The sequence below is a fragment of the Cupressus sempervirens genome, chromosome 10, assembly GCF_028749045.1.
Source record: "Cupressus sempervirens isolate cs-2001-9-10 chromosome 10, ASM2874904v1, whole genome shotgun sequence".
Taxonomy (NCBI): domain Eukaryota; kingdom Viridiplantae; phylum Streptophyta; class Pinopsida; order Cupressales; family Cupressaceae; genus Cupressus; species Cupressus sempervirens.
This window is the reverse complement of record NC_143127.1, coordinates 495,335,253-495,479,431: the sequence shown is the minus strand read 5'-3', so window position 1 is coordinate 495,479,431 and position 144,179 is coordinate 495,335,253. Positions and strand designations below refer to the sequence as shown.

General features: G+C 34.6%; 1 protein-coding gene across 6 annotated transcripts; it reads left to right on the top strand.

Annotated features, from left to right (window-relative positions):
- Positions 1–41,354: 41,354 nt before the first annotated feature.
- Positions 41,355–127,536, top strand: GLYR2 (glyoxylate reductase 2). 6 transcript variants are annotated; one of them, XM_089803378.1, is made up of 13 exons: positions 41,481–41,713; positions 71,646–71,730; positions 72,312–72,455; positions 99,012–99,077; positions 99,231–99,306; positions 99,423–99,478; positions 122,464–122,548; positions 122,708–122,768; positions 126,356–126,408; positions 126,482–126,576; positions 126,697–126,769; positions 126,889–126,993; positions 127,066–127,536. In XM_089803378.1, exons 3-13 carry the CDS (start codon positions 72,415–72,417, stop codon positions 127,219–127,221), a joined length of 867 nt encoding a protein of 288 aa, XP_089659504.1. In that variant the 5' UTR covers positions 41,481–41,713; positions 71,646–71,730; positions 72,312–72,414; the 3' UTR covers positions 127,222–127,536. The 6 variants fall into 6 exon arrangements, with proteins under 6 accessions (XP_089659501.1, XP_089659500.1, XP_089659503.1 ...); XM_089803379.1 differs by lacking the exon at positions 41,481–41,713 and adding an exon at positions 43,737–43,963; XM_089803375.1 differs by lacking the exon at positions 72,312–72,455 and having other exon boundaries at positions 41,355–41,713; positions 126,506–126,576.
- Positions 127,537–144,179: the final 16,643 nt, after the last annotated feature.

The following is a 144,179-nucleotide window of genomic DNA, read 5'->3' as shown; positions in this document are numbered from 1 at the left end:
ATTTAACCCCATCCAAAGGAGACCAATTAGATAGATACTATAACCCACTATGAAAATATCTAATAATCAGGGGTATTCATGAAGTTTGATCTATCTAACAGTAGTTATGGATCCAAGAGAACAATATAGTATGTGTAATACCCCAAAATTGGAAACTTACCATTCTGAACCAATTTTGTTGCATTATTCTTAATGTATCAATCTCTTAATCATAAAGTCCTATTACACTAAGCGTTTTTGACAACTTGTCTTTAATTGACCTAATTGTCAAATAAAAAAAACCCTTAATCTGTATTAATCACAAATCTTATTTAATTCCTAAACATCAACTTAAATTGGCTAAATTAACCTTTTAATTGAATTAATTTAATTATAATTCCTATCACTTTAATTAAATTAAATTTACTTATTTTAACTAATACACAATAGGAATGAATCATACTATACAAGCTATGGGCGCTCTTTCAAAATTTGAATTAGCTGGTTTGCATGCAGGCAGGAAACTAGTTGGGGAGAATCTAGCTAGAGGTACAAACCCTGGAGGAATGGTAGGGGGTGCTGAGAAGTTTGCAAGGTCAAAATCTTTGGTCGATGTGGACAATGGAAAGTCTTTGGGTGATTCTAAACCTTTGTGTGGGGTCTGTATCCCACCATTGGATTCCCTATCTACTTTTCATGTATCGGGATAGGATCTCAAGAAGGAGAAAGATAACATTGATTCTTTCAAGGAAAAGTCCTCTGAAGGGCTGAAGCAAGGGGTCTCAGAACGAAAAACTTGGTCATCCCTGTTTGGCAAGAAACCCACTGGAGAGTTTCTTTCCCCGCCGGTGACTGCTAAGTCCTGCTAGGAGAAAGGTGAGTTTCAAGTTTTTATTCCAGACCCTTTAGTTGATTTTTCTGTGTCTTCCATGTATTTTCACCCTAGTGGGAAAATTTTTAGGTGCAAGACCAGATCTTGAATCTCTTAGAAAAATGGTTAAAAGGAAATGGGTTATTAGAGGAGAGGTAGATATTGCTCCCGTGTTGAATGGCTTTGTTTCGTTTATCTTCAACTGTAAAGAAGACATGGATAGGGTTCTTTGTGGAGGATCGTGGTCTTTTGGTAAAAGATCTCTCACCATTAAAAAATGAGAACCTAACATGGATCTTTCTGACTCTTTTTTCTTAACCACTCCCATTTGGGCCAGACTTCCTGGGCTCCCTTTAGAATTCTGGCATGAAGACATTTTGAAAGGTATTGCCAATTCTTTTGGTGAACTTGTGGCATTGGATAATGCTACAGCTTCTAGAACCAAACTTCATTGTGCCAAACTTTTTGTTAAAGTGGCAGACCTAAATCATCTCCCAGCAAAGGTGGATCTAATTTCCAAGCTGGGTAAAAAAAACTCAATTTTTTTTTTTTGAAGATCTGCCTAATTCCTGCTATGCTTGTAATAAGCAGTGGCATTTGGTTAAAAATTGTCCTTCCAAAAGTAAAAATCACTCTAGCAGTGGTTTGGATGGGAAAAAGAACAAGGTTCAACAAAAGAAAGTATGGAAACCCAAAGAAGGCAATCACTAAGAACAAAAGATTAATAAAGAACTTCAAGCTCCACAGGCTGAGGCGGATAAAGAGCCTGCTTCTGAAAAAGCTAACTCTGAGAAAGAAGGTCTTGGTTTACATTTTGAAACCAGTTTACCTGAACAAAGATTAGAAGATCAGGCAGATTCATCAAAACAAATCGTTATTTACCAGAGGATAGAAGAACGATGGAGAGATTTTGATGACAAAATTATGCTTGAGGAAGGTGAAATCTTGGCTGATAATGGAAATTTACCTAAGGAGGGAGATCCTTAGGTGCTATCCTTAGTTGATAATGAACTTTCTATGGATGAGCCTCCTCCCCTAGATGATGTGAACGAAAATGACTCAATTCATAAACCAAACCAAAGAAAAAGAGCTTAAAAAAGAAAATTACTAAGGGGGTAGAGACTAGAAGCAACAAAATAGATTAGCATATCAAGGCAAAACCTCTTGCTTCTAATCCGGATAAAACTGGGAAAATAGCAGAAACACACTCTAAGGTGAAACTGGATGTTGGTTCCCCAGACAAACCTGGAAGAAGATCTACTAAGAAAACTAGAGAGTTAGAAAGTATGCAGAATATTGCTGACGGTAGGCAGGCAACTATTCTGGATTTTACCCCTAAAAAATAGATATGAAGATCATAACTTGGAATATTAGGGGGTTGAACAGTACTCATAAACTAGACATTGTTAGGAATTTTGTTAGAGAACAAAAGCCTAATTTTCTCCTACTTCAAGAAACTAAGATGAATAAAGAGAAATTAGAACAAATTAAAGCTCTTAAAAATTATTCAATAAATGCCACCAGTTCAGAAGGGGCATTAGGGGGAACTCTGATGTTATGGAAGAAGAACTATTTCTCTAGAACAATTTTGATTGCTAGTAAACATCTTATGATAGCAAAAATTACTAGTATGGACCAGAAGGAGGGTTGGTATATTGTGAATATTTATGCTCCAAACATAAAGCACCTAAGGAAAAAGGTCTGGGATTTTGTTTCTAATTTTAAAAGTAAAGACTATTTTGGATGATGGATTATATTGGGAGTTTTTAATGTCCCTCTTTATGATCATGAGAAAATGGGAGGCAATGCTACTCAGTTGGAAGGAAGATTGGATTTAATGGAATTTATAAATAAAGAGGGCTTAATGGATATGGACCTCCATGGAATTCAGTTCACTTGGAGTAACAAGAGAGTTGGTAATGAATGTATTCAGGCTAGGCTTGACCGTGCTCTTATTTCTCCTGATTGGACTAAAGACTTCACTTGTAAGCTGGAAGCCTATCATAAAATTGGATTGGATCATTTCCCCCTTATCTTCACTACTGCGAAGATTAATTTTAAGAAGAATTTTCCTTTTAGATTTGAGAAGATGTTGATGCAGCACCCACAATTTGAAAGTAAATTGAAAGAATGGTGGAATATTGATTTTGACAGCACTGCCCTCTTTAAAGTTGCTTCCAAGCTTAAACTATTAAAAGGGAAGTCAAAAGATGGAACAAGAACAACTTTGGGAACATTTTTTAAAACAAAACAACTATTAAGGAGGATATTCTAAAAATTCAGAAAAAAATCCAGAAGGAAGGATATACTTCTGACCTCCTCCTTGAAGAAAATGAAAAGCTTTCTCAATACCATGACATCATCACTAAAGAAGAAATCTATTGGAGACAAAGATCAAGGTTGATATGGTTGAGGGAAGGAGATAAAAATACAAAGTTTTTCCATCCCTCCACTCTGAAGCATAGGGCCAAAACTCACATATCATACCTAAAAAAGGGAGATGTGAAGATTTTTTAGGACGAGGCCATCATGGATGAGATGGTGACTTTTTTCTCTTCTCTAATGATGCCTAATCCCAACATCAATGTGGATAGTCAGGCTGAATTACTCAGAGTGATTCCTTCACTAGTTTCAAAGGAACAAAATAAAATGTTATGTTCCATTCCTAAGGATGATGAGATCTTCAAAGTTGTTTGCTCTCTGGGAGGAGATACAGCTCCTGGTCCTGATGGTTTCCCCATGTTTTTCTTCCAAAAGCTTTAGAAAGTTGTGGGTAAAGATGTTTGTGATGTTGTTGAGGAATTCTCTGGGGCAAAACAGATGCTTAAGGAAGTCAATTCCACCTTTCTGTGCCTTATTCCTAAGAAAATTGGTGTTGACTCTCCAGAGCAGTTTAGACCAATCAGCCTATGTAATTCTTTCTACAAAATTATTTCCAAAGTTCTCACCTCTAGACTTATTCAGGTGATCACGTTGATTGCTGTTGATCAACAGAATGGATTCATCCTAGGTAGAAAAATCCTTAATTCTATCATCTCTGCTCATGAGAATTTTCATTCCTTGTCTTGTTCTAACAATCAGGGTTTCATTATGAAAGTGGACATTGCAAAGGCCTATGATAGAGTTGATTGGTCTTTCCTCTGTAATAGTTTGCTTGCTTTTGGCTTTGACCTTAAGATTGTTGGTCTAATCTGTCAATTGATTTCTACCTCTTCTATCACTTTCTTGGTTAATGATAGCTCCTCTCATTTCTTTTTTCCGTCTCTAGAGCTAAGACAAGGTGATCCTTTATCCCCAATCCTTTTTGTTATTATGGCTGATTGCTTGGGGAGATTCATTGGGGACTTGGTCCAAAGAGGTTTGATTAAGGGCTTACAACCATCTTCCCATCCTTTAATTTGTTCTCATGGACAATTTTTTGATGATACCATCTTCATGGGTAAGGCTGAAGTGAAGGAAGCTAGAATTTGAAAGCAAGCTATTAACTTATATTCTTCTGCATTAGGAAAATTGGTTAACTAGAGTAAAAGTGCTATGTTCTTTATTAACACCCCTATCCACATACAAATTAAAATTGCTAAAATATTGGGATGTTCTATAGGATCTCTCTTATCCTCTTACTTGGGGCTTCCCCTAGGCTTGAAGGTCCCTGATGCTTTCTAGGAAGATCTTATAAACAAATTCAACAAGAAACTGGCGGGATGGAAAGGAAATCTTTTGAGCCAAGCTAGTAAGTTAACTCTTCTCAAAGCCTGTCTCCAAAGCATACCTACTTATGCTCTAAGTCTTTTCAAAATTCCTTTTAAATTTGCTGAGTCAATTGAAAAAATTCAAAGAAATTTCCTATGGACTGGCTCTGAGGAAAAAAGGAGAATGCCTTTAATTGCTTGGGATCAAGTTTGTAAACCCCATAGTGAAGGGGGATTGGGAATCCAAAAAATCACAAGTATGAATAAAGCCCTGTTAGCCAAATAGGGGTGGAGAGTTTACCATGACAACAAAGAGTTGAGTACCATATGGAAACATAAGTACCTCTTCAATGCTAAATCCCTTCCTGATTTCTTCACCTCTCCTGATGTTATTCATTCTTCCTCCATATGGGGAGCTTTTCAGGAGACCAAGAGAACTTTAGAAAAAGGATGCTCCTGGAAAATTGGTAATGGGCTAAAGGTGAAATTTTGGGAGGATATCTGGCTTAAGGACCATCTCTTGATTGGAGACTTTCATGACAAGGCTTTAGTTGACTGATGCAAGCAGAGATTTGGCTTTCTAGTAAGTCATTATTGGCAGAATGATTCATCGGTAAATTTAACTGATGTTGATCAAGGTTTCAGTAATATCCAACTATCCCTAAATGTTGTCTCTCTTTACCCTTATCTTGAGGATGAGATTATCTAGCACGCTGATCCTAGTGGTCAATTTAAAGTCCCTTCTATCTTTGCTTCAAAGGATAAGGGTAATCAACCTTTTTGATCACATGCTTGAATTAAGGGTCTCATACCCAAAATTAACATATTCTTTTGGATTCTTCTCCAAAACAAAATTTTGACCCTTGACAACTTGCAAAAAAGAGGTATAAATGTCGTTAATAGGTGTACTTTATGCAAAAATGGACTTGAAGATAAAGATCATATGTTTTTGAGTTGCTCTTCTACCTAGGAAGTCTAGACTAAGATTTTCAATTTTTGGGGCATGACATGGGTCCATCAAAACAATGTAGATGTTTCTTTCAAAAGTTGGAGCTGCCCCTCAAAGGATCCTGATGCTCAATTTATTTGGAAATTAACCCTCCCTCACCTTTGGTGGGGCATCCAGAAAGAAAGAAATAATAGAATATTCAAAAATAAAGACCTCCCAGGATGTGAGCTTGGTCAGAATATCATCAGAGCCTTTAAGGAGAATTTTAAATCCCAAAGGATGTCTAGTCAAACCTTCCAACTTGATAACCCTTTACGATCTCAAGGATCTAAGTTGAAAATTGATAATCCTAGATCGATCATAAAATGGTTTGTTCCTCCTAATGGATGGATCAAAGGGAACTTCGATGGAGCTGCTAAGGAAAACATGGGAAGAGTAGGATGTGGAGATGTTCTTGTAGATCATGTGGGAAATGTTATTGATGCTATATCAATCCCTATTGGTCAGTCAAATAGCCATATTGCTGAAGCTACTGCAACCCTCTGTACCATTAAATTAGTTGTTGATTTGGGGTATTCCAAATTATGGTTGGAAGGTGATTCTCTGAATATTATTAATACCCTAAATAATAAAAATTCTATCTCATGTTCTATAGAGGCTATGGTTATGGAAATCAAAACCTTATTTCAAAAATTTGAAAAAGTGGTCATTTCCCATATATATAGAGAAGCCAATGGGGCTGCTGACTGGATAGCCAATCATGCAGTTCAAATAGGGCATAAGGTGAGGTGGCTTGATGAATTAAACAAGCACGTGGATCTTAAAGCGATTATTAATTATGATGCTATTAATTCCAAAGCGGGAAATATTTGCTTGGATTAGAAATTTAATGATTTGGGGGAGTGGCCTTACCACTGTCAGATTACCTTCCTCGAGGAGGTACATTCATGTGAAGGTTATGTGCTCTTTTCATGTATCATCAAAAAGGCGACCCCGATCTTGAGTTACAAAAAACTAGTCTCATTTCAACCTCTCTACTATTAGTATCTAGGTGTCTTTGGTTTTTTGTTCACTCTGTAAAATGGGGGGTGAACCAAGGAAGCAGGAGCCTAAAAAATATGATGACTGGAAGGCTAGGTAGGACATTTGGAAGATTCTCCAGAAAGGGAAGGTGGTTAGTTTTCTGGAGCATTTGCAGGGATTCAAACCCCCATGTCACCACCGCCTTCTTCAAAAATTGGGTTGATCACAAAGTTACTCTCCACAGAGTCATTGTGAAGCTTACTGAGGAATTCGTAGCCAAGGTTACTGGGCTCCCCATGGAAGGTATTAAATTCTCAAAATAGACCAGCATTTCCAATGCGGCCTACAAAAAAATCTCGAAGACAGATGCTGGGGAGAAGCAATTGGAGAAGAATGGAGACTTCTTTGATGTCCAACAGATTAAAGGTACTTGGTGTGATATGCTTGGTTGTATCCTTGAGTACTTTATCCTTGATGGTAGGAATAAAAGAGTGCACAAATTCCAATTTGTCTTTCTTAACCATTTTAGGTATAAAGACAAAATTTCCTTCCCTTTCTATTTGCATTTCTCTTTGCTTCAAAGCTTGTATGCCCATAGAAAGAAAGAGTCATGACCCATTTTACATGAAGGTCTGATATTGTTCATAGAGGTTTTTTGTAAAAATAAATCCATTGCTTCATCTCCCTCCACTGGCAAACATAAGGATTCTCAGTCCATAAAATGTAAAATTGATGAGAATGTTAAAGAGAAAGATAAGGCAAAACTGAAACCCTCTAGCTCTCGAAGACAAATTGTTGAAGAGGATTCTAAGGTGGAGAGTACTGAAGGCTCAGATAAGGATGTCCCAGAGGAAGAGGAAGGGATGGATGTTGGGGAGTTTAGCTCTAACCTGAAAGGTTATTCGAAAATGAAAGGCAAAAATGAGAAAGGGAAAGAGGAAGAAACAATTGAGGATAACTCAGAACAAAGAAAGTCTGATAATGAGGGTACTCAGACTATGTCAGGGGGAGGTGATAAAGATAAAGATAATTTAATTGATGATCGAGCCATTATGAGTGAGGAGGAAAACATGGGGAAGGCTTCCACTCCTGCAAAGGAGACTGAGGGACAAGATAAGGAGGTCCCTAGTCAACATGACCCTATGGAGACTAGAGAGGAGGAGCCATTGGATGGGGAGGAACAAATTGATAAAGTTGTGTCCCCGCCACATGCCATTGCTAAAGATGCGGGTGACTCCTCGGAGAGGGAAACCAAGCTTTCCTTCCTGCATTCTACCAAACTTAAAGCTGATTCTTTCCTCCAAGTTGATTCTTGGATTTATAATGAAATCATGGGTTGAAGAAGAAAGTGGAAACTTTGCAACATAACCAAGAGGCTGACCGGGCTATTATCAAACACTTGGAGGTTCAAATGGGAGACATCCCACAAAAACTGAAGGATTATGAGCAAAATCTTAGAATGCTTATCAAGGAAAGTGGAACAAAAATGAAGCAGGTTACTTCAAGCATCTGTGCTGCTGCGATGAGCCTGGGCAAAAGAGCAAATGAAGGAACCATATCTTCGGAGGGTCCTAGCAAGAGGACAAGAAAGAGTTCAAGGAAGAAAGCCTTGATTGCTGCTGCTTCTTCGGTCACTAACTCCATCCAGGATATGGCTATGATTGGCAAGGAGGCAGTTAAGATGATCACAAAACTGCAATAATTTCTTTGGGTCCTCTTTTCTGGTTGGGTTCCTATTCAAGTCCTTTTTGCTGGTTGTTACATCTGGTTCCTATGTTTGGTCCTATTTTCAGGTTTTTAGTTTAACATTGTATTGGAGGTTCTAGGTCCTTGTAAAACCTAGGTACTTTAATTGGACTCTGTAAGTGGTTTCAGGTCCCTGTAAAACCTGATTTTGGTGTTGCTTCTAGTAAGTTTAAGGACTCTTTTCCTAATGGTTGTCTTGCTTTTTCCTTTTTGAGGATGTGAAAGGGTTTTGGGGTCCCTTCAAAACCTATTTTTATCGTAATCTAAAAAAAACACAATAGGAATTAAATATATTTAATTAAATAATATCTCCTCATTTCAATTATTGAATAAAAATCACTCATTAATTGAGAAAATCATCAAATATCAGGTAATATTTAATGAAATCTTCAAATATCTTCCAAAGATCTCATCTTAAGTTCAAAAAATAAAAAATTTGAGTTAACTTAAAAAGAAAGGGAAATAAATTAGTCAAATAACTCTCAACTGAATCTTATTTCCTAAAATCTCTCAAAAGCTCCTTCTTTGATAGAAACTTTCTATTTGAGCTCAACTTTGAATCAATCTCAACCTTTCATTCAGATTAATCTTGACCATTGAAGTATTTGGATTTCTATAAAAGGAGGCTTTCTACCTCTCATTCAAAAAGGGGGGCAATTTGAGTAATTATATTATGCCAAATTCATGTTAGATTATTGTGCATTAGATTTCTTATATTGTTAATAGCTTTTCATTCTAGCTTTTAGTTGCATTCGTGCTAAACTAGAATTATATTTATATATCCAGATTAATAGTTGCTTTATCATTTTAGATTAATTCATACTTACTTTGCATTGGAAATACAAAATATAGATGCACTCATTCTCTTAAATCCTTCATTCTAGTAATGATCTATGGTTTAGTGAACTCTTGATTCAAAGAGCAATTAAAGAACCCCATCTAGATAGGAGGCAAAAGGTCACATTGTGCAGACATTCAAGATGAACAATCTAATGTTCATTCTTGGATGAACCTCACAAGTAATGACTATGTTGAAGTTTGTGTCTAAACAATTTTAGCACTCACATTTCTAGCACCCACCATGGGGCTGAACCTGATATTTAGCCTCAAATTCTCACTTTTTAGATGTTGATTAATTTTTGCCTACAAGTTTTTAAATTTTTTTTCATATCTCCTAAAAGACATGGAAATTATTAATCAAATTTGTTTTGTAGGTTTATCTTGATGTTTTCGGGCTTAAAAAATTAGATTCTTTTGGATTGATTTTTATTTTTATTTTTATTTTTTAAAATTTTTTTCTAATCATAGATTTGGGAAATGAATTTTTATTTGTAGATTTATATATACATGCGCAGCTCAAAACAAAACAAAACTATATATATTTGGGTTGATTTTCAATTTTTTTAAATTTTAATTCTATTTTTCATTAAAAAAAATCATTTTGGGCACAAATCATCAAACTAAACAATAAAATATTTTTTGCAAGTTGATATGGATATGCATGGCTCACAAAAAAAATTATTTATTTATTTGAACAAAATTATATTTTATATATATTTTTAATGATTTTCATTAAAAAAATCATTTATCACCCAAGTCATTGAATTTTGATCTCAAAATTTTATTGAAGATTTGGAATTTTTTTAGGATCTTCCAATAAAAGTTTCAAATTTTTCTGATCAAACATCTATTTTTAATAATATTTTTATGATTTTTCATTAAAAAAATTTTTTTTTGACACAAATCACAGAATTTTAACTTGAAAATTTTACTGTAGGTTTGGGATGATATCAAGAGTTCACAGTAAAAACATTCATATTTGTTTGTGGAAAGTGGAAAGGAAGCAGACATGGGAGGACTTTAAATTAGGAAGGAATGAACTTGAATGATTATCATTTGTCTTTGAATGAATGTTGCAATTAAATTCAAAATCCAAACACACTCTTGAATGTCTTCAAACTTAAAACAATCAAATTCAATCTTGAGTGTCTTAATAAATTGACAAATCTTTCATTGAATTAATGTTGCTAAAACCAATCTTGAGTGCCATGAACTAAAATCTAAAGTTTTCATTGGAATGCATGGTAAAACACAATCTTGAATGCTTAAAGGAAATTTACATGCTTTCATTGGAATGAATCTTTAACACTTAAGTTTGGTGCTTAAAAAGAATACTCATTCAATCTTAGGAATTAGCTCTTTTCCTTATCGATTTCTTATGTTGACGATGCTTGATTTACTTTTGTTGACGAACTCTCAATTTCTTATGTTGACTACACTGTAAGTTGGAAAGAACCTTTCATGCTAAACACGAGTATCTTCAAGAATAGATTACGAAATCTAAAGATTCCTTAGGAAAGAACAAGTGTCTTTTAAACCCCAAGGCCACTTATGTATTCACTCCTCTTGCATCTTTGGGTGATCTTGAGTGCACAAGAAATAAGTGGACTTGTTTTATTCTTAGGAAGCCTACTTGGGGATTTCATCACCCTTAGGATGACCTCAACTCCCATGTTCTGGTGGAGTATAAATTGACAGGTGAATTGAAAGACACCTCTCTTGAAAGTATAATCTTGTCACTCTTGGCTAAGCCCCAAAGTGTTGGAAATGATTGAAAGGATCATGAATGAAGAATAATAAAACTGGTAAAGAATGTTTTCAATCATTATTTTTTCATTGATGTCAAACTTGCTACTTGAGGGAATGACAATTGCTTAAGTGATTCAAATACTATCAATTGGTTGATTGACAAGGAGGAGGCAATCAATAAGATGTAACTAGAGCACCTAGAGAAAGGTTGAAGTTATGATGTTGTAAAGAAGTATAAGGATCAACTAAGCCATTGATGAAATAGTGTATTGATGACATACTCTAAGAGAATGGACACACTAAGAGACATCAAAGATGTAAGGTTTAACTAAGTCATTTGTAAAGCCTAACTAAGTTCATTGGAGAGAGCCGAGCAAGCTAGTTAGAGCCAAGCAAATTCGCAGTTGAAGCCGAGCAAGTTCAACTTCAGTGTGAGCTGAGTGATTGTTCAAGTATCGAGCATCAGGAAAAGGTAATGGATGCTAAGTAAGTCTTCAAGTGTCGAGCAAAGAAGAAATGCTATAGGTGTCGAGCGCTAGTAAAACAACAATAGGAGCTGAGTACCACAGAAGGTGTTGAGCATCAGTAAACCAATAATGTCAAGTTGCTGCATTATTTTTTAAGTAAAAAGATTTGCCACATCAGAGAAGATAAGTTTGTTACATCGAGTTTTGTGAATTAGTTGGATGATAAGGATGATGAGTAGATGTTACAGCATTTTATGCGAACCATGCAAACCAATTCAAGGTGAAGGCTAATGGATTTATCATGAAGTTTCTAGAAGAAGCAATTTGGAGGGAAAACAATATTATTTTCTCAATATCAAATCAAGATTTGAGCGGGAAATGAAGAATAGAACTTCTTTATAAGGAGTTACAGGTCAGAGATCAAAAAGTGTGAGAGGAAGTTGGTCAGAAGAGTGGTCATGCGAAGAAGCCAAGAGAAGGCTAGTGTGAAGTGTCAAGAAGAGGACATAGTGAGGAGTAAGGACAGAGCATCAAGACTCTGAGTTGATCAAGTGACAATAGAGTGCATTGGCATTACGAGTGGAAGAACTCAAGGAGACAGATCTTGAAGGGTGAACAAGCTGTCAGCACTGCAAGGAAGAAAATCCAAGCAAAGAAAAGAATTAAAGAGTGATCTGAAATCTGAAAGGATAGGGTTGCAATCTTTATCAGGTCAAAACCCTGCTAATACTTTCTTACCATTGTATTAGATATTGAAATCCTACATTGCTAGGTTAGCTTAATAGCTAGGTGGATAAACCTCAGGAAAAGGATAGAAGATCCCTAGGAGAAGGATAGGAGATCCTCAAGAGAAGGATAAAGAGATCCTTAGGAGAAGGATAGGAGATCCTTAGGAGGAGGATAGGAGATCCTTAGAGAGGGATAAAAGATTCTTTTGATAAGGTGACTGTAAATCCCATAGACTTGGGTGAGCCTAACAACTCTATGTAAATCCTTTAACAAGGTGACATTCTAAGTTGAATGTTCTTAAGTCCTCTAATAGGGCACACTCCTAACAAGGTGTAGAAATCCTTTAACAAGGTCACATTTAACAGTGTGTTGTAGCCTTTAACAGGGCAGACCATCAGAAGTGGTTGAAATTAATTGCGCAGTTGTTTTGTGGGTGTCATCCCCACCCCAATTTTACCTTCTTATTTCTGGAGGGTTTCTGGGTCATCAAAATCCTTTGTATTATGGTGTGATGCATGTTTACTTTTCATGATTGTTTAATGTTTAATTGCATGCATGACAAGAAAGTAAAAAGGATAGCACTTCTGATTCACTCTCATTTTATAAGAAAGTTTTATTGGACATTATTGAACCTTGAATAACTGATTCACCCCCCCTCTCAGTTATTCTAAAGAATTCTAACACAAAGAACTTTATACATTTGGGAAGTGAAGGACGAGATTTGGGTTATCGTCTCCTCTTGGTTGTGTGGCATTATTTTCTTTCATCTTTAGATTTAGGCCTCATGTACCTTGTGTATATTGAGGACACCCTATAGTTGAATTTTGTATATCCTAGTAGAGAGTGTTGATAGGATTATTGATGTGTTTGGCATGTTTGAGTATTCAAAGTCCAAAAATTTGCATAAACATCAAACAAGTCAAAACTAGTGAAATGGTGAGTTAAACATCCAAATTAAAAACCACTTGAAAATGATAACTATACCATCTTCTTGAATCTTCACTGATCTCCATTAAGAAAACTCCATACACAACTCTCTTTTCAACTATCTGAAACTAAACTATCTTAGTTGAACACTCGTGACCCACATCTGAACTAGTCTCTTTGCTCCACTATTCTACTTATTGTACTATGTTGCTATCCTTTGTTGTCATGATAGTCAAATATCTCGGTTCTTCTAGCCATCAATTTTTTGACTATTCGTACCTTGGAAAACATCACCCTTGCTATCACTTACACCTACTTTGAGACAATGTTTTAAGTCTGGTCTTAGTCTTAAACTATCAAACTTTTTCTACCAAGTGACTATTGCAACTAAGGGTGGAAGAGAGTTTTTTGCTTCACATAAACCTAGGACATCACAATGGTTAACAACAAATGCACTAAATCCAACATTCCTAGTGAGGAAGAAGAGAAACTTATTCCAAACATGAAGAAACAAATCTGATCAATAAGCGCTCAACTTCAAAGACTAAAGGAAGAACATGTTACATCATTGAACAAATTCTTGAGAGAAATTATCCCTTCCTCCTATGACAAAAAAAAAAATCAAATTCTTGTGATCTTGAATTGAAGATATCTGAGAACACTTCACAAACACCCAAGAAACCTAGAAATATCTTTGAAGAAAAACATTGGGAACCTAAACCAAAGCATGATTTCACCCTATTGGGAAGATCTTATGAATCAACTTTGGAAGAACATCTTCAAAAGAAACTCATTGTTTTTCCTAAAGTCCCTTTGGCTGGAGTCTTCTTTACAAATAATTATTGTGCCTATCATAGATATAGTCTACATGAAACTTCACATTACATGGAGTTGAAAAATAAAATCCAATATCTATTTGATGTTGACATAATTAAAAAAATTAAGAACTTATCTATCAAAGATGCTACTCTCAAGCTTGATCAACATCATGAAACCATGTCTAGTAATGGTTCAAATGCAACTTCTACTTCTTCCAACATGCCATCACCTTCTAAAGCGTTAAAGCATCTAAGCTTTCCAACATACCTCCACCAAAAAAAGTACCTAATGCTTTTGCTATTGACTATGTGTACCCTCAAGGGTTGCCTCTAAAAGAAACCCAAGCTAATCTTGACTTAGCTGCAAACCTCTCCCATACTACTCAAACTAACAATCCAAAACCTTCATGCATTGCTACTCCTATCATTCCCACTCCAACTAGCCCTTCATTATCTCTTCAAGAGCCTACCATAAAAATTCTACATTCTACGTTGTCCTTAGAAGTGGATCCATGTCAAGAGGATTTTAAAATTTCTAAAGATCAAGATCAAGAACCCTCTCATATCCCTCAAGATATCATCCCTCCATCTCTAGAGCCACATAGTCCTCCATCTCCCATATCACACCTCTCTATTAATGAAGATCATGATATTCCTCCCACCATCCCTAATGAGATTACTGAAGATCATGAGAAAAATACTTTTCCTATGCTATCTGAAAATCCTTGTCAAGATCAAAGTATTCTCTCTTGTTCTACTTCTCCACATCCACTTCAAAATTATACTCAAGCTTTAAGTTATCCTATCAAAGGTGTTGTTCATGTTGCTCCTATTAAAGTTATTCATGAGTATATTAATGGCCGAAGTCATGTTGCTCACTCTAAGGATGTTGATATCCCTATCCACAATCCCTTTGTATCTCCTAAATATATCATTGGTCCTTATCCATCTAAGCTAAAACCTTCAATCCTTCCTTCCATATTAGGACCTTATGTTCCTACATCTCCTAATTGCACTATTAACTCATTACCTAATTCTCCTACCCTACTTCAAGATCAACAAAGAAACTCATTCTTGAACCTTTCATGTCCACCTTTCCATCTAAACTAGTCAAATAAGCCTTATTCATCCACAAGTCCCAAGTCTTTTGGAAGTAATTTCGATGATCAACTTAAGAATAAAATGAAGATTCCATTTACAAATGAAGATCACTATGTCTTCTCTAATTGACATGTGAACACAAAGGGAAAATAAATATTCAAGAGACCACAAAGGTCCACTAGAAAAATAACAAAATCAAAGAAAATATGGGTTCCTAAATCCATAATTGAAGAACTATGCTCTAAAGCATCCAAAGGAAAAGAGAAATCTAAATCTATATGGATTCCCAAGTCTCTCTTGAAATACTTGAATCTTGAAAATACTTCAAGGTTGACATTCAAGCTTCCAAAGGCTTCCGTTCCATCTTCCACAAAAGCTTTCGAAACCTTCCACTCATATTCCTCTAAAACTACCTCAAACTATTTCATCTATATTTCCTCCATCATTCCACTACCCTTCAAGGTGTGTATCAATGTTGATTTTGCCAACTTTTTCTTCTACCCTTGCGCATCATTTTTAATACTCTATTACCTATCCTTCCACCTTCTATCCTACCACCTTTTATCCTTCCATCCCATTTATCTCATCCATAGCCTAAAACCTTATCCTCCATATATATTTTCTACCATCTCCCTTTCATTACTCTATCAACATCTTTGAGCATACTTTTCTATGGTCTTGGCTGATTATAACTTCTCCTTCCAATAGGAGTACTACTCAAATTCATAAAAGGCTTGAATTCTTTCCAAAAATTCTAAAAATGCAAAAAAAAAAAAAAAAAGTGCCTTAGTGAAAACCTGGAAATAGGTGCCTTGGTAGAAAAAGTAAAGATAAATAAATTTTTCCTATGGTGAAAACCACTTCTTATGGCACCTTGGACAAGTACCATGATGAAAACCTGGTAAAAAGGCATCATGCGTAATTCTTCCATAGTCCATCCATTCCATCTTTCCTCTTTGATCTTGACACTGTTGACTTATTTGTGAGTATTGATTATCTTATCTACCATGATTCCTATCATGATCCTCCTTATCTCAAGTCACTCACTCATAGCCTCCATTATCCTTAAGTCTAATCATGTTATCCCATCACTATCCTATCCACTTGACCCCTTGGTCTCGATCAAGAGAAAAAAGAAGAAAAGTATGGTTCTTAGAGGCCTCTTGACATATCCACTCTTTTGGATTACTTACTTTCATAAAATTATCCTATCTCACTCATTGACTTTCATTGATTATCCAAAACCCACTTCATATGGCTATATTACATTTTCCCTAGCTTGGGTACTCTTGGAGAGCCAGTTCATAAGGATCACTTTCACTTGTTTCATACTTCTTGCATATTCATCTCTTCTTATCCACAAACTTGCTACTACATATTGTCCTACACCTTGCTAGACACTAGAATGAAATGATATGATCTTGTTTGAGAGCTACTAATCTCTAAAAAAGTTCTAAAATTTTGAGAATGTACTTTAAAAAGTCTAAAAATCATATAAAATCCTTTTTAAAAAATATTATCTCGGTGAAAACCTAGTAATAGGTGCCTTGGTAATACCAAAAAAATTCAAATTTTCAAAAATACAAAAAAAAATGTAAAAAGAAAAAAAATAAAATTTCACCTAGCAAAGAGGCACCGTGGTAGCAAAAATAGAATCTCTGCCAAGAAGGTGAAAACTTGGTAAATAGGAAACTCTTGTTTCTAATGTTACATCTTTCAACGCATCTTCTGGGTCTTATATAGTTGTTTTCCTTCTTTTGTTTATTTCTTTTGTTTATGCATCCATGGATTGAATCTAGTCATAGTCTTGGGGCAAAAGATCTCTTTCACATCAGTCACTAGTTGTCCTAACTATGTCTGTCTATTATCTCTTACTTTACTTTTAAGATTCCTCTAAAAAAAGATCTATTTTGTGTTAGTCACTAGTTGCTCTAACTACGTTTGTCTACAATTGAGAATCCTCTGAAAGAAGATCTCTTTTGTGTCATTCATCAATTGTTCTAACTATGTATGTCTACTATCGCTTAGTCTCTTATTGAGATTCTTCGTAACAGAGATTTCTCCCTGATGTCAACCACCAGTTTTCCTAACTACATCTATCTACTATCGTCCATCCACTGAAGATATTTTTCACAACACATTTTGAACTTCAAACGTTTGACATCAATCCTTTGACACTAAAACTAAAACTAGAAATTGAAATAGTTTGAGCTATGCTAAGAATCTCTTTGTGTTTTTTTCTTTTCCTTTTTCATTCCCCTTTGAGCAACTTGAGGATGTCTCTATTTTGACTAGAGAAGTAAGGACTGGGGGCATGATCTTTTCTTTGTTTTTTTGCTTGATGGTTTAGTTCTGATAATCTGAAGCATACATATAAAAGGGGTGTCCACTATAAGAGCCTCTATCTCATGTTGGATGGTTATGTGTACCTTAACTCATTTATACATATACTTTAGTGAGGTTGTTTCTTCTCCCTGACTATTTAAGTGAATTTTCTATGCTACAATAAATATTGATATGCATCCTACTAAGTGAACGTATGGGTCACTGCGAGTATACTTAACACAGTTATGTCTCAAGTTACAAATGCAAGGGTCGTTGCAAATAGAATACTTAACAATTACTTAGCATAAGAAGGATCTCTTTTGTATCTGGTGTGTCTGCATGCAAGAAACATTCTGGTCCTCCTTTATGCTCTCATGCTTATGTTCACTTGCTACATTAAAAGGGAAAAATGTGTTGGTCATTCTAGCTTCTTGTGCCTTAACACTTACATTTAATCCCAATAAAACTAAGACATGTTTCATATTCATATTGTCATGATTGCAATGTTAATGTGAATTGTGTCACATTCATGGGTCCAACTAAAATCTCCGTGATGAAAACTATATCTTATGGGTTCAGTAACCAAGTCCTAGGAATTACATCTAGCATAGGACTATATGTCATATTGAACTTGCATTATGGCATAATTCCGGTAACTCATTTGATTGCATTTCTTGAATTGAGAGGCAGAAGACTTCTCATACACATCACATTTTCATCTTAACTGCACAAATGATAAAGTAATCATCCTCTTGGCTACTTTGACTGCTCTGAACTCATTTTTGGGATCAAAATCAAAATCTAACACACTTACACAGCTCAAAATTATATTTTCAAATTATGGGACCAATGTGACCAAGCGCTTGTGAAATCCATATTTCTAATGCAATATGCATCTCAACATCTTATCGTATCAATATTTTCTCAAAATTTTCAACTTTTTTTAATCAAAAGTCAACTTTGGTCAACCAAGATCAAACTTGGTCAAATGGACCTCAAAATCACTTTGAATCAACTCAAATTTTTTTGCATGCTCTTTTATCTATTCTACATTCTTTTAAATCTCTTATCACTTCAATATCTTCCAATCTACTACTCTGCATCAATATTCTGGCGTGTCATCTTTCAATTTAGCTCCCAAGGGGGTAGGACGATTACATCATTGAATCTTTCAAAACTTGCTTCAACTTAATCTGAACATGATGTCCTAATCGCTAGGGGCATCTTTGTTCCCTTTATCTGGCATCATATGTCATCTATCTCATATTTTGATCAGCTAATCACGCTTATAATAGTCCATATCATAGTTCGATGGATAGGTATCTAGGTGTTCTATCTAGACTCCTGAGGATTAAGCCTCATTCTAGGGATAATCCTATGACTCATGATTAAGTCTTGTTATCTTTTTTTATGGACTAGTATTCAGGTGTTCTATTTGGACTTTAGAGGATTAAGCTCCATTCCAGAGATAATTCTAAGCTTTCTTTCAATCACTATTTTATGGATAGGTATCGAGGCATTCTAACCCTGACTCTTGAGGATTAAGCCTTGTTCTATGGACAATCCTATAAATTATGATTGATATTGTCATCTTTTTATGGACCAATATTCAGGTGGACTAAGCTTAGTCCTGAAGATAATTATAAGCTTTTTGTCAATCACTATTTAATGGACAGGTATCGGGGCATTCTAACCTTGACTCCTGAGGATTAAGCCTTATTCTAGGGACAATCCTATAAATTGTGATTGATATTTTCATACTTTGATGGATATGTATCAGAGTGTTCTACTTAGATTCCTAGGGACTAAGCCTCATTCTAGTGATATTCCTACAATTTATGACAAGTATTTATTGTCATCTTTTAATGGATAGGTATCAGGGAATTCTAACCCTGACTCTTGAGGATTTATTCTTGTTTTGGGAATGATCCTATCAATCATGAAAATCTTTGTTCTTTTAGATAGATATCTAGGTCTTCTATCTAGACTCCAGAAGGTTAAGCTTTGTTATGGAGATAACCTTAAACATCTCATCAATTGATCTATGTATCATTAGCCTTGAAGACAATCTCAGTTCTCATTCCATGGTTCATAGTTTTGATTATTCTTTGAATCAATGTGCTACTCACACATCAATTCAAAGAGGGGAAAATGTAATACCCCAAAATTGGCACCTTGCCATTTTGAACCAAATTTGTTGCATTATTCTCAACTTCAATCTCTTAATCATAAAATTTTATTGCATTAGGCATTTCTAACAACTTGTCTTTATTTGACCTAAGTGTCAAATATAGAAAACCCATAATCTGTATTAATCACAAATCTTATTTAATTCCTAAACATTGACTTAAATTGGCTAAATTAACCTTTTAATTGAATTAATTTAATTATAATTCCTAGTACTTTAATTAAATTAAATTCACCAATTTTAGCTAATACACAATAGGAATTAAATACACTTAATTAAATAATATCTCCTCATTTCAGTTATTAAATTTAAATAATTCACTAATTGAAAAAATCATCAAATATGAGGTAATATTTAATTAAATCTTCAAATATCTTCCAAAGATCTCATCTTGAGTTAAAAAGTTGGAAACTTTGAGTTAACTTGAAAAGAAAGGGAAATAAATCAGTCAACTAACTCTCAACTGAATCTTATTTCCTAAAATCTCCCTCTTTGATAGAAACTTTCTATTTGAACTCAACTTTGAATCAATCTCAACCTTTCATTCATATCAATCTTGACCATTGATTTATTTGTATTTCTATAAAATGAGGCTTTCTACCTCTCATTCAAAAAGGAGGACAATTTGAGTAATTAAATTATGCGAATTTCATGCTAGATTACTGTGCATTAGATTTCTTAGATTGTTAATGGTCTATGGTTTACTAAATAATTAATTTTGGGAGCAATTAAAGAACCCCATCTAGATAGGAGGCAATAGGTCACATTGTGCAGATGTTCAAGATGAATAATCTAATGTTGATTCTTGGATGAACCTCACAAATAATAACTATGTTGAAGTGTGTGTCTAACCAATTTTAGCACTCACAGTATGCAAGTATTGAAAACCCCACTAACCAAATTAAGACAGAAAAAGAATCTTATAGTGATTCAAAAAGGATGGACAATTGAGTCGTGTTCAAGTTGTGTTACCTAATCATATTGCTGTAAACATCCATCTAGTATCTATAATTTTAAATGTCTCTCACTATGTAACTATATCTAATGCAAATGATCCTGGTATAATTTGTAAAAATTCAAAGGATCCATACAAGCTTCAGATCATCGTGACATTTTGTAACCTAAAACTAAATGCAATTGAACACTTATTTTATAATTAAAGCCTATCAAAGAAGAGTTAATCTAGAATTTTGTTACTATCTTTGAATGATCATGTCCTTTGGCTTGAAATAGATCTTTGATAATATCACTTTAATCTCACTTGGCTTTGTTCTCAAATGTTTCCATTGACTACTATGATTCCCATTGGTTGTTTGATAAATAATTCTCCTCACCATGTGCACTTGTAGGTTAATGATGTATCCTGCACATGAAATAACACAATTAGTCCTTTAAAAAAATTCTCACCTATAACTATTTATAGTTTTGTGAAGTCTGCCAATCGCCCTACACAAAATCATGCATATTAGGGTTTGCTTGAAAAGGAAATATGTAAATTAATATTTTTAGTGAAACATTTATCAAATCCAAATATAATATTATATTTCTGTAAAATATCATTCTTTTAAAACAAAGCTTTGCCCTTCCATAATATCCCTAATAATGTGTAATAATTCTTTAAAACATTAGAATGTTGACATAATTAATCACAAATATTTATAATGTTAGGAAAAAAAAATATTTCATAAAAAATAATAAACTTTTCCAAATAAATTTCAAATTTGTAAAGAAATGTTTTAGATTACAGTAAAAACAAGTTTTGAAGGGACCTCGAAACCCTTTCACATCCTCAAAAAGGAAAAAGCAATACAGCCAATAGGAAAAGAGTCCTTAAACCTACTAGACGCAACACCAAAATCAAGTTTTACAGGGACCTAAAACCATATACATAGTCCAAAAAAAGTACCTAGGTTTTACAAGGACCTGGAACCTCCAATACAGTTTAAAACTAAAAACTAGAAAACAGGACCAAACACAGGAACTAGATGTAACAAACAGCAAAAAGGACCTGAACAGGAACCCAACTAGAAAAGCTAACCCAAAGAAACTACTACAGTTCCGTGATCATCTTAACTGCCTCCTTACCAATCTTAGCCTTATCATGGATGGAGTTAGCAGTCAAAGAAGTAGCAACAATCAAAGCTTTCTTCCTCGAACTCTATCTTGTCCTCTTGCTAGGGCCCTCCAAAGATATGGTTCCTTCATTTGCTCTTTTGCCCAGGCTCGCTGCCGCAGCACAGACGCTTGAAGTTACCTGCTCCATTTTTGTTCCACTTTCCTTGATAAGCATTTTAAGATTCTACTCATAATCCTTAAGTTTTTTTGGGATGTCTCCCATTTTCTCCTCCAAGTGTTTGATAATAGCTCGGTCAGCCTCCTAGTTATGTTGCGAGGTTTCTACTTTCTTCTTCAACCCCATTATTTCATTATAAATCCAAGAATCAACTTGGAGGAAAGAATCAACTTTAAGTTTGGCAGAATGCAAGAAGGAGAGCTTGGTTTCCCTCTCCAAGGAGTCACTCACATCATCAGTAGTGGTATGTGGTGGGGACCCAACTTTATCAATTTGTTCGTCCCCATACAACGGCTCCTCCTCTCCAGTCTCCATAGGGTCATGTTGACTATGGACCTCCTTATCTTGTCCCTTGGTCTCCTTTGCAGGAGTGGAAGTCTTCCCCATGTTTTCCTCCTCACTCATAATGGTAGGACCATCAATTAAATTATCTTTATATTTATCACCTCCCCCGGACATAATTTTAGTTCCCTCATTATCAGACTTGCTCTGTTCCGAGTTATCCTCAGTTGTTTCTTCCTCTCTCCCTTTCTCATTTTTGCCTTTTGTTTTCAGATAGCCTTCCAGGTTAGAGCTAAAATCCCCAACATTCGTCCCTTCCTCTTCCTCTAGGACTTCCTTTTCTAAGCCTTCAATACTCTCCACCTCAGTATCCTCTTCAACAATTTGTCTTCGACAACTAGAGGGTTTTAGTTTTTCCTTATCTTTCCCTTTAACATTCTCATCAATTTTACATTTTGTGGACTGAGAATCCTTATGTTTTCTGGTGGAGGGAGATGAAGCAATGGATTCATTTTTACAAAAACCCTCTATGAGCAATAGCAGACCTTCATGTAAAATGGGTCATGACTCTTTCTTTCTATGGGCATGCAAGCTTTGAAGCAAAGAGAAATGCAAATAGAAATGGAAGGAAATTTTGTCCTTATACCTAAAATGGTTAAGAAAGACAAAGTGGAATTTGTGCACCCTTTTATTCTTACCATCAAGGATAAAGTACTCACAAATATAGTCAAGCACATCATGCCAAATACCTTTAATCTGTTGCACATCAAAGAAGTCTCCATTCTTCTCCAATTGCATATCCTCTTCATCCATCTTCGAGAATTTTTTGTAGGCCGCATTGGAGATATTGGTCTATTTTGAGAATTTAATACCTTTCATGGGGAGCCCAGTAACCTCGGCTTTGAATTCCTCAGTAAGCTTCACAGTGACTCCGTGGAGAGTAACTTTATCATCAACCCAATTTTTGAAGAAGGCAATGGTGACATGGGGTTTGAATCCATGCAACTGCTCTAGAAAATTGACCACCTTCCCTTTTTGGAGAATCTTCCAAACGTCCTGCCTAGCCTTCCAGTCATCACATTTTTTGGGCTCCTGCTTCCTTGGTTCACCCCCCATTTTACAGACCAAGAAAAAAACCAGAGACACCCAGATACTGATAGTAGAAAGGTTGAAATAAGGCCAATTTTTTGTGACTCAAGATTGAGGTAGCCTTTTTTATGATACGTGTAGAGAGCACATAACCTTCACATGAATGTACCTCCTCAGGGAAGGTAATCTGACAGTCGTAAGGCCACTCCCACAAATCATTAAATTTCTAATCCAAGCAAATCTTTCCCACTTTGGAATGAATAACATCATAATTAATAATCACTTTAAGATCCACATGCTTATTTAATTCATCAAGCTACCTCACCTTATGCCTCGTTTGAACTGCATGATTGGCTATCCAGTCAGCGGCCCCGTTGGCTTCTCTATATGTATGGGAAATGACCACTTTTTCAAATTTTTGAAATAAGGTTTTGATTTCCATAACCGTAGCCTCTATAGACCATGAGATAGAATTTTTATTATTTAGGGTATTAATAATATTCAGAGAATCACCTTCCAACCATAATTTGGAATACCCCAAATCAACAGCTAATTTAATGGAATAGAGAGCTGCATTAGCTTCAACAATATGGCTATTCGAGTGACCAATAGGGACTTCTATAGTATCAATAACATTTCCCACATGATCTCTAAGAACACCTCCACATCTTGCTCTTCTCGAGTTTCCCTTAGCAGCTCCATGAAAGTTCCCTTTGATCCATCCATTAAGAGGAACAAACCATTTTATGATCGATCTAGGATTATCAATTTTCAACTTAGATCCTTGAGATCGTAAAGGGTTATCAAGTTGGAAGGTTTGACTAGACTTTCTCTTGGATTTAAAATTCTCCTTGAAGGCTCTGATGATATTCTAACCTAGCACCCATCCTGGAAGATCTTTATTTCTGAATATCCTATTATTTCTTTCTTTCCTGAGGCCCCACCAAAGGTGAGGGAGGGTTAATTTCCAAAGAAATTGAGCATCAAGAACCTTTGAGGGGCAGCTTCAACTTTTGAAAGAAAGATCCACATTGTTTTGATGGACCCATGTCATACCCCAAAAATTCAAAATCTTAGTCCAGACTTCCTGGGTATAGGAACAACTCAAAAGCATATGATTTGTATCTTCAAGTCCATTTCTGCATAAAGTACATCTATTAACCACATTTATACCTCTTTTTTGCAAGTTGTTAAGGGTCATAATTTTGTTTTGGAGAAGAATCCAAAAGAATATGTTAATTTTGGGTATGAGACCCTTAATCCAAGCATGTGACCAGAAAAGTTGATTACCCTTATCCTTTGAAGCAAAGATAGAAGAGACTTTAAATTGACCACTAGGATCAGCATGCCAGATAATCTCATTCTCAAGATAAGGGTAAAGAGAGACAACATTTAGGGATAATTGGATATTATTGAAACCTTGATCAACATCAATTAAATTCACCCAAGAATCATTCTACCAATAATGACTTACTAGAAACCCAAATCTCTGCTTGCATCAGTCAACTAAAGCCTTGTCATGAAAGTCTCCAATCAAAGGATGGTCCTTAAGCTAGATATCCTCCAAAAATTTCACCTTTAGCCCATTACCAATTTTCTAGGAGCATCCTTTTTCTAAAGTTTTCTTGGTCCCCTGAATAGCTCCCCATGTGGAGGAAGAATGGATAACATCAAGAGAGGCGAAGAAATCAGGAAGGGATTCAGCATTGAAGAGATACTTATGTTTCCATATGGTACTCCACTCTTTTTTGTCATGGTAAACTCTCCACCCCTATTTGGCTAAAAGGGCTTTATTCATACTTTTGATTTTCTGTATTCCCAATCCCCCTTCACTTCGGGGTTTACAAACTTGATCCCAAGCAATTAAAGGCATTCTCATTTTTTCCTCAGAGCCAGTCCATAAGAAATTTCTTTGATTTTTATCAATTGACTCAACAAATTTAAAAGGAATTCTGAAAAGACTTAGAGCATAAGTAGGTATGCTTTAGAGAGAAGCTTCAAGAAGAGTTAACTTACCAGCCTGGCTTAAAAGATTTCCTTTCCATCTCACCAATTTCTTGTTGAATTTGTTTATAAGATCTTCCCAGAAAGTATCAAAGACCTTCAAGCCTAGGGGAAGCCCCAAGTAAGAGGATGGGAGAGATCCTATAGAACATCCCAAGATTTTAGCAATTTTAAATTGTCTGTGGATAGGGGTTTTAATAAAGAACACAACACTTTTACTCCAGTTAACCAATTGTCTTGATGTAGAAGAATATAAGTTAATAGCTTGCTTTAAAATTCTGGCTTCCTTCACTTCAGCCTTACCCATGAAGATGGTATCATCAACAAATTGTCCATGAGAACATATTAAAGGATGGGAAGATGGTTGTAACCCCTTAATCAAACCTCTTTGGACCAAGTCCCCAATAAATCTCCCCAAGCAGTCAACCATAATAACAAAAAGGATGGGGGATAAAGGACCACCTTGTCTCAGCCCACGAGAGGGAAAAAAGAAATGAGAGGAGCTATAGGAGAGGTAGAAATCAATTGACAGATCAGACCAACAACCTTATGGTCAAAGCCAAAAGCAAGCAAAATATTATAGAGGAAAGACCAATCCACTCTATCATAGGTCTTTGCAATGTCCACTTTCATAATGAAATCCTAATTTTTAGAACAAGACAAGGAATGAATATTCTCATGAGCAGAGATGATAGAATTAAGGATTTGTCTACTTGGGATGAATCCATTCTATTGATCAGCAATAATTAACGGGATCACCTGAATAAGTCTGAAAGTGAGAACTTTGGAAATAAATTTGTAGAAAGAGTTACAGAGGCTGATCGGTCTAAACTAATCCAGAGAGTGAACACCAATTTTCTTAGGAATAAGGCACAGAAAGGTGGAATTGACTTCCTTAAGCATCTTTTTTCCCCCATAGAATTCTTTAACAACATCACAAACATCCTTACCCACAACTCTCCAAAAATTCTGGAAGAAAGACACAGGGAAACCATTAGGACCAGGAGCTTTATCTCCTCCCAGAGAGAAAATAGCTCTGAAGATCTCATCATCCTTAGGAATTGAACATAACATTTTATTCTGTTCCTTTGAAATCAGTGAAGGAATCACTCTGAGGAATTCAACCTAACTATCCACATTGATGTTGGGATCAACTGTCATTAGAGAAGAGAAAAAAGTCACCATCTCATCCATGATGGCCTTGTCCTCAACAATCTTCACATCTCCCTTTTTTAGGTATGATATGTGAGTTTTGGCCCTGTGCTTCAAAGTGGAGAGGTGGAAAAACTTTGTATTTTTATCTCCTTCCCTCAACCATATCAACCTAGATCTTTGTCTCTAGTAGATTTCTTCTTTAGTGATGATGTCATGGTATTGAGCAAGCTTTTCATTTTCTTCAAGGAGGAGGTCAGAAGTATATCCTTCCTTCTGGATTTTTTCCTGAATTTTTAGAATATCCTCCTTAGCAGTTGTTTTGTTCTCAAAAATGTTCCCAAAGCTATTCTTGTTCCATCTTTTGACTTCCCTTTTAACATTTTTAAGCTTGGAAGCGGCTCTAAAGAGGGTTGTGCCTTCAAAATCGATATTCCACCATTCTTTCAATTTAATTTCAAATTGTGGGTGCTACATCCACATCTTCTCAAATCTAAAAGGAAAATTCTTCTTAAGGCTAATCTTTGCAGTAGTGAAGATAAGGGGGAAATGATCCGATCCAATTTTCTGACAGGCTTCCAGCTTACAAATGAAGTCTTTAGTCCAATCAGGAGAAATAATAGCACTATCAAGCCTAGCCTGAATACATTCATTACCAACTCTCTTGTTACTCCAAGTGAACTGAATTCCATAGAGGTCCATATCCATTAAGCCCTCTTTATTTATAAGTTCCACTAAATCCATTCTTCCTTCCAACTGAGTAGCATTGCCTCCCATTTTCTCATGATCATAAAGAGGGACATTAAAATCTCCCATTATAATCCATCATCCAGAATAGTCTTTACTTTTAAAATTAGAAACAGAATCCCAAACCTTTTTCCTTAGATGCTTTATGTTTGGAGCATAAATATTCACAATATACCAACCCTCCTTCTGGTTTGTACTAGTAATTTTTGCTATCATAAGATGTTTACTAGCAATCAAAATTGTACAAGAGTAATAGTTCTTCTTCCATAACATCAGAGTTCCCCTTGATGCCCCTTCTGAACTACTAGCATTTATTGAATAATTTTTAAAAGCTTTAATCTGTTTTGCTTTCTCTTTATTCATCTTAGTTTCTTGAAGCAAGAGAAAATTAGGCTTTTGTTCTCTAAAAAAATTCCTAACAATGTCCAGTTTATGAGTATTGTTCAACCCCCTAATATTCCAAGTTATGATCTTCATATCTACTTTTTAGGAGTAAATTCTAGAATAGTTGTTTGCCTATCGTCAGCAATATTCTGCATACTTTCTAACTCTCTAGTTTTCTTAGTGGATCTTCTTCCAAGTTTGTCTTGTTAACCAACATCCAATTTCACCTTAGAGTGTTGTTTTGCTCTTTTCCCAATTTTATCTTGATTAGAAGCAAGATGTTTCACCTTGATATGCTTATCTATTTTGTTGCTTCTAGTCTCTACCCCCTTAGTATTGTTCTTTTTTTCGGCCCTTTTTCTTTGGTTTGGTTTATGAGTTGAGCCATTTTCTTTCACATCATCTAGGGGAGGAGGCTCATCCATAGAAAGGTCATTATCAATCTGGGATAGCACTTGGATCTCCCTGGACTAAGAAAAAAGAGGATCTACCTCCTCAGGTAAATTTTTAGCATCAACCAAGATTTCTCCTTCCTCAAGCACAATTTTGTCATCAAAATCTCTCCATTGTTCTTCTATCCTCTGATAAATAATGATTTTTTTTATGAATCTGTCTGATCTTCTAATCTTTGTTCAAGTAAACTGGTTTCAGAATGTAAACCAAGACCTTCTTTCTCAGAGTTAGCATCCTCAGAAGCAAGCTCTTTATCTGCCTCAGCCTATGGAGCTTGAAGTTCTTCATTAATCTTTTGTTCTTGACGATGGCCTTCTTTGGGTTTCCATACTTTCTTTTGCTGAACCTTGTTCTTTTTCCCATGCAAACCGCTGCTAGACTGATTTTTACTTTTGGAAGGATAGTTTTTAACCAAATGCCCCTGCTTCTTACAAGCATAGCAGGAATTAGGCAGATCTTCAAAAAAGATTTCTTGAGTTTTTTTACCCAATTTGGAAATCAGATCCACCTTAGCTGGGAGATGATTTAGGTTTGCTACTTTAACAAAAAGTTTAGCACAATAAAGTTTGGTTCTAAAAACCATAGCATTATCCAATGCCACAAGTTCACCAAAGGAACTAGCAATACCTTTAAAATGTCTTCATGCCAGAATTCTAAAGGGAGCCTAGGAAGTCTGGCCCAAATGGGAGTGGTTAAGAAAAAAATGTCTAAAAGATCCATGTTAGGTTCCCATTTTTTAATGGTAAGAGAGCTTTTACCAAAAGACCATGGTCCTCCACAAAGAACCCTATCCATGTCTTCTTTACAATTGAAGATAAACAAAAAAAGTCATTCAACATGGGAGCAATATCTACCTCTCCTCTAATAACCCATTTCCTTTTAACCATTTTTCTAAGAGATTCAAGATCTGGTCTTGCACCTAAAAATTTACCCACTAGGCTTAAATCCATGGAAAGCGCAGAAAAATCAACTAAAGGGTCTGGAATAAAAACTTGAAACTCACCTTTCTCCCAGTAGGTCTTAACAATCATCGGTGGGAAAAGAGATTTTCCAGTGGGTTTCTTGCCAAACTGGGATGACCAATTTTTTTGTTCTGAGACCCCTTGCTTCAGCCCTTCAGAGGACTTTTCCTCGAAGAATCAACGTTATCTTTCTCCTTCTTGAGATCTTGTACTGACACATGAAAAGCAGATAGGGAAACCAATGGTAGGATATAGACCCCACACAAAGGTTCAAAATCATCCAAAGACTTTTCATTGTCCACATTGACCAAAGATTCTAATCCCGCAAACTTCTCAGCATCCCCTGCCATTCCTCCAAGGTCTGTACCTCCAGCCAGATTCTCCCCGACTAGTTTCCCACCTGCAAACAAACCAACTAATTCAAATTCCAAAAGAGTGCCCATTGTTACAACACACATAATTTATAAAGAAATGTTATATGCATAGCCTTTTAAAAATATTTTTCTCTTTTAATAAATTGAACATTATCGCACAGAATAAAAAATCAATCTAAGGGTACTTTTAAAGTTAAGTGACTAAAAGTAAAATACCTCATTAAATCAAATGTATCACTTTTGTATTTTTAAATGAATTCATATAAAAAGACAAGACATAAATATTAAAATGAAACTTTAATTACCTCTATCTCACTTTTTTGCTATTTTGGAAGGGTCTGAAGACTTACGTTGTGAAATGGTGAATTTCACATTCTCAAAAGATTTACATATAAATGATTAAGAACATTCATTTTCTTTTGACAATGATACTTTCAAGTAAATATAATATACGAATATTAAAAGCATTACTTACCATCAACTTACCTAATCATTGTTTCAAGGGGCATATAAATCTTAGTGATTTCACAAATTCAAAGGCAAAATATACTTACTTTTTGGATTTGTGATTTCCCATTTATTAAACATGAGCCCTCTTGATGATGCAATAATAGGGTTAGGATTTCTACAGCTTCATTATGTGTCTTACCACCTTTAAAATCTTTGTGAGATGCTATTTCCATGCTCTAGTATAAGATTAGATCCTTAATTGCTAATCAACATTGAGCATTATCATAGCTGAACCTCATTTGACATTATTCACATGTTCTTGTATCAATCGTGTCACTGTGATCTAAATCTTGGAAGTGTTAGATACAAGTGCATATAATTTCCAAGTAAAGCCAATGTACAAGAACCAACATATGAGAAGGAGAAATGATGTGCTTCAATCACTATGATTTCATCACCACTCTGTCTAATATCATTACTTCTAACATTTAGTCCCAACTGAAGTGATTTGGCTCTTCCAAGGTTGTCAATGGCTGATATATGATCATGAAATATCATAATATAGTAGCCTTAGAGTGCACTCATTATACTATCTAACTTTGTGGTGGGTGATTTCCATATGTGACTATGAAGGTGACATCTTCTCATTATAAACTAAACTATGTCCAATTTATATTATGCACCTAAGAATTCATTAAGTAACTCTCGAATTGCATACTCATCTAAACATTCACATTATCAATAAGTTCATTCAAAATGAAATGTCATTTCATAATAAGTAGGCGACATCAGATATCTAGCACTTGCTACTCAAATATTATTATTTAATAAGTGCATCCAAGTTATGATTTTTCATACAACCAAGGAAAATGCATCGAATCCCATTGGCACTGGTACAAACCATCATTTTCTTGGTCTCGCCAACTTTGCACATATCATGAACCTATATCCTTTTGCAATCAGTGCCTCTCCTTTCCCCAATTCGCCTTTTTGTAAGCCCAATCCTAATATCTATACAAATGAGTGAAACTATTTGGTATGTGAAATCCTATGCTCCAAAGCCTGTAGGATGGCCTACATACATCACAAATAACTTTCGTCATATAAATAAGGTGCAATTCTTTAATTTCTTTGTATGATATCAAATGTTGATCTTTAAGCCTATGTTGTCTATTAGTGTCCAAACACTTGGTCATTTACTAGGAAAGGATGAATGATCATCATTGTTATTAAGTCATTTAGTAAAGGTTGAGCATAACAAAGGACTTATTTATTTTTCATTACATGTCGAACAAGTTAGTGATTGCCAAGCACCCCAATTGAGATTGAGTATATATGTAAGTCGAGTTATTTAGTACAGACTAAGCAAACTGAGAAGATAGTTTTTGTCGAGTGAACAAAGAAATCTATGCATATAGAAGTTGAGTGCTAGTATGAATGTTAATGATGATCAAGTGTTAGCACATTCAGATGTCGAGTAGTTTAGTTTTGTCATATGAGTTTGAAATTGCACAAACAACTATGTGAAACATTTTGGACTACTTCCATATGATATTTAATGTTTGTAGAGATAATAAAGATGGAGATTATGCATCATTATAGAAGGTAATGATCTTGAGGAATGAAGATCAACTAATTAGATATAAATTTCAAAAGATGATGAATTGTAAGCCATTGATTGAGCTCTAGAACTTTTCTAGAACATCTATTTAAGGAGAATTATAACCCTAGAATCAATATGTAAGAGTGAGAGTATGAAGGAGACAATGTGAGCATGTATGTGATGAGAAGAAGCAAACAAGGATAGAACAAAGAAAGAGAGGTTAAGTCTAGAATCAATTCAGACAAGAGCAATCAAAGAAATGAAGGACTAAAAAGAGGTATCATATTGAAAAGTTAAATTAGACATTGTATAGAGGAGATCCAAAATTAGCTTGCAGAGAAAATCGAGGGTCGCATATTGAATCAATTTTGAATCAGAGAAAATCTCTTAAACAAGTGATCCTAACATGTCTATGTAAATATCTTTGAAGAATCCTTACTTATTTGTAAGTGTGAAATCCTTTAACAAGGTAGGACTTAACAGTCTTGAAGCTTTTAACAAGGCAGACCCCTCACAAGGTGTGTATATATATATATATATAAAATGATCAAACATTGTAGCCTTAACAGGTTAACTTTATTGTTGTTGTTAGAATTATAATAGGAAAGGTAAACTTCTGGGGGTGGGGGGGCGAGTGGTGAATCAATAGTTTAAACTTGGACCCATAAAACTTTCACCATACATCCATCTCATGCATTTAATGAGTAAACTAAAACAACATGTAAAGCACATACATCTAAATCATGTAAAGATATAACCATTCACACACATAAAACTAGATATGATTACCTAGAAACCCTCCAAGTGAGAAGGTAAAACTAGGGTGGGAATGACACCCACAAATCTTCATAAAGTGTATCCAATGAAGGTTACAATGTTTTGATCATGAGACATTATCTACTCTATGAAAGATCTACCCTGTTAAAGGCTTACAAAGATTGTTAGGTCTCACCTTGTTAGAGGATTTCAACACCTTGTTAGAAATGTGCCTTGCTAAAGGACTTTAACTCACAACTAAGTAAGCACCCTATTAAAGGATTTCATATAGCCTGTTAGGACTACTCTATTAAGAGATTTTGACTGAAATCACCTGTTAGAATGTCTCAGCATTGATCCTGCGATTAACACTTGATTGTTTGATACCAGATCACCTCTAAACAATGTCTTCTTGATCCTTCTTGATCATATGTCTCTTTGTTGTATACTCTTCTCTTTTCTCTATTCTACTCTAACTGATTCTGTAATGTAGTCTCACGTCATAACTTCTAAGCCACCATGAATGCTTTGAATGCACATGCAAAGTTTTCCATTTTCTTCTTCAATACTCATTCATTCGTATAGAGTTTAGGGTTTGTCCTCCTTAAGAATATTTTGGTGACTTAGGGTTAGGTATGAATCTCTGGTTGAGATTCATTTATTTTACCACTTAATCCTTCCCATTTTCTAATAGGTTGCATGTAATTGCGTTGGGAATCCAATTTAAGATTCATCCTTATCTCCAAAATATCATAATTCATCCTTAAGTTGGCTCAAAAATGGTTTACATAGTTGTTTGTTCCATTACAAACAAATATGTCAGAACTATCTCACTCGGCACCTGAAGTTTCTGATGCTTGGCATATTCTAATCTTTCTATTGTGACTTAGCACCTATATCACTTGGCACCACTTAATCCTTCCCATTTTCTAATTGGTTGCATGTAATTGCATTGGGAATCCAATTTAAGATTCATCCTTATCTCCAAAATATCATAATTCATCCTTAAATTGGCTCAAAAATGGTTTACATAGTTGTTTGTTCCATTACAAACAAATATGTCAAAACTATCTCACTCAGCACCTGAAGTCTCTGTTGCTTGGCATATTCTAATCTTTCTATTATGACTCAACACCTATATCACTCGGCATCCACTATTCACTTAGCTCCTGTGTCACTCAGCATATACTATCTACTCAACACATGAGTGGCTTGGCACTCACTATGACTCAACATGGTCTATTATTTATATGTTGTGCTCGGCATGTACTACTTGTTTGGCATGAACTAAGTAAATAACTTAAGTGTGTTGACACTCACTTGTCAAAACCAATCTAAGATAATAATAAAATCTCCCCCTTTGACATGAGTGTCAAAAACACTTGAGTATATATTAACATCCTTAATCTCATGAGCATAACACATCTTAACTCGGCTTATATATAAAACTTCAAAATTTCAAAGTTTTATAACAACTTGTATACCTCAAAATTTGATAACTCCCCCTAAGTTAATAGGTTTGATCTATAAACAAAATTTTGTACTCCTACTAAGTAAATGTGTCTCTACTAATACACTTTGACTTCATGCTATTTTGGGCTTCCTCTTTGTGCTTGCTCCCCCTTAGCTTGATCTGACTTTTTTGTCCTTGTGTCCTTGTATCTTCCAAAAATTCTTATTCTCTCCCAAAAAGATTTCTCCCCCTTTGTCTTATTCTCCCCCTTTTGACACTTATGTTAATGGACTATACACGTATTGTGTGTTTGTCCAAAAAATATTCAAGGACATCCAATATCATCTTGAGAGTTGCATCCTGGTTCTCACATGCTACATCCAATTACTTTATTTAGATAGCGAGCTCGACATCAAGATGGACTAGACCATCTAAAGTAGAAAGATTGGTTTTCACCAGTGAAGACCAACAAAGGTGAAAATTGAATTAGTTTTCACCAATCATCAAAAAATATTTTTTCACAATTGAAATATTTATAAAGGTTTTTAATTTACTTATTAATTTATACATTTAAAAAAATATTTTTCAGAGTGGTTGAATTCATTTTTTGTTACAGGACCTTTTTTGGAGCTAGGTCCATAATTTATTTTCTTGGACTCTATTTTAAGAAATGGATTAAGAAACTATATTATGTTTATAGCAAATATATACAAAAACTACAAATTTACTTTCAACTTCATTAATGTATTTTGCATAACATAGATGAATTTTTAAAATAAATATCTACTTATTATTAGTAGTTATTTACAATATGATTTTTTTTTATAGAACTAAAAATAACTATTATTAATTTTTAAAATAGCAAAACAAAACACTTAGATTTTAAGAATATTAAAAAATCAATTTTAAAAAGTGCCCATTAAAAAATATACATTCAAATTCAAAATCAAATACAATAATTAAAAAATAAAATTTATTGAGTTAAATTATTGAAAAAACAATATAAACATGGTTAAACCATTTGTTCCTCTAAAATACTATTAGGCTCTAAGCTGTATGTTTTATCTTTAAATATTAATGGACACGAGGGGATGCAACAATACAAACAAGTGTCATATAGTGGCATGTACTTGCCATCATAATTGTTATACTAATAAGAAATTACTTAGTATAAAGTCAAATCAATCAATTAAATTGGAGAGAAAAAAATATAGAATATATAAACTTTATAAATTAATATCAAAATTTTAATTGTTCCAAAAATAGTTAAATTTAATTGATGAAATTAATTCACAAATCATAAATAGTCTATTGCAAACTATAATATATGACAAACAATTTGACATATTATAACAAATATCTTTATTTATAGAAATTACAAAGCAATTTTTTATTATGAAAGGATAATAATTTTCAATTATAACAATGAACATGTCAAAAACTATATTAATCATCATGTTGAAAAATTAATAAAACTTAATACCTATCGAATATCTAATCGAAAAAAATCAATATGGAGGAAGCCTCCGATAAAAGGGTCCTATAATGCCAAATGAAATGAACCAATTATCATTTAGATAAATAGTTTAGATATAATATTAGAATAATAAATTAATATATTAACTCTAGAAATATTTGGTTAATTAAAAAATAATTTTGATTAAGTAAATGCAGGTTTTAAAGGACCCAAAACCTTTTTACAAAAAGTCTAGAAAGAAACAAAGAATAAAGCAACATAGAGAGCAACACAGAGCATACATAAAATAGATCTCCAAAAAGAGCACTGAAGAGGTCATTGAGAGAACTACTGAAAAAAAAGCAAAAAGACAGCAAAAAGCCAGATAAGGAGACTTGATTAGGTCTAGCACTTGGTTCGGAAGGATGTGCATGTTTTCAACCATTGCCTTCACCTCATACTTTTTGCTCGTATCCTTGATCTTCTTTGAGTGAGCCTGAGTATGCTTGTTGGGACCCTAACTCTCCACAACCTGAGGGGAGTCCTAACCTTTCTCAATCTCCACTTTTTTCAATAGAGTGCTCACATTCTCAACAAGTTGTTTAACCAACTTTTCCAGATTGCTCATTTTGGTTTCCAGTTTTGTTATCTTCCCCTGGTTGGCATTCAACTCTTTGTCCATTGCCCTAATTTTTGCCTCCAATTGCAAGATCTTCTGCATTAGGTTTTTAACATCTTCTGCACTCTTGACCACCTCCATTAATCTATCAATGTGTTGTCCAAGTGTGCGTTCACACGAGCAATTTTGTTGGCATGCCCAACTTCTTTCCTCACCGCTTGCATATCCCTTCCTAGCATTTGTATTTGATTTTTCATTACCCCATTTTCTTTAAGAATTGTTCCCGAGTTACCATGCATCCCTTTAGTAGACCTTGGCATACCTTCTGACTTTTCACCAAAATCAGGGTGTATCCCTTGTTCCTTAAATTCCTCATAATCCAACTCCCCTTTATACCTTAAATGCTTCTCCTAACGTCTTGAGGGATATCTTTTCCTTTCCAACCTACGGGCTAAGGTCTCATCATCCGACGGGGAAGAAGCCCTCACAACAGGGATGCCCTTGTTCCTCTTTCCCTTACCCTCGCTCTTCTTTTTGTAATCCCTCACAAAATTCTCCATAAAATCATTATCTTTGTCTGAATCAGAGTGAACCAACACTTTCTTCTTCTTCTTTGAACTACCCTTAATGCCCTTGTTCAAATTCTCATCACCCCCCTCTGCTTCATCCTGGGTTTCAAAATCATAACCCTTCTCTAGAATGCTCTCTTCCGTATCATTATTAGCATCCTTCAGACGACCTCTAGTCCTCACAATCTTCTTAGATTTTAATACATTCATGATGAGACTCATGAAACCCTCATGGTAGACATGTTCACCATTCGGGTCTTTCTGTATAGCTTGAATAGAAATGCTAAGAGACTACTTCAAATAGTAAGGAAAATTGATCTTTAATATTTTGCCTTAAATGGTTGGCCAGCATGAAATGATACCCATAACATTTCGTGAATCTCCCATCAAGAGTTAAATACTCCATTATTACAAACAAAACAAAATGCCATGGGCAAGAAACAAAGACCAGATTGATTTAGGAATTACCTATTTTGATCAGACAACTCTTCTCATGCTCAAACTCCACAAATTCCTCAATAGCTCTGTCTAAGAGTTTCTACTCCCTATAGAAGTTAATGCCATCCAACTCCAAGCCTGTGGCTTCAACAATCACATCCTCCTTCTTCTCATTGGTTGATTGGTATTAAACTAATTCACTAATTCAACGAAGTGAATGCAATAGTACTAGCCTATAACAAGTACAATAAACAATGGGGATTTAGATAATCTAAAAATTTCTGAATTAACTCTAATAAATTTAAAGAAAAGTCATAATATATTTTTAATTCTCTTTTTAATTTCATTTTCAAATATAATACGATTTTACAAAAAAGTCATAATATATTTATAACATGCATTTTTTTAAAGCAATTTTTAGTTAAACATCAGAGTAGGAGAATTTAATATAGGGCTCCCTAAAATCTTTTGGGCTTGTTGGAGCTCTGAATTCATTTCCATGTGAAGCTGTAGCATCCTTGGAAAGACTAACTTGTAGTAAAATTTAAAGATTGCAAACACATTGAATATTTGTTACTATGCATATTTTTAGTTTTTTAAAAAAATTTATAAGATTTCAAACTGAAGCATTGCACATTGTGGATTTGGATCATTGTAAGAAGAGGAAATGAGGAAAGATGATTTTTGCATTGCATTCCTTGTCCTTTTGAGATCAACATGGCCACGCGATTATTATTGCTTTAGGAACTAAAATCCTTCTCAACATTATATAAGAGTCACTTCATAATTCTCTTCATCCTTTGTGATCACTATTGATAGAGGGCCACACCACTCTAACAACTCACAACCAAGAATGCAACAATATAGAGACCAAGAAAAAAAAAATGCTTCACAAATAATTTTATTATACTTGAAAAATCCTTACAACACCCACAAGATGATATGATTCTAGCTTCTACTTCTCAAGTTTCTACTTGAGTTTCCACTCCTCAAGCTACTCCTTGAGCTTGATTAGAAATGCTCATATGCCTTGCTTAAATAGGCACTTACCACCCTATGCATGACTTATCCACAACCTTCTAGAATTCCTCCTACACAATATCCACAACCTTCTAAAACTTCCATAACCTTCTAGATTTACAACTAAGCACCACCATGTGGCCCAATTAGAAAATTACATTTCCTTTATGGATCACAACAAATATTAAATGCAAGATTTAAGAAACTTTTCACAAGCTTCTAAGATGCCGCCTACACACCTCGATTAATGTAATGACAACTATTTTTTTTATTTTTCTATTTATGCCACCTATGCACCTCGAAAATAAAAATCCTCTTTTCCTTTCTTTTCTCCTTTTTCCCTTTTTTTATTTTTAAATTATTTTTCTTCCTATTTTCGTCACTTTCTCTCTCCTCCACAATATTTTTTTTTTTTTATAAAAATTTTACATTCAACATGTCTCCCCTTTATTTAAGATGCTCCTGCATCAGACTCCCCAGGTCCGAAAAGATGTTCTAATAGTTGGAAGAACATCTTTCGAGATTCAACACATAAATCCCAAACTGGTTCTTCACATATATGTCCTCCAAATCTTCAACTTGCACACTCTTTCCCTTGTTTTTCTTCTTCTCGTTTACATCCACCACAGGTGTTCCATAGGTCTGCTTCCCATGCTGATTTTCAATCTTCTCAAAATTTTCCAACTCAACTCGACTGCCAACAATCAGGTTTCTCCTACCAAGCACTTCATTCTGCAAAGGAATCAAAGAAAACTTCCTACCACCTTTCTCAATAGTAAACACATTCCTAACACAATCATGCATAGCCCTGCAATCATACTGCCAAGGTCTACCAAGTAACACATGACAACTGTTCATATCCACAATATCACACAATACTTGATCCTTATACTGCCCAATCTGAAAATCAACAAGACATTGTTCTCTCACTTCCAAAGCATGATCACCTTGCAACCAGCCAATCCTATAAGGACAAGGATGTCTCAATCTCTTCAAACCAAGTTTTTGAACCATCTCCTCAGCAACAAGGTTATCAGTACTACCACTATCTATAATCACCTTGCAAACTTTCCCACCAGACTTACAACAAGTTTTGAACAAACTAGTCCTCTGACAAGAATTCAATGTCTTCTTACCCATTAGTACTCGTCGAGCCAACAAACTTTCTCCTTCCTCGGGCTGATTTTCCTGGACCAACCTCATTCACAATAGTAGCTGTCCTACCAATAGAACATTCAAAAGATCTATGCCCTTCTTTGCAAATCCTGGTGTAAACTGCCTCACGTTCGGCGATCTGTCCACACACTCAGGAACTCCCGCTCTGATACCACTTGATAGAGGGCCACACCACTCTAACAACTCACAACCAAGAATGCAACAATATAGAGACCAAGAAAAATAAAATGCTTCACAAATAATTTTATTATACTTGAAAAATCCTTACAACACCCACAAGATGATATGACTTCTTCCACATAAGAGAAATCCTAAATAAGAGTCTTCACACCTTCTAGCTTCTACTTCTCAAGTTTCTACTTGAGCTTCCACTCCTCAAGCTACTCCTTGAGCTTGATTAGAAATGCTCATAATAGGCACTTACCACCCTATGCATGACTTATCCACAACCTTCTAGAATTCCTCCTACACAATATCCACAACCTTCTAAAACTTCCATAACCTTCTAGATTTACAACTAAGCACCACCATGTGCCCCAATTAGAAAATTACATTTCCTTTATGGATCACAACAAATATTAAATGCAAGATTTAAGAAACTTTCCACAAGCTTCTAAGATGCCACCTACACACCTCGATTAATGTAATGACAACTATTTTTTTTATTTTTCTATTTATGCTACCTATGCACCTCGAAAATAAAAATCCTCTTTTCCTTTCTTTTCTCATTTTTCCCTTTTTTTATTTTTAAATTATTTTTCTTCCTATTTTCGTCACTTTCTCTCTCCTCCACAATTTTTTTTAAAAAAAATTTTAAATTCAACATGTCTCCCCTTTATTTAAGATGCTCCTGCATCAACTATCGATATATAGATATTAATTGCGAAATGGATTGTCTCTTATTTTTCTTTACGAAAAAGTATTTAATACCTACCTTCTCTCACCTATTCTCTAATTACAAAGTTCAATGTTGATGTTTCTTTTTTTTTTTTTTGTTCAAAGATTTATTTTACTGTATGGATGATTAATACAATGTTTTTTCCTTTCTCATCGATGATATGGTGAAATCTGGCCTCAATTCCCATCCTTCTAACTTGACAATTAGTTTTTGAAATATTAAGCAACCAAAACAAGGGGGCTGACCTTTACAAAATAAGCTAGCAGATTATCAACAAATTACCAACCATAGAAAGGATCACCCCCAACATACCTTAACACACCAAAAATAACATACAAAAGAGTATAGAAACTATTAGGCATCCTACTAAGATAACCTGTAACCACACTACTAAAAAGTAAAGAGTTTTTAAATAAAGGCAACATTGCCTTAAAACTGACCAAGTCTGAAATCCACCAAAAAAACCAGCAATACATAACCAAAAAGGAGCAAGGCACTAATTAGGCTTTCCATTAGCTTTCCCTTTGAGGAGGATATTCGCCCAATCTTCCACTAGGATCCTGAACAACAACTTGGAGTCCTCCTAGTTTAGATCCTCGTCCTGGCTATTCTTCAACAAATGTAGGGTAGTAGCCGCTGCATGGGTCACATTGATAGTGAACTTTGACAATAGGCCAAACCTATCCTCTAGGACCTACATTTTCTCCCTCAGCTCCTTTACCCCCAAATTTAGAGACTCCACAGTTTCCTCCAGATTACCTCTTGACTTGCCCTTCTCCATGCACACATTGTCAACCTACAAAACCAAAGAGTTAGAAATAATTTTTCCTATAGGAATCACCCGAGCTGGGGAGGACACCGTCATAAGAGAGGGGCCCTTGTCCACCATCTCCAAGAACTAATCCTGCGTGAGGTCCATCATATTCATTGTAAGAGACATAGAGACGTAAGTCACCTCCCTACTCTCCTTTTCCTCCCCTCTTCAACCCGACGCAGAGGAATCTGAAACTTCCACCTCCATATCCATACCGTCCTCCTTTCCCCCTCTATAATTCAACATCTTCTGTTTCATCTGTTGCTTGGGGGGGGGAGTGGGGAGAGGCGTTTCATCAGAATCTGACTCATCCTCCTCTTGTGAGGTAGTGGTTCTCATTTTCTATCTAGTATTCATTTTTGCCAGTCTCCCAAACCTTCTTCTACCCTCTCTGATCTCATTTTCAGAATCCACCAGATCCTTCTCCTTCCCTTTCTCCAAATTCACTCTTTTCCTGAGTGGGGTCTTCTTTCTCTCCTTAGGAGACCTCCTTACTTGACAATTAGTTATTCCCAATTAGTTTGTATTTATAACTTCTGTTTGCATTAATTTAATTTTTGAGTAGAAATGCTTTGAGTCCCTTCTTAGCATTTAAATCATCATTTATTATTATTTTAATGTAATAATTGTTCATGCATGCACACTCATTATTGATTTTTTTTCGTGAATACTATAGCACTTATGTGTAGCAAAGACTTAAGACTTATTTGTAGAAATACAAAATGTTTCATCAGACTTATTATTAACACATTTTCAATCTCTTGGAACGCACATGAACATATAGATGTTAGGTGTTCAATTCTGCAATATTCTTTCTAAATCTAAAAATCTACTATAGACACTATAATTGTTGTATTCAATAACCAGATAAAAATAAAATCTCATTAAATTTTTTTCAAATTCATACTCTTATGTCTTTTATTAGTTGGTTAAAAGTAATATTACACTGGAGTAAATTTCCAACATTGTTGGAGTGCATCAACTAACCCGGCTGCTAAACCCAAACCTTGAAGACTAAATTTAACATAAAACAAAAAGGATAAGGGTTTTAGTTTTTAAATTTATTGAGTGAGCAAAGTAAAAATTGAGAGGAACGACCGTCTCTCCTGACATTATCAAGATAATTGTGGAGGGAAGAGCAAGGATTAATGGCGCGGATACTCGCAGTCTCAAATCCAGTCACTCCCTCCAACTATGGCTGGTCGTTTCGTCCTTTTTTTTTGGATGTAAAGAAGCCACCCAAATGGAGTGGCATTTTTCGTAAACGGTTTTCCGTCTATCCATGCTGCACTGTGAGCTTGTCTGCAGATGGAGTTGTAGGTATTTATTAAATACTACTTAAATTTGATTGAATGGAAGAACTTACCCGTGAAAACTAGTAATTTAAATTTGAGAAGAACTCTAATTACTGTCATGGCTCTTTGTTTTTTGTGATTTAATGAAAATTGAAGGTCAATAAAAGGAAGAGCTGCAGGTTTTGGTTGCAGTCTGGATATCGACCTAATCAAACCATTGTCAAAAAATCATTTTTAATCCGGTATTCTCAACAAGCTAGCAAATATGCCTCCAAACTGTTTGTCTTAATACCAAACATTTAAAGCTGAATTATGTTTTTCTTTGGACAGTTTATTACCTGGGTAGAGATGCTGATCACTTGTCACAGTGCCTTTGTTTTCTCTTCTTTAATCCAACCACTTTCTCTTGGTCCGGTTGGATAGAATCTCCGCGATGGTTTCATAAGGGGGATTTTCAGCCCCTTTTTTTCTGAGGATAAAAACTGGGGTAATGCGGTAAACCACAGTGCAATGTACATTCACTAGCATGACATTACTTATTTCTGCGCATTATATATTTTTCCTTCCGTATTAGTCAAAGGAAATCTGCACTGCAAGCATCAAAATTCTCAAATAGACTATTGCTTGTTATAAATCAAATAGAGTTTATATTATGTGAATTTATTGTGCAATTAAGCTGATACTGGGTATGAAAAAATTGTTAATTTATTTGTTGCTAAATATCGAAGTCAAGTTGCTTTACAAGTCCACTCCACTTTCCGAGCTAAACAAATATATCAACAATCCCTCTTAGCAAGGAAGGAGTTTTGCACAACATTCAACTTTTCTCGGAAGAATACAAGCTTATTCTTTATCAAAGCCTTTGTTGGGATGTTTGCTATTTGTTTGTCCATAGGAATGTACTGTAGTTTCACTATCCCCCTCTCTACTCAATGTGTGATGAAGAAGACCTGCAACCACACCTCCTATCTAGCTTCAAGAGCAATAACAAACTACAAGATTACTTCAAGAGAAATAACTTCAGCCTCACAGTCCTCTTTCTGCTAAGGAAATAGCTTTCAGTGAATATGCACACAAAAACTTGTGCCAAGGAACTCTCTTCCTCTCAATGTGCCAAAGAACTGTTTTCCTCTCAATACTCAAGGAACTCTCTTCCTCTCTATACATCTAGAAAATCTCTTACTCTTGATATATTCGGGAAATCTCTTCCTTTCAATATGTCTAGGAAATCTCTTCCTCTCAATATATCAAGGAACTCTCTTACTCTAAGAAATCTCTTTCATAATGTTTCCAGGAAATCTCTTCCTCGCTCCTTGGAACTGCATCATGCCAACCTTGTGCCACATTGAGGATGACCACCATAGCCACCCTGGAACCTATCCTTACTCAAACATTGGTCAGCATAGCCACAAAAAGATTTGAGACAAATACGAAATATTTTTTCTTATGAAATTTGTGTCATAAGTCTTGGCTTTGTATGTAAGTCTTATATCTCTAAGGCCATGTTAATTTCTCATAACCCTACTACAGATTAATTGCACAATAAACTCACAGAATATAAATTCTATCAGATTTGTAACAATCAATACTTTGGGCTAAACAATAACAAATAATAGCGGAAGCAAAAAGAATAACAAAAACCCATCATGAAGGACAATAACACAGATATACCCAGGAAACCACAGTGTGGGGAAAAACCTGCAAATGTTGGATCTTCTATTAGCCTAACAACCAACTCTCTTTTCAAGATTCCAATACAAGTTTGCTACAATAATCTTAAATATTCAGAGCCCAGTTACTGTACTTAGCTTGCAAGAAAATAATCTTTCCTTGCTTTCTTTGGCTTTAAATCATATATAAAATCACTTTAATTTTATGCAACCTCACAAACATAGAAATAATCTTTTAAAGAATAAAAAAAAGTTGTTGCTAAATATCCAACTCAATTTGCTTTAAAGAAACTTCACTCTATATTCCAAGCTAAACAAATAAATCAATAGAAATATGTGATAGTGGTATGATTGATGTGTAAATTAAATGATATGAAGGAAGATTTGAAGCAATGGCCCCCGTGGAAGCAGGGGATATGGGAACTCCAAAATGAGAAATCCATAAGCTTGCTAATTGCAGCCATTAACATGATGTGATTATACGCACATGCTCATATCAACAACCTTTCAAGGAAGGCAGGGGAACCTACAACTGGTGGGAAGAGCCTTAGCTCTCACTTTTGCAAACATAATGACTTGCTTAGTCCTAACAAGCCTTTCTGCAGGTATGGAACCACTCTGCACCCAATCCTTTAGAGCTGGCAATTCTAAGCTTTTCGAAGCCACTTGTTATTGAAATTAAAGGATGGAAATACTTTATTTTCTTTGTTGAGTTTGTGGACAAAAACCTTAACTTAGGTAGGTTAAGAAATTATTAACCATAGGCATTAAACTGTTGTAGACTTGAAGAAAATTGGCATTACTATAGAAAACAATATCTGATATAAGTCATACTCAGATTTTTCAGTATCTAAAGCAATTTAGTATATTTAATTTTGATGGAATTAGTAAATTCATAGATGCAAAACTTGTCAAAGGCAAAAACTCAGCATGGCTAGAAAAAAAAAAATACTTGGCAACTTAGTTTTTCTTAAATTTGATTAAAAGTGATTCTTTTTAGCTAAATTTTGAGGAGATGCATCCCATGAGTCAATAAATGAGTACATAAAAAAACCAAGCTGAGTTTAGATATATTTTATTGGTTTAAATGCAAATTGAGTGCAAAATGACATCCTCATGTGGAATCTTGATGGTTGGTAGTCTGAACTTGAAGCAAAATTAAAATAGTAAATAGTTTTTGTAAAACTAGAATTAAATACATCTCCCTGTTCCTAGATCTAGTAGAAACTAGGGGAGAGGTAGAACTAGAGTGTCTAGTCCTAGGAGTTTGTTGTTGTTGCACCTCCTTGCTCAATGAGACAAGTTGTGGCTGGACCTCCATCTTGCATGCAGATGTTGCTGGCATTGACAATGAATCCTCATCATCCTCAACCTCTTTAATGTCATCCAATGTGAATCCAAATTCACTTGCCTCCTCCTCAATAGTTTGCCTCTCCAAATCATAGATGTAATGCCCCCTTTTGGGACGACATCGTTTATGATTAGATTAACCTATTATTGGTCCGCATAGGCTAACACTGATGGTTAGAAAATCTTAGTTGGCAATGTCAGAGGCATATTTCCATTCCAGAGGTTAGAAGGGTTCAAGATTGCTTTTTGTTTGGTTCAATTTGGTACACTTACTATTTATAGTAAATGACTATTTTAAGAAAGTCAAGGTTACTATTTATAACAGGGCACTTGAGTGGGCTATGATTGCAAAACCAGTGAGGGATTTACTATTTATAGTAAGTTAGTGGGTTGATAGATAGGGACCTTTACTATTTTTAGTAAGGCAGTTGGGTGCACAATGGACATAATGGTTAACTCCCAGGTTCAAAGGAGACTGAGAAATAATGATTATTTACTGAGTTTTGTAATTTTTAATTAAGCGATTACTTTATCAATAGAGTGCAATCATAAAATAAGGTATTAAAAAACACCTTATGTGCAATAGGGCCATGACTCTCAATTACATACCACTTAAAGTACTGTTACTCAATTTTGACACATGTTCAAATGGAGTACAGCATACATGTTTATCACTTTCAATTTATACTCAAAATTGCAAAAAAGAAGTATTTTTTCATTCATATTGAAATAATAGGTAATGTTTTTGTATTATTCACCATGATGGTACAATTGATATTTACAAGCATGAAATAAAGATGCTGAAAGTGAATCTTTCTCGCATATTTGACCGTGAGAGTAGTTTCTATCTACTGATATATATTCCTACTCTACTAAAATGAATAACATGAAAGGAGTATAAAGAGAGGAAAGGTCATGGGTGTTGAAGTATAGCATCAGTCAAAGTGATATACTCATTACATTGAGTATTTGTATTCATAATTTATATGAACATTGTTTTATGTCTTATATTATTGATAAGAATTATATATATATTCAAGGATGGTATATTATCTTTAAGATAAAATTTATATATATATATAATATATATTATATATGTAATACATTATATATTATTATAATAATATAATAATATATTACATATATGGTTAATATATTAATATTACATATATGCTTAAAGATGAGTTATACATATGGTTATTTATTAACTAATGATGATTAACTGTAGAGACATGTCTCCTCATCTCATATTTATGAGTCTTCAAATCTGCATTTCAAAAATCATCAATCACAATGGCCATGATTATACATTTGCAGAAATGATCCTAGAATTTAACAATGAGCACTAGTCATTGCCTGTAATGACTGGTCAAGTTGTATCCATCTGCTTTCAATTGTTCGCTACCCCGAACCACATCTTCTCCAAGCTTTTCAGCCTTGCATTCAAAATGAAGATATGTTAGATCCAATGGATCCAAGCAATGCCAGTACCTTGCTTCACCTCACATTCACAGTCCTAACATGCTACTCATCTCAGCAAAATAAAGACATACATCAGCAGAGAAAGAGGACAATCACGGAAAACAAAAGATTTAAAGGGACGAGTCATATTTGATTTGAAACTTTTTGTTTTTAATATCAAAAAAAGTCAAACATTAAAGAAACAAGTTGAATAAGCTTGAAACCTTTTGTTTCAGATGGAGCAATAGGGCTGAAAACATCAAGTTGCAGCAAAGAGCAATACAAGCATGCTTAAAAGTGAAAAAGTTACAGGATGAATCAGAAATGAAAAGTAAGATGAACAAATACTAAAGATAAAAATGCAATATCCCCATATTCAGACAGCAAGGACCGATGCAGCTAGTATAAGGTGTTTTTTTCTGGATATTTCAGCAACAAGCAATAATATTTAATTGCAAGATTACATGATCAAAGTATTGCAATACAAATATAAGAAATTGTACGAATGGAAAATGCAACCATCAGAGAAATAACAAGAAAGTCTGAATTTGTTTAAGCATAATACATCTTTTTATGATTTAGCAGCAGTAAGAGAAATATTGCAGGAACACCAACAAGAAAGCTTTGAGCAAACTTAGGAGGTTTACTTAGAGTAACAACGAGGTTCTGTCATAGATTATGTGGTGTTTCAAGATTATGGAGCAAAGGAACAGATGGTTGAGGAAATGAATGGTTTTAAACCTTCTTTGATGGTTGATTTGTCTGTACAAGATGGAGTTCAATATCCTTTTAGAAAGGGGAAATGTACAGTTCCAAAGTCGTCACTTTCAACAAATCCTTAAACTCTAGAGTTCAATGCTTTCATTCATCCTGTCCAGAATTTTTTGAGCACTTTTAAGATTAAACTTCTTCAATGCTTACCAAAAGTGATGCAAGTTTTAGAGCAACAAAAAAGCATCGAGACAAAAGGAAAGTAATAGACATCTATTACATATCAGATTTTAAGATATCTAGAAGTTTTAAAGAAAGGAAGCATTTATGTTTTATCATGTGTAGATATGGAAATACAAACATGGAGCAATCTTATTGTAATAAGGAGCACAAAGATTAAAAAAAAACCATCAGAATGCTATTGAATGCAGATCATGACAAAGAAACAAAACATTTCAAAGATGGAGAAACCCATATCTTTTAGCAACGACAGACTTCATGTATAGTAAATATAACAACAAAAAAATGATAAAAGAACAACTCACGGCATAGAGGAGAAACATGAAATTTGTAACAAAGTCGCAAATGATAGATGTGGAGCCATGTTATCCAAATAGCAGGCATGGATAGTAGAGCTACAGAAAAATCTAAGCATGGAGTAACCGACAGTCACACCTAGCAAGTCTTAGCCGGCCATAACTAGATACATCAATACCCTGATTTACAGAATGCAACCATAGAGCTGTGAAAACTCCAAACAATGGCGGCCAAGAAAGAAGAGTCACGGCTGCTGGTAATACACCTAAACAGAACTGCAATAACAAAACTCGCATGGAGTAACCAAAGCACTCACGAAATGGAAACAAACAACCCAACCATGATGTTATAAGCAGATACCAGTGTCTCACGACAAGAAATATAGAATGCAAGATTATAGAGCAAAGAAGACAAACAGCCAGAGCACTCACGACATGAAAGAGAAGACCCAGTCGAGCAACACTCATGGCTATAAGGAGCCATGAAATAGTAGGAGAAGCTCACGGCATGGAGTTCACATAAATACCCAGCAAATATAATGGCGTCGAAGCGATATCACAAAAGAGAATGAACCAACAGAAAGTCCACGGATAGCAGAGCAAAAATCCAGTTGTTCTCCATTTTCGGCTAGGGTTTTAACCCTATGTTTTTCTCCATTCTTCCAAATGAACATTCAAATGCCAAAACATGACTTTGGTTTTACCTTTTAACAGTCCTTTATTATACTTTATAAATTTTTGGGTTCGCAACATTATAAGGAGGTGTTAAATTATTAATTCAAACGAATGATATAGGATTTAACTTTGGAAATCTATATTATAAGTTTGGTTAATAATTTAATTATTATTATTGCATTTTGTAAGCAAATTGTAAAAATAATAATTATTAGTTGATAAATTATTAATCAACTAGTTAATAATAATAAGTTAAAATGCAATAAATAATAAATAATGGTAAAGGCAAAGCTATTTTTAGACTAAGTGTTGAAGAGAGGGATTTGCATGCTTAAATTTCAGTTACCATTTTTAGACTTGTAGGTCAGACTCATGACTTTGGAGTCAATTATGGAGCGGTTTTTTGCATTTATAGAGTCTTCTTGGACTTGTCTACATGCATGTTTGGTCAAGGCACAATTTGGAGTGCATGAGGCATGTTTTTGGAGCTGTTAGACTATTTTTATAAAAGTTTTCTCTAGATTTTGACCTCACTTCCTGATTTTGTGGGAAGGTGGTGTTGTTTCGTTATTGTTAAATACCCCTCTTGTTTATAGAGAAGGGGTTCAGATTTTGAGAGGAGAAAGGTGTGCATGTGATATTCGTCTTTGGCATCTTTTTCTCTATTTTTCTTAGCTTTATGTAGAGATATTGTTATTTGGGCCTTTGATTGTAATACAGTTTTCATTGGATTCAGCTTTTGGAGTAAAGGATTTGGTTGTATGATTTGTGGTGATTGATGTTATTCGGTTGTGTTTTATTGATAAACCTTTTGGGTAATGTCTCGTTTTGCATCTTCCATATCTGTTATTTGTTATTCATAGGTTTTGAGTTGTGTTTCCTTGGTGATATATTCGATTGTGATTGATTTCCTTTTGTATGTTCATATTTTAACCTTCTGTTAAAATATTTATGTGGATTAACAATGCTTTCAAGTTGTGTTTTTGTGATTATTTGTTGAAATCTTTCATTGTGTTATGAGTATAACAGTAATTCGCATTATCAATTTTGGTGTATCACCTTAGTTTTTATCATTTAGGTTTTCCATTTTCAAAGTTTACCACTTTACCCTTTTCCATACAAATTTCATGTCTTCATTAGCATAGGTGAGATATTAGATATATTAGATAGGAATTGGCCTAGAATCTAGAGGTTCAATCAGGTCATAGGTTACCCACAACCTTTGGTTGATCCAATGTTTCTCCAAAGTCACTGAGGGTTTCAGGACTTAAAGCAATTAGGGTGCAGATTTTGGAGATGACAGTTTTTGCCAAAAATGTTACTTATTTTTCACACATGTTCAAATGAAGTACAACATACATGTTTATCACTTTTAATTTGTACTCAAAATTGCAAAAAAGAAGTATTTTTTCATTCACACTGAAATAATAGATAATGTTTTTGTATTATTCACCATGATGGTACAATCAATATTTACAAGCGTGAAATAAAGATGCTGAAAGTGAATTTCTCTCACATATTTGACCGTGAGAGTAGTCTCTATCTACTGTTATATATTCCTACTCTACTAAAATGAATAACATGAAAGGAGTATAAAGAGAGGAAAGGTCATGGGCACCAATCATTGCTTGTAATGACTGGTCGAGTTGTATCCATTTCCATCTGTTCGCTTCTCCGAACCACATCTTCTCCAAGCTTTCCAACCCTGCATTCAATAGGAAGATATGTTAGATCCAATGGATCTAAGCAATGCTAGTACATCACTTCACCTCATATTCATAGTCCTAACATGCTACTCATCTCAACAAAGTAAAGACATACATCAGCAGAGAAAGAGGACAATCACAGAAAACAAAAGCATTAAAGGGACGAGTCATATTTGATTTGAAACCTTTTGTTTTTAATATCAGAAAAAGTCAAACATTAAAGAGACAAGTCAAATAGGCTTGAAACCTTTTGTTTCAGATGGAGCAATAGGGTTGAAAACATCAAGTTGCAGCAAAGAGCAATACAAGCATGCTTAAAAGTGAAAAAGCTACAGGATGAATCAGAAATGAAAAGTAAGATGAGCAAATACCAAAGATAAAAATGCAATATCTCCATATTCAGACAGCAAGGAATGATGCAGCTAGTATAAGGTGTTTTATTCTGGATATTTCAGCAACAAGCAATAATATTTAATTGCAAGATTACATGATCAAAGTATTGCAATACAAATATAAGAAATGGTATGAATGGAAAATGCAGCCATCAAAGAAATAACAAGAAAGTCTGAAATTGTTTAAGCATAATACATCTTTTTATGATTTAGCAGCAGTAAGAGAAATATTGCAGGAATAACAGCAAGAAAGCGTTGAGCAAACTTAGGAGGTTTACTTAAAGTAACAATGAGGTACTATCATAGATAATGTGGTGTTTAAAGATTATGGAACAAAGGAATAGATGGTTGAGGAAATGAATGGTTTTAAACTTTGTTTGATGGTTGATTTGTCTCTACAAGATGGAGTTCAGTATCCTTTTAGAAAGGGGAAACGCACAGTTCCAAAGTTGTCACTTTCAGCAAATCCTTAAACCTTAGGGTTGAATGCTTTCATTCATCCTGTCCAGAATTTTTTAAGCATTTTAAAGAAAAAACTTCTTCAATGCTCCCCAGAAGTGATGCAAGTTTCAGAGCAACAAAAAAGCATTGAGACAAAAGGAAAATAATAAACATCTATTACATATCAGATTTTAAGATATATCTGGAAGTTTTAAAGAAAGGAAGCATATATGTTTTATCATGTGTAGATATAGAAATACAAATATGGAGCAATCTTACTGTAATAAGGAACACAAAGATTAAAAAAAAAAACATTAGAATGCTACTGAATGCAGATCATCACAAAGAAACAAAACATTTCAAAGATGGAGAAACCCATTTCTTTTAGCAACAAATTACTTCATGTGTAGTAAATATAACAGCAGAAAAATGATAAAAGAACAACTCACGACATAGAGGAGAAACATGAAATCTGTAACAAAGTCGCAAACAGCAGATGTGGAGCCATGGTATCCAAATAGCAAGCACAGATAGTAGAGCTACAACAGAATCTTAGCATGGAGTAACCAGCAGTCACACCCAGCAAATCTTAGCCGGCCATGGCTAGATACATCAATACCCAGATTTACAGAATGCAACATACAGCTGTGAAAACTCCAAACAATGGCGGCCAAGAAAGAAGAGTCACGGCTGCTGATAATACACTTAACCAGAATTGCAATAACAAAACTCACATGGAGTAACCAAAGCACTCATGAAATTGAAACAAACAACCCAACGATGACGTTATAAGCAGATACTGGTGTCTCACGGCAAGAAATACTGAATGCAAGATTATAGAGCAAAGAACACAAATAGCCAGAGCACTCACGGCATGAAAGAGAAGACCCAGTCGAGTAGCACTCATGGCTACAAGGAGCCACAAAATAGCAGGAGAAGCTCATGGCATGGAGCTCACATAACTGCCCAGCAGATATAATGGCGTCCAAGCGATATCACAAAAAAGAATGAACCAATAGAAAGTCCATGGATAGTAGAGCAAAAATCCAGTTCTCCATTTTTGGCTAGGGTTTTAACTCTATGTTTTTCTCCAGTCTTCCAAATGAGCATTCAAATGCCAAAACATGACTTTTGTTTTACCTTTTAACACTCATTTATTATGCTTTATAAAATTTCAGGGCCGCAACATTATAAGGAGGTGTTAAATTATTAATTGAAACTAATGATATAGGATTTAACTTTGGAAATCTATGTTTTAAGTTTGGTTAATAATTTAATTATTATTATTGCATTTTGAAAGCAAATTGTAAAAAAATATTATTATTAGTTGATAAATTATTAATCAACTAGTTAATAATAATAAGTTAAAATGCAATAAATAATAAATAATGGTAAAGGCAAAGCTATTTTTAGATTAAGTGTTGAAGAGAGGGATTTGCATGCTTAAATTTCAGTTGCTATTTTTAGATTCGCAAATCAGACTCATGACTTTGGAGTCAATTATGGAGTGGTTTTTGGCATTTGTAGAGTCTTCTTGGACTTGTCTACATGCATGTTTGGTCAAGGCACAGTTTGGAGTGCATGAGGCATGTTTTTAGAGCTATTGTTATAAACTGTTTTCTCTAGATCTTGACCCTCACTTCTTGATTTTGTGGGAAGGTGGTGTTGTTTTGTTATTGTTATATACCCCTCTTGTCTATAGAGAAGGGGTCAGATTTTGAGAGGAGAAAGGTGTGCTTGTGATATTCATCCTTGGCATCATTTTCTTGATTTTTCTGAGCTATTATGCAGAGATATTGTTATTTGGGCCTTTGATCTTAATACAGTTTTCATTGGATTCAAGTTTTGGAGTAAAGGATTTGGTTGTATGCTTTGTGGTGATTGATATTATTCAGTTGTGTTTTATCGATAAACCTTTTGGGTAATGTCTGTTTTTGCATCTTCCATATTTGTTATTTGTTATTCATAGGTTTTGAGTTGTGTTTCCTTGGTGATATATTTGATTGTGATTGATTTCCTTTTGTATGTTCATATTTTAACCTTCTGTTAAAATATTTATGTGGATTAATAGTGCTTTCAAGTTGTGTTTTCGTGATTATCTGTTCAAATCTTATATTGTGTTATGAGTATAATAGTAATTCGCATTATCAATTTTGGTGTTTCACCTTAGTTTTTATCATTTAGGTTTTCCATTTTCAAAGTTTACCTCTTTGCCCTTTTCCATACAAATTTCATGTCTTCATTAGCATAGGTGAGATAGTAGATATATCAGATAGGAATCGACCTAGAATCTGGAGGTGTAATCAGGTCATAGGTTACCCACAACCTTTGGTTGATCCAATGTTTCTCCAAATTTCAGGGTTTTAGGACTTAAAGCAATTAGGGTGTAGATTTTGGAGATAACAAGTACATTATTAATTGCATAACAATGAGCGCCCAAGTGGAGGAGAATTAGGAGATAATATAAGTTTTTATTAAAAGCTTGAAAGTGGATTTAAATGCTATTAAGGAGATTGGAATTATAAAAAGGTCTCAAAAAGCAAATAGATTAATAATTTTTGATGATATTTGAAATGCTTTATGGAGTTCTTGGTTGGAGAAGGAATCGGCCAGGGTTTCAACCATATTTAATCATTGGGAATGGAAACTCTCATTGATTCCAGCTATTAGAAGTTATGAAAAATCAGCTGAAGATTGCTTAAAGGGTTGGCTACATACAACGGTCATATTTGAGCATAATTGGTGAAGTTTTGAAGATTTTGGACTTAGGGTTTGACTACGTGTTTGAAAGTTTATCAAATAAACATATTATTGTTGCAATTATAAATCAGATTAGAAACATTTGTTTGTTGAAGAATTCATGTACGGCTAATATTCATCTTTTCAAATGGTTTCAAGGCATGTATTACCAATTTACTTGTGAGCTCATTAATTTTAACTCCTAGATTTTTTTTTAGGTATTGATGTTTAGATAATAATGATTATTTAATGAACTGAGTCGTCATTATATTGTCAAAATTCTAAGTATTCAAGCTGGTATAAAAATTTGAAAATCGCCTATTTATTTTCAATGTAATTTCAGTTTTGAGTTGGAAATAATATTATTGCAATGTCATATCAAACATTGCAAATGTACCACATTCATTCACCAAAACAAGCACAAACATGACATAAAATTTGTATTAAAATAGAATCCGGTTGAAGAGGGTTCTTACAATAAATGTCATCCTCATTGTCCAATCTTTGCAAGGACCTATATCATTGAAACCAGTTGGACCACTTCATAGTTCCTCTACTTTGTGTGCAAGCGAAGATTTTATTGCACAAAGACAAGGTCATTAAGACATTTATGAGCTAACTTATGCTCTTCTTTTTGTGGATAGCCTTAGACAAGCTCTAGTTGCACTCACAATTGGATGAAATATAAATCTTCACTCATCGCAAAATTTCTGTAAATGACCACATCGAAGGTTGGGAGGGTGTTTTTTCACTAGAGGAGCAACATAAATCGGCCAAAATGAAAATAGAATGAGTGTTTTTTGCATCCTAAGCATTATATTCTTCTTTTGCCAAGTTTTTTCCAAAAGCTCAATGAGTTCTTGTGGCATGTTAATTGCGTAAATAACTGCAATTTTTTTAGTATTTTGCAAGTATTTCATTTGTGATTATATCAAGAAGTAATAGAACAAGAACTCTTATTAATAATTAATTTTGCAAGTTTATATTCTGTGCTAGGGCTTGAAACTCAAGCAATTGAAAGGGGGACATAGCGATTGGTATTAGAGTTGTGATTTTTCCGGCCTACAAGTTAAAGAACATGTTGGATGCATTTCAGTTGTAGAGACTTGAAATTCTACAAGAAAGGTAGAGATAAGGATTTCATAAAGGTCCAATACAATATTTTTCATTTCTTACAAAAAGAGAAGGGCACAAATTTTGTCCAATAATTATTGATGAAGATATTGAAGGACACAGAAAGGCACAAGCTTAAGGCTTCCAAAACTTTTGACAAATATCAAAGGTTGCTCGATGATTCCAAACTCCAAAGTTAGTGTTCATTTTGATGAGTACTTGGAGGCACCCGAGAACCATCTTCCTAACAAATGAGGCCTATATGAATGCACGAGGAAAATGGCCTTAGAGGAGATCAAGGAGTAAGATCCAAAAGGATAATTTTTGATAGAATAATACAAACTTTAAAATAGAATTAGAATCAAGAGAAGTTGGTAAAACCAAGAAAAAAGGGCCTAAACTGGAGTTGCAAGAAAATGAATAGTCTTGTTGGTTCCCAAAACCGCAGATTGGAATCTTATGAGCCTTGCTTGCTCGATGCTGGGATATCCAACTGGTTATGGCCAACTTGACGGGATTGATTGGTGTGATCAAAATCCCTTGCACTTCTGGCTCTGCAAAACCAAGGCGGGTGTGCCTAATCTTGGACAAAACACTTAGATCCAAGACGCTTATAGCAAATTGATTAGAATGCATATGTGATAAAAGTCTTCCTAATGGCAAGAATTATAGAAAAACTTTAAACTTGAAAATTATGAATTAATAAATAAATGTGATAATGTTTTAAATAAAGAATGAATGCAAGAAATGAATATATTAATTCCTCAATGGAAAGAAATGAAATAGTTGCCAACATATGGATTATGAATCAAGAGTAAAAGACTAGTGCTTAATTAAATTTGCAATCAGAGTCAATATTATAAGTTGGAACGTACAACTTTATAAAGTTCAATGTATTTAAACTATAAATAATTTTAATAGATCAATTATATGAACGCAATTTTAAATTAGTCTAGGATGCACTTTAACTCCTACGATATGGAAACAATTAAATATTTCACAATATCTATGACATAAATACGGAAACAATTAAATATTTCACAATATCTATGTTTATCAAGCTTAAAATGCAATAATGACCCAATCCACTTATCAAAATTTTAAAAATATTTATAGAAAATAAATAAAAATATTTATAAAGGACGCAACTTAATAATAATTTAAAACTCCAAAATTTAAAATAACTAATTATGCTGGAATAAAATCGCAATAAACACACTCCTTACAAATGATCTACCTACTGCATTTCAATTCCGGGATTGCATATAAATTTGCTCGGTAATTCAATCCATGGGCTTTGTTCAAGAATTCATTTCTTTGCCAATCGGAAAATATAATACATCATAAGTGCATCATAATATATAAAATTTTAAAATATGAATGTGAATTGTATCTTAAAAATCCCCTATTTATAATTTTGCATAGGATTTGGGGTGCCTCTTCAAAACATCATGCCCCTTCATAATGAATAACCGGTCCTTGATAATAATGGAAGTTTACTAATTTTTTCTTTATAAAGTAAACAAATAAATAAGCTGCATCATTTCATGGCAATCTTTCCGAAATCAAAAGTTTCAATTAAGTGTCATCGCATCTAAAGCTTTGTCTTCATCTTTTGTGAGTGGCCTTCCATTCTTTCTTCTATGCCCGGGCTCACAAATATTCTTCTGACTTTTTATGCTTACTCACTCCTGCTGCACGCATGTTCATGGCACATGGAAGAATTTCACGGCAACGAGAGGGCTCCTTCAACTGAGATTACCTCTATGTATAATTGTCGTGAATGAGAAGATGATTTCCGATTATGACACTGGGGTTTCCTTCCTGCCAGTTCATACAATGCCTTCCCTTCTCGCACATGGTTCCTTGGAATTTTTCCTTGTGACAGATGTCAAGCCTTCTTGTGGAAACTCTTTTCATTATACATGCATATGTCCAGACCTGCAAAAACAAAAGGCATCGTTAGATACAAGTCACTACAGAACACCCACCTATGATTAACGAATACGACTCATGGCCTCTATTCCATTTCTATGCTTGGAAATTGATCTTGACGCATGCCATCTGGAAACATTCACATGCCAGACTCCATCATTCCAGCATGCATTCTCCTGATAATATTTCATCTCTCCATGTTATCATGTAGTCTGATGCTTACTTGGTCTGTTCGTTCCAATTCATATTGTCTTGATATAATAGCTTGCATGGCATATTCCTGCAAATGAGCATTTTCTACTTCTTGTAGTATATCAGAGAGCCATTAACGGAGCATATAAATTGTTCCGGATTTATTCCAACCATGGTTAAACACATTCGACAAGCGCACTTCACCCTATTTTGCTCTAACCTTAGATGCAGTGGCATAATGTCCAATATCATTCCTTTTCTGAGATCACCAGCCGTGCCATTGAAATCAAAGAAGTTGATGAAGACACCAGTAATCTGCTGCTCCAGAATCAAGAACTTCAACTGAAGTGAATGATGACATAGCTTTATATGTATTCAGCAGGACATAGTAAAGAGTTGGAAGTGTCATTCTTTTGTCTGATTTCTTAGACCCCATTCTGCAATTTCCTATGTCTTCTCGCTACCACTGTATTATATGAGAACACATTTCTTTTGAAGACTTTTCTGAAAAGCTTAGCTGTTTTGTTTATGATTCCAGATTGTGTATGCGTTTTGTGTTTAACATTATTTTGCTTGTCATTACTGAGATTCTTTATACATTCTCATTCTGGGCAAATATGATTCAGTGTTAGCTCTTTCTTTTAGTTGATGCCTCATCCATTATATATCTGCACAAGCCATATGATAGTAAACATCATACTCTCCTACAGACATAGGAAAGACTTATCTTGATATATTCCTTTGCAATTTGGTTAACTTTGTGGGATCATTAAGTAGGGTGAATCATCATCTTCAAAGTCTACTCATTCTATTTGAGGAAATGGCGAGGACTTTGTTTCAAATACCAGAAGGTGCTACTTGAAGATCTAGCCAACCTCATCTGCAGAATAACATACAATCCGAGTAATGTAATTGTAGAAAGCTGATACCATTACATTTAACTTATACAAAATAGTGCTGTGAAGTCATGGAAATGAGACATGAGGACAAAGGAAAAGATTATCATAAGTAATCAAATATGAAGATTAGTCTAGTGGCAACATGTTAATGATCCAAAAAGGTAATGCTGATAAAGAACAGAGATAAATAATGGAGGTCTTAATCTTGTAAAAATTTGAGCTCCATCAAGTCTAATGAGTAAGAACACGACAAACCCAATAAAAAAGAGTTGAAGATAAAGAGTCTTGGGAAGGAGGTTTTATTGGTTTATAGTGATGGCATGCACCACCAAAACATCAATGAAGGGAAGATAAAAGGGGTTCCACTTGTTGGATGAGAAGAGTTCAAGTTGAAGGAATATGCACCAAATCATGCCTATCTCTTAAACTTTCCCATGGTGACTCATTGATTTTTTTTGAAAAGAGCGTTGCAGATGTATAAGAAAATGAGATGGACTTTTTGATGAGCTCAACTTTGGAAGTTTTGGGTCACAAAAAATGAAGGGTTTTAACGAAATCTCAACAAACTTTTGTCACTTCGGAAAATATGCAAAGAGGGGTGAAGGGATACAACTTGCTGTGTAGGGCATGTGGACTCTTTGTTTCCAGTTCCAAACCATTTGAGCACATGGGGTCCTAGTGAACTGTTGGGGATTGTGGATGAAAGCCATGAAGATCAAAAGAAATACATTAATGAGAACCTTTCTAAATTGGACCGAGAAGAAATGACAAGCTTAAGACTATACAAGGGTATGTAGAAAAAAAGTAAGTTTAGATGCATTTAGAAACTCAAAGAAAAGAAATCATGGATATAAGAGTTATACTACAAGGTTATATGAATCGTCAAGCAAAATTGTTTAAAGCCAAGAAAGACAAAGTTGTTCAACAAGATTTAGCATCAAACATTTAATTAACTAAACATATTGCATCACTGAGAGATTCATAATATTTCTTAAATTTGATTTGGCATCAGGCGTTTTCAAAATATTTAGTCAAGAGAAGAAATTCTAAGAATATCCTACTATGTGGTTGCTTCAGGACAAACAAGTTTGGGAAGGGCAAACTGTAATACTTTCTTACTTTAAATAAGGCTATCATAATAACAAATGATGTCAAGAAATTATAATTTTTTAATATTAAAAAATAAAGTATAAATTATAATATAATTTCAAAAAGTATAAAACAATTTTATTTGATCAAGAGTCAAGGGGCATGTGAAGAATCAGAACCACTGAAGGAAAAAGATATATAAGACAAACTAAACAAGGAGAAGCAAGAACTTTATGAAGAAATATTTTTTATTTATTTGATAATTACTCCTTTCAAGCATTAATTCAATTAACTTTAGGACAAAACTCCACATGGCAGAAATTGAAGCACGAGAACCCTTTTATTTTCCTTGCTGAGTTTGTGGATGAAAGCCCTTGACTGAGACAGATTAAGGAATAATTTATAAAAGGCATTAAACTGCTGCAGGCTTGAGAACAATTGATGATACTAAGAAATACTACCTGATATAAGTTTGGGAAGACTTCCAAGCATCCAAAGTAATTTAATAAATTTGAATTTGTCAGTAATTATCAAATTTATAAGTAACAAACCTGGAATTCTTACCAATAATCGACTGTGCAAGTTTATATTGTGTGTGCTATTGCTTGAAACCGAAGGAATTATAAAGGGTACATTACATAGAGAGACGCTGATATACTTTGAGTAAACACTTTTAGGAAAAAATTCGGCTTGAGTGCATTGAAATCACTGTATTCTAGCAACAAAAATAGTTACAGTACAATTTAGGCTCTGAGTTTTTAACATAGAGATCATTATTTTTAACTAAGGAGAAACCAATGCAAGATGCACCCTTTTTTTTGCAACAATGAGCAATTGTTGTTTCTATTTTGATGAGATTGTTCTGAGAATAAATGAGAGCCACATGGTTGACTCCATTTTCCCCAAAATCTTCTCAATAAACAATCTAAGCCAAACTACATATTTTAAGTACCACTCACAATGAGCAAGTACAGATAATCAAGGCACATACACCTCCAATGTGGCTTATAACTTATGCTGCAAGATTATTATATTTTTTACAATAATAAATGTATTTTTCACTGAATCCTAGAAATTAGATACATTCCTCCAATGAGCTGTGTTCACTAAATTATGACTCTCCAATATGCCATCACATTAAATAAAGTTGCAAAATCACCGACAATTGCCTTGAATATATTCCTTGATTCCAATGTGTGATGTCCCGAATATACATGCAACACAACACAATAAAATATCAAATAATTCTATGTCCAAGTTGTACACTGCAATCTTGATTTCCCTCACTCATATGTTACAAAGGGACCAATGCTTAAAGTGCCAACTATAAACAAGTTCATTGCCAAAGGAGAAACATCTCCAAACCATCCTACATTATTTGTGCTTTTCAATGCTCATAGCTCCACCAAATGAATCTCATTGTTCAAAACTACACAGCAGTGTGCTTCAATCACACATGAAATGCAAGGCATTCTACCACATTGGTGACACTTTGAAATTTGTCTCTGACCTGATATCTGAACGTGCTCCTTGAAGCCAAATTTCTATTAATAAATATTAATAGCTATCACATATTGTGCATTTGAAAACTGAAAGTGTACCACAACCTATCCATTGCTTGTCCAACAAGCTGCACCAAAAATAAGGTAATCAAATACCCTCAAGTAAACCATCTGCTATCCACATCTCTTGCCTTCAAAATCCCTATAAATCTGCAAGGAAGTGAATTGAACGCATAGACTTGTCTCAAAGATACCTAAAAAGTCAAAATCCTACTTGTCCAACATTGACACATACACCTCCTTGGGGCTGTATTTAAGTTGCACTCTTTGTTGAGTGGAGCTCCTTGAGAGTAGGTTGTGAGATTGTTCCTCTTCCTACAATGCTTTGAGTCACTTCGACTTTCTAATTTTTTCATTAGGTCCATGCTGAGCTCACCTATCCCTCGATATTTCTATGGAAACCTGTTGACTTATCCCATTCCAACGCTTGATCACCAACACCTAGGTCTCTAACTTCACCTCAGTTAATCTAGCAAAACTACATACACCTCTAATAATCTCATGCCAAATTAAGCTCCAAATTGCAACATAGAAATATCAAAGAGCATCACTTATCAAGATAAAATGATCATTTTACCGAACCCTGATAGTTTATGCCCATATCATAGCAAATGCCCCCTATATGTCCAGTACAAATTTTAGGAGCTCCTTATGGTTCCATGATTTACCTTTTTTTCAACAAATGGCCATTTGTCTTGGTGGAGTTATAACATTTCAATGTTTCATTGTTTTGCATTAGCATGTTTAGAAGAGTTGCAGAATGGTGTGTGTCGTAGTTTCGCTATTGGTATGTTCCAAAGACTCTGAAATAGCAATACCACTATTTTGCTATTTGCCTTAATATGGTGATGCGATATACCTATGGCTGCTATTTCACAAATAACGGGAAGTTGCCACTGTGATTTAGCGAAATGGGTTATTTCACATTTCAAGGCATTGGGGTGGTACGGAATGATGACACATTTATGAGACAATCAGGCAACGTGGGGGCCGAGGAAGGAATTCATTTCACACAAAGTTGCAGTCATTTCAAAATGTGAGCTATTAATGTTGACGACATTTTAAAGCAGAGTTCAAGGGGCATTTTCAACACGGTGATTGATTGGTGCTTGAGGAATTGCAAACAGTGGATATAGTCACAGAAATCCAGCGAGTTGAGTTTCCTCTTATTTTGACCCTGCATTATCATATATCTCAATCATGCCTAGAAAAAATAAGGAAGTGATTGTAGGGGATAAACTAATCCACCCATTGCAACATACCTTGATGACATTGTTACTAGAATATCAAGAATAGGAATTAGAAGTTGTTTGGTGACTGTAAGATGGTGGTCGTGATACTGATATACCTATTCATGGCAGAGCTTTATTTTGGTCTTTTAACTCTAGGAAAAATCCCTGTCTATAACCCTTGGCATTTAGACGTGGCAAGGCTTATAGTCCCAAATGTGTTTGTAGGCACTGAGTTAATTGATGCCTTAGCAGAAAATTGCAGGCATGAAACTAGGACTGGCAGAAAGGTTGATGGAACTTCTCTCCTGTGTATAAATAGACAAATGAAATAGGAATGCTTCAGGCTTGATATTCTTGCCATTTCTAGAATTGATAGAGGAAATTTTCGTATAGAATATGAGCACCTGGTCAAGAGTGTTGGTTTGAAAGAGGTTTCTTTCTTCATGAACAGAGGATAGGAACAAAACAGTTCAGTTACAGGGTAAAGATCCTTTTTGAACAAGTAGTTTTATTTGGTCTTTCCAGAAAACTCATTGGGGTTGGGGGAAAATACTTGGTGAGGACCATAAGAATAAGATGCCTTTTGATTTGATGTATTTAGTTATGAGAACTCAAAGTACTCATTTATCCCACGAGTACGACATAGCCACCGAGTTGGAAGGAATTATAAATTGTGAATTGATTGAATTTTATTGCTGTGTCATCAAGGATTCCTGGATACAAATGTAAATGAAAGATTTTGAAGAGTAGAAGCAGATTAGGTTCATGGGAGTGGAGGAATCTGAGCATGAGGAAATAATTAGCTAGATGTTCAAAGAATTAAATTTAGATACTATTGACTGTACTGTTGAAGAAGCCAGAGAGATGCTGAGGAACAGTGACGTGCTCTTGGACCCTGTTCTTACTCTTAAGGAGACTTTCCTTTTAGACCAAGTAAGGAAACAAGATGATCCTTCCTTGGTTGCTGAATTTGATACAGAGGAAAAGATTGTTGAATCAGGGTACAATCCAAAGACCCAATCCTTAGCAACTTGGGTGAGTTTCAAGGAAGGTCATAAGCCAAAGATGTTGAATTTCGCCTTGGATGCTGAAGGCATTGCTGTTGTCCAAATAGCGGGGGATACAGATCCAATAGTTCTAGCTAGCACATTGATGTTCCAGCCTATCAATAAAAATCAAGCGCTGAGGCTAAAGGTCGAACTTCAAAGCTCTATTGAAAGACAGACGGAATTGAACAAGGTGATCAATGAGCTGTATATCAAACTTGCTGATAAGGATGAGGAAATTCAGAAGCATAAAGCTACCAAGCCTGAACAAGCAATTGTTGTGTATCAAAATACTCAAGATCCATCTACTAAAGAACAACATAAGACTTAGGAAGATACAGAGAATGCACTCTACAAAGCTGTTCTTGATCTTGGAAAGGATCTTGTCATTCAGGATGAAGAGTGTTTTGGGCAAATGTGAAGATGTGTATCATGGCTATTACTTATTGAATGAAATGTTGATAGGGTTTAGGAAGAACAAACCTACATTGCAGAATATGGCAAACAGATGGAAATCTTCAACATATGAAGTTGCTAGGATATATGATATAATCTAGCGAGATTGTTGAAGCTCTTGCAGAAATTAAGGAAACAAAAAGACTATGGACTCATTGTTTGAAGAGTTGGATTACATCGTAAGGGAACAGGTAAGGGTCGAAGAAAAGTTGTCAACCTTTGAGACTATTAAACACTGGACTATTCCGATATTTGTGGATCCTGAAGGGAAAACCAAAAGCTTCGAAGAATGGCAATTAGAGTATCAAAGTATGGTTCCACGGATTGGCAATCATCTGAAGGAAGACAAATTCTTTTCTGTGGATAAGTTCAATCCTTTTCTAGATCGGGTTATCACCTTGGAAAACAGATTCTCAAAGTTTATAGTTGAGTCCAAGGTTCTTGTAGGTAACAAACAGAGGGAGCATCTCCTAATTGTGCCCGGCATTCTATAATACCAGTGGCCATCCTTTGCTCAAATTTCTGATTGGGTGAAGGAATATCTTGGATCGACAGCTGGTGGCACCAATTCTTTTTGAGAGGATTTGGTGCTTGTGTTGTTTGTTTGTTAGTTTTGTTTTGTTTGTATCAATTTGTCTGTCTTAGACTATTTAGGATTATGGAGATTTGAAAGGCATGAATGCAAATGGTTGGAACCTTGTCACTTCCCTTTTGGAGGGATACCACAACCGTGCAATATCAATTAGTCATAACCAAAAACAAAAGAACATTATGATGTACTTGCTTTCTTTTGATATCAATAAAAATTATCTTGTTCTGGTTCAACATATGTTCAGGTTTATCTTAGAATCTCTTGCTCTGTTATAATTGATTTATGTAATCGGTTGCTATTGTTAAAACTTGCAAGTATGATTGAGATTCTGTAGTACATGGTTTGTATAAATAAAGGCTAGAAGCGAAGTGTTGTCCTTACAAACTTTACTTGATTGGTTCCTTTCTTGGGATTAACTTCAATCAGGCAAATCTGTGTTGTAGTCTGATTCATCTATATTTACAAAATTGGATAACTGATGCTATTATCATCATTTTGTAGTACTGTCTTTTGCAGTGGAGCATAAAGAATTCAATATTCGTAGTTCTTAAGCCCAATTGGATAAGGGACTGGTCTGTTGGTGTCACAAGGAGCAAGGAAATTTCAAAATTCATTGAATTTCTTTTAAAATGGAAGTAGATAGTTAGTAGAAGTTAAATTGATAAATTTTTGGAAGACTCTTAATACTTGCATACAAGAATTTGCTACCCAAAGTATTCAAGATCTTTAGAAGAGCTATATTTACTTCTGGTATAAAAAGCTCTAAACTTGTGAAGGAAAGTAAGAGAATAGGTAAACTTGCCTGGGTCCTACAGAGCCCAAAGAAGCAGAGAATTACCATCATTGGGATTCTGTTAGTTGGCCATATCAAATTGGAGAATTTAATGATAAAATCTAGCAAGTTTTATTGCTTTCCAATTGATTGATTTGTGATCCAACATGTCTGTAATCAACATAATTGCTCGAAAACTACTACCTGTCCAGAACTTTACAACTGATCTAGGATCAATCAAATCACAAGAATATTTGTTCTCAACTCTAGAAGATCATCTGTCAAATTGACAAATTCAGGTCACTAGCAAAGGTCAAGTTGAGAGTGTTCTAAAGATATCCATGGCTGGGCATGACATCATGATGTCTTTGTGATATTGTCATAAACACAACAATTTCATGCCAAAACTCCCATCATTGTGGAAGCTTTCCATGTCATCATGGATATCATATTTGATGTAGAAGATAACTCGTCAGAGTCATGTACTTGTAAAAGGATATATATATATATATATATATATTAAAAAACTGATCGCTGCTTTTTGCCAATTGAGCTAGAGTCCTTTGACATCAATGACAATTAATCCAACATGATTTTTTAAAGTAAAGTTTGAGACATTGGCATGAACCAGTTTGATTACCATTATCAATTGCTGGGTTTGATTTCTTTTGGTGTTGGGAAATGTGAATACTAGAGGTAATGTGGGAGTGAGTAGGTGTTGGATGTGTCTCTTGAAGTGAGTTCCCTTGGTTTGAGCATGAGCTTTCTGATGAGAAGAAGGCATTGACTTCAAACAAGACTTCCATTCATAAAGATGTCTTCCTTAAGGGCATTGATTTAAAGTTAACTATCCCTGTTGTAGAGACCAGATAATTATTTTGTGTTGCTGAATGTTCTATGAGGTGGTCTGTAGACTTGTATGCTGATGTGAACTGTATGATAATCTCTGTAACCTTCTCTGAATTCTGCAATAAAAATCTGAAGTTTAATATCTGTTCTTTGACAATCATTGTCATTGTACTGAAATAAGAGTTTTTTTTTTTTTTTTGCAGCATACTATCTCTATTCTGTTATATCAACTCTATTCTGTTATATCAATATGTATTGCATATCAGCAGTAGGAGAAAATAGTATCTAATCTTCAACGGTGCACCAACTAAACTTGCATACAGATATGTGTCATCAGTTTAATGCAAACAGTAGAATTTATGAGCATAGAATGTACCAACAGGGTAAACTGAAACTCTCCATTGGGAACTATTTAACAAATCTGTGGGATTGAAGAAAAAAAAGTAGTAGCTGGACAAAAACTCAAGGGTGGATCTTTACAGCTCTTTCAAATCAAGGTTGCAAACTGAATTGCCTCCTCTTATGGCATGGGTTTTAGTGTGACAAATGTATCAAGCTTTTGTATCCAAGCATGTTTCATGCTTTTTTCACTATCATCAAAATTTGAAAGAGGAACTTTTGTTAAGCAATGTTGATAATCCTTATGCCGGCCTCTTGATTTTTGTTCCTGTTTTTCCTTTTTCTTATCCTAGAACTGGTTCATATATGGGTAGTGGATACAAAAATATTCCCGTGGATACAACATTAGGTCTATTGCATTTCACTTCTGAGTTTTTTTTGGTCGGTAATAGGTGATATTTTATTAATCAAGTCGGGTTAGAGCCTGGCCCAAACTAGGTATGGCTACATCCAGGAGAGCCAAATCTCCAAACAAAGGTTAACAAACAGAAACTGAGATAAAAAAATCTCTAGAAGCAACATAAAAACCAACACAAATAAGCCATCACAAGAAGCTTTTATCTCCTCCCTTCCTCTGAGAATGAAGAGTCATGTCAAAGGATTTCTTTTCATTCTTCCTCTTTGTAACATCTCGATTTCCCGGGTCTAATTTAACATCTCAACATACACAAGGAATACAATTACTACTTCATTTCATATGAAGACAAATATATCATTCATGTTCATGAGAATAGGATTTACCGTTAAAAACAGTTATACACATTTTTTTAACTAAAAACTTGAATTACCATCAAATGAAATTACTATAGAAATTGAAAACCAAATACCTCGGAAAACTGAGTTCGAATCAAACTAGGGAAGCTTCTGCAACCACTTGGGTTAGTCCACAAATACACTATAACAATTTTCATATGATGACTAACAACTACAAACCGCTATCTTAAAATCAAATGATAATTTTAAATAAATACCACTATATTTTAAATTAGGGCATCACATACCACTATATCAATTAGGGCATCATTTACCTTCGGTTCATTTAGGGCTTCTGGTACCACTATCTCACTTAGGGCTTCCGCTACCACAGAATCATCTAGGGCTTCCAATACCAAGGATTCAATTAGGGTTCTAATACCACTGTACCATTTAGGGTTCCAGTCATCTCTTAATTTAATTAGGGCTTCAGATTCCTTTTCCTCTGATCACTTAATTGTGACAGTATCTCAAGATTAGAAAAAATACTTATATCTGTTATTCATATATATGAAAGTAAAATGATGATAACAATGAAATGCTTCAATTTAATCTAACCTCATAAATAAAAATGATAATACTTGTTTCTGATAAACAATTGAATGCATGGCTTATCTCTGTCTGACGCATATCCGACATCTTGAGAGAGGTGAAACATTGTCAGGGGCTTAACCACCCAACCTTGGACCACAATATATCCCCACACGATCTCTAACGAGAAAGGCCCTCCCTACCCGGAATTGACAGGGAACATCATTCCGTCCACTGGGCATCATAATATATAACATGCCATACGACTTGGCATCAGGAGATCACCATAACAGAAATATGCATGAGCTATTAATTAATTCTTATTAGATGATAAATATTGAAATGTCATAACTGATATGGATTCAATTATTACAGATTCCTCTTTTTCACCTCATCACCCTATTCAGGCCTCCAAACCGATGATTCCCAGGTGTTATTAAGTTAAATTCACTGTGAAATTCCACACCTTCTTCACTCTATTCTGGCATTTTTGCCTTGTGAATTCCTTGGTGTCCTGGATTCTCAGTTATTTATACTTATATCAGGATGTAATTGATTTTATCTAAGATGATAACTATCTTAAATAATTCAGGGAAATTTTTAACACACACACACACACACACATGTATATATAAGAGAATCTCAGACCTGAGTGTAAATCATTGCAGTAAATATCATAAATGGCAGTCGGTAGACTTGTTAAACTTATTAAGGAATAAGAAAGATGTCATGCTTCACAGACATATTGTTTCTATGGAACGACAAAAAGGAATATGATAGACTTTTCACAAGATGGACGACATGCTTTATACATTAATCTCTGCCATATTGTTTCTAAGAAACTGACAAACTTGCATGGGTTAATTCGACAAACTTATACATTAAATGGTATCATTTTATCACATGTTATAAGGTTACAATCAGAATTGATGGATAGGAGACAAATTTGATTTTCAATAACAAATACTTATCAGAAGTCTTACATGACTCCACCACAAAATGTCTGAAGGTAATCATGTGCGTGAAGAAGTTTGCTAATCCGGCTCTGGTTCATTATCTCATCTCAGATTCGACGTTATATCAATTTGCACAATTAAATGTTATCAAAGAGAATAGATTTTAAGAAAAATTCTGAAAGATGCATAATATAACAGTAGCAAACTTATGTTTATTCATTGCAATGGCAATCGACTGATCTCCAGCTGATGATAAAGATTTGAAAAAGAACATAGACGGTTCCTTATATTGAAAAGGTAGACTGAGTATAAAAATCAGTTGACCCTATCTTAGATCGATGTCTAAAAAATGAACTATTTATTTGCCAAGAATAGTGAGAAATCTTATACGACTATTACAGGGACAAATGCATATACCAATCATGTAAGAATGAAAGACGTTTTCCAATGAAATGCATTAATAGATTCTTATTGCCCTGTGAATATGTAACTCGGTTTTGAAGGTATCCTCCAGCCTGCGGCAAGACACTCTGCTGTATGCACAGTATTACTCGCTGTTGCTTCTTCAAATTATTTTCCATGCTAACTGAAAGGATTTGAATATTTAATGGCTTGGAAGCCGAAGGTTGTAGGAGGAAAGAATGGATGCCATAGGAGAAAGAATGAATGCCGACAATCCAATAAGGAAAACTATTAAATAAAATAAGCCTGTCTCTACGTCTTCCTATAGTTACAAGATTCATTTTGAATTTCCAAGAAGTCTAAATGAATTTAAAAACATAAATTCTATTAAACATGCCAACAATAATCAGTTAAAAGCAAGAATAATAAAAGGAAGAAAATAGAATTGGAAGATTAAAATTCAAAGATTATAATAATGCAATTATTATAATTCGAACATTATTATAATATACAACTATTAAATTATTAAATGATAATGGTACCAAAATCATTGTTAAATTTAAATGAACATTTATAAACAATTATTAAAAATACTATGACAAAAGATAATTTAAAATCCTTTAATATATGTTTAATATTTTATCCTAATTATTTTAATTAAATTATTAAATAACTCAAGCAAGTCCCGCGGATGCATTCTGGCTAGGTCCTTTACTCGTCTGCCCAGTGATGGTGATGCCTTGCCTAATTCTTTTCTGACAATGCTTGCACCCCTTCGACATGCTTCCTGCAAGGAAATTCTTCGTAATTAAATTATATATTATTTAATCATAAATAATCATAACAATTAACCTTTCATCTTAATTCCATGAATTTGCGATTAATGATCAACTAACATGTCATCTTCACTTGAAATCATAACGACCAACTATCTTACCATTTCGCCAGATTATATCAAATTAAATTGCCAACTGACTTCATGTGAACCTCAACAGCTATATTTCAAGCTAGGTCAAAAATTGGGATGTAACACTCTTTCTCCCTTTTATGGTTTTCCATCCATCTTCCACCTTGGCTGCTTCATTTTGCCATGCCGTTAGAGTGGCCTCTGAACTACACCATTCCACAAACCACTCATATCATGTTGCTGCATATTTCCAATTGATTGTTCCCTCACATTATCTCGGGAACCTACAAGCCTTTTCTTCTCCCTTCCTTCCAGCGTGGCTGCACTCTTGCTCACATTCTCCCCTCCAACTGATTTTCCTTTGCATTATCGTGGGAACCTACATAATTTTTCTTATCTCTAGCTTTAGGTGTAGGTGCAATCTTTCTTTCATTCTCCCCTCCGATAGGACCATCCACTCCATCCATACTCCCTTAACAAGAGCTACTTTGATCCTAGTTTGATGTCTCACCATTCACGGCTTGAGAATAACTTTTCTGTAGCTTTTCCTTCTTTTCCACTATATAATGATGGTTTGAGACATCTTTCTACCAAGAGGCTGTCTTGGCAAAATGCTGTTTAGAGCACTGGGTAGCTTTATGCCCTGTTTGAAAACACCTTCTACATCTAATGGAATTCCCTCATATTTCCAGAGGTTGTACCCAACACCCATCCACAGTTTTAAGCATTATCTCTGGGGGAAGACCATCAGAAATATCTATTTCCACCAATATCCGTGCATAGGTAGAATGCAATAAATTTGAATAACTCTCATCAATCTTTAAGAAATTTCCCAAAGAGTTACCTATAACTTAAAGACAAGATTCAAGCCAGAGTTGCAGAGGCAGATTTGGAAGATGCACCCATAATGAAATCATGTCAAAAGTCTTAGTAGGTGGACAGAATGTAGGGTGCCATGGTTTCAGCATCAACATGAACTTTTGCTTCAAGCTCCAAATGCCATTACATAATATCTTTGTCTCGTCTTCAACATTTTCAAAAACCACAATGAAGAAACCTCTAACTCCTTCCAAGACTGTTGCCAGGATATTGGGTAGTTAGATGGTTGGCACATCCAAGGGAGTTACACAGTTGCGATGGTTCGCCTCGTTATAAAATACTATTGTGTATGGTGACTAAGCTATGAATATAATATGACTGTTCTCTCTTTCCATTCGGTGTAAGTACCTTTCTCCCTCTCTCTCTCTATATATATGCATTTAGTTCTGTTACCCATTAGGGAAAACAAAGACAGGCTCCCAGATCTCGAAGCTTCATACATGAAGCTCACTCACGCTGGGCCAAAATCCCCTGAAACGCCCAATCAATCCCAATGCAGAGAAAACCTCTACATTGTGGTTCACTTCTTTCGCTATTACATCTTCTATGTCCACCGTAATAGGCCTATCATTTTTGGGTTTGATTAAATCCCCCAAAACCTCCCCCAACATGCACAGTTGCTTAGAAACCCCAATGCCCTCACCACTCAGTCCTGCATTGATAACGCCTGTATCCTCCTTTCCCGTTGTCTCTAATTGAGCACCCACCTTCTACCATGCTCGCTGCCTATCTGGTTCACTCACCCACACTTCGTTCAAACATTTGTTTTGTGGTGGAATTAATAGTGGCTCTGTGTTTGAACCTTGTGGAGCTACGTCTCCATTTTGCCAATTGCTTTCGTTTTCCACGAAGAGCTTCTTTTCCTTCAAAACACCCCACCCATTGCTATACCCGCCATTCTTCCGCACCTACTTGTGATCATGAGAATTAAAACCCTACCAAACACCCCCATTCTGGTAACAAGAGGCACAATAGAAGCCCTACCTGCAGGCGGTGCAGAATACAAAAGTACCATCTTAAAAAGAAAAGTTATATATTAGATCATTTCACTTTTAAGTTTTATCTTACTGTGCTTCTTGTAATTAACCTACTTATGAGCCACAGTTATTTACTATGTCACTTATAAACATTAAAATTTAATACAATTATTTCCTTGAAATGGTGCTTTCTCAACTAATAATTTTTCATGGCCATTTTAGAATTCTGTTTCATGGTATTAATATTTTGTGTATAAAAAATCTATTGGTTGACAAATATTTATAATTTTGTATCTACATCGTGCAAGGCAAAGAGAGTTATTGTACTACATTGATGGTTTTATCCGCTATATGGGTTTTGGAGTTATTAAATTAAAATGTTGCTCTTTATAAGCATTTCCTAAATATAAAATTGAAAGTCAAATAATATGTAATTAAAATACTTCTAACTAAAGCTTAACATTGACATGTTCCTACTTTTACTTATTGTTCAATGAATGAAACATCCTTGCTTACAAAAGCTTCTTGTTTTGTGTAAGTTCTAAAATTAAACTAAATCCTCCACATGCAAGAAAAGCAACATTTTGTTTGACAATTTCTACATTTGGCAAACTATAGCCCATGCAATTTTTCTTTAGAAAGAGGATTAATGGTTCAAACATCTATGTTTAGAATCAGTCTAGATTGTCCGTCCAATTTCTATCATTCTTTTGATCTTGGTTTGAAATATTGCAGGTAAAGAGAAGTCATCTACACGCATAGGCTTTCTAGGTCTTGGAATTATGGGTTCTCCTATGGCGCGTAACCTTATCAAGGCTGGGTATGTACCTCTTTTGTCATAAAAAGATATATTTATTGATTGGAAAATTTTATCATATAGGAAAGAGGGTTCGATTGAAACTATAAATTAGTCAAAATTTCAAAATGCTCAAAATGCATACAATGTAAGCATAAAAATAATCAATTAAAACAAAAAATTCAAATAACAATGTATTGCCATACTCTGATGTAAATATTCTAGATATATGCTCCACTATCTTAGAGAAAACCCAACAATTCAATGTACATTATAGATCCATGTTTGCAAGAATTCAAGAGTAAGTAGTCCAATATTCAAGACAAAATGTAAAAATTGAAATGATTAATTATTAAAGTTTTAAGTGATCAATGTTTTCTACAAATTCATAAGCATAAGAATCAAGACTTATAGTAGAGTCCATGATGGGTTGGTGAGAGTGTAATGTTCCCTTTTTATAGCCTTCCTAACATCTTTGTGTGCTCGATTAACCATGTGCAATGACACATAATTTTTGCCCTCCCAACCATAGACGATATACAACTATTGTCTTCCCTGAGCACTACTCTTCTTAATACGCAGTTTTATTATTTGATCTACTATAGGTTGTGTTTATGATGGAGGATAAGAAAGGGAGATCCATTCTTCCTTCATACCTATTGGCAGTGCCCCTTCATCAATGGATGCCACTCTTCCAAGTTGGCCCCAATGGCTCTCCACCAATTGATCATTCTTGTGAAGGGTACATTGTAAGAATATCTACGCTATTCATGTTGTATTCCAATATTTTTTTGCTTCTTTGTATTTGTCACGTTCTTTAGACTTGGATAAAGGAAAAATTGATATATTTTGGTGTTTTAATGTTTTGGTGTTATGAGTATAATATAGTATTTCCATACTGCGTTTAAATATGTCAATGATGTGTAATGGGTTGAGTTTCAAGAGTTGTCTATGTCAGAACTTAGCTGTCAATACAAACATTGTTAGAAATAAGGAATACTGAGAGGAGGAGGCGTGGGGGAGGGAGGGGGTACGAATTAGTGATCCATAAACTTTTGTCTAACTATAGATATTATTAACAACCTTTAAACTTGCATAGATGATCAAACTGAAAAATAAACATAAGCATAACATAATGTAACTCATAACACCATTATTTGTTAACTAGGGGTATTACTGGCCTAGGGAAAACCCCGGTGGGGATGGTACCCATAAAATGATCCACTAATCAAAAGTGTCTTGTGAAAGATATTGATCCTATTAGGAGTCTATTACATCCGTATTGTGTATCTCCCTTGTTAGAGGACTAGGCCTTGCTAGAAGCCTTGACCTTGTTAGGAGTTGGTATTACAATAGAGTGCAAGAAGAGCCCACTGCTCAAACATGCATATACAATTTTACAATGCTATCAATAGAGATAGATACAAAACCTTTATTCAGTTCTGATATCTTCAATATCTGATGTGCCTTTTGGTTTCTTCTTCAAAACTGATCATACAAAGGTTCTGCTCTGTACTAGCATCAAATTCCCATCTACACTGATCACGAAAAATGCACATTCAAAAATTATATCATTACAATGCAATGACACACTTCGCTAAACAAAATGTTCTTCCTTTTATACCAAAAACTTTGTTCTGTCGGACTTGCTGCATGATACTTTGCTAAATCTTTTGAATCATCTTTTGCCACATATGGTTAACATCTAAGATGTCATCCCAGCATTGTCAAGTGATTGTTTTGGTAAACCAAAACAATTCCTTAACCAAAATGCTTTTGTTCTGCCTTTAACATTGTTTTGTCCTGGTAAGCTATTACTAGTAAATCTGCAATAACTCCTTCCGTACATAACCAAATCTTAAGCACTTTTACCCACGTGCTTTATAGGGTCTGTACTATCTTTGTGTAAGTGCGCACAATCCCACGTGCCTCCAATGAACTGCGCTAAACAAAATAAGATGAGTGTTCCCTGTTACGTTGATATGTACTTAGACTTTTTTTGGAGTATTATGCCTTCAAACTTGTCCTTTCATTTTGCTATCTTAAAATAGGCTACATGTTGACATAAATGACAACACTAACATACTACCTTATCCAAATTGCCAACAATCTCCCTCGTTGGCATTGATGACAATGTATGGGAATTGGCTAAGTGTCCAAAATTACAAAATTGTGGCCTTGTGAAAATTTCAAAATTGTGGATCATCATTCATTTATCATACCATCTTTTACATCCTATGCTCCCTCTGAGATTATACTAACTTATATCTCCCCCATACATAATTTCTATAGTATAGAGTACTTACAATTTTTTCTTACTATTATATTTCTCCCTCTTTGACATCAATGACAAAGGTGAGTCCAAAAGTAGATGTACAAGTTGAAATTGTAGATCTTGCTTGCTTGTTTCATGTTGACTTGCTGCTCAAAAGATTGATACAATCAGAAAAATTAGCCTTTAAATTCTTCAGATCTTCTTCCCATGAAGATTTCACCACCTCAGCAACACTTATTACTCCGCATACGCCATAGGCTGCAAGCTCTGCTGTTTCCAAGTCTGTAGAGGCAAACTTTCCATAAGATGTCTTTGCCTCCAAGAGAGCGTCAAGGTGTTTTTGAATTACATTCACCTTGGGAATCAAGTGATCTCTCAGTAAATTGAATTTCTTCAACAATCTTTCTTTGTCATTCTGCAATAATCTCAACTCATCACCTGCTTGTCCAATCTTCTGATTATATTCAATTAAGTTGAGTTCTTTGTTTCTCAAGTCATCAATTAGTTTTTCTATTTCTTGTTCCTTGTCCTTATTGCATTTGAGATAGCTTATGTATGTTTATGTGCTAAAGCACATTCCACGCACAAGTTCTTTCCCTCAATGATACATTTCCTCATTTCTTTGATACATGTGTCTAGCATTGAAATGTCACTTAATGATGTTATTTTATACTGTATTGAAAAGTTGTCCATCGTGTTCTTCTTGAATCTTTATCTTTATTACCTCTTCCAGAGTAGAATAATGACTGTCAAATTCTGCTATGATATTCTCAGCTTTCTTCTCAATGTTCTGCTCACTTAGTTGTACTAGAAAGGGTAAAGTGCTATGTAGCTTCTCTATGGTCTTATCCAGTAGTCTCTCTGCATTTTTGCTCGTTTTGCCAGTTTCTTCTGCACTCTTCCCAATAGAAAATGCTGACAACTGTTTGTACTTCCGTATATCGTACTTCTGTATATCCATGTTTCTGTCAAACATATTTGTAACATCTTGTGGCAAACTTGTGATTTTGAAGTGCTTGCAGTGGTAGTCTCTGTTGCCTTAGGAGGGGTCTGTAAAACAGTTATCTGTCTCTCCTTATTTAATTCATCCTCCTAAATTGAAGTATCAGTTCTTTGTTCTACTAAAGTTTGTGATGGCTGCATTTCCATCTTATCTTGCCTTTCTAGCTCCTTTTCTTTCTTCTCTACTTCATTCTCTGTTTGTGTCAATGAAATTGTGACTGGTATGGTCTCATGCACAACATTCTGCCAATGTGCCTGGTAGTCAAAGTCTGTGCTCACGGAACTCGGTGCTAAAGATATAATGTTTGGTGATTCTTGAATGTGCACAGTAGTTGAGTCTTGATGACTCCCTTTTTCATCATTTTTGTTAAAGCATGTAGCTTCGGTCTGACAATGACTGTGATCAGATCTATATATACATATGTATATATGTATACCAGTATGATGTACATACTGTTATATATATAATTGCAGTATATGTAATTCTGCATATGATCGATACAGTTGAACTGATGAACATATATATATTATTTGAGATCACATCTCAGCCATGATCGAAACTTATTCTGATTCTTTGATTTAAAGATCATTATCGATCTATATAAATATCGGGCTGCATATGAATCGAGTTCATTATGATCCGTTATACATGTTTAAGACTTGTGTTAAGTCTAACTATAATCGGGTATGATAAACAAACATTGAACTGGTATGACAGTGAATGGTCATGTCTCCATTCAGAGACATGCCCATTCATCCTCACACGCCTTTGTGTAATATGTATACTCGATCTGCCCAATATAACAAGGCATAGAAATCAATTAATGCAATTATATCAAAGGATTGATAGCATCTCAAGTTAAAGAACATCTTTGTTATCTCTGTTATTTCTGTACTAACTTATATATAGATTCTGGAGCAATTCAAATTCACTAACATTAGTGTTCAAATCTGCAATCAAATTGTGCATCAGTCAGCCTCACATTGGAATTTGGTAAGAAAATTTACATGGTATTAGAGCCTTGTTAAGGAGAGATCTCATTAAGTTTAAGAGATTAGATTTCACATTAAGTTGTAGTCTCTCATTACTCTTCAAGATGACAAACATGTTAAGATTCGATCACCACCTTACAAGTGCTAATAACTTTGAATCTTAGAAACTTCGTATAATGATGCTAGTAAAAGAGAACAAATTAGATTCCTTTGTAAGAGAAGAAAAGGAAGAACCCAAAGATGATCCAGAGAAAACTCTATGGATCAAGAATAATGAGAAGACCATGAAGATAATTGTGAATGCCGTTCGAGATCACATAGTGCCTATTGTGGCAAAACATGCAACAACATATCACATGTTTAAAGCTCTTGAAAATGCATTAATAGTAAATAATATTGATAGAAAACTTGCTCTTAAAAGACAAATGAATAATATCAGCATGAATAAAGGAGAAATAGTAAATGCCTTCTTCACGAGAATCACAGAATTGAGAGATCAATTATCTGCAGTCAGTTATGAGATTGACAATTAAGAATTATCCCTAATAGCGTTAGGAGGACTACCAAATTCTTGGGAGTCCTTTCTACAAGGTATAAGTGCAACATCTAAAATCCCAAAAGTAGATCGATTAAGATCTGATTGTCTTCGAGAAGCGTCAAGATTAATGATTAAAGGAAAACATAAAACCTTAGATGAAAACATTCATATTCTTACCACCAACTCTCATAAGGGTAAGAAGAAGAACACCAAAAGGAAAAGAAACTTTCATGGAAAAGGATAGTCAAATCAGAAGAAAGACTTGTCCAAAATTCAATGTTTTAGATGTGATCAATATGGACATTATGCACTAAATTGTTCTGATTGATCAAAACTTTAAGCATCATTTGCCAAAACTGATAAATCAATCGAAGGTCAAGATTTTGAAAAATATGCCTTCTACTCAGCCTTGTTTAGTCAAATATCAACCAAGTCCAACACTTGGATAATTGATAGTGGATCTTCAAGACACATCACTGGATATCAAGATAACCTAGAAAGCATGCAAATAGAAACAGATGAAGAAGTTACATTTGGGGATGATTCTGCACATTCTGTAAAAGGAATTTGGACCTACACCATCAAATTAAAATCCGGAAAATCTATTTAGCTTTCTGGAGTTCTATATGTACCAGGTATTAAAAGGAATTTAATATCTATATCAATACTTGAAGATGATGGTTATAGAATTACTTTCATAGGAAGCAAAGTGCTAGCATGTGCTAATAATTCAACTATAAAGAAGGCTCAAACAATAGGAGTTTGTCAAGGACTATTATATGAGCTTTGCACTAAGACAAATCTTGCACTTGTTCATGAGACTTCAGATTCAAATGAAATCTTGCATAGAAGATTAGGTCATATCAACTTTTGTGCTCTAACATCTATGGAGTAGTTGGTAACTAGAATGCACAAATTAAGTCATATTCACAATGAATCTTGCAAAGTCTGTGCCTTGGGGAAAAACACTAATAAGTCATTTCCTCATAGTTTGAGCAAAACTAAAGATGTGTTAGAACTAGTGCACTCTGCCCATGTCTACAACATCCATAGGAGGGTTCTTGTACTATGTGATATTTGTTGATGATTTTTCAAGGACGACATGGATATAATTCCTTAATTGCAAAGAATTTGAAGAGATTCTTTCTAAATTTAAAGAATTCAAAACTATCACTGAAAACTCCTTAGAAAAGAAAATTAAAGTTCTAAGAACAGATAATGGGAAAGAATACACTTCTGAAATATTTAAAGAATTCTACAAACTTGCCGGGATTAAGAGGGAGTTTATAGTTCCCTACAATCCTCAACAAAATAGAGTTGTTGAATAGAACCATTGTAAAAGCTGCTAGGGCTATGATATATGATCAAAACTTGAGCATGTCATTTTGGGCTGAAGAATCTAATACAACAATCTATATTCGGAACAGATGTCCTCACTCACATTTGGACAACAAAACTCCTAAAGAAGCATTTTCAGGAATGAAACCTGACATTAGCCATTTAAGGATATCTGGATGTCCTGTGTATGTTCATGTACCCAAGGAGAAAAGGAAAAAGTTAGAACCTATTGAAAGAAAATGAATTCTTATTGGTTTTAGTGAAACAGTAAAAGGGTACAAAATCTACATACTTGAACAGAAACAAATAGAACTTAGCAGAGATGTCATCTTTGAAGAAGATATTGCTTTCAAAAGAGCCAAAATTTCAGATGAACTAGATACAGATGACTTATTCCATTCCCTAGAAGAGGCTTCTGCTCTTGAGATTTAGAGGGAGTACCTTGAAGAGACTTCAAATGAAAATGAGATCCTTCCAGAGACTCCAGAAGAGAGTCTTGATAATAATTCTAAAAGGCCACTTTGGGCAAGGAAAATTATAGAGGAAGGAGATGAATTTGCAGCACCTTCAGGGACATTCAGAGAAAGCAAAAGACCTTGAAAATTAACATACAATGCATTCATGTGCAATATTCCAAACTCTGAACCTTCTAATGCTTCAACAACACATAAACATCACGTTTGGAAAGATGCAATGGTGGAAGAGTATCAATCCATACTAAAAAATGATGTTTGGGATATAGTTCCTAGACTTCAAGGAAAATTTGTTGTTTCATGCAAATGGCTCTTCAAAGTTAAGTATGCTGCAGATGGTAGCATTGAAAAACATAAAGCTTGTTTTGTGGCTAGAGGATTCTCTCAAAAAAAAGGAATCGATTTTGAAGAAACTTTTGCACCAATTGCCAGGTATACCTCAGTTAGAACTTTAATAGCCATTGCAGCAACTAAAGGTTGAAAAATTCATCAAATGGATGTAAAAATTGCTTTTCTAAATGGAACAATTGAGGAAGAAGTATACTTGGAACAACCAGAAGGATTTGTGACTCATGATGCTGCCTTCGATGTATGTAAATTGAAAAGGGCTCTATATGGACTCAAACAGGCTCCCTGAGCCTAGTATGAAAGGATTGATAAATATCTTCTAAGTCTTGGATTCACCAAGAATGATGCTGATCCCAATCTTTACTTTAAAGTAACTAATGGTGATATGGTGATTCTAATTCTTCATGTTGATGACCTTCTGATTACAGGAGAAGACCATCTCATTAATCAGTGTAACAAAGATTTGACTTCTGAATTTGACATGAAGCACTTAGGGATTCTTCATTACTTCCTTGGATTGGAAGTTGGTTAGAAGTCTGGGAATATCTTTCTACATCAAAAGAAGTATCCTGTCGATATTCTGAAAAGATTTGGAATGTGGAATTGTCAACCTATGTCAACACTTATGGAAACCAACTTACACAAGCTAAAGGAAACAAGTGCCGAATCCAGACTAGTTGATCCCACTTTATACAGACATATAATTGGGTCTCTGTTGTATCTTGTGAATATTCGACTTGATATTTGCTATTCTGTGAATGCATTAAGTCAGTTCATGTGCGAACCTCGTGAAATACATCTTGTTTTTTTTGAAACTTATATTAAGGTACCTTCAAGGCATTATTGGGTATGAACTTAAATATGAGAATACCAGCTTGGAGTTACATGGATATATTGATTCCGATTGGGCCGAAGGTGTAAAAGACCAGAAGAGCACATCAGGATGTTGTTTTAGCTCAGGATCAGCTATACTCTCATGGATTTGCAAGAAGCAAGCTTCAGTTGTTCAGAGTTCTACTAAGGTAGAGTATATTGCAGCAACTATGAGCGCTAGAGAAGCAGTGTGGCTTCGAAAATTGCTTTCTAGCTTATTCTGTGAGCCTCTGAAACTTACCACTATTCACTATGATAACTAAAGTTGTATCAAGTTATCCGTGAATCCGGTATTTCATGATAGATCCAAGCATATAGAAATTCCTTACCACTATGTAAGAGACATGGTGGAAAGAAGAGTTATTCAATTGGAATATATTAATAAGGTGATCAAACAATTGACATTCTCACCAAGGCTCTTCCTAAAGTGAAGGTTGATCATTTTAAAAAGAACCTGGTATGGTTGAAATGTAAGTTTATGAGATTGAGTCTCAACTTTGTAAATTTGTATTATTTTTAATAAAGATGTTTAAAGTGTAAACTCTTTTTTCATATGTGTGACTCTATGACTTATGTGCCTACTCTATGTACATTATTAAAAGGTGACAATCTTTTATAATGAAATGTTAACTCTAATATTATAAGGCGACGACTTTATAATTATTAGATTACTATCATGATGAATATCACGTGACTTGATATTCATGGACAAGTCATGATAGTTAAAAGAACATGTTGATAGATATCATGTGACGTGATATCTGTAGAAGATTAGTATGTTCATTTTTATCATGGTGGATATTATGTGACATAATATCTATGGATATACCATGATCTCTTATGGTAGATATCATGGGACTTGATTTTCTTAAGTATATCACTATCCAGGTGATATCACTTTTCAAATAAGGAGAACTTATATATATGCACTTTGTGTTCCCTAGCTAAGAGGGAGTGTTAAAGCATGTAGTTTTGGTCTGACAGTGATTGTGATCAGATCTATACATACATATGTATATATCTATACCGGTATGATGCACATACTATATATATATATATATATATAATGGCAATATATGTAATTTTGCATATGATCGATATAGTTGAACTGATGAACATATATATTATCTAAGATCACATCTCAGCCATGATCGAAACTTATTCTAATTCCTTTGATTTGAAATCATTATCGATCTATATAAATATCGGGCTACATATGAATCGAGTTCATTATGATCAGTTATACATGTTTAAGAATTGTGTTAAGTCTAACTATAATCGGGTATGATAAACAAACATTGAACCGGTATGACGGTGAATGGTCATGTCTCCATTCGGAGACATGCCCATTCACCCTCATACCCCTTCGTGTAATATGTATACTCGATCTGCCCAACATAACAAGGCATAGAAATCAATTAATGCAAGTATATCAAAGGATCGATAACATCTCATGTTAAAGTATATCTTTGTTATCTCTGTTATTTCTGTACTAATACAGATTTTGGAGCAATTCAAATTCATTGACATCAGTGTTCAAATCCGCAATCAAAATTGTGCATCAGTCAGCCTCACATTGAGATCTTATAAGAAACTTCACAATTTTCATCATTTGTGTTGGAGTAGTCTACAATGTTATCAAGAACCAAATTGGCAACATTGAAATCTTGTTGGTTTGCAAATGTATTTTTTGAGGTACTTGCAAAAGGGTCCTCACTGGTATCAATTGTGATTCTGGCTCCCCCTATGATCATACTATCATCTTGTTGTTTTGGTGCATCAAGCGTATTATCCAATTGTTCTGCAGAGATTGTGTTATCCTTTGTTTCCATCACAATATTATCTTGTGGTTGATCGACTACTGTAGTAGGCTCATTCATCACTTTTATCACTACAATTTCTTTTATTACTTCTTCATATAGACCTCCCATTATCTGTATGGTCTTGTCTTCTTACTCAAGAGTGGTTCCAATCTGCTCATAATATCTTGAAATTTGCTTTCATTTTTTGTAATGCTAAGTTTCTGCAGAGTATTTTCTCTCATCTTTTTGCCCTCTTCATTTACTCTCTTCTTCTTTGCCTTCAAACTCTCATAAAGTTCTTTTGGTATATTTCCATGAATGTGTATGAATTTCCGTTTAAAGTCTATCATGTATCTAATCATTGCATTCTCAAATTGTCTCTTCTACATAGGATCATGCAATTCATAATAGTTTTTTAGTTGTGTCAAGTTACTAGCCTTGATAATCATTTGATTTATTCTTCCTATCTCAGACTTCCAACTTTTCTTCTTCTTTTCACTGCCTTGTTCTTGCTGTGAATTATCCCGAGGTAGAGAGATTTGGCTTCTTGTCTTCTTAGTTGGTACTTCTTCTTCTTGTGCCTTATTCTTCTTTCCAACATAGGTAACTATTATTTTTGGCTTCTTTTTAGGTTTGGGTCCAGTTGCCATTTCCTTGATCCTTTTTGATCTTTTTGGGGCTTCTTCCTCTTTTTCTTGTTTAACTTGGACTGGTGGTGCTTGTGCAACTGCTGGTGAAGATCTTCTAGACTTCCTTGTAGAAGTGACTGGTGTAGGCTGAACATCCACATTACTAACTTCTTCTAATGCAGGATGAACTGTTCTGGCTGCAGCTGTAGATACAATTGATGGTTAAATAATTGTTGTAGGGGTGCTTGGTGAAACTTCCACAGACAAAGGTTGGACTATTAGGACGTTTGATTGTCCACTTGCTTTCATTTCAAAAGCTGTTTGTTTTGCTTCTGCAAACTCCTCAGTCATTTTTGTGTGTTTAGCATTTTCTTCATCAAATTGTCAATCTTCTTATTTGCCTTAGATATTTGTGATTGTTGTGCATTAGTCAATCTCTCTTCAGATGTGCTCCATCTATCATAATTCTCATCTATATCAGATTCCAGTATTTCTTTGGCATATCCATCTGTCATTTCCTCTATCACCTCATATCCTAGTGGTTCAACAAACATAACTCTAGGCTCTACTACCTCCATGCATGTTCTATCAATTTCTATCATGAAACATATGTCATCTTTATATTTGTCCACAATAGATTTGGGCAGAGTTAAAAAAATGCAGGAATACCGCGTATATCGCGAGTTTTCACGGGTTTTTCATAGGTCGTTAAAAATGACCAAAAACCCGGCACCGCTTAATGGGAAATAATTGCGGCGAGTAAAAAGCAATGTAACGCCAAAAACCACAATTTTTTGCTAAATATTTTGGTCTCCACAGTCAACGCGATTTTTGGTTGGAGTTTCCATCCACGTCATTGTATTTTTTAGGCTTTATGGGCCATTGAAGTGTTTCACCCACGTAAAGACAATCTTTTTAGGTTTTACGGAGCACCAGAGGCTGAAATAGGAAGGTTGGGAAAGTTGGAAACAAAGCCGTAGGAGCAAGACGTGCAAACTTAGCTCAAGTTGGACTGGACTTCTACAAATACTCTTTTATTGCATTGGACGAGACTTCTGCTGCTATGTGAAGTTGTGAACCACTGACAGAGACATCATTGCCACCATTTTCTTCTTCCAAGTGCCATTTTCAATTGAAGTTTAATCAGGACACTTATGATTCAACGCCGTTTTCTTCTGCTATAAACTTCTTCAACAAATTAGATTACAGATTGGGCATCAATTACCAGGTATTTTTGTTGCATTTATCATTACTAATTCGAATTTCAATTTATTTATTTACTTTTAATTAAATTGATATTATCAATGTATTTTATTATATATATTATAAATGAATGAATATTATTTTAAAAATATATCAAACTTTAAACTGGTTAATTTATTTAAAATTCTAAATTGATTAAGTAGTTATATTTTATTTATTTAATACTGTATGAAATATTATTAAAATTTTAAGTAATGAATATTATTTTCAAAATTTATTTAATCTATAGTTTAAAATTTTAAAAGACGACAATTGTATGCAATGTGCATATTGCATTTGCAGCCTTGCACCATGATCCAGTATAAACAAAACAGTGTCAAAACGAAATCTCAAATGTAAAAAGTGTTAAGAGATACCTGTTTGAGACTAAATTATACAAGGAAATAATAAAAAAACCAAGCTTGCAATTTAATTCATAAGACCTTTATGTTCATTTCCAATTTATGTAGTGTGACTATAAAGCATAAATATTGATGAAGTGACTAGCCTATTTTAAAATCAGATGTCAGTTGAATCACAAGTTGTGTATGACTTACTAAATGTTATGCAAAACTCCTATTTATAACAGTTAGTAGCCTTAAAATATGAAGTTCTTTTTGCTCATAGTGTCCTTCAAATTTTTAAACTTAGTTAATATTTGATTGTTCATTCTTATACTTGCAGAGTGCAGACTTCAGGTGTTAGTGACATACCTGTAGAAACAGGATGATTGGTGGTGGCAGAGCTAAGGATCCTTTATGGAAACATGGGATCCTAGGGGTAATTGATTGACACGTCAAATGTATCCATTGCCATAAGCATATGACTTCAGGTATAAGCCGATTGAAATACCATCTTGTGAAGATTCCATGCAATGATATTACACCATGTGAAGAATGTCTGGAAGAGGTTACAAGAGAAACTTTGACAAGCCTACAAAAATATGCACTAAGTAAGGCAGCAAAAAAGAGGACACTTGAGGCCATGGCAGCCCAAATGGGGACTTTTACGTCTTCACAATTAGAAACAGGTGGAGAGGGTTCTTCTTCTATTGGGCCTTAGATACGAGGATCAGGAAGTACGAGTGGGTCTCTAGTAGACTTTTGGGTTCCACGTAACATTCCTGGTGCTCAACCTAGCTTGCTAGGCACTGCATGGAACAAAGAGATGCATGAGAAGACAAAGGTGGCAATTACAAGATTTTGGATCCGCAATGATATTCCCTTCAATTCTTTATCTAGTTCGTATTGGGATCAAGTGGTAACTTTGATTTCTTTGTTTGGTAAGGGGTTCAAGCTCCCAACTCCCTATGAGGTGAGTGGGCCATTGTTACAGGACGAGGTAAGAAACATTCATCAGCTTGTGGAAGAGAAAAGAAAAGTTTGGGAACAAAAAGGTTGCACTATTATATTTGATGGGTGGACCGATGGCAGGAACATGATGCTCATCAACTTTATAGTTGCTTTAGGGGGGTAGTTGGTATTTCTAAAATCAGTTGATGCGTCTTATCAAGTAAGAAATGCAGAAAATTTGTGTAACATGTTGGATGAAGTGGTAATAGAAGTGGGAGTGGCTAATGTCATCCAGATTGTGACTGATAATGCAGCTGCATATGTGGCTGTCGGTAGACTTCTAATGGAGAGACATCCCACATTATTTTGGAGCCCTTGTGCTGCTCATTCTCTTGACTTGCTTCTTGAGGATCTAGGGAAATTGAGCTGGGTGAAGATGGAAGGAATATTGCTAAGTACATCTACAATCATACATGGCTCTTGGTAAGGATCTTGTACGGGCAGGGGTCACACGCTTTGCTACTAATTTTTTGAACTTGCAAAGCATATTTGAGACATTGCTAGACCTCAAGCGCATGGTTAGAGTCCTTATGCCAGGAAGCTTGAAGCAGAGAAGATTGTAAGGATCGTGTTTGATGTTAGCTTTGAAAAGCTGATGGAATAGACCCTCAAAGTAAGTTTTCAAGTATTCGTTGATGATTTAGTATTTAATTTTGAAATATTTTCCTTGGTTGATTTTTGTATGTTTTATTATGTCTAGGTATTAGAATTGTTGGTGAAGGTTTTACGAATTGTGGATGGGGATAAAAACCTCATGGGGTTTCTATATGAGGCCATGAACAGGGCAAAAGAGGTAATTCAACACTTGTATAGGTCAAATGAGACCAAATATAGACCCATATGGAACATCATTGATCGTAGGTGGAACCGACAACACCAACACATTCATACAGCTGCATACTTCTTGAACCCCAAATACTATTTCTCAAGCACTTTGAAAGCAGATATAGAGGTTCAAATTGGCTTGGACACATCTATTTGAAGATTGGTTGTTGATACAGACCTCTGAAACCTCATACTTGATGAGTTGCAGAGCTACAAGAGGGAAGAGGGGCCATTGTTTTCTTCTCGTGATTGCAAACGTAGGAGATACATCTTGCAGCCAGGTAAAAAAGAACATGTGTTTAGTTTTATCATACTATTTATTTTGCTCGTGAGGTTTATTGGAAGTTTCACCGCATCATAAATGATTTTTTTAATCCTTGTAGATCTATGGTGGGAAGATTATGGTGCCACAACACCTAATCTTCAACAGCTTGCCATCCAAATTTTATTGCAGCCTTGTCGTGCTTTTGGCTGTGAGAGAAATTGGAGTACTTTTCAAAACATACACACAAAGAAATGTAATAGGTTGACTCAAGAGCGCTTGAATGACTTGGTTGATGTGAAGTACAACCATCTCTTGCACGAGAAGAAGGTGAAAGGGCAAGCTTAATATGAAGCACTAGACTTGGATGGCATTGATTCATATTTAGCCGATTGGATTGCTCCTCCTGATGGTGAGGATGCACATGTTGGCGAACCTTTATTGACAGATGAGCAACTAGCTGAGTTTGAGAGAAGCATATGAGTGGGATGCAAATGTGGCAACACGTGAGGAGGAACATGAGCTTGGTCATCCATCAGAGGCTTCTATCGAGCGTGAGGCACCTATTAGGGCACGTGTTGAGGATGTTGCCATAGCAACTACTTCAACACCACCCATCCAACAACAATGATCTCTTTTGAGTTTTACTTGTAGATGCAATTTATGATTGCTACTTTTAGTTTTCATTGATATTGAAACTTGAACTTAATATTTATTCATAAGTAGTAGTTTCATAGAGTTTGACTTCTATGTATCGAACTTATTTATATTCAGATGATGTACTTTTTTTTTGGTATATGATTCTAGCAGTATGTTGATCTACTAAGTTCCTCTTGCTATGAATTACTGTTTAACTAAAAACTTTAAATGATATATGGTTGATAATAGGATATCTCAATTTTCAAATTTTTATATATTTTACAAATTTGGTGTATGTGTTTTTAAGAACATTTTAAGAAATTTTATATTTTCAAATGTTCGATAAAAGTGCCGATTTATTGCCGAATTTTTTGCCAAGTTTTTGCCGATTCCGAGTTTTCCAAAATTTTTGGGTTGGCTGAGATATTGCCGATACCGAGTTTTTAAACTATGGATTTGGGAATCCTTATTCTCTTTTTAATCTCTATTTGAAATGATTTCGTCATACTTATTATGCTATTGGTCATATACTCCGAAAATTTTCTGAAATAATGACTTATGAGCTCCATGGTGCATTTATCAGGATTCCATTCATATGATGGCATGTTAGGAAATCTCTTCAAAACATGAAAGAAAAGATAAGATTCAAATTTGAAACTTGCATAGTTGTTCTTCTTTGTCCTTTCAAAGTTATCAAATAGTCATCTCAAAATCTCACAAATATCTACTTCCTTTCTGTCTACTCACATTCTGTAAGCAGCATGAATAAATCCTACTGATACCTCATCCTCTCTAGAACTAGAGGTCATCTTATAAGCCAAAATCTTACTTATAAACCTTACACTAGTCTGCTTAGTTAAGCTCAGCATCATGCCTCTACCATTTCACATAGTTTTTGTGTTCTGTTGTACTATCATCTTCACATTTTTCTCATTAACAAGAATTATAGCTTTGTTGCTCAAACCTGTTACCTCATGAATTAGATCAGTGGTAATTCTAATTGGTTCATTTCCAATCCAAAACATATTATCATGTACTCGGCTCAAAATGACTCTTGCCCATTCCTCATTCTCAAATTCATGATGAAATATGTATTCCTCTACTTTAAGTTGCTCTAGGTGCTCAAAACCTTCTTTAAATGTCTTATCCTCTTTATGCACATTATCAAATTCATTCATTATATCTGAGTCTCCTATAGTCTCAAATTTGCAGTGTATGTATGCCCTAAAATCTTCCATGATCAAAACTCCATCCAAAATTTGTGAAAATGCCCTAGTGGGATCATCTTCCAATGGTAGTATAGGGTTTCTCTTTAACTTATGCCTAGGTTTCTCCAAAATGTCATGAACTAATGAAGGATCCATTTCCATAATGTTTAGTTTCAAATTCACTTCAAAAATTAACCTTGTAATCAGAAAATACCTTTTAAATCGCAAATTTTGGGCTTTGACGGAAATTCGATCAAATAGGTATTGAAATGCTTCAAATTGCCTTTAACTCTTTTTCCTAACTCCTTGCAATCCTCAATCGATCAAATGGTGTCCAAAATGATTGATTTCAACCCTTAAATCTAACAAAATTTGCCTTTGCATTACTTGTTCAAGTACGCACAACTCAAAAAGATGATACTCTATCCGATACGCTAGATTTCTTTTTTGTCGTCTCATACGATCATATTTCTTTATGCGCTCTTAGTTGTAGCTTCCTATCAACATTCCCATTCTTCCCTCAAGTGCAAAACTTTATGGTACCATTCAAGGGTCTAATGAATCATCAAGTGCATTATCCCTTGTTTCCTTCAAAAAGATGATTGCTCAAGTTGATAAAGGTGTTTCAGCTACAATTACTCATTTCATCTTTTTCTCTGATGTTTCTTTTGTCTTTTCTACCCATACTTTGGTGATTGTAGATGTTCCTTCTCTAACTAATGTTTTATTAAGACTTTCAACTTGCTTTCCTTTCACATTCTCATTCCTTCTTATATTGTTGTTCACATTTCTTCTAGGATTCATATTCTGTGATCTCATGTTGTTCATTTTACAAAAATCTTGTTGGATGTCCCAAATTGTTGCAAATTTGATATGTTATAACTTTGTTTCTATATTTAGGTCCAAATTGATTAGTGTGTAGTCTGCAATCTCTAGCAATATGCCCAAAATCATTGCACTTATAACACATAGCTCCATCTTTTATGACATTTGTTGCTCCCAATGTTTACTAGCTATAGGGTTAGTACTTCCATACATTCTATTTTTATTATATCTAGGTTTCCTATATTCATTAGATTTATGTCCATAAGAAAAACAATGATAACAATAACAAAAAAAGGGTTTATTATACTTACTTGTGCAGTCCTCCTTCACATGTCCAAGCTGATCACATGCAAAACATCTTCCATTGAATTGTTTCTTTACTTCTTTAGGTTGTTTGGGTTGATTAGGTACTTCTTTGCCATATCTTCTTGCTGATTAGGTTGTTGGTTCATTGGATATTGTTCCTCAACAACTTCAGATCCTTTAGGTGATTTTCCTTCAACATATCCAATCCCTGTTTTGTCCAGGTCTTTGTGCCATGATCTTCTCATCAAGCTTCTTAGTGCTTGAATATAACTTCTTAAGATGTTTCATCGATTGTGTAAGTTCTCCTTTAACAATAGTGTTGTACTTCTCAAGTTTTGTATATTGTAACTTTGTAGTCTCAAGTTCAAATGTCACTTTGGTAAGTTTGGATTTCAGATTTGCATTCTCAGATCTTAATTCTAGCTGATTTTTCTTTTCATTTTCCATCATTCTCATCTTCAAATTTGTAATTCCTAGCTCATGTTTTAGAATTTCATTTTCCTTTTAAAGCCTTGAAACCGCGTCACTATCCTTGATCCGATCATGTGACTCTTTCTTTTTCGATCTAGATGATTCAATCCGTTCTTTCAATTTCTGAATGAAATCTTGTGCATCTTTAAGTTTGATTTTCAACTTATTTCTTTCCTTTGTAACTGTATCAAGTTCTTCAAGATTCTTTTGCAATTGATCCATATCCATAGAGATCTTACTCAAGCTGCTAGGCCTCCTCTGAGTAATTGTGCTTTGATACCAATTGTTAGAAATAGGGAATACTAGGGGGAGGTGAATCAATGTTCCACAAACTTTTTACCAACTATGGATATTATTAACAATTTTTAAATATGCATAGATGATCAAACTAAAAAGTAAACATAAGCATGCCACAATGCAACTCATAAAACCATTATTTGTTGCCAGGGAAACCTTGACCAAGGGAAAACCCCGATGGGGATGGTACCCACAAAATGATCCACTAATCAAAAGTATCCTGTGAAAGATATTGACTCTGTTAGGAGTCTATTACATCCGTATAGTATACCTGCCCTTGTTAGAGGACTAAGCCTTGTTAAAAGCCTCAACCTTGTCAAGAGTTGGTATTACAATAGAGTGCAAGAAGAGTGATGCAAGAGCATCGGCACAAGCAAAGGTCCTCATGGAAGATGAAAGATGGATAAAAGACAAAGAAGATGATGAACCAATAAAGTTGCATGTTCTAGAGCCTATCATGGCCTTAGGAGGTTTTCAAAGTGCCAAAGATGTAATGAATCCTAAAGGGCCTGTTAAGGACCTTAGGATCTGAGATGGGGATTTAAGGGTAGAAAGGACATATGGATTCAAATAGAGTCTTTGGGAGTCCTAGGTTTGTTAATTTGGTCTAGTGGACCTAATAGGCAAGTTTGCAAGGTTAATTAGTTGTTTTAAGCAATAAAATGTAAGTTGGAAATCCAAATCTTTGAATTCCAACGGTTAGTTCTCTTTTGGAGGGAAAGTTATTTTAGGAATTTTAATGCATAACCAAGCTTGGAAACTGATTCCAATCGGTTGGAGTAGTTGCTTGGAAGGTTTTATGATCCTTTGAAGGCATTGTACGATAGACAACAATTGGAGAGCATCCATTTGTATGGATTGTGCAAGAAAATCAATGAAAAACTCCATTTTGTGAATGAAACCTTGATGTTTTTCATTTAATTTTGTATTCAGAAGTTGCTCTAACCCTAGCGGACGTTGTATTTGTGTAAAGATCCATTGTATATGCTTTGAAGTTGCTTGTTGATCTCTGGTCTTGCATTAGGAATAGTGCTTTTCTTTGTTGATTTTGACAAAAAGTGATGTTTGGATGATCATTCCATGAATGACTTGCTGATTCTCTTGGAATGACCCATCCCTAACTTGTAAAATGATGTACTAACCCTGACATATGCAAATGAGAGCTTGTTGATGGTGATCACCCAAGAAGGAAGTGTGAATGGTGAATGAAAACACAGGTATGGAGCAGCAGCAGGAGTTTTAGCCATTGGAGGCTATTGTTTAATAATATTAAGCGATTGAGTATGCCATGGACAAGGTGAATCCACCCTTGTTTGATCCCAGAAGTGTGGGGACAACATTGACTTAGAAAGCCCTAGTTTTAAGGGTTTGGGGGAAGCAATTTGGGGCTTTTGGTTTTGCAGACACTTTGAGTCTAATTCCTCTTGGATTTATGACATTTAAGACCTAATAATAGACCGTCTAAAGTGGGGAGACTGGAAGTTGAAAATAACTCATAGTTCCTTTGTTAATTTGCTCACTTTAAATGCATTTTAGAGCCACAATATAGGGACAGTCAGGTTTGGTCCAAAAGAACCCTAGGTAACCTTTGGATATGTTGAAGAATGGTCAAATGGGTATCCAAAAAGCCATAGAGTTGAGTTAGTGCTTTGGGAAAGTTGGGAGAAAATCAAGCATCTTTATTGCTGGAGGCCTAATTGGGGCAACTAGGCTTAGAAGGTCATTTGAAGCAATTTGAAGGGTTGGAGAATTTGGAACAGTTTGAAACCTCAAGAATCCTTGAATCCAATTCATAACCATCAAAATTTGTCAGCCTTAGCACTTGGAACCGTGGTGAGGAGGTCTTGTTAGGTTTTGAAGGTAGTTGAGTACTCAAGGCCTTGGAAAACACTAGGTAACTTTCACAAATTGGTAAACTTGTAGTTGGGTCATCCATACACCACCCTTACCTCTGCATCAAAGAGCCCACCGCTCAAACATGGATATACATTTTTACAATGCTATCAATAGAGATAGATACAAAAACCTTTATGCAATGCTGATATCTTCAATATATAATCTGCCTTTTGGTTCCTTCTTCAGAACTGATCATACAAAGGTTCTGCTCTGTACTAGCATCAAATTCATGTCTATACTGTTCATAAAAAGTGCACATTCAAACATTATATCATTACAATACAATGCCACACTTAGCTAAACAAAATGTTCTTCCTTTTACACCAAAAACTTTGTCCTGTCAGCCTTGCTGCTTGATACTTTGCTGAATATTTTGAATTATCTTTTGCCATGTGTGGGTTGACATCTAGAATGTCATCCCAACATCGTCAAGTAATTCCTTGACCAAAATGCCTTTATTATGTCTTTAACTCTGCTTTGTCCTGGTAAATTGTTACTGGTAAATCTACAATCAGTCCTTCCATACATAACCAAACCTTAAGCGCTTTTACCCACATGCTCTATAGGGTCTGTACTACCTTCTTGTAAGTGCGCACATTCCCACATGCCTCTAATGAACTGCATTAAACAAAAAAGTTGATTTTTCCCTATTTCATTGATATGTACTTAGACAATTTTCTGAGTATTATGCCTTCAAACTTATCCTTTCATTTTGCTATCTTAAAATAGGTTATATGTTGCAACAAATGACAACCCTAACATACTACTTTAGCCAAGTTGTGAACAAACATATGCCAAACCTGTTGTCCAATTGATATTCCTATCGTGATATGATATATTTACTATTGTATTGTTATTAATGGAGGTCTTTTGGTATTTTTCTCAAATTGTTGTCCATCCTAGAGAATTGTTCGTTGCACTTGATATGAATAGATGTCAACTAATATCCATATTTGTAAGTTGTATTGCTGGTTATCATAAATATCTATATGTCTATATGTTTAATGATCATGATTTTGTGGTGAAGTTGGAGTATTGAGGTTTGTTTCATAAGGTACTATAAAGAAATTTATTTGAAGCTAGAGAAATAGTCATTAAGGAGCTAATTTGTCGAATTTATTAGTTTCTTGTAGATGCTTTGTATAAGAGATCATACTTATCATAAAGGTTGTTATACATGTGCTACACTTGATGTTGTTGGGGATGAATTGGAATGGAGAGATTTTATAGATTTTTTGATGGTTACAATGTCACTTCTTTGCTCTTAATTGCTGGTAGATGCAACTTTTGATGAATAAGATGACAATGCAAAACAAGAATGAATCTGGAGGAGATATACTTTCATAAAGGAACAAAGGGTTGTTGGAAGAAATCTGGCAATAATGGTTATCTTGTGTTCCAACAATATAAAATATAAGCAATGACAAGAACTCTTGGGAGTACGAGAATTGAGGCACTTCATATAAGTGGTATAGAGAGTCAAACAGAGATAACAGAGGCACTTTGGATCTTTTCCCTTCCAAACAAGCGAAGTGTAATTTATTTTCATTACAAGGAGTTTTTAGAGCCTAAACCTCTTAAGCATCTTTGGGATGAGGGAAGTATGCCCTCAAGAAGTGTTATCAAGACATAGTTGGGTGTGGTTGAACCACTGTGATACATTTTTTATTTATTTAAGAGAAAACAAAATTATGCCCACCTTCTTTGGACAAACAAAAATCGCCTTAATCCAATGGGGTGGGAAACATCTTGCTCCACATTTCCACATGGATGGTTAATGGACAATTTAATATGTTAGATTAGATCTTAAAAGACAGAAAATAATTCAAATTGCTACACGATGACCAATGAATCATTGAAAAATCTATATTTCAACAAAAAGGGAAAGAAGCAATATGTCAATATAACAAAAATGAAATGATTTTTTGGGAAAATAGAAAATGAACCAATAAGTGGATTGAGGAAGAGGTATTTCATTGAAGGTTTGCTTCCAACTTAAAGAAAGAAGATAAAATTAGTTCCTTTGATTACAAATTAGGAATATACTGAATTAAGTGTTTCAAGGCACTTTGTGGATTGAGGAAGAGGTAGTTTAATAACGGTTTGCTTCCACCGAATAGATAGAAGAAAAAAACTAGTTCCTTTGACTGCAACTATGAAATACATTGAATTAAAAGTTTTAAAAAACTTTTAAAATAGAATATTTACTTCGCAGCTTTGTAAATACAGTGAATGGGCCAAACTTCAAATATCATTATGTTTCCTATATTATATCTTAGCTTAAGGGAAATAAAAATAGATCATTTATATTTAATTCTTTTAATTTTGAAAGAGGGACATGGCATAGGTAGGTTGATGGTTTGCATGCATCATTTTAATCCTATTTCCGGGTCGCATGTTGTCTACAAGTAGGGTTACCTGGGGCCACATTTTTGGCATAATTTGACCTCTTGGAAACCCAGAAACTTCTAGAAACCTATCTTCTAGCTGCCCATAAAATTAATGCTTGAATTTCAATTATGTTTGACTTACACTTTCATGCGAATTCTCTCAATTTTATTTATTTAACACAAATGGTATATGTTAAGGTTCTATAATCTATATAAGCATGCTTTATCCATGTTTTCATATGAATATTTGATTTTTTTTCCTATTTTTAAGGATATTCTCTCAACAAAGGAGAAGCTTATGTATCCATCATGTAACTTTGATGTAATTATTGTAATGCTTTATACTAATAAAATGCATATATAGTACTGATAAAAAAATTTCTCCCTATTTTTTTGTATAGCTGCCTTCACTGCTGTCCCCTGCTCTAAGGAAAAAAGGTCCGTCCTAGAAACCCGTTTCCTTGCCCCCCCATCCCCCCATTTCGAAAACTTGGGTTAACATAGTCTACGAGTGGTATATGCTTCTTTTGTGCAAAATTATGTACTTACTATTTTTATAGTATTTCAAATAGAGCACATTACTGTGCAACTCTCTACAAAAGAGTTATAAATGTGTGCTAGAGACTAAGCATCATTACAAAAAGAGGACCGATATAATAACATGCCAACATTTGTCATTTTAATTAGCGATAATAAACGAGGTAATTGCTTGGTTGATCTACAACTTTCCAAGCCTCTGATTTGTTCTTTTTGTATTCTTAGCGAGCTCTTTCATCTCCTTGCAATAAAATGGTGCAAACTATCACAATGGTCTTTGATTGCTTTGCATTCTAGAGAAGCTTTTAAATTTTTTGCTTTCTTCTTCTTTGCCTCATCTTTAGCAAGTCAAGGTTGCTCAATTTTCTACAACTATAAAGACTTTGAAAGGAGGCCTATTTCATTAGATGCATGAAGTAACTCTTGGATTTAAAAAAAAAAGGATACTATTGTCTATCTGACATCACTACAAAAGGTCTCGATAAGGATTCAAGGTTGCACATGGGGGAATATCCAAGAGCTAAGAAGGGGTGGACAATCCCAGGAGTAATCTAATTACAACCACATAGAGCATTAAAATATTGTCTTATATGGAATCTGGTTAATCAAGACCATGTGTTTAATTTTGTTAGAAGAGTTATTTAGTTTAACAAAAAAAGTGTCTAGGTTTTGTTTGGTTCTCTTGATTTAATATTTCATGAACTTGGACATGTTTGCAAGCATTTTCATAACCATGCTTGATATCACCATAAATATCCAAGTTAGTTCCAGAAATGGGTTCATCTTATATTCTTCTTGTTTTAACTCACATAGTTTATAAGTTCATTTTTACAAAGTTGCTTGTCTAGGAGTGTCTGTATACTACTTTTCATTTGTCTTGTTTGAGATAGCCATTTGTTTTGCAATCATTATTTTACTTTTGAAGCTTATCACGCTAGAAGAATAGAGTAAATGTTGAAGATTGGGATCGATGATGATTTTATGGTAACAAAGATTTTGTAATCTTTGATTTTTTCTATCGATCACAAAGTTTTCAAAGACTGTGTTTTCATTTTTAAACATTAGGTGGTCCTCATTCAACAAAGTTATTTGGTTGTGGATTCCACTTTACTTAAGTGATATTTTTTTAGAGATAAGGACTACCATAGTGGGTAACTCCCTGTGTATTAAACAAAACAGATACGTAACAAACATTACATAATGGGTGGGAGGATAAATTAATGATAGAAATATCCAAATCTTGATCTATTCTCGACCATCCTATCTATAACTTGATCCAAAATTGAACCTTAATTGTTATCGACAAATGCAAATATTCTTCTGTTGAGCTTGTGAATGAGATTGACTGCCTATCCCCCTCAGTTCTCTTTGGATGCCTCTACCCATCTTCTCCCTTCCCAGTAACAGTGGAACAGGCATGCCAGGATGGACATTTACAAACAATATGTTATTACGACATTGTCTAACCCCATGGATTGGCTTTGCTTGAGGATGGCCTTCTATGCAGAGCCTTAAATGGATTTACAAGATGAGGTCATCGTGTGTCTGCCTTACCTTTCTTGGCATTGGACACACTCTCTTTGTATTTCTTTGGGTTTTTTCAGGTTGGGCTCTCATCGGCTCCATATATAGACCAACCACCGGATTGATAGAGAGGACTGGATGTGCCACCTTTGTGACTTGGGAGAGGCAAAGACGGAGGCACACTTTATTTTCTACTGCCCCATATACTATAAGATCAAAGGGAGGTTCTACTGCCTATTTAGAGGGCATCAATCTCTTCCATCCTTCTTTAGATACACTAACCAGCGGTGTCTTGTGCTCTATATCTAGGAGGCTGCATGACTTCGGGTCCACACATTGCAACTTCAGTTTCCTTTGAGATAGACTATTGACCAGCTCATCACCTCCTTCTTCATGATTTTGTCTTTGGCTCGGGGCACCAAGGGGTCGCTTGACCTCCCTACTTCAAGACATTATAGGTTTGTGATACCTTGCAGCAGCTACACACGGCAACAACCATCCACTTTCAGCAGCTCTCAGCAACGGCCTAGGGTCCTCCTTGCCCTAGACTATATCTTTCGGTTCTGGGTTACTTCTTAGTGAGCAGTAGCAACTAGCATGTTTCTGGTCTCTACTTTCATTCTTCCGTTGGGGCTTTTGCTTTGTTCTCGTTCTTGTTTGGTTTGTTCTTTCCCCGGGTACTGTTTGGTATTCCCCCTATTGGCTGTTCTTTTGTTGTGGACTTTCAGTCCGTTAGACCCTCTTTGTGTTATCCTGTTGGACACTAATAAATTTATCTTATCTATATTGTTGTGCTGCCCACACCCTTCTTGAACAATATTCATGCTTTTTCCATCTTGCCATTTCTTTTTTTCTTCATTCAGATTGATTAGCCTCAGCATCATCTTTGAATAATGCATTACCTTCATATTATCCACCTCTTTGTAGATGGCTAAATAATTCTTCCTTTTGATGTAGCAATCAACAAATTTTGATACCTCACAATGGATCCCCAAGTACTTGCACAAACAGTGTCAAAGACTTTTCATATTTTACACCGTCATGGATGTCTCCACCAGCTCGAAAGTCTTTCCCTAAAATGTTAGACAATGCTGTGAGATCTTCCTTTCTAGCCCGCCAAAATAGGTAACTAATTTGCTCTTCAGATATCTCCTTGGTGGACCTACACCTGACTCCCATTCCCATTGCCAAACTTTCAATGCAATGAAAAATGATGAAGCTGCTAAAAAGGCATTGTTTCTGCCCGATACACCTAGCAGAGCCATGAAAAATCACCATCTAACATAAAAGCTTCTCATCTGTTTTAATTCAGATCAGACAAGAATCAAATCTTTTGACCATATCTATCTCTCACTGGCCTTACAGCACACTTCCATCTTTTCGTTCTCTGTTGTAAGGAGATAAACTTAATGTTATCAGCAGAGATAAGTATCTTTCACATGTCTAATCTGGTTGCCAGCTCATTCATGAAGATAATACCTTTCTCAAACTCCTCATTCTTTTTAATCAATATTCTGAAACAAGTACTGATAAAAGATCTGCTGCAAACCCAGCGACAGATAAAATTACTTTGTGGAGAATCGAGATGCTAATCAATGGCTTCGTTAAAGAGCAATTTGTAATGTTCCATTCCCTCTTTATTTACGCATTAACTTACTAATATCAATCCAGATCAAAATTTTTAACTTTAGTGATTTATTAGTATTTGTTTTTCCAATCCCTTTTTAGATTCAATGGATTAGGCCCAATTTTGAGAAATGATGTGAAGTCTGTCTTGATCCAGCTTCAGTAGATTGTGTTTATTTGATACATATCATTTGTATGGATTTTATTCAATTGGCAAAATATTGGCTTCCAGGAAGGTAGCATAAGATTAATTATTTTTTATGTCGAAGTATTAAATAATTAGTTGCTTTTGGATTTTATTTTCTTTTTCTAAGTATTGTGAAATGTTCTTGATCCCAAATTGCACAGCCCGACTGGATCACAAATGTTACATGACTTTTTTTTTTAACTTCAATACCAAAGATGAACATATCTGCATGGCTTTTGAAACGATAGTAGATTCTGCAACTGGTGAAATTGCATTTTCCAAAGGAGATTTTTACTTTAATTTGTGACTGTTATCAATGTGTAAATATTAGTGAGACTAAACTGTAGGTAAAGGTTGACCATTGAAGCCAATTGTAGGGCAAGTTCACCTTCTTTTAATATTGATAGTCATGACTTCAGTTTTATAATTTATTTGACATTTAATATCAAATTACACTTGTTGATTAACACCTACTTGTTTTAATTGGTCAACAAGGTATTTGGTGAGGAGGACCTTACTATCTTAACTGTATTAATCTCTTCTAATTAAAATAATATTAGAGGGTTTGGAAAAATATCTTCAAACATGAACATAATTTCGGAACACACTTTTTGGTAAAATTACATTCTAGATACAATGCCCTACTATTTTTTAAGAATAGGTTAAGTTACTTGTTTCTTACTGATCTCACTTAACTCTGCATCAGTACTCCCGCTATGGTTGATGGCCTTTTTGTGGACTCCACACAAAGATTTTGTTTGCTCACCTAGATGATTTTCCCTTTAAAACAAATCTTATTATGGTAGTTTCTTGAGGATTTACCTTTCCAAGGTTAGCTTTTGTTTTATTCAATTTCTGTCTAGGGTCTCTCTTTGCGCTTTAGTCCTTTGCTAGTCCATATACTTTTGGTCATTTATGGATATTTATGTCTTTCCTTTTTCTATTGCTTGTCAAACAGTGCTCAGTTCCTTCTTTATGATCTGTATCCCCCCTTAGGTGCCATGTACTAAGTTCATTCTGAGATTTAACATCCCTAACTTGCCAAAGCTGCTCCGCTCTTTCTTTATGATCTTCATTTCTCTCACCAAGCTCTGCTTGATCGTTATTTTTGATATTAGAACCTCCTATATAGCACTTGAAGTTTTGTACTATTCCGTTCAATCTTTCTAGCTTACCAAACACTCCAATTCCTTTATTTTTAAATTCTATCCCTCTAGCTTGCCAATCACTATATAAAATGGCTTATTATTGTCATCTGGACATCTCTCTAGCCGTCTTACTGCTACTTAGTTATTTTTTATATTCATCTCTCCATCTCACCAAACAGTATTCTGTTTCTATATTAGCACATTATTTACTATTTCTGTCCAATTCTATAGCTCACTTGGCATGCCATTGTGTCGTATTACCATTCTCCAAAATTAATTCATGCCAATGTTCTTTTCAGATGTGATGTGACCGTTTGGAACAGAACAGCAAGTAAATGTGAATCACTTATTGATATTGGTGCAAAGTAAGTTTTTGAATTACAGTAAAAATATTGTTATTTTCTTACAGATAGATCTCTTCTTTTCCAATTAAGTTTTATTGTTTGATTTACATGCCAGTATTGATCTTCATTCTTCACCCTCACACACTTCATATATTGACATCATGTTTTCTCTAGATATGGATCATCTCCAGCGAATGTTGCATCAACATGTGACATCACTTTTTCCATGCTCGCTGAACCTGGAAGTGCAGTTGGGTTCATATTTAGTGGATTCTACGTTCTCCAGGAAGCTGATTTCCATAACTGTTTTTGCCTGAATAAATATGTACCTTATACTAACAATAGCTGTTTCTTATAAACCTTTAGATGGAAGTTGCTTGTGGAAAGCAAGGCGTTACTCATGGACTAGGCCCTGGAAAAGGGTACATACGATCACACCTTTTGAATTCTTCTCTTTTACTGTTTTTTATCTTCTGTAAAATTATTTTTTCACAAACCTTTCCTTAGCAGAATTAAAGGACTACACTCAAGACCTTATTTTTATGTATTGAAATCTTCTAGCCATTTAAAATGAAAAGAAAATGAATTTCATGGATATGTTGATTTAGCTTGATTAAAGATTAACATTTTCAGTAAATTTTTGTTTAGTTGTAAAAGTTGGTATACTGCCTATACTTTCTATTGTATTATAAGAAAATTACTTTTTCTTTTCATGGTGATGCCTAGCAGGACACTAACACATGTACATTTTACCTTATCAAAATAATTAAAAAAAGGCTATATTTAGAGGTATGTCTTTCATATCTGAAATGACCCAAGAACTGAAATGGACAAAATTGCAGAATTGGCACAAGTTGAGAGCCAAAGATAAGAGTCTCAACTTCCATTTTCACACATCTCACTTTTCGCTTCCATTCGCACGGCACAATTACACGAAATGTCTTACGTATAATTGCATCCAAAAGGTCCGATTTTGATTATAAGTCACATTTTGGAAAGTCAAAAAGATGTCTTTTCACTTCCCATGTACTTTAACTTCTCCTTTTCATCAAAGGTGACTAAAACTCATTATCTCACTTCCATTTTCCATTTCCATCCCTTCATATGCATTTGCGCTTTTGTGAGCAAATACATGTTTCTGCATCATTTCCATGCTTTCCATCTTGACCTTCATTCGCACATACATGTGAAGTGTATCTTCACCCGCATTTGCATCTCATTTCAACCTCCACCTCCCGTTACATGTTGCATTTACATGTATTCATTTTTCATGCAGTAATGCCTTGAAAACGCTAAGTCACTTTTGAAATCAACAATTTTCATTTGCACACATTCCCATGCATTTCACCTTCACACATTCTCATTCCATTCCATTTTATTTCATCTTCCATTTTCTCACCTTCATTCTCATTCCATTCCGCTTTTTGTTCCATTGGATATGCATATGCTTTCTCTTTGAAGTTACTTTGATGGATTTGTGAAGTCTCTTATCCATTTTCGAATCTTCACTGCTGATCCGGAATTCACTTGTATGGAGATCCCTTTTGATGATGTATTTATGTTTTGGGATTTTTGTGTTGCAGCACAAGCACAAGACATGTCCTCGCCATCTAAATCCAAAGGGAAAATGAAATATCAATATGATAAAGAATTGGCTCATGCAGCTCCTTCTTTAGTCATATCTATTTTGGATAACGTGTTGGACACTAAGATTGGTCATGTTGATTTGGCTAATTTTTTACAAAGAGATGAAGCTCCGGCTAGTCATGAAATGAAGTGCATTAGGAGAAGCAACATTCATTTGGTATCCACATTTCCTATGGTGGCTATAGAACCTGACTTCGTTTATGGATGTGCAGGGCGGTTTACTCTCAAGACGAAAACTATCAAAGATGCTGATGACAATGTTATCATTAGCCTAGATCCTGAGGTTATAGAACAAATCTTCAAGGTTCCGCATAAATCAGAATGTGTTGATTTGACTGAAGGATCATCATTGGCCAGTTGGAATGAACAAAAGAATAATTATCAGAAGTATGTCAACCTTTACTGGTTAGACAATAAAAGAAGCAATTTCTCCAGATGGCCAAAGACTGTTTATTGGTCAAATTTCAAACAAGAGTATAAGGATCTCATTATCCTACTCAGTCGGATTTGTGGCCTTAAAGATTCTACTAATTTTGAACCATGGATGTATAAGTTCATGTTTTAGATTATGGAGAATAAAGAACACATCTTTTGGAGAGAACTTATCAGTACTGCACTTTGTTAACAAATATGCCATCTGGGAACATCAGGACCTTTTTACATGAATTCTTATCTAGTTTACATCGCTGCTGTCATGGGATCTTTCCCAGGTCTTTCTACCAAAAGAGATCGTCTCCAGGTTCCTATTTGGGATTAATATGACCAAATCACTTTGTCAAATAGTAAATTCCACTACAGAAGAGTCCGAGATGCCTTTTTCTGACATTTCCGATGCTTGTTTGATAAGCAGTTTGTTATCAAAAGAGTATTTGATACAGCATGGGAGAAGGTGAATCAATACGGCTGTATTTTTCTTCAGTTTCCCACTTGTTGGTTGCCAAAACCGTAGATTGGAATCCTACGAGCCTTGCTTGCTTGTTGCTGGGATATCCAACCGGTTATGGCCAACTTGAACGGGATTGATCGATGCGATCCAAATCCCCTGCGCTTCCGGCTTTGCAAAATTGAGGCGGGTGTACTTGATCCTGGACAACCACCTCTAATCCAAGATGCCTATAGCAGATAAATTAGAATGCGAATGCAACAAAAGCTTTTCAAAATGACAAGAATTATAGAAGGCTTTTATCCTGCAAATTATGAATTAAGAATGATTAATGAATATATGAGAGTTTTTAAATAAAAGTGATTATTATAGGTGATTGCAACAAAGGGATATATTCATTCTTCAAAGGAAAGAAATGAAATAGTTGCCAGCATATGGATAATGAATTAAAAATAAAAGACTAGTGCTTAATTAAATGGGCAATCAAAGTCAATATTATAAGTTGAAACGTACAACTCTATAAAGTCTAATATATTTAAACTATAAACAATTTTAATAATTCAGATGTACGAATCAATTATATGAATGCAATTTTAAACTAGTCTAGGATGCACTTTAACTCCTGCGGAGACAAACTAGACATAATAGGGAAACAATTAAATATTTCACATTATCTATGTTTATGAAATTTAAAATGCAATAATGACCCAGTCCACTTATCCGAATATTAAAATATTTATAGAAATTAATAAAAATCATTTATAAAGGACACGACTTAATAATTTAAAACTCTAATGCAAATAAATAAAATGGATATTTCTTATTGATCCGGAAATAAAATTATACTGGAGACATTCCTCATGGATGATCAATCCAATACAGTTCGAATCTAGAATTGCACAAGAATTCATTCAATAATCCATTATCCACAGGCTTAGTTCAAAAAATCATTTCTTTGCAAATGAAAAAATATAATACATCATAGAGCATAGGATAGGTAAAAATTTAAAATATGAATATGAATATATCTTTTGTTTGATTTTTTATCACATATTTATAGAGGACCAAGCAATGTTGGTTACCTCTCCAAACGCTGCATCTTTTGGGAACAAATAACCAATCAAAATGTTAACATAACTAAAGATAATTTCATTTTGGTATGAGTGGCAGTTTAATATGTAAATGCCTTTAATAACCATAAAGCCCGTATAAAAATTTAAATACTCGGGACGCATGCCTCCTTCTGTGCCTTCACCCGCTATCTGACATTTTTTATTAAAGGGCAAATAATATGCAAACCAGACAAGAAGATAATGTCTCACAAGAACCATCCTGATCATTAACAACAACCCTGCAACGTTCGGTGTTCATCAGATCGATATCTCCAGGATATGAAGACATGGTTATCCTCATTTCTGCATCTAATGCCTTTCATATTCATCTCACCGTGTTTGTTTTGGCAACCTTCATATACCTGCAACAAAGAATGATGTTAAATATCTATCAACAGATATTAAAGCTTCAGCGGTTTTGCAAAATATGAGGGCCAAAGCTTTCATTTGATTATCCTGCGTATGTGTATAAACTCCTGATGGTATCACCAACGCACTCTTAACATTGTTTGAGCCTGTCGTAGGTATCGAAACCTTCTGCCATCCATCATAATTCATATACGATGTATACCCTTTAACCCAGATTTGTTCATCCTAATATCGTTGAATGGCACACGTAAGATATTCAGATTTCATATGTTTTCATATCCCATTGGAGTGCTGGAGGTTCACGATAAAAATGAAGCTGTGTATTGCATTCAAATATCATTGCAATCTTTTATTGTATTCATTGTATATACCTGTCAGTGCTTTATACGCTGCTCATACATATTGTCTCAAAAACTGTTTCAGAACACCATACTTTCTATATTTTCAATTTTTCTGAGTACGGCATCTGTGGCCCTTTCCGTCTTTAGATTATATAGTGTTCAATATCACTTTCAGATGTCAAATAAAAAAAACTCAATAATTGATTAGTTGTCACTTGCAGACAAATCTGAACAATTCCCTTTTGTGCATCATTTTCTTCTACAGTTAGACTGATATAGTCAGCAGTTTCATCTTCCATAGACGCTCCCTTCACTCCTGCCTTCTCTTTACTACTCATATCCATCAACGAAGATGAAGATTGGATATAATCCATCTTTGTGAAAGGCACAAAATAGCGTTCTCTGTCTTCCATTGTTGCAATATTAGTGCAAGAAATACAACAAGAGTTGCACCTGAAACATTTCTGAACATGCCTTACATATAAATTTTCCTTCAATTTCAGTGACATCAGCATCATCTTGCACTGCTGAAGGTTTTCTCCTTTGGTATCTAGTAATACTAGCAATACTGTAATAGCATCTCAATAAATTTGATAATTTGAGGATAAGCCCCACATCTTTCAAACAGCGAAATTGACTCCTCATTTTTGATATTGATAATGGTTATCCAAACAATCCTGATCACACTTCTGAATTCCTTTGATATCATCAATTTTCAAAATCATGTCACAAATGGAGACCTAAATTTTTAGGCTCCATCACTTTGTTTTGGGGTCGGTTGCCCAATTTCAAAATGTGAATTCTATTCTTTGCCCCAAACCTAAGATAGGCTATATTTAAGGCCCATCCTTGAGGTGAAAAGGTAGTTTTGGAGGAGTTTGGTAGAAAAAACTATGAGAAGGGTTTTTCTATAGAATCTAACAATATCATAGCCCACGGGGCATGTAGTTGGGCCTATTTAGATTTAAATGCACGTAATAGCTTCTTATTTTAGATAATAACGAATTCTCTTTTCCATTGTGTTTACTTTTGTCTCAAGTTGTGCCCTTAGTACTAACACAAGGTGGCACACTAGTGCATGCCCTTGAATGGCCCCCCTTGTGCCCCCCTTGTGTGATTAACTAGTTCTTAGGGGACCATAAGAGCTAATAGCGATATAGAATAGGTCCATCCCAAAGAGGGGATGTGACGTTCTCCCTTTTCTCAATGCTTGACCTCAAGCAATCACAATTTAGAATGCTCTAGAATCTGCTTGTTCTCCCACATGACATTCTTAAGAGCCAAATCTTTCCACCAAACAAGGCACTTCTTGATTGTGCATGTTTTTAGCTTCCTCTCCCTGAAGTCGATGATCTTTGTGGGCTCCAATGCAAGTTCTCCTACCTCATCAAGTGGTAGAAGCTCCTCATAAACTGTGATGCATTGCCCAACTACCTTCTTGAGGCAAGAGACATGAAACACACTATCAATTTGACTGTCCCGTGGAAGCTCCAACTCATAAGAAACTTATCTTATCCTCCGTATCGACTTATAGGTCCCATAGGAATGAGGCTTAAGCTCCTTAACCCCACTTCCCTTCAAGCAGGGCTGCCTATAGGGTTGCAAACAAAGATTGACAAAATCTCCAACATCAAAACTCTGTTCAATCTGATTCTGATCTGCATACATCTTCTGTTGATTTTGAGCCTACTATAGATTATCTTTGAGGGATCAAAGGATATGTAGGCTCTCCTACAACCATTTCTTGGCCCTAGGTGCTTGACTATCTCCCAATCCCAATTCCACAAATGATGTAGCTTCATTACCTTAGAGTACCTTGAAAAGCGACGTGCCTATCAACCTGTGGTAAGTAGTGCTCACCAAGATGTGGCCAAAACATCCATGCCCTTTGCTATGTTGTTCTTTATATACTTATTTGATCATTGATTCACAATCTCTGTTTGCCCATCTATCTTGGGATGGTAGGAGTCAACTCAATGCTTGACAATTTGAAAAGCTCTATTTAAAAAGGCACTAAGGAAATGACTGTCTCTATCACTCACAATATTCCTTGGAAGGCCATGTACTTGGAATATCTCTTGAAAGAGCAAATTTACTACCAGTACTCAAAACTTTGTAAGAATGGAAAAGAAGTAAGCATACATTGCAGGGACTTCCAACGGTCATAACTTTTGACCTACTTGTCTGATTCTGTTGGACAGGTGGGTTCTTTAGGAGAAGGAATTTGGATTACCAACCGAGCTTGGCTCAGTTGGTGGCCATTTTGACCTTTTTTCGGGAGCTAGAAAGTTTATTTGGGTCTCTGAAATCAGCTTTGTGTTTTTTTAATCTTCTTAGAAAGTGTTTTTTTTAATAACTTAAAAACCATGTTTCCAATTTAGAAGGTTAGTTGGCAATTCTTCTTATCTTAGTTTAGGGCAGCTTTATGGAAAAAATTAGTTTTTAAAATTACAAAAATGACAAAAAATGAATTTTTTGAAAATCTGCCAAAAATGTTAATTTTCAAATTGGGTCAAATTAGTGTTTCCTCTCTTTGCAATGCAAAGAAGTTGGGTGAATAATAAAGAGTTGTGAATTTTGAAATTCTTGTGTTTTGTTCTATCTTCTATAATTCTTATGATTATAATCGGGCTGCATCATTTGGTATCAAAGGAGGAAGATGGTTGGGAAAGGATGAGGAAGAGGTAATGCAAAGATGCAATAGGAAATTCAAACACTCCGGAGACAAATTTTAGAACTTACAAAAACAGTTGCCAATCAAGGGCTAAGACAAAGAGGACATAATTCAGATGATGAAGCAAGCCAAAAAAAGGAGATGAATAACATGCAAAAAACCGAAGAAGGGATGATAAGATAAGATAATTTATTACTATCTAACAAGAGACCATAAGAGAGTCTAGGGGATTGGAAAAAGTACAAAAAGGCAATAGCCAACAATGGGAACACCAATCGGTGCCCGGGAAAAGAGAAAATAAGAAAGAACAAACAAGCAATAATTCAAAAGAAACCTAGCAAAGAGCATCAGGATTCTCTAAGCAGACGAAAAGTAGTTCAAAATCGAAGTATAAGGTTTGGGGCAAGAATGTGTCTTGGGCCATCTCCAGGAGGTGCTGGAGGTGATGTGTCATGTTGGATGTAATTGGTGTGAGGTCTTACGCATCTGGTATGTCTTGGAAAAGGAGGGTTGAGTGATCATTTTATGCCTCGGGCAAGGGACATATGTGTAAAGGAGGTGAGAAGCTGATCTGTTGCCTGTGTTGACGTGAACTGTGTTGATGTGAGTTTTGTTCCACTACAACATGCAAAATCAAACTTAATGTGTTTGGGAGAAGCATCAAACTCTTAATCCTCTATTGATGTAAGGTCATCTCTCATGCTAAGCTTGCAAAGTATGATCATGAAATGACTTCAAGGTTCCTTCTTAATCGTGGACTTCACTCAGTTTTATGATGTGATATGTTGGTTATCACAAAGGGACATACGATATTCATTCAATGGACATCAACTGTTTGCACTTTTAACGATTTAGCTCTACAATGTGCAATGAAAATATAGCTTCTGATTTTCCAAATTTTCCACTTCAATTCCAACTTAAACATATAACTTCTATTTTTACTTCCACTTCTAATTGCAAATGCAAGGAATCATGGATGACTTGGACTCTACTAGATGTAATCTCACCAATGCCTTCACCACATAGTGTAAGCTTCTAAGGGACACTAGAATGGTTTTCAAATCAATATCTCCTCTCCAATCCCATCAAATGGATGCAAACTAAGAATTCAATATTGGTTGAAGTTAAGTGCATCCTCAAAAGTCAAGGATTCCTTGATGAGGTCTCTTTCGAATATCTTCCCAAGTTGTTTAAATGCAAAGCCCCAATGTGATATTAACCCAAATTTCACTTCATCATCTTCTCCCATAGTGTTGCATGTGGATTTATCTTTAGGAACACCTTGCAACTCTTTATGTAGAAGCTCATCAATGTTATCCTCTTCAAAACTAGAAGGAAGCTCCTCAACAAACATTCTCATGAGTTCATCAAATTCAATCTCAAGTGGTGAAGTCTCTTGAGGTTGAAGTTGATGGTGAACCATGTCACACATAGTAACTTGAACATCTTGAAATACATTTGGCAATGAATCAACTTCCTTCACGACATCCTTAAGGGTACCTCCACCCCCCCAAAAAAACCGGTAGTGGTGATGTCTTGTAATGACATGTTAATTTTCTCTTCATACCTTTGCTCATCTATGATAACTTGTAATTCTTTGTTCAAGTCATCCATTTGACTATCTTGTCCCCAAAGGGTGTTTGAAATTCCCTATGATTCATCCTCAGGAATTTGACTTTGTAGCACGAGAAAAAGTTCACCAAATATTGCCTCTTTGAAATTGCGATAATCACCTTCTAGTTCTTCAAGATGTTGATCTTTGTCTCTATGTCTTTCCTTCCTTGAATAAAATCTATTGCTCCCTTACTCTTCTTATGCACCCCATCCAGTGAAGTGATATATGAAAGTTTTTCTTGATTACCATTATCGTGAAGCTTATCGTTGTTACCTTGATGCATCTTATTTCTTTCTTTAAGCTTTGGTTCCCAACTTGAGTGATGACTACCACTTCCTTTGACATCCAACTTGGGAGCTGGAATAAATCCTTGCCACCGCTCCCCACACTCCCCCAAATATTTTCTTAGACCAATCCATTTGAAACTTGATCAAATCAATAGTGTCTGATAAAATGGACAAGTAGATTCAGAATGTGAGAGGTGATGTAGATACACCTAGTATTTTCTCCATATCCAATCGTTGGTATTCTATTGATATCTTCTTTGAACTCAAGAAACTTTGCTTCTGAATTGACAAGCACCATAGACTCGTATACTTGTGAAAAATAAATCCTCCCTTGTAATGCGAAGTCCACCCTCAAAAGGAAAATCAAGCAATGAATTTCTTCATGATTTGTGGTGCCATGTATCCTACAATGTCTTGCTGCTGCAAGTTTTGTCAAATCACATGGATGTGGCCTCTTGTTCAAATCAAACCAAATGGGAAGAACATCTACTTGCCTATCCATTTGAGAAACCTTTTCTTCTTTTTGAGTTTTTTGGTTTTTTTTTACGAATTTTCACTTTTTTGGACTTTTTCTTTTAAAGAGATCTCCTATCTCTAATGTACTTGAAAGATCATTTGTTGACAACTCCACGAATGAACTTTGTTTGAGCCCTCCTAGTGCCATTTTTTGTTACCGTGGCGATGGAGGGTATGTATACCAGTAATGTTTCTGATTTTCTAAGTTAATCAAAGAATGAATTCCAATTCACACGAGGATGCATGGTTCATGTTGTACAAGGATAAGCCTCCTAATGCAATATTTTAGGGGTTCAACTATAACGTTTATCTTGCCTTGGCCACCCAAGAGTTTGTTGTTGATGCTCATGGGGTTATCCACCACCAACTACGACCTCCTAAAGCTGTGGATGATGAGAAAAGATTTCAACATGAATAACCACTCAAGACATGACAGGTTGTTTCTTTCCTTGCTTCTAATGTTGAAAATTTTGAAAGTTACTGTTTTGATTATGGAGGTTTAGGAAAGGAAACTTGCATTTGGATTATACATGGACCACATGAATTGCCTCAATTGTTGATCTTGCATGATAATTGTCTTGAGTTTGAAAATGGGGTACTGAATATTTTTTCAAGAGTATAAGGATAAAAATGCTAAATTGAGAACCCTTACCCAAGCCTTGCTACTCTTGAACATATTGAGAAACCATGTTAGATCAAGTGTACATATTAGTTTGATCTGTGTCATCCCTTCAAGATTCTTGTACATAGTTAGAGTAGGTTTGTTTTGAACCACTTGGTTCAAGAGTGTTAGAGTAGTTTCCTTTCCGTTGGTGAGAATTGTTGTTTCCTTGTCGAGTCGGAAAGTTAATTTTCCTTGAGTCATTCTTTGAGTGCCTCAGTTAGTTGCTTGGCTTTGTTTTCTTTAGAGAGCTAGTCTATAGGTTTGCCTTGAGTCATTTGATCTGAGTAGTTTAGTTGTTTCCTTTAGTTGTCTAGCCTCTTGTAGTTTAGTTGCTTGTTTGGTTAGTTTAGCTAGCGGGATCCAAATTTGTGAGAAAGGTGGGGTGTTGGGCAACACACTTTGGTATTTCTCCCAGTGGATTTGTTTGGTTTATTTCTTGGATATCTCTTTGCGAGGTTTCCTTGAATCGGAGATTGAATTCCTAATAACTTTATCTTGCGAAAAGGATTCATACTAAATTTGGATTGAATTCATTAGTTGGGTTTGAGGAATCCAATTCTTTCAGTTACAACATTTTATTCAATTGCTCTGAGTTCTTTGAGTTCTTGAGGTGAAGTTGGGAATAGTAAAAATCACACCATTAGCTTTAGCGCCACTATGGTTTTCCAAACCCTCTACAAGCTTCAGCGCTTGTAAGCCAAAAAATAAAATATTGAGAAGAAAGAAAAGACAATATCAAGAGAAAAGCAAAAAAAAACGGTGAGAAAAGAAAAGAAAATAAAGCGATTTGGCTTTGGGTGTGTGAATATCTCTATTGGTGCTATAAAAATAATCACTAAAGGTAGAGCAATGTTCGTGGTTGACCACAATGATAATCTCGTTTGGGCTATGGACGCTTGACTGGCAGTGAGGCTCTATCGAGGATGCTTTTGGAGTAAGGATATATCAAAATAGTTGAGTCCAATGGATCTGAGAGGCTTTCTAGGTTCTTGTCAAGTAGGGAATGGATACACTTGCACACTTGTGTAATTGAGGATGAAGTTGCTCAACCCAATTCATGGTTTCTTCCATTTTGAGTGCACTTCCTAGTTGTTGGATAGGTGGAAATGGAGTCAATCAAAGGTTCTTGTTTCTACACAAGTTTTATCCTTGCAATGTTTAGGATCATTTCTTATGTTGTGTGGCTTTCACACCATTGCCCTATTGCATATGGGGACCCCCTCTTTGTTTTTTCTTTTGCAAGTAGGAGTTATTGGCTTAGATGGTTTAGTTGGCAACTTTTTCAAGTCTCCTAGTTCAGGGTGAGTTTGAGCAATTTTGGCTTGTTGGGAAGCAAATTTTGTTTGGGTTTTGTGCGAGCATTTTGGTGCCATTTGAGGATTTTTTCGTAGCCTCGGTCTAAGTTGGTAGGTAGAATTTCAATCTAGGTGCGAATGGTTTGTTTGTTTGAGAAATGGGACAAAGTTTGTGAACGAACTAGGTTCGGGGGAAATTTTTTGTCTCTCAAGATTCTCCCTCCTAGGGAAGTTTCTTATCTCTCAAGCTTCTCCCTCCTAGGAAAGTTTCACGTCTCTCAGGATTTTTCCCCTTCTCATCAACCCAGAAAGAGATGCAAGATCATGCTAAGGTGTAGTGAATCAAAAAATTAGTGAAAGAATGGGCATAATGGGTAAAATGACAAGTTTTGCAGAGTTTGAGTGGCAAAAGTGTATCTGGGGGAAATTCTTGATTCTCAAGATTCTCCCTTCGAGAGAAATTCTTGATGCTCAAGATTCTCCCCCAGATTATTTCCCCAACTTTTTTCCACCCTCTAAGGCATTTAAAGATCGATTAATGGCATGAGGGCAACATCATGAGTAAGAATAGAACAAGGAATCGCCAAGGAATGTTGAATTGAGAAATTTCTAAGAATGCCATGTTTAGGAGAAATTCCCAATTCTCAGGATTTTCGCCAGCCAACTCTCATCCTTTATTAATCACTAAAACCACCCCTCCTCTCCTTAAGTGTGATGAAATGCTTTGTGATGAATTATGTGAAATCAATGTGTATCCTTGTCCTCTCTCCACTCCGATTCTAGAAGAAAATTGTGACAACCACCCAAACAAAACCCCAAAAATTTGCTCAGTTTATTTTAAACATCATTCCATAACAATCCTGATAACAATGAGTAAACAAACATCTAGAGACAGCAATAGAAAGTAATCTCCAACATTATAATATTTCACCATTCATGCAAACTATGTGTCATCCATAATAATACAAGTAGATTATGACATAATGCCCAATGGAGGATTGACGGGTAATAAAACCTGAAGCATATACTAAGTGTTTTACAAAGGTCACGTAGACTCCTTGCCTTTAACTTGCCATTTAAGTTTTCTTTCATCGCAATCAATATAAGAATAGAATCTATGAAGGATTGCTTTGTACCTTTGAGCAACTTTGGGATCTTTATATAATTAATGAAATCTCTTGTGTCATAAGGAGCTGTTGATTAGAATAATTGGGACATAATGCAAAGGCAAAGAAATACAATGAACGGTCATTTTGTTCCATCTCTCCACAATAATTTGTTGTTCTTTGAAGAATGTTTTCCAGCATCATACTCTTTCTCATTTATGATGACTTTTATCTTCTCAATTATTGAGTTGATGCCGTCATATTCCTCACCCAAACAAGGCCTATCCATGTAAGTACAAGTTCTAGGGTTACCCATGGATGCATTTCCGATGTAATTTGGACTGTCTTGAAAAAATTTGAATTTTTTGGAAACCAATCCCATGGCTGTTTCATAAAGTTAATAAAAAAAATGTTTGAGTTATGATAATTTGTTCGACTTCTACTCTCATGTGAACTTTCAATTTAAATTATTCAACACAAACGCTATATGTTAAGGTTTTATCATGTATATAAGCATGCTTTATTCACCTTTTCATATGAATCTTTTAAAAATATATTTCACAATTTCCCTACTTTTTATAGCCATGCTAGTGTCGCTTATTCTACGAAAAAATGTCCGTCCCAAAAACTTGTTTCCTCTTTTTCCTTGTACCCATGTCTTAGAATAGAATCAAAAGCAACTTCAAGCATGCAACAATCAATCCTCAACTCTGTTTGAGCAATGGCACACAAAAACAATCAACTCTCTTTGAGCCCTAAAACACAAAAATGGAAGTTAAGCATAGAGAAAAATGTTTTTGTTTTTCACTTTATTGTGTATAAATTCAATAAGTTTTACCTTTTTATTGTTGTTGTGGTCAAATTAGGATAGGGGAGGTCGATGTGTCCTTTTTAGCTAAACAATATATATATATATATATTTAAGAGAACTCCAAAATACTTCTTGGTTTGCCATTGAATGCCCAAAATCTCCTTGTGTTCATTTGTTGTGGGCTAGTCCCTCTCTGAATCCATAAGGAACCGAGCCCAGACCTAGACCTAGTTTGAATTGGACTGGGAGGGGCTCCATTGAAGGACCTAGTAATGTAGAGAATACACATATTTGTTCATTGAAATTTTACAGACTTATGCTGTTTAAGATATCTTAATTAATTTGTATAATTATGTTCCATTAATATTAACATTGATGTCCTTAAAGATACCAAAGTATAAAAAATATGTTCTTAAAGTTTTATTTTTTGCATTTAAAAAAAAATCTATAATATGTATCAAATGAGTTTGATGGAGATTTGGGGGCAATGTCCCTAATGGGGTTGATGGGAAACACCCCTAGTGAGTCGAGTGGTGTTTGCCACCAAGCCCTAGTGAATACCTTCAAAACTATGCATATCTTCATGGCGCACACCATTTTCATAATATTTTAAAAGGAAAAAATGGAGCATAGTTCGAGAAATTGCCAAAGCCAAAAAATTGCCAAGGCCTGATTTTTTGTTGGGAAAAACTCTGCTAGTTTTTGGAAAAAACTCTGCTAGTTTTTGGAAAAAACTCAATAAAAAAACTCAAGAACTTCAAAAGTTGCTTAAAGTTTTATTAGAAAAGCATTTTTCTTTGGCAAATTCAATGAGAAGATGCATCCAATGAGTCAATAAATGAGAATAGAAAAGAAAAAAGCTCAGTCTAGATATATTTAAACACAAAGTGGGTACAAAATTGCATTCTCGTAAGGAATTCTTATTGATGGAAGCGAACTAGTAAATAATATATGTGGAACTAAAACTAAATACATCATTACAATTACATCCTCCTAGTTCTAGTAAAAGCCTAATGGAGAGTTAGAACTAGAGGGTCTACTCCTAGAAGTTTGCATTTGGCATAATTGTGCCTCCTTGCTTGGTATTTTTGACTCAATTTGTGGCTTGTCCTCCATCTTGGATGTAGCTTTTTGTGGCACTAGCAATGACTATTCATTCATCTCAATGTCATCCTGTATGAAACCAAATCTACCCCCCTTTTCCATAGCTTGTCTCTCCTAATCATTGATGTCATCGTCTTTAAAAACCACATCAAATATGCTTCAAATCAATACAAATCAATTTGCAAGTTTTTGGAAGACTATTTTCCCTCTTTTAAGAAAATACATTTGAAGAAATGGGAAATGGAATAAATTTGGGCCCTTTTTTTGCCCAAGTGTTGTTATATGCCCACGATTGAGTTTTTAAGAAAGACTCACTAATTTTTTGTCAAAAGCTTGGCAAATACTCAATGAAATTTTGGTGCTACTAAAAGTGATAAAAACTTGTCATGCTAGCAAGTTAGCCTATTTTTACCACTCAGCGAGTACTTTGCTAGTAGTACATCTATGAAATAGAGTTTTTGCACTGTCTAACACATGTTTTTTCTCTCAAATTTGAAATTTGCTGCTTGGTACCATGCAATAAATGGATAACTACCAATTTTTTGTCGAATCTTGGTGAGTACTTGCCAAAATTATGATAATAGACAATTTCTATTTTCTCTGTTTAGTATCTAATGATTATCTATTGTAATATTGTATAAATATTAGAATGTTTCTAATATTTAGTTTTATGTTTCTAGAATAGAATGGTTCTATTCTTTATGATTGTTTCTTAAGGAAACATCGTTCGGTCTCTTGTATAATTGATCTCTTGATCACTGTTAATAACAAACAAATATTTTCCAATTACTTCATAATATGGTATCAGAGCCAATACTCTAAATTTTTTCGAAAATAATTATAATTTCTTGGTTGAAATTATCTGCCTTTTATTTTTGAAATAATTTACATGCATATTTGCTTCCAACTCTCTCTATAATTTAACTAGGGTTTCCGTTCTGAGAGATTTGAATCCGCCGACTTTTGGTTCGGTTCGGCAACCCATTTCTGTCTAGATCTGTTTGTTTTTTTCCATTCTACCATTTTTTGTGGTTTTTTTGCAGTAGGGCTGTTTTTGTTGAAAACCCTAATTTTTTGTACTGGATAAAAACAATTCAGATTCTTGGTGGTATTTTGAGATCTCAATTGGATTTTCCTCAATTTTTGAGCCAATCGATTTAGAAATCGACAACCTATTCTTTCTGGGTTTTTCGAGCTCTCTTTTGGGTCACCCTTCAAATTCTCTGGGTCTTCACTTTTTGAGGGTTGCATATACTTGCATGTCGTTTGCATGTGGTACTTTACCATGCAAAGTTTCATGTTTTGCGTCCGTTAAAAATTCTAGTGGGTTTTCATAATTTTTTCCCTAAAAAAAAAATTCTGATGGGTTTCCATATTCAGTTCCCTAAATTTTTTTTATGGGTTTCAATAAATTTTCCCTCAAAAGTTTCTAATTCTGTAATTCGCAAAGTAGGGTGGGATTCCTTTGTGGGTTTGTAATTTTTTCCTCAAAAATTATCTGTTGGGTTTTACCGTTTTTCCTAAAAAGCGAAGCCTTGTATTTTGGTTTTGATTGATTTTTCACCTCAAAAGTCATGTCAAGTTTTGATTGATTTTTCACCTCAAAAATCGTGTTGGGTTTTGATTGATTTTTCAACCCAAAAATCGTGTTCAGTACTTCCAATTTTCTCCTAACAATCATGGCTTTTTGCGGTTTGTTTTGGAGCATTATGCTCATCTGAAAAGTTTTGGAGTGTTATGCAAAATACCATCAACAGTTTTCTTAGCAAACATCCTTTGCTCCAGATTCAGAAGGCTCTTGGAAGAAGAACATTTAATGCAACTATTGCCACAAGTTTGGTCACATGAAGGTTGAATGTCAGAAGTGCTTAGCTGCCCTATCTAAGCAATTTGGTTCGCAGTCCATAGCAAACAATGCGAAGCACCTTTAGCAAACAAAATCTGCCTTTTACCCTTTTTGACAGCTTCGTGCTCTAGATAGATTAACCATTAAGGGAGGGTATTATGATAATAGATAGTTTCTATTATCTTTGTTCAATATCTAATGGTTATCTTTTGTAAATATTAGAATGTTTCTAATATTTAGTTTTCTGTTTCTAGAATAGAATGTTTCTATTCTTTATGATTGTTTCTTAAGGAAATATCGTTCAGTCTCTTGTATAAATTGATCTCTTGATCATTGTTAACAAGCAAATATTTTCCAATTACTTTGTAAAAAGAATTTGGTAAGTTTCAAAAGACTCCAAAAACAACTTGGCAAGTAAACCTCATCAAAATTTGCAGAGGAAAAAGTTGTGTACTTGGCAATTCACGACGTCTTTAGACTATGATCAATAAAAGCCTAACAATTAGAACATACCCATGCTATTTGATCCGACTCGAGATAGGCTAGATATAGGTTTGGTTCGAATTAGATCTTTGTATGGATATAGATGGGATGCGAGAGAGTGGGTTTGAAATGAATTTGGGCAGAATTTTGGAGAACTCAAGTGAATCTAAGGCAAACTCGTCCATTTGTTTTATCTAAAAAATAAATAAATCCACCTTTGACATTGTCTTGTAATTTTTTTTGACAACAGTGTGTGCCATGAAGGTTTATGTATTTTTGAAGGCATTCATTTGGACTTCGTATTAAGGGCATTTTTCCTCAACGCACCCTACATTGCAACATGGAATGAGCTAGGGGTGTTGCCTTTGAACCCTAGGAGGGGTGTTATCCCTCTACCCCACTAATGATACCGCACGCTCACCTCTTTGAGTGATTGCTCCTTGCCCCACTAGGGGCATTGTCCCTAGTCTCCTGTGAAGTTGTGTGATATGGAGTCAAAATAAATTGATTTAGATACTTCTACTTTCAAATATTTTACAAATGTCCAAAATTGAGTAATAAGTTGAAAGCTAATCGCCTGGAGATTTATTTTAATTTGGGAGGGACACAAAAGAATGAATTCATTAAATTCGATTTCTTGTTAGAAAATTTCATATAGCTCTTTTCCCTAAGAAAAGTGTGGAAATATTGATTTTTCATTGACAAATTACTTTGAAACATATACTCAAAATCAGTTGTGAGAAATTAGTCTAATCATTAGTAACGAGGGCTTTCACTTGGGCCCACTTTGTATTGTGACATATAATGAGGTGGGGTTGTCGCCATGAAAATTAACTATAGGGGTGTCATCATGGAAATAAGTCTATTGTTTTTAAAATGTAGTGACCTGTTATATTTATATGAGAATTGAGTCAAGAATAGACATGTCCCTTCATGGGACAAGTCTATTCATTAAAATAATGAAAATCATTATATATATATATATATATATATATATATATATATATATATATATATATATATATATATATATATATATATCAAGGTTGTCTGGAGATGGGGAGGCTTGGAGGTCTCTGGTACTAGTACTGGTACCGGTGCGACTATTTTTCAAATAGGAGATGGGGGTACTTTTGGAGATGTCAACTTATGTTAATATGATTTTAAAATTCCTAAGAAATACCATAGATTCATAACATAGTGCTTTGAAAAAAAGAATAATGAACATTGAAAAGTTATAAATATTAACATTCAACATTAGAAGTTTGCACATTTCAAAAAACACATTTCATATCTCATAGTCATATAATATTGCATATGATCATCATCGTAGCAGATTAATAATGGCTGAGATTGTCATTAGATTCATTAAATATTGAAATTTGAAATTAAAAAATATGTAGTTTAATGCTAAATCATTGATATGCAAACCAAAAATTGAACTGTTAACAAAAATCAGAATCTATCTAGTATCTTGTATGATGATAATACTATGTTTTAAATTCATCTTTAAGGTGAAGACGCACAGGATACTCCATTTTTTTGGTCTGGAGACACAAAGACTTTTGGAGACTCCATTGTGAAGTCTCCCATCCTTTTCAAAGACTCTGGAAACTTCAAAAGTCTCGAAGATGTGTCTCCTGGTAACACTGATATATATATATACACATACCTACATATTTAAGTATATATACATCTTATGTATACCAAATATATATATCTTTGCTACAATTTATCGGAGTGAAGCTACAAAACATCAACACTACCTCTTAGCTAGGGAGGATAAACACAAGACATATATTACACCATTGGTAATATTAGGAATGACAAATTTTAAGTATATCCTTGATCATAAGATATTGACCATTTTGATATCATGAGTATTGGTCTTCCAGAATATCAACACATGATATTCACCAAATACTCTAAGTCATAGTTTGCAAACTCTTCAAGTTGCTGAGTACTCTTTATTTTTTGCTTGGCAAGTACTCACAAGTTTAACTCTCACATTTTTATAGACAAAAAACCGTGGCTAAAAATGTTGATGTAGGTAAAATGCTCGTTAAAATGTGTTTTCAACATGTTTTTGCTATAAAACCATGCATTTTCTCTTTTAAAACGTCAATTTTTAATTTAATATATTTTGTAACTGAATTTCACAAAAAAAAAAAGATTTTTTTAATAGATTTTAAATTTTGGTTCATTCTAAGTTTCTTGGTTTTTGCTGAGTTTTCTTTGAGTTTCCTTTGAGTTGAAAATTCTGGGCTTGCCGAGTACTCTCTGAGTCAGAGTCTGCAAATTATGCTCTAAGTAACATTTTGATATCATGAGTATTGGTCTTCTAGAATATTAACACATTATATTCACCAAGTGCTCAAATAAGGTTTGATATCACATCTGATATCATGAGTATTGGTCTTCTAGAATACATGATATTCACCAATTACTCAAAAAAAATGTTTGATATCACATCTGATATCATGAGTATTGGTCTTCTAGAATACATGATATTCACCAATTACTCAAAAATGTATTTGATATCACATCTAATATCATGAGTATTGGTCTTCCAGAATACATGATATTCACCAATTATTCAAAAAAGTTCTATATCACAATTGATATCATGAGTATTGGTCTTCCAGAATATATGATATTTACCAATTACTCAAAAATGTTTATAAGGTATGTGCACACGCATTCTCATAATGCATACCGTATAAACATCCACCATGCAAAGTATAATCTATCATGATTTGTAGAGACATTGTATGATATCCATCATAATAGAGAATTAAATTATTGTAAGATTGTCACCTTTCAATAACTTCTGCAAATACAAGTCATAATCATTTGAAAGTTGTCACTTCCTCATGATCTACACAGGTGGTGGGCCCATTAAATCATGCAGCACACACTTTATACCAAAAGTTTACACGAAGTTGAAACTCCCTCTAGTTTTGATATGATCAAGATCTTTAAAGATTGACTGAAACATATCCTTTATCCGCTTCTTAAGATGGATTTGTCAGACTCCCTCTGAATCATCAATCTTTTGAGCTCCTTTATCTTTAAAGAAGTGTCAGACTCCCTCTGGATCTGATATCAATCCTTTTTTTTTTCAAGAACATTTTTAGAGGAGAAGATGAAGGCAAGTAATTCTTATAGCACGCATATAAATACAAATAAGAAATTAACTACAAAAATAAATAAAGGTAGTTCTTAAGATATAATTATAAGAAAATACTTCTCTCTCTCCTTATCTTGAATTCCACTTCATCATGGAATGACTTGGTTGTCTTTTAACTTATAATAACAATAATAATATTGAAAGTTTAATTATTTTGTTTATGATTGTCTATCATCATGATATTGGGAATTTTTAGAGGCTATTCTCAATAGCTATCCATAATAAACACAAAAGTTTATCATATTCTCAAATCAATAATATGAGTATTTGATTTTAAGATTATATTATTATTATTAACTTCATTATAAATATATTTTATAATGGCCAACATACATGCACAAACATAATAATAAATGGTATATGAATTTACATGAAATTACCTTACAACATACCTCTTTCACCTTTGTCCACGTCACTAAACCACTACATATGTATAAGATGTAAACATGTAGTAGCCCGCTGATTTGTACGGCCCGTTTGTGATTTCCATTGGTGGTATGTTGCAAGATTATGTGGGCAGTAAATGGAAAGTCCTATCTCATATACGGACATTTATAATAATGTTTTCTTCCTTTTAATAAATGGTGAGGCCTTGGTTTAAATGTTACCCCTCACCTCATATAAGTTGGTAATGTCGTGGGACCTTTTTAATCCACTTATCGGATGCCATGTATGTCATCGGTATTCAATGCCCACTTTCCCATATGATTTTTAGTTGTCTTATTTTTGTTCTTTCACTTCCAAAATAAAACCCACAACCGCATCTGCACTTCTATCAATGCTGACTTCTTATGGCAACTCCTCAATCTGGAACTCCCCATGCATCAATTTGCAACCAGATTCAGAGAATATAACTGTTTTTTACCACTGCATTGGAATGTATCTGTGCCGTCGGTTGGGTAACATAATTGCTGTCATATTTGACAGATGATTATCCTTTCCTGCACTATTTTGACTACTAATTTTCTGTCATCGTCTCCAACCCCTGAGTTGTGTTGTTCTCCGTTATTCATCAGCTTGTAATTATACTCCATTATTTTGGATCAATGTTTATATGGTATCCGGGTCTAGTTTAATTCAAGGTATGATTTGATTAGATAGGATGTGCTGATTGAATATTTCTTCTAATGGTTATTGGAGTTCAACTGAAGACAATATTAGTTTGTTGATTCTCTCAGTTACAATAGACATGCCAATACTTATTCACATCTTTTATACCAAATGGCAAAAATGAATTGGTGAATGTGTTGTCCTATAACCACTGCTCTTCCTTAATTCACTGTTTCCCTTATTCCCTGTTACGTTAGACTTTTGGTCTTTTATTATTGTTTAGAATGATGAATTGATCCTTACATGCTGACTGTAATATGTTCTAGATTTCCCTTTCCATCTCTGAGTTGGATTTTGGGTGGTCTGGGTATTTAACTGATGACTTCTCTTCGATCTTCCCTGGACTCAGATTGTTTTCTCCCTAATCGGTGACTAAATATGGAATCCGCTGGTTATAAATTTATAAGTTCATATCAATTTCTGATGTCTCCTTTAAGTATTTGCCACCCTCAATCTCCCCCTGAATTTAATTCTTCTCCTTTTCTTTTTCTTATATTTGAAACCTTGCTCTGATACCATTTTGTTTTGATAAGTAGGAGATATTTTCCACAGCAAGTCAAATTATGATATTGCTATCAGGATTTAACTGTGTAGTTTTTGAGTCAAACTCATTGACACATTTTATGAGTAGTGATTCACATAAATCCATCTCTCATGAGAATAAATGGAACACTTAGCACTCATTGGATCTAGGTGATGTTCACAAAGGTGAAGCACTGGGACTTTCTAGGAGGTCACCCATCCCGATACTACTCCAGCTTGAGCGCGCTTAACTACAGAGTTTCCTCCACTGTTAAACCCACTCTGCTTGCAACCCCATTTGCAAAACCTTCAATCAAGTGTTGTGCCTTATGAACCATTCATTAGAAAGCCCCTTAAGCTCATCAATTGATAAGTAGAGATATTTTCCATAGTAACTCAAATTATGATATTGCTATCAGGGTTTAACTGTGTAGTTTTTGAGTCAAACTCATTGACCCATGTTTCATGAGTAGTGATTCACATGAATCCATCTCTCATGAGAATAAATGGAACACTTAGCACTCATTGGATTTAGGTGATGTTCATAGAGTTGAAGCACCGAGACTTCCCGGGAGGTCACCCATCCCAGTACTAACCCAGCTTGAGCACGCTTAACTACAAAGTTCCCTCCATGGTTAAACCCACTCTGCTTGCAACCCCATTTGCAAAACCTCCACCAAGTGTTGTGCCTTATGAACCATTCATTAGAGAGCCTCTTAAGCTCACCAATTGATAAGTAGGAGATATTTTCCACAGCAAGTCAAATTATGATATTGCTATCAGGACTATCAAGATTTAACTGTTTAGTTTTTGAGTCAAACTCATTGACTCAAATTAACTGTCATCACTGCTGGATGGATTTGTGTGACAAGTCTATTCCTTAACATAATGAAAATCATTATATATATATCTTTGCTACAATTTATCCAAGTGAAGCTACAAAACATCAACAATTAATGGGGTCAAATTTGAATGTGATGAAATAGAAGGAACCTCTGGGCCTGTGCTAGTCCTTGAACCTCTATATAAGGTAGACAACTTCATCAATTTGAAGTATCTTGTAACTTCATGTCAACAATTACTAAATTACAAATTTGAGCACTTTTGTTTATTTGTTGGATATCAGGATGAAAACCCTTAGGTTTTAGAGATGAGTGGATAAAAAACCATTGGTTTCCTAGAGTTTGAACGATGAAATCCCTTTTGAATAATTGAGAGCAGCTTCACATGTAGGTTGCATGTGCACTTCAAGTTGGAGACTTTCAGTAGTTGCCTAGAGATCAGCAATTTCAACTGTGTTTTGGATATGTTTGTGACATTTGTAACCTTTTTTGTCAGAAAACATGTAAAGCAACATTTTCTGTAATCATTGAATGAGTTATTTGAACTGAAAACTTTGTTCCAGTCAGTTTGTATGGGCAATCATTTGAATGTGTTATGAATTTCTGAGATTTAATCATTTTTGTAAAACTCATTACATAATTGCAGATATGACTATTTGGCACAAAAGTCTAGCTAAGGGTTATTATAAATGTTGTTCCAGTTCTCTTTTTCATCTTTGTTTTGCAATTAAGCAGCAAACCCTGTTGAAAATTTGGCTGGTTGATTTTGTAATGCTCTTCATTTTAGTTCAAGGTTCATAATGCCTACAAGCTACTCAATACCAAAAGCAACGGATTATGCAGTTTAAGAGATTTGAGTTGGCAATGCAAAACTTTATGACCTATGTGACTTAACTAATTGTATTATCCAATGAAAATAATATTTTACGTGATCTTGCAGACATATATGATCTCGACTCCCTTCTAATCTCAGTTTTTGATGAAAATTAGGTACGTTGATGTCTCTACAGTTGATGGAGACACTTCTAAAGCTATAAGTGTAGCCGTCAAAGCTACTGGTGCTCAGTTTCTTGAGGTAATCCATATTCTCCCTTAATTTGGATAATATAACTGATAGTACTCTACTTGGATGCTTTTCAATCCTTGGACACAAATGAGAGAGGATAGTTACGAATGTTAATTTCAGCGGTCTCTTGAATGTATTACTGAAGCTTGTAAGTTGTATATTGGCTAGGCTCCAGTTTCAGGTTCAAAAAAGCCAGCAGAAGAAGGAAACTTGATCTTTCTCACAGCAGGTAAGTCCTTGTTCTTGATTGGATACATCCATATTTTTCCACTGTTCTGTAGCATTGATACATATCTATCTTCCATTGCTCTGTAACATTGAATACATATCTATCTTCCATGTTATCCACCGTTCTATAGGTTGTAATGTCCCTCCCTTAAGTTCTACCATTTATTTTTAAAAAATTGGTTAGCTAAATGTTTCCCCTTGGCATTTAGTTAATTTGTAATTTATGCATTTATAAATCTAGCACACTTAATGTATTGGCACCAACCGGTAGAGTTATATATGCATATATTGTATCAATTTGGGAAAAAAGGGGGAAATAAAGTCAGATTTACTCTATGTGGAATGTGGGCATTCAAGAAGTCAAGGAGGTTACAGTCTAGGTGAATATGGTCAGAAAACAGGTTGTTTTTTGGGGGAAAGAAAGACGACATTACGTTCGTACTGGCATTTGATGACTGCTAGTTTATCTACATCGCTGGGAGTAGTGAAAGATGTTGGTCTGGGTTGGGAAGTGTTGAATGAACATGCATAACAAGTATAGGTCAGACTCTGTTAGTCATTTAAATAACTCTGAGAACTTTTATATTGTTCTGTTTCGAGTTGAGAGATGTTTGGTTGCTGTACAGAAGATTTACATTTGAATGAATGAAGAAATGGGTCGGGTTGTTTGAAAATATTTCCTTTAAGTGTTTTCATGACTGTATTTGTTTTTAGATCCGCTAGTCTGTGCATGTTTCCTTAATCTATCCTGTATCCCATTGGATCACATATCCTCTCAAAAGAACCTGGTATCACACAGTGTCAAACAGGGTGGCCTGTTATAAATGTTTAGTAAATTAGTAGCACAAACATGCTCAACACACAATTTTATTTGTCCAAATATAGCAGATATCCGGACCACAGTGTTTGAACAAACACAAACACCTCCAGAACACAGTGACATCAATGACAACAGATAACCAAACATATATTTCCAACAATTCAGTCTTGATACTTGATGTTTAACACAATTCGAGCTTGATACTCACTGTCCAACACAGTTTAGACCTGATACAACACTTCCCAAATATACACCACAGTTTAATTATTGCAGACTTATTCAGCACCCCTTCCCACGATCTCAAACCTGTACAACACTATGCTCTTGTTCCTTTCTTCGTACAATACCCTGGACTGTATTCTCAGACAAGTCAATGCAACTACAAATGTTCCTAGGCATGTACAAAGCCACTGCAGCCAAGTCTGGGCCTGTACGAGACTTCTCCAACCTGATAGGCTCACATAAATCTCCTTGCAAACTCAAATTCGTACAGTCAACAAGGTGAGAGCGATTGACAACAACTTGCACTCAACTTCCCCTTCAAACCCTCAAGATTGATCCACTAAAAATGACAAACACTTTTCAAATGAAGTAGCAATAAATTGATTTTTACCTTGATGCCTAATCAAATTTCCTGGCTATGTCTTCCAACAGTGAAGAGATTCTCATTAATTATGGAGTTTGTCCTCAAACCCTTGAAGGAGAATTCTCCAATATTTCATCAATTTCATATAATCTCCAGCATGTTCAAAAGTGCTCTTCAATCTCATTTATAACATTCTCAAGAGAATTCATTCATTCACCTTGCCAATATGGGATAAACAAAACCACTTTTTGCATTTTCCTATTTTTTTGGACTTCACTTTTCCCCCTATCTTCTCGTGATTGTTTTTCCCCTAATTTATCCTGATTCCTATTTTTCCACAATCTTATTTTTGCACAATGCTTTTTCTTTGAATCTTAAGTTTCTAATTATTTTATATCATGAATGGGTTATTAAATAAAGGGACTTAAAATATTTTTCACTTAAGTATAGTCCTGCATTAGTAAAGTTAAATATAAATATTTTACTTTAAAAATTAACTTTATTAATACATAAATAATTGATATCGATGATAATATAATTCTTCTATCGATGTTAGACATTTAGCATTGATATGTCCACATCACTGAAAGTTCTGACCATGTCCAAATGACTTACTATAAATGGTAAGTATGCTCAAAACTATCTCTAAACTCCTCAGAATGATTTGCAACTGATTTGCAACTGAAACTGCCTATGCCAAATGGCCTCAAAAGTCTTTTATATGCCCTGGTTAGCCTATGAGACCATAGGGAAATAGGCTAATTACCATGTCATGCAATAAGTGCTAAAAATGGTACATTACAAATATATAGGAGACAAAAGTGTAGTCTCGAAAAATCTTGGAAAAGGCAAGTTAAAAAGGGGATGGGAAAAAAGTGATTTTATTTAGTCCCACGTGTATTGGTGAAGAGGGTTGAACTTCTTGGGAGTGATATAGAAGCAATTTTGTGGAGCTTATTTCTCATTCTTGGTTGAATAGCATTATTACTTATGCTTTGGTTCTTGAAGGAGATCATGCTGCTTCTTGCTAATTTTGTTAGTTTATAGGATCTCTGATAGAAAGAATGTCAGATTATATCAGACTTTACTTACTTCTTCTTGTTTGTGCACAGCAGGTGTGTATCTTCAGTTGGTCTTGAATGCTTCAATATCCTTTGTCTTGAATACCAAGCGCTGATGAGAAAGTATTAATAATCTGCAATATGTAATTCTGCCGAGACTGGGACTGCAAGTATGTTATGTATTGATATTGCCTTGTCCACCGATGAGAGTTTATCATTTATACAAAGTGAAGGGTCATGTCCCCATAGGGGCATGACTCGTAGGGTCATGACCCTACGTGGTCATGCCCATTGGTAAACATAACCAACCGGTGATTATATCCCAAACTAATCATGCTCAATAAGACATGTTCGACATTAATTTGAACAACACTTAATGTATATCAAAGGCAATACAGTTTGGAGCCTGATCCCTGATCGGTGATAACACAGATGTTATAATATCAATATTCAATCAACCTGATATGAATCAGTGACAGTAGTAAGAGAGGCTTGATCTGAATCATGAACATGTAACTTGTGTGTGTGTGTGTGTGTACACACACACACACACACACACACACACACACAACAGGTATGCATATAATCATGTGTACGTATATATATATATATCAGTTTATATACAGCATATTAGATTCAGATACTCAGTATTACTTTGACTGATGCTAAACTTCAACGGGTTTGTGAGGTTGAAACCCTTTCCAGGCAACATTCTTCACATTGTTGAGAGATTCTATTTGGAGGGTTGGGAGTTGCTTTATTACGGGAGTCATATTGGAGCTTATTAAGAGCTCACTTAACAATCTTCAACAATGAATATTTCAAATTTGAGTGAATAAACTATAGTTTTCAACATATTATTTCCATTTTTGATTTGCAATATAAATCTGCCTTCTATTCTATTCTATATTATCTTCTATCTTCAAGCAAAAAAAATATCAGATTAGAAAAGGGATGGATATTACACAGAATTTCTTGTCATTACAAACTGTATTTTAACTAAATCGCTCTTCTTTTAAAATATCAAAATATAAACGAAGCTATATATAACATCAGGCCATGATAGGCTAGCTGCTTCTCTATTATTTGACTGTATATTGAGATTTTCTATTATTATGCAGGTGATAAATCTCTCTATGATGAGGTTGGTCCACTATTAGACTTAATGGGAAAGGTAAAAGAAAAACTATTTTCTATCATTACACAGCACTTTATGTAAATAACTTTTTTATTGGTGATATTTACAGTTTGGTTATCAATGGCTATTGCAGTCACGGTTTTACCTTGGTGATGTGGGTAATGGTGCTGCAATGAAGCTAATTGTCAATATGATAATGGGAAGGTTAGAACTTAGTATTTTGCATGAAGTTTATGATCATAAATCTTGTATCATTCATAAGCTTTTTTTTAACATTGCTAACATATTTAATATCTTCCAAGATTGATTTGGTGATTATTGCAGTATGATGGCTTCATTCTCAGAGGGATTGGTTCTTGGTCAGAAAGTGGGACTAGATCCCAATATTCTACTTGAGGTGGCATTTCATGTCGAGCCTCTTCATTTGTCTGATCAGTGCTAATTAATGACTTACTTTGTGCTAAAAAGGTTTACATTTTAGAGGAATTGTCTGACTCTTTTATTTTTCCTTCTCAGGTAATATCACAGGGTGCTATAAATTCCCCCATGTTTTCATTGAAGGGCCCATCTATGGTAAAATCCAGTTACAGCCCAGCATTCCCTCTCAAACATCAGCAGAAGGTAAACCATTATTCAGATTTACTTCTAAAGTTACTGTTGATTACAAAGATAGTAATGTTGATTGATATTCAGGATCTGCGGTTAGCTTTGGCAATGGCAGAAGAAGTGTCACAGTCTACTCCAATTGCAGCAGCTGCAAATGAATTATATAAGGTGGCAAAAGCTCATGGTCTAGGCGAAGAGGATTTTTCGGCAATTATTGAAGCACTCAAAGTTATGAAGAGATAAAGTACATTTTATTACTCAGATTGTCCTCTTCTGACCGCAGATTTGTTAGCCTATCTGGGGCTTCATTAAGGGCTTTTGAAAGAGTTTATTGATTTTTTTTTACACAGAGTGTCCTCAAATCAGATTGATCCATAGAATATTAAAAATCAATGTAGAAAATCACTTATTGCTGTCAAACATGGCAGTTTTATCCTATAGTTAATCCATTCCTGCTCAAGAATCAAGACTTCCATTGAGGTATACACTATTGATTCATAAAAATGTTAAACAAGAGCATCATTAGCAAAGACTAATGCATTTTTTTGTTCAAACTAACATCCTATTATTTGTTCCATGCCAAGATTTACCGTATGCTTTTAACTCTAGCGAGTGCATTGTAACATCTCAGTCGGATATTCTTTCCAATTTTTCCACAATTTATTTTCATAATCATAAACAAATGGTTCATGCAATAATTTTTCAGATTAAACAACAAATGCTCATGTAAAGACCTCCAAAATTACTGTTGTATTATGATTTTTTCAGCAATACAATATCTTAACTAGCAAATCCATTCAAATTCCTCGTAAATATGCTATTGCATTATACATCAGCAATGCAATGACAAACATCAAGTCCAATCTTAAATATAGAAATACAGTCTGATTGGAAATAAACAGTAAAGTGCACCTGTAGGCTCAAATGTAAGTTCTGATTTGAATCCACCACGAACAATGAATTGGAGCTATGCCCAATTCACCAAAGATGGCCTGAAGGTTTGCATCCTTAGGTCCGTAAATGGAAGATATAAACTCTCCCAATGTTTCTCCAAGAGAAACTCAAATTCTCCAAACAAACAATACTTTAAGCATAGCTGAAAATTAACGAGACTCCCTCTTTTAATGTCCAACAATGACTCTTCAGCTGCCTTTTGCCTTTTTGTCTTATTCCCCCTTTTGTCACTTTGGCCCACTTTATAATATTAAATCGATCCTCTTTTAATTATATATATTATGTTCTCATAAATTAATTTAATATTACATGAACATGTCCTTAATTTCCTAATGTCCCCAAAAAGGGAACATTACAAGTCCTCTCTCCTCGAGATTGCTCGTCTTCAAGCAATTGATACTAGGATCCCATATAAATTTGTAAGTAGCTTTGTAGCTCATCTTGAAATCATGTCGCTGTAATATAGCGAAACAAGGTGTCCAAATGCAACTCATCCATCAACCCTATCCTTGGATCCCATGTCAATCTGTGAAGTGGCAATGCATTTGTAGGTCACACAACTCTGATCATAACTGCGTCAAATCTCAAACTGTGTAGTGTCTCAATGGAATCCTCAAATCGCAAAGCTTGTATCTTTCTATCGCCTGGATGCCAAGCCAACCTGCCATCAATATCTTGGGTGTAGATATAGGTGTTTATCAACCTATCATCATCCTAAATCAGCCAACTAAACAAATAGATCTCACCAAAAATAAGAACATCTTTGATATGCAAAAAGTCTAACTCATATAACCACTACACGTTGCCGTAATCTTCCAAAAGTCGAGCCAAATATGAAAATATAATAGTAGACCAAGCATAGCAACCACTGATAGTTGGGGTATGCATAAAGAGAAAATCACTAGCTAGCAAATAAATAGTTGCCATCTCATGAAGACTTGGTGACCTTTCTCTGGATAATCAGTAAAAACTATCAGCACACATTAAGGACATTTCATAATTATTAGCATCACCATAAGTAGCAACACTCAAGTCAACATCTCCATCATGTAGTGATCATCATCAAGTGAAATCTTTGAATTATTTTCATTTGGTTCATATCTACCCACAAGACATTGTGAAGGTATACCATTGTTGTCATAAAAATCCAAGTCTCATGGTTTACTGATTGTTGGTTCTTAAAGTCCTCACAATCATAATTAATCTCATATTTATAAGGTGGAGAGTATATATTGTGCTCTCCTTCACTCTCACCAAGGGTTTGAATCCCTTCTATCATGTATATGATCTCCTTAGCCTTAGGTTCTTCACCATCATCTTAGTGAGTGGCTTTTCTAGAAGTCTGATTTTCAGTTTGGTGTAATGAGTATTGTGTCACATACTAAGTTGATGACATAACTCATCTATCCCCTCTTTATCTTTAACATGTTTGATAGCTATATCCCTATCTTTGAACACCCTCAAGTAATCTTCCCAATGCTTTCTTAAGAGTGAGAAGGTTTGCACTATTGATTTCATTCATTATTCCCTTCTCCTTTTCAACACCTCTAACTTCCCACATGATTTCTTCAATTTTTTAATGGGAATTATCAAAATTCACTAAGGTTGTAATGATTGTATCATTTGATTTTTTCAACTTATCCTCCAAATTATATGCTCTAGAATCAACATCTAGAATTGAAATGTTTGATTGGTCTTCCAATTCATCTCCCATAGTAACACCATCTTGTTCTAGTTCTTGAATACTAAGTTCACTTTCATTTTCAACTGCATCCTTTTCAAACATTTCTTCCCTCTCCAATTGTATTATATTATCAACTATCATGTCATTGTCATCACATAGTTCATCCTAATTAAGAGACTCAGTTTTAGCCTTATGATCATCATAATGTTTCTAACTCCACTTTGCTAAATAAGATACTAGTGCATATCTTATCATTATCCATAGCAAGTTCCCTCTCGTGGTCCTCATTATGTTGAAGTTGGACTAACGAATCCTCAACTTCCTCAACGGGGATGCCTCTCCCTCCTTGTTGCCCTCATAAGTGTGACCAAGTGAAAAAAAAAATTGCAATTGAAACAAATACGCTCTTTCCTCATTTGGGTCTTGCTCATTTTCTAAGATTTTACAACTTGGAATTCCGTTGTCCTTAATTCTTCTTTATCTTGTTGTTTAAATTTCTCGATTTTTGGCTCACATTGTTTGAGTTTCTTGTTGATAAACTCACAAGCAACTTTTGAAGCCTTCTATTCTCTCTTTGAAACTATTAACGACATTTGTAGAAGTGGTTGGAAATAAGCATCACACTCATTAGTTGTTATGATCAAAATGTCTTCCATGGTTGCAACAACATCTACATTGTGTTCTTCCTTGATTGTGCTTAATAGATTCTGAAACATGGTATATATTAAATCATACAATCTCATGTCAAACATAAGATTGCATAATTTGATTTCTGCAAATGACTTCAGTATAGCAGCCTTCCTAGGGAAAATGACAACTACTACTATCCACAAGATTTTGAAACAATCAACAATAAGTTGTACTACTCCCTTCATGATGTGTTCTTCATAAAGTTCTTGTGGTGCTAAAATTCTTTTGACTCCCATTAGACAAGAAGTAGCCAATAGCTTTATATTGCCACTAGAGTGCTTTAGCCACTTGCGAGGATCCAATGTAGATACTATAGGCACAAGAGCAATCTGCAATAAATCAGAGGGGGATTGCTCAATCATGCTTAAAAATTCTTCCAGTTTATCAAAGTGATGATAACAGTTTTCCCTACTTCAAGTTTGCTACCTGTCTCGTAGAGTTCTTTGGTCCAACTGTTATTTGTTTCCATTGCATCTCAGAATCATGAATAGTATCCTTTGTCTATAGAAACAACAAAAAACCTTAATCTGACCTCTTCTTTTGCACGCTGAATTGGACTCATTAGTCTTTACAAACAACTTGAAATAAGAGAGTATTGACTTCCTCTTTATGGTTGCAATATGCTATCATCCATCAATTGACTCTGCAATTGAATAATATTTTGCATAGATGAATTTTGTAGACCTCCAACTAGCTATAATTCTGACAAATAGTTTTCTTGCAATCTAAGAATGCCTAAATCTGCACAAATCATGTAGACCTTCTTAGGCTAACAAGTGACCCCTATTTCTGCACAACTTCTCTTGAAAAATCTGTTGTGCGGGAAAGATATGTTGCAACTCCTTATCCTAAGAGTCCAATGTTGAAACCATAATAATAATGTCACAAGGTTCGTATTTAGATGGAAAATCATCGTAAAAACAATTCTTCATGCTTAGACCCAGTACCAACAAACTTGCTGTAGCTTTTGAACAACCCCAATTCACACCACAACTATTTTATTGGCCATCTTTGAATACCTCAGGTTTGATATACATCGCCTTCTATTGCTTCATGCTCGCTTCACTCTGTTACGATAATGGATCCCATGAGTAGTGAATGGATCTTACTCTTTCCCAATCCAACTTCCATGCCCACAGATATGACCAAAATTTGTCTTATTGTTACAATTGGACTTGCTTGTTGAAAATTACATGATTACTCAAAATATATATGACTCAACTAACCTCCAAGTAGTTTCTGAAGAGATTTGTAGAAGTCGATAACTCTATTCCTTAGAGCAGTTATACTTCAAACTTTGCAAACTCTTCATCCTAAGAATATTTCCGTTTGATAGTTTGTAAGTAACATCAAAGACAATCATTTGTTCATTGTAACACCCATGACGCCTTCCGTACTCTTGTCTACATTTGCAGAGCTAAACAAGACAACTAAGGCACTCTATTTAGTGAATTTGTAATAACAAGTCCTGACAGTCATATTTTCATGTTCGAAAGTCCCATCTTTGAATTATTTCACTAACCGAACTCCTGATGACTGGATGATACTGCTAATGTTACATCTATTGGCTTGAATATTTATTTGAATAATCTTATATATAAGACAACAGATATACTATTTTTCAACTTTACATCAAACCATTCTCCTTGCCTAATAGTTATCAATTCATAACATAAGTTGGCTAGAATGTATTCGGGGACCCACACACAAAAGCTTAATGTCAATCCTTGAATAAACTGTAATCCCTATTGTTTCCAGACTACTCCTCTAATGAAATTTTGGAGTTGAAATGTATGAAATTTCCAATCTCATCCTTGTCTAGCAACTTATGGCACAACATAATTGTACCCCTTCTAGAATGAGCTTGTCTGACACTACAAAATGGCTTCAAGTAACTCCCAATGATTTTGTCAATATGAAGCCTATGAATATGAAATGACTCCCCATTATTTCCTTTTTAGTGTTACACGCTACTAGTAATTGCATTGCAACATCTCCAAGAAAATCATTTGCACCAGCCAATATTTGGACAACATGATGAGATGGAAGTAGCACAAATCTCTTAGCCGTTACTTTCAACATGTCCACTACTTGCCCAACTCATCATTCAAATACCACAACTGTTGTATTTCCGGTCTCTTCCTTGACCTCTCATTACCTTTTTGGATAAACTATGGAATCGTGTGTGAAAGATCTCTGAAGCAATCGGTATAATCACCACTAAAATTATCGATGCAATTTCCTAGGCTTGAAATTTGTTCCCTGACCAACTTTTACAAGAACACGCTATGCCCAAAACTAACTTCTTTACTAATCCAAAGTGTAGAACACTCATTTTGATCCTTGCAATGATAAAGTTTGTAGCCCAAACATATAAACATGGCAACTATATAAGTTTTCCTTTCTAGGCGACTCAATTATCTCGACGGGAGAAATATTTCATAGGCCAAATATGGTTATCGGTTTCAGCAATCGTGACGAACTAGGGAATCAGTTGGCGCACCCAGAAATCTACATTTTCTGTCCTATGAGAGGTCCTAACTATAATCTTTATTCCACCATAGCTTTTATTCTTTCCAATGGCCAAAATGAATGCTTTGCGACAATCAATGTAAAAGCCCAGTGATATATTCCAAACTAGTCTAATAAACAATTTCTAGTAACTTCACAGGCTGGTAGGATACATTTCTTTGATAACACTATAATATCATAGTTGAATATTCTTTCCAATTTTTCGTCAATTAATTTACAAAATCATAAAAAAATGGTTTATGTGACAACCTTTTAGATTAAAGAACAAATGCTCATATAAAGACCTCCAAAATTACTACTGTATCATGATATTTTCAGCAATACAATATCATAACTAGTAAATCCATGCAAATTCCCTATAAATATGCTATTGCATTATACATCAGCAATGCAATAACAAACATCAAGTTCAATCTTAAATACACAAATGTAGTTAGATTGGAAATAAGTAGTAAAGTGCACATGTAGGCTGAAATGTGAATTTTGATTTGAATCCACCATGGATGATGAATTGGGGCTATGCCCAATCCAACTAGATGGCTTGAAGATTTGCATCATTTGGTTTGAAAATAGAAGATATAAACTCTCTCAATGTTTCTCCAAGAGCAACTCAAACTCTCCAAGCAAACAATAATTGAAGCATAGCTGAAAATGAATGAGACTCCCTCTTTTAATGGCCAACAATGACTCTTCAGCTACCTTTTGTCTTTTCATCTTATTCCCCCTTTTGTCACTTTGGCCCACCTTATAATATTAATTTGGCCCCTTTTTAATTATTTATATTATTTTCTATAAGTCAATTTAATATTACAAAAAAAATGTTCTTAATTTCCTAATGTCCCAAAAAAGAGGACATTACGTGTACATAGTAATAGTTGTGACAATGATTTACAGGAGAGCAAACATGAGCGAACATCTTCCTAGGCAAAACCATGAACCTAAATTTCAATGCAAATCCCTAATCAAACAAATGGAGATACAAAATTAAATGCACAAATGCAAACCATAATGCATCCACTTCATAAGTCCTTCATTGTCCTTAGCAAATCAAAAGTGCTCTAAGAAAATATGTGTTCACAAAGCAATCAAAGGTCAAAATGATTAATTGAAATTGCCATCGAAGATGTGCTTAACTTTGAAATGAGAAAGAAGGGTTGAATTTATAGATTCTTGAAGATGACAAGATGAAGATATGAAGAATCAAGAATGCCAACTTTCATTAAGGAAATAGATATAAAGCATATGATTTTCAAATGTGCACTTCTTGATGAAAGAAGATAAATTGCCAAAGTGATTACTATTGTAAATCAATATTATTAAATAAAGATATACGATTCAATTTTTGAAATTGGAAAGAAAGTAAGATGATAGAATTGTTTGTTTTCTAAAATTAACAAACAGATAAACATATTTGTTTCTATCATTGAATTCAAGGAAAGTTTTGAGGATTGACTTTTGATTAAACAATTTCAACATTTATTCTATTAATGAGTATAAATGTATGAAACAAATAAAGATGTTTTTTTTTTGGTTTTCAAATGTAAGGAAAGATTTGAGGATTGATTAATGAAAAATATTGTTTGTGGATTAATGAAAAATATTATTCATGGGCATTGAACAATTTTGTCATTTACACACTGCATTCAATAAATTAGTTATAACTTGAAAAAACAAAACCAATTATGTAATCATAGTTAGAGATTGAGTTCCACAGTTATCAGTGTCTTTTAACAAAAGATTTAGGGAACTTTCTTTGTCAACCTTAAACAAGGATACTGAGGTGGTTGAGTATTGATAATACGAGTTACTGCAAACAAGTTTTTATGAAGAATGTTCTCTTCCCTCTAGAAAGAAGAAAGCTCACAATCCTAGTTTGTAAACATCTATGTTAAGGGGTAAAGTTAGTGCAAAAGTAATTACAAAAGAGTGAAAAATACTTACAAAAGAAAAACAACGAAAAATACTTTCATGCCTAATTTATTTGATAGTATATATATATATATATATATATATATATATATATATATATATATATATATATATATATATATATATATATATATATATATATATATATATATATATATATATATATATATATATATATATATACAAAGTTGGTATCATTTTGTAGTCAATATAGAATGGATTGTGATTAGTCGTGTTGTTCTCCATTTTGTCACCACAATGTAGGTAAAAATACGAAACTTTTCAACTTAGTTTTGCATTTCTTTGAGTTTATTCATTATTTAATTGGTTAATATTGACCAATTGATTGACCCAAATTGATATAATAAATCCTTTTACTGAAGGCTTTCGTGAAGTCTTTTTAGTTTTTCTATTTATCGAGCCTATGCTTGATTTTTTAAGCCTTCAACGCCATTTTCCTCATTCTTAGAGTGTGTGTTGTTAGCTTTTGGTCTTTTAGTTTTGTTCAAAACATTGCTTTTGATTTTTCCTTCAATTTGGTTTATCTTAGACCTTAATCGGAATTGGCAGTCAAAAGATATGACCATTTTAGTGTCCAAAAGGTGGACTCTCCAGGTGCAACTCCATGGTTTAAAGAATCACATTATATTTTGAAGTTGACATTCACTTTTTGAAAAATATAACTTAAATACACTTTATGTTGTGTTTTTAAATTACTTTATCATTTATTTTTTCACTTAAAGTAACCATAAATTACTTTATGTTATGTTTTTAAGTTAGTTACTTTTTGATTTTTCACTTTAAGTGACTATATAAACTATATAGATTAATTTAATTTTTGAGTTTTAAATTGAAATAACCTAGTAAATATTACTTTTAAAATAATATTTGCATAGTATATGATAAAACATAGTGTAAATATTTTTTATGGCCTAAAATGTAATATTTCATCAAAAATTAAATAAACACATACTTATTTATATCACTTAATTTGTGCAATCTTGACTTTAGACTCATTGGCATATTTTAAAATATGCAAATGCATCTAGAGAGTGAGCTTTTGAACTAAAAGCATGTAGATGCCTCTGATTTAAAACATGCAATGACCTCCCAAAAATGAGTCAAGCATATTGCATATTTTCAAAACATGTAATTAGTCTCCTAGAGTGCATCCAACAAAGGCCAACACATAAAGCATATTTTAAAACATGTACATGCATCTTGAGAACCCATTTTTGAACTAGATGCATTTTTTAAAAGATGTTAATGCACTCCAAGAGTATTTTTGGGCTTGGAGAAGCCAAAGACATATTTTCAAAACATGTGATAGAACTCCAAAAGTGTGTTTGGGCATTCTTTACATGTTTTACTTGTTGAGAGCCCATTTTTGCTTCTAAGGGCAAAACCAGCCCATGCATATGTTCTTCAAATCCATGTTTTTGCATGTAGAAACAAGATCTCTTAGTGAAAACTCAAATATTCTCCTCTAGGGGCATTTTTACATTTCCATGCATTTTGATACTTTAGGCATTGTTTTCTCTTGCAAAAAGTGTTTCTTTTAATGCCATTTGAAGCCACATTTTGGAGAAAAACACTTAGATTTGGGTTATTAGAATCCACATTTTTTTCCAAAGGAAGGGTCGACTTGGAGTTTTGATAATTGTTTATGCCATTGAGGCTCATGCTTTTGCATTGTAAGGTGAAAAATGTTGAATGTAATGCCCTATTGAAACCACATTTGTCAAAAAAAATTCTAAGCATGCATTTTGCCTAAAATGCTACATGCATTGGAGGCTGTTGACCAAGTTTTTGGAATTGGGGACGAAAAACACCTCTTTTGCAACTCATTAGTTATTCCTCATTGAAAGTTGGAAGAAACCAAAGTTTGTTTTGGAATTTTTCAAAGATAGAGTTTCTTCCTCCATTTTTGGATCATTAACAAAAAATAAGTGAACATTTCCAATTTTTTTCATTAATTCATACTTATCTTGCTATTTTCTTGCACATTTTAGCTAGTTGTATTACAGTTCTTTTGATTAGGTAAAAACAGGTTTTGAAAGGACCCAAAACCTTGTACATCAAATCTAAAGATATGACAATATAAGGCCCAAATACAATAGTGCGAGTCACCAAATATGTATTACATTTGTTGATAGAGATGTCATGAAAATTGTATTTTTTCCTTTAAATATGTTGTACACTCTCATTTTCACACTTTTAGATTTTCCCCAAACTCCAAATTCAAAATTGCATTATAAAACCACTTGTCTCTTCACATGTTTGAGTGTCAAAATGAAGGTATGTGTTTGTTTTGTTCTTGTTTTCTTTGCATTTTTCTTGCTTTCTTTTTTTTCTTCTATTGGAAGAAATTGCAAGTTCTTTCCCAAGAACTTGAGCATGTTTCACTTCACTCCACCTTCGACCTCTTCATGCAAGTGCATCATTTCATTCCATATTCGCCATTTCATGCTAAGGCACATTGTGTTCATTCCTTTCATATGCAATTACACTTCAAGAGCAATTACATAAAATTCCACTTTCCATGTCATGGCACACTACATCTCATTCTCCACACATGATTACATGTAATCTCACCCTCCATCTCATTATCCACATGTAATTACATGTAATCTCACTCTTGATCCTTTCCATCCAAATACATATGCTTTCCGATTCATTTCTAGCCATCATATGTGTTCCATAAGTGTCTAATGCATAGTTCAAATACCCACCCCTTATGCATTCATCATTGTAACTCAAATCCCAAAAGTTCTCAAGGATTCAATCTCATTGGAAGATGTTCTCATCTTCATGTTGCAACAAGTCAAGATATGCTATAGTTTCTATAAAGAATGAAGAAATCTAGTAAAGAAGGCATGTTTCAAATCAAAGAAGAAGCAATTCATTTGATCTTCATTTTTCCAATGGTTGTCCGAGTACCTAAGTTCATGTGGGAATGTGCCAAGCACTTTGTTTAAAAAAAAGAAGAGAAAGTTGCAAATGCTTGTCAGAAAGTTGTTCAAAGTTTACACCCGGACACCATCAAGTAGATTTTCAAAGTGTTAGAGACTCTAGAATGTGCCAATCTACAAAAGAGAATTCACGAAAATGTGAACGAGAAAAAGATTGATCACATCAAGATTTCAAATGACAACACACAATTCATCAAAGAGAGTCAAAGGCTATCAAAAGATGCAACACCATGATTATCAAGGTGAATGCAGTAACACGAAATATAGGAAGTCCTGATCCTATTATCATCCAAGATTGCATTGTGAAGTACAACAATATTCAAAAAAATCCCCGAGATTGTTTCAATTCTCTTCTATCTTTCTTCTTCTTATTTCATGTTTGTAATTGAAGAGGATGTATTACATGAAAATGTGTAATTACATGTAATACGACTTACATGTGTAATTCCATGTAATCCAATAATTTCTCTTGTTAGTTAGACTAGGTCAAAGTTGGTTGAGTTCCTCCAAATTTTTCCTCCATCTTTTTCTCAACTTTGCCTATATAAGGAGTGCCCCCTCATTGTAAAAATCATCTTTTTTGTATGCAAAAAAGCTTTGCTAGACTTGTGAAAGCATAACTTTGATTGTGTAGTATGAATTTGGGAGAAAAGTGAATAAATGAAGCAACTGGATTCGAAGCTTTGATTGGAAGCAATTGTGATAAAGAAAATTAGAAGCTTTAATTGTAATTTGTAACTATTGTCTTTGATTCATGTTATTATTGTGTATTCATAGTGATTTAAGAAGCAATCAAAGTCAAAGCTTTGACTAGGAGCAGTTGTGGCAATTCATAGACTAGGAGCTTTGACTATAGCTTGTATTGCCATCTCAAATTCATGAAAATAGTTAGAATTCCCTATTTTCAGAAGTCTTTGTGCCCCAATGGTAGAGGTTATTCTTATAGAATAGGTTAAAAGAAGACTTAGAGCCAAACTGGTATGCTTTCAGCTAGCCTTTGAGTTAGTGTTGGTTTATTGGTATCATCGTTTACAAGTTTAGATAGAAGTGTTGTTCGAAGTTTCATCTTGTCCATTATTCACCTTTCTTGAAAGCTAAGATGAAAGGATATTGGTAACACCCCTTAAAAAATCTCTCAAATTCTTGCTTACCTTGAGTTGATCCAAGGAATGATGAGAAGGGGGAACCTTCCCTTTAAGGTAGGAGAGACTCTATTTCACATGCTGTGGTTGGTGATCCTATTTTGTGATTGGATTTTACCCAAAACCGTCCATTGCAAAATATCCACCCAATAGTTTTTTGGTGACTCTACTAGGGATTGACATACATTTGAAAGCCTCATGCTTTCATTTGAAGCAAACCCGTGTCCTTTTTCATTGTAAATATTGATTGTAATTGTTTCATGCATTTACCAAGGACATGTAAATGGCCCAAGGTCCTTGGGGAAATGATTTTGGACCGTTGGATCTAGCTCCACTTATACATTATATTTCTGATAGTTCATAAAAGAACTTTCCCAAGTTCTTTGGTGATGATGAACAACATCCTGATGATCATATTATTGCTTTCTACATTTCATGCTGTGTTCATGCTATTGAATATGAGGACATGTCTATAAGGTTGTTCGTGGAAAATCTCCAAGGCGTAGTTGCTAATTGGTTTTACGATTTACCACCACATACTATCACAAATTGGGTTACTCTCATAGCCAAGCTTGAGGAAAGGCTCAAGCCTTGTGAAGATGCTCATGCATTACTGGTCCAAATTTCTTAGCTAAAGAAGTCAACTCATGTGCATATACATAAATTTTTTGCTCATTTCAATAGATTGATACAATGAATTCCAGTTGCTGCTCAAGCTACGACTGCCAATTTGAAGTGTTTCTTTGCCAATACCCAAATTCATAAAGTTACTTTTCTATTAAGGAGAGAAGTCCCATCTACTCTTATAGCTACACAAGCATTGGTGAATGAAATTAAAGATGATCTTATTCTAGCTAGGAAGATAAGAATTGAAGCAAGTTTGAAGAAAATTATTATTCTTCTAACTCGTTTTGTTCTAGCACAAGGACAGATCCTACGATGCAGAGATTAGAAAATGAGTTACTTGCCCTAAAAAAGAAAATAGGTGAAGGCATGTTCTTCATTCTTCATGAAGATGTACAAAGAAGGTATCTTCCAACTATTCTTTATAGTGCTATTGTTGGGAATCAACAAAAGTTAGTTTCACCATCTAAGAAGCTTGCAATTGAAGCACCATTAGTGAAGACAACAGTGAAGAAAATTGTGTTAGAAGTTAGTGATCTTTCTCTTCTCTTCTAGGAAAAGGAAGAAGACATAGTTGACGACTATCATATCTGGTGTACACAATCTTAGAATGCCAAAGATGAAAAAACAAAGGGAATTTTTTCTTCCAATAACCACGTTATAAATGGGGATATGCAAGCAACTTATGATCAAGCTGAAAATGATGTATTTGTGTCCCAAGGTCATGAACTTGTGTACATTGTGCATGATTGTTCTACCCCGGAGCTTGAAAAGAAATTTCCTATAAACAATAAAGACTTCCCCAAGTTAGAAGGTTGCGAGTAGTACGTTGATCCAGGTAGTGCAGTCATTCAATTATTGAAATCACATGAGAAAGGTTTTCTTGATCATTTTGAGGTGTTGGTGATTGATTAACCAATTAAGAAAGTTGTAGTTGGCAAGAAAAAATCAAAATTTGTTCAATCAAGAGGATGTCCAATTCGATATATTGCTTGGTTGGAGGCTAATGGAAAGCTGGAGATTCCACATGTACATGAACATGAAATACTATCAAAGCAGATGTCAAAGAAGAATGTTTAGTTTTGGAAGATCAGTTTCAGGTCATTAACGTATCTAGGAGTAGCAGTACACATGATTCATCTTAAAAAAGTGAATTCTTCCATCTCTTCCAGGAGATGTTACATCAACTATTCACATCATTGCTCTAGTTGTCCATGTTCCATCAATATGAAGTAGCTATTTTGTTGAACCCGTAAATGGTCTCATCTAAAATTTATATTTTTGGCTAGTTTTAATTAGGTAGGATTTTCTTTGTTAATAAGTACACTTGCACATTTTTGTTTTATTAGATTTGTTTTTCTTTAGTCACATTAGTTTAGTTTAGTTTTTGGTCACCTAAATCTATAGCCCAATAGAGTGGATGAAGGCACTTAGAGAACTGGATTCTATATCACTCTTTGTTTCTAAGAATAAACGAGTAACATTCCCCAAACATAGCCAACTGTTGTCCTACATTTTTTCACGACAAAATGTAGGTAATAGTATGGAAAATATCAACTTAGTTTCACATTTCTCTTAGTTTGGTTCATTATTTAATTGGTTAGAATTGGTCAATTGATCGACCCGAATTGATATAATGAATCCTTTTACTGATGGCTTTCATCAAGTATTTTTAAATTTTCTGTTTGTCGAGCATGCTTGATTTTTGAAGCCTTCAAAGTCACTTTCCTTATTTTTTTGAGCGCATGTTTGTTACCTTTTGGTATTTTGGTTTTGTTCAAAACATTGCTTTCGATTTTGCCTTTGATTTGGTCTACCTTAGACCTTAATTAGAATTGGTAGTAAAAAAAATGACCATTTTAGTGTCCAAAAGGTGGACGCTCCAGGCGCAACTGTATGATTTAAAAAATCATGTTATATTTTGAAGTTGACATTCACTTTTTGAAAAATATAACATAAATACACTGTATGTTATGTTTTTAAGTTACTTTATCATTTAATTTTTCACTTAAAATAACTATAGAGCACTTTATGTTATATTTTTAAGTTGGGTTACTTTTTGATTTTTCACTTTAAGTGACTATATAAACTATATAGTTTAATTTAATTTTTGAGTTTTAAATTGAAATAACTTAGTAAATATTACTTTTTAAATAATATTTGGATAAAACATACAGTGTATATATTATTTATGGCCTAATAAGTAGTATTTCATCAAAAAAAAAAGTGCTTATATCAATCACTTAAGTTGTGCAATTTTAACTTTAGACTCATTTGCATATTTTATCTAGAGAGTGAGTTTTTCACATGTAAATGGCTTTGATTTAAAACATGCAATGACCTCCTAGGAATGAGTCAAGCATATTGCATATTCTCAAAACATATAATCACTCTCCTAGAGTGTGTTCAATAAAGGCTAACACATAAAACATATTTTAAAACATGCACATGCATCTTGAGAACTTGTTTTTGACCAAGATGCATATTTTTAAAACATGTTAATGCACTCCAAGAGTGCATTTGGGGTTGGAGAAGCCAAAGACATTTTTTCAAAACATGTGATAGCACTCCAAGAGTGTGTTTGGGGTTGGAGAAGCCAAAGACATATTTTCAAAACATGTGATAGCACTCCAAGAGTGCGTTTGGGCATTCTTTACATGTTTTTGCTTGCTGAGAACTTGTTTTTGTTTCTAAGGGAAAAAAATTGACCCATTCATATGCTCTCCAAATCCACATTTTTGCATGTAGAGACTAGATCTCTCCATGAAAACTCTTGAAATCTTCTCCTCTAGAGGTGGTTTTTTATTTCCTTGCATTCTCATGCTTTGGGCGTTGTTTTATCTTGCAATTTTTTTTTCTTTTAATGCCATTTGAAGCCATGTTTTGGACAAAAATGCCCAAATTTGGGCCATTAGAATCCACATTTTTGTTAAAGGAAGGGTCGATTTGGAGTTTTGATCATTGTTTATGCTATTGAGGCTCATATTTTTGCATTCTAAGGTGAAAAATGCTGCATGTAATGCCCTACTGCAACCACTTTTTTATCAAAAAATGGGTTCTAGACATGCATTTTGCTAAAAATGCTAGATGCATTGGAGGTTGTTGACCACATTTTTGGGATTGGGCATGAAAAATGCCTCTTTTGCAGCTCATCAATTATTCCTCACTGAAAGTTGGAAGAACTCAAAGTTTGTTTTGAAAATTATCAAAGATCTTCTTCCTCCTTCATTTTTGGATCATTAACAACAAGTGGACATTTTCAATTTTGTTCATTAATTCATACTTATCTTGCTATTTTATTGCACATTTTAGCTTGATGTATTACACTTGTTGATAGAGATGTCATGAAAATTGTATTTTTTTCCTTTAAATATGATGTACAGTCTTATTTTCACACTTTTGGATTTTCCCCAAACTCCAAATTTGAAATTTCATTGTAAAACCACTTGTCTCTTGACATGTTTAAGTGTCAAACTAAAGGTACATGTTTTTCTTATGCTTATTTTCTTTGCATATTTGCTTGCTTTCTTGGTTTTTTTCTTTTGGAAGAAAGTGTAAGTTCTTTCCCAAGAACTTGAGCACATTTCACTTCACTCCACCTTCAACCTCTTTGAGCAAGTGCATCATTTCATTCCATATTCTCCATTCCATACCAAGGCACATTGCATTCATTCCTTTCATATGCAATTACACTTCAAGAGAAATTACATGGAATTTTACTTTCCATGTCATGATAGACTACACCTCATTCTCCACAAATGATTACATGTAATCTCACCCTCCATCCACATTTACATGCAATCTTATCCTTCGTTCCCATTTACATGCATTTACATCTTCGAACCTAAATGTATGTTCATTTTACATATAATCCACTTTATGCATAATGACATCTAGAGAACCCATTTTAGACTAAAGGTCACACTTTGAAAGTCAAAAGTTATCGTTTACATGCATTCATATGAATCTCAGCTTGCATTCTTGGCCATAGCCATGAAAACTCATCATTTTCCACATTCAATCCATCTTTCCAAGTCTGACTTTGACCCTTTTCATCCAAATACATATGCTTTCCAGTTCATTTCCAATCATCATATGTGTTCTATAAGTGTCTAATCCATATTTCAAATACCAATCCCTCATGAATTCATCATTGTAAGTCAAATCCCAAAAGTTCTCAGGTATTCAATCTCATTGGAAGATGTTCTCATCTTCATGTTGAAGCAAGTCAAGATATGCTAGATTTTCTATAAAGAGTGAAGACATCAAGTAAAGTAGGTGTGTTCCAAATCAAAGAAGCAATAATTTATTTGGTCTTCATTTTTCCAATGGTTATCTGAAAAATTGAGTTTGTGTTGGAATGAACCAAGAACTTTGTTTCAAAAAAGAAAGAAAGTTGTAGATGCTTGTCAAAAAGTTGTTCCGAGTTTACATCTGGACACCATTGAGAAGGTTTTCAAAGTGTTAGAGACTCTAGAATGTGCCAATCTACAAAGAATAATTCATGACAACTTGAACGAGAAAAAGATTGATCACATCAAGATTTCAAATGACAATGGAAAATTCATCAAAGAGAGTCAGAGGCTAACAAAAGATGCAACACCATGATCATCAAAGTGAATGGAGTGATACAAAATATAGGAACTCCTGATCCTCATTTGGGATTGCATCGCC

Coding starts and splice junctions, on each gene's coding strand:
- GLYR2 (XM_089803374.1), top strand. CDS start 41,542: ATGGCGCGGATACTCGCAGTCTCAAATCCAGTCACTCCCTCCAACTAT. Junction 99,078..99,230: donor CTTATTGATATTGGTGCAAA/GTAAGTTTTTGA, acceptor TGTTTTCTCTAG/ATATGGATCATCTCCAGCGA. Junction 122,769..126,355: donor CTTGATCTTTCTCACAGCAG/GTAAGTCCTTGT, acceptor ATTATTATGCAG/GTGATAAATCTCTCTATGAT.